Below are 144,179 nucleotides of genomic sequence, written 5' to 3'. Positions count from 1 at the left end.
AATTCCACGACCCCCTTTTGATTCTTTTCACAGGATACACCGCTGTATTACACAGTGACTCTGACATCACCAAAATGCCTTATTCCATCATAGCCGATATAATTTTAAAAATACCCATCTCTGCCTCTCGAGACATTGGATACTGCCTTGCTCGAGGTAAAATTGCTCATGGTTTCAGCTTAGTCGTAACTTATCCCACCCCCCTCAATAGGCCTATGTCATAAGGGCCTGTAGTCCATAAGGAGGTCGGCACCTTCTCCATGGCATCATCAACAAATGCGGGGCATTGCCACACAATCCCCATTCTCTGTGGGATCTCCCTTCTCTCTATTCTGACCCAATATGTAATACTCATCTCGAATACTACTTCATCATCTGATGGATCATCCCTAAACATGTCTTCACCTGTAACGTTAGTCAATCTATACCCTTCACCAATGACAATAACTGTTCTCCATTGCCTGCCTTCATCATCAAATCCTTGAAGCATGACTAATTCCGCGCATACTATACCTGCCTGCAACTGTAAGGTAAACATCTGGACCCCTTCTTCATCCATAGTTTTCTGTGGTCTGAACAGAAATGTGTCAGGTATCCTCATAATCTTTTCTACTAAGCCAGGTTAACAAAATACCTACCCCATACAAAATAAACCTCTGGCTCTAATGGCACTCCTCGCAGAGCTTTCTGCCCTGTAAACACCATAATAAATGTGCTCACTTTTAAATTATGTATCTCGGGAGTATAGCGCACTATTCCCTCATCAGTGATGGAAATTGTCATATTTAATTTTGTCATTAAATCTCTACGCAGAATATTAACTGGTGTCTGCCTTGAATCCAATAAAGGCACAGACATATCACACTCTCCTATAGAGACTGGTAATTAATCAATAAAAGGAACTCTACTTGTAGCTCCAGAGAATCATTGAGTATTCATGACATTTCCTGATAACAAAAACATTCCCTCTCGTATACATGAGTGAGTTGCTCCAGTGTCTTCTAAAAAATAAAAAGATTTGCCTCCTATGGTAACATCGACACTTGGTTCCTCTTGAGGATTTGGTGTCACTGATAGTACTGAACACATCAAGTCACCCTATGAGCTGTCTTGATGTGGGTACATGCTTATTCCCCTGCCCATGAAATGACTTCCTCATGCAATAGTGACACCCCCTACTTTAGGAGTCAATAACTCTCCTGTGTTTGCACTCTGCTATATCTGCATGGGTGTATGCTGTGATTGCCCTTGTGGCGGATTCACTGGTGCTTGCTGTGGTTGCAAAGCCTGATGCATGTGCGGCACTTTTGCCTGATATACTGTCTGACCTTGGGGAAACCCGTCCTTACCTTGTGGGCTATATGGTGGAGGATAAGCTGTCCCCCCTCTTGGAAATTGCCCATTCTGTACATAGCCTTGGCTCCCGCATGTTTGCGCAATATGCCCTGTCATGCCACATGTCCAACATATAGTAGGGAATCTCCTCACGTGCCCTCCCTGCACATTTTGGTTATCATTCTGGAGATTCTGAAACCCCCCTTGGTTGTTTTGGAAACCACCCTGATTCCCTGATTATTCTGGAAACCACCTCTTCCTCTAAAGCCTCTACCTTTACCTCTCGGCATAAACCCATTTACTCCTTGATCCAATTGGCCTTGATTATTCATCTGTTGCACACCCGCTATTTGCTGTGTAAGCAGTCCCTCTCTGCTTGTCATTACTGCTCCTTCTATAGCGTACTTTGATAATTTCTTCTGGACTAACTTAGCTTCCTCAAGTTTCCTAGAACCTCCTTCTTCTTATTTTTCTCTTGCAGCAATCGGCAATGATGTACGATAGTCAACTGTATCCCTGCCCATGGCTTTGCTTCCATTCCCACTAGCTTCTTGAGCTATCTCTGTACTTCTTCTGGCAACCCCTGTCACAAAATCTGATAAAATACTGGCCTCGATTTCCCGCAAGGCTCTCGGATTTCCAAGTCCACTGTTCCTGACAATTCTGAATATAAGCAAGTGGACCTTCATTTTCTTGCATCTTACATGCCATAATTGCACCCTTATCTGATGTATCAGGCTAATGTACTCTAAACACTTTCCAGACAGCTGCCCTACAATTATTAAACAGCGCTCCATCATGAGCTGTGTTCTGTGCTGTGACACTCGAATAACCTGCTCTAATCCATATATAATCATCTCTTTCCCCAATAATGGTTGCTAGGAGAACTTTAATGACCCCTATAGCTAATGTATTTCCTCCTGTAATTTTTGCTAACTCATAAATCCATTTCCCTGCATCCACCATTAAACTGGGGAGTTTGCATCTTAAATTCTCCTTGTCCATCTGGGGCCAAGGAATATACTGTGGTCTGGCCCTTCCTTTCTCTAGTAAGGGGAATTGAGTAAACCCAAATCCACAATCCGCTCCCATTGTCTGCCTACACATAGTGGGAACAATAGTTCCTGATTGTCTTCTACCTGGCAATGACCTCAACCTGCTCACATATGGTGGCGATTTTCCTCTCTCATTGTGTGGTAACCCTTTAGGTCACTCTGGGTATGCCATAGGGTCTGACATCCTATCTTTAGGTTTGTCTAAATCTGACCATCTTACTTCCTTATCTGTTTGTAGACATCCCTGAGGACCGCATGCACTCCCTCTTCCCCACAGGAGGTTTTTCTTTCTTCGTGTGACATGTCTAGTCCCCAACTAGTGTGGGTTTCATCGTTCTCATCTCTGTTTAACATTAGCCTGTTAAAAAAAAGGCCATATGCTCCAGACTAAACAGGCTTCCTTCCTTGCCTCGTGACTGGGCACCTGTCAGTCGATCTTCCTTTCCCTTACTTCTCGACTCATTTATTTTCCTCATCTCCTTATAAGTTTTATCGATTCTATCTCCAATAATTCCTATCTCAAAATTCTCATCTAGGTTCACCATAGATGATCCTGGCATTACTCCTTGTGACAGGAGAAACTCTTCTATGTCTCCCCATGATATTACCAGACTTGGTTCCATCAGCTTGTCTCATCTAACTCTATCCTCTTCCGGTCTTTTCTCTTCCCTTCTTTCATTTGCTCTACACACTTCTTCGTCTTTTTGTCTTTGCATTCTTTTATCTTGTAATTTCTGTTCTTCCTCCACTTCTCTCTTCTTTTCTAACCTGTCTCGTTCTTCAATTGCTTTCTTCCTATTGTCATACTTTCTCTGTTCTTCTGCCTGTTCTTCCTTTCTGAGTTGTTCTTCTTGATACATTTGCTCTCACCTTTATCTTGTCTTCCTTTTATGCTCATCTTCTTTCAATCGTTTCTCTCATTCCCTGTCTTTTATATCTTGTTCATCTTGATCTTCCCCTTGCCTTATTTCCTTGATGGTCTTCCTATCGAGTTTGAGCAATATCTGTCTGCCCATCCATTCATTCTGTACAAGCGTAACTTCATCAGTTCCATCTCTTTCTCCTTTCAATCTCTTACTCTCTCATTCTATGTTCAAGGATATGCTTGGCAGTTCACTATTCTCCTCTTTATCTTGCAGGACGTTAGAAGTCTCGTCCTTTCCTTTAGCCCTTTCTCTTTCTGGACTCTCGTCACTGCTATAAGCAGGTGGCTTAGATTTCATATAACTATATCCTAACGCTGCTTTTAGTTCCCTTAACGGGTACAATCCATCATCTTTCATACTATTGCCCATTACTTCAGGCGCGGTATGGGGAGCAGAAGGCTTGGCACCCTCCCTACATTGGTTAAGCATCCAATCCTCAGGAGGCAGATTTTATCGTTTCTCCTGGTACATTTTCCAAAGCTCTAAGCTAGCTAACCTTTTCTCCAATTTCTTTTCTGTGGATGCAGTGTGCAAGTATGTGGTCATGTGCTGCAAAACCGCTTTTGACATTGATCCCCCTTGTGGCCATGGCATGAATATTTTGTCAGGCGTACCCTGAACCCATTCCGCTCTGTACTGTTTAAGCTTGAGTGTGTGCTTTGGCAGCTGCTTGCACAGATGCATTAGTGAAGTATTGTCAGCCCCCACTGGCCTTTTCACCTCAAAATCCTCCATCTCCTCACCTGAAAGACTGGATTCTGAGCTGGTAGGAATCTGTTGCCTCCGGGAATGGTAATCCTTCTTCTTTTTTTTTTTAGAAGCGTGTGTCAAACCTGGAAGGAAACCACAGTGAAGCTTCAACCTCAGCTCCCCTGGGCTCCCCTCCCGGGAGGGACTTGACGGGGAAAAAGCCACATGTGGCACAAAAAAACCCAATGGATAGCTGTAGATGTAGAGACCAGCTGGAACAGAATTACTCCTAGAGGGTCCGTAGAAGGTGGGTTCCCATGGCGTGTCCTGAATGAACTCCGGAAAAGCAGAAGGCTGATCGAGCAAAGAAACGGTGGGTGGTTCATAAGAATAGAAGCGGAGCAGATGGGTAAGTAAATCGCTGGAAGAGCGAACGGAGGAGGGCCGAGGGACGGCCTATGGAAGAGAAGGGAAAGAGAGAGAGAGAGAGAGAGAGAGAGAGAGCACCATGGCAGTGGACCAGGGCGAGAGACAGAGAGAAAGGTAAGGAGCGCATAGAGCAAATGCGCTCGGGGAGACCAGAGCGCTGAGCAGGAAGAGGAGAATACAGGAGGGAAATGTCCCAACAAGGGACAGAGAGAAAACTAACGCAATGTAACCAAAGGCAGTGGAAAACGTACAGCAACGGTTGCAATGCGCCCCGATTGTAGCTGGGGGCAGGGCTTAAGTGCACCGCTGTAAAGGCAGTAGAAACACTAGACTGCAGCTCCTGCTATGTACAAAAATGTGGTGTGCTTTCTAATGGCCTCCTAGACATGAACAAGGCCACATGCACCACAAGGAGAGGCACATGGCAAGTATCATCCCCCATTGTGATAAGTCTCAATTGACTGTCAATACTTACCGTTACTTTACACAAAATACATTTCCGAAAAATAATCAAATATGAGCGCGCATCAACGGTCGCTGTGCAAAGCCTCTAGTTCACAACTTTACTCCAATCTACTTATTTCAATCGGCGCTGATAATGACTAAAGCAGATAAATTATAACATTTTAATCTCCGTCCAACACAACCTGTACTTGTCGGTCTTCGACACTTCCCCTCTTCTTATACATAAAATGCACAGACAAACTAGTTGACTCTTCAACACATACACTTCCTCAGCATTCTGCGCTGCTATTGTCCCTAATTTACTCCGATAGGAGTATGAGTCACCCGCTTTTATAGATCTATCTATATGCAGCCTAGGTTTACCCGGTTACATGTCTTTTCATCAAAAAATATTTCAGTGAAAGACATTTAATCGAAAAACGATTGATTGAAACAGGTTTCACCTAATGTTTATCAATTACATTTTTCATGGAAAATGTGTATATCGAATTCACTGAATTTCTATTTTTTTATTGGCGGGAATTGGGAGGTCCCCCCCAAACCCTATTTTCTGGCCTTTAAAACACCCCAAACATTCCCAAATATATTACATGGCCTGCAGTAGCGACCATGTAGTTATGTTTAAGTTGCTAAACCCATAGGAAGAGCAATTTTTGGGTGGCTTATAGCTTCTCTCCCCCTGGATTAATCCTCACCAAACTATGCAACAAAAAGTATATGGCCCACTCTGCAAAGTTTGGTGAGGTTTGGTTCAGAGGGGGCAAAGTTATAGGGGAGCCCCAAAATGTATTCTTTTCCCATAGACTGAATGGAGATAAAAGTTTGCTCACGCTTACAGCCCAAACCACTGGACTGATTTTCACCAAATTTGCGGCAGGAACGGCGGCTTGTTCCCGAAAGCTTGCTTTTGTAAATTTGGTGGAAATCCGTCAAGTAGTTTTTTTTAAATGAACAAAAAGTAGGTCCCAAAAAATGTGTTATATCTATGTCCGCTCCGCGGACACACTTTCCTGTTTGCTATGCGGACAGGACACTGATTGGCTTAGAGGGCAACATGGTGTCCGCAGACATCAGATGCGCCCGCTGATTGGATGGTGAAAAGCGTGAAGTGCGTCAGATTTTTGGAAATGCCCGCCATCTTGGATTCATGGACAGCAACCAGTGTCTGCGGACATCACGGTAAAAACACAACATTTCACTTGTCAAACTAATCAAATAATATCTGGGGGGGGGTGAGGGGTAATGACGATGGGATGGGATATGGCTGCAAAAAGCAAAAAACCAGACGTTTTTCACCGCGAAAGTCTGTGAACAGTCCGGATGGTCGCAAACAGTCCTGAGAAGTTCGCGGGCACCTCATTATTACAGGGTTGGTGAAAAGCAGTTATTGGATGGCTTATAACATTGGTGCCTCTTAATGAAACTGCATGGAAATTTGCAATTTTATTCCTGACCTGATTCTGAATGAGTTTCCAAAGTTTGGTGGGATTCTGTAAAGAGGGGGCAAATTAGAGGGGGGGTCCCAAAATAATATGAAGGCTTATAAATGAGATGCCATTTGACGAATCTACACTTAATTTGGCAAACCGATAATAGATCTAAATTATTATTGAATATTAATGTTTTTGCGAAGTTTGGTGGGATTTTGTCAATGGGGGGCAAAATTAGAGGGGGGACCCAAAATAATGTAAAAGTTTATAAATGAGGTACAATTTGACAAATCTACACTTATTTTGGCAAACTGATAATAGATCTAGATATAAATGTTTTTGTGAAGTTTGGTTGTATTTTGTCAAGAGGGGGCAAAATTAGAGGTGGGGTCCCAAAATATTGTAAATGCTTATAAATGTGGTGCCATTTGACAAATCTACACAAAGGTTTGCAAAAAGATTATAGATCTAGATATAAATGTTTTTGTAAAGTCTGAATGGATTTTATTTTTTGACAAGTGTCATAATGTAGGTACAAAAAATAGTGATATACCTTTGGTGACTGAGGTGTAGCTTGTGGCCATGGGCAGTGGCCAGATTGTCCGGGTCATGGAACAAGGTCATGATCCGGACAATCAGGCTACTGGCTATGACCACGACGGACAACACATGGGGTTAAAGTAGCCATGTCCACCGGGACTGGCTTTGTGGTAAAAGTATTCTAAATTGGGATAGGTTTGAAAGGGAAGACAAATGTGCTTGTGGTAATATGGTCATAGGGTTCTCTTTTTGCCTTCTGAAAGCTGCCATGGAAAGCGAAGAGGGGCCCTGTACGGAACACCGCCTTCACTTTCCATGGTGGCCATCTGGGAAAAGGATTTTCCTTCCTACACCGGGATGCCGCAGGCAGAAAAATCCTTTTTTAGCACCCTTGGGAACCTAGGGTCCTGATGGCCATCATCCCCCATTACAGGGGCTGGAATGGGGGGATAATGGTCCGGAGACCTCGTTATCCACTCTTGCTTCGCTTGGGCTGATAACTAGCTACCAGGCCGGTATCCACCGTTCCATCCCTGGAATAGGGGATACATGCCACAATATTGCCATTAGCATAACACAAAATGCAAATGGAAATGTTGGAAAATCTTATTGAGTCTACGGGCCTCATTACTAGTATGGAGGTAGCCATGCCGCTTTTAGCGGCATGGCTACCCCCATACCGGGTACCGGGTCCGAGTTCCTTGAATGGGGAAATACCGGGCCATTCCGACCTTGGACAATCATAATTGTGATGTCATCTTTGTTGTCATGGGTGTTATTCTTAGCAGTGCACGGTGGTGGCGCGAGTTATGGTTGCTTAGCTTACCATAACTGGCGAATTTCAGGGGGTTTTCGGTTTTACTTGTAACCATAACGTCCCTTTAACAAAGTTTTTTCATTGACATTTTTCAGTGACTATATATATATTTATTTTAATTGGGGTGTCTCCCCAAACTTCAGTTTTCCAAATATAACCCTTACTCGACCCAAACATATATACATATATTTTAGATATGAAAAACATTAATTGAAAGATTTTTTCGATGAACATTTTTTTCAATCAAACATTTTCCATGAAACATCTTTCACTGAAACATTTTACAATGAAAAGACTGTATACCAGTTTATCAACCCCTGTTACTCTCTACTATCATCACAAGCCCCTGTTCTCTCATTCGTTTTACCACATCCTTTTTCCACATCCTTCAATCCACTCACCATTCACCTTTCGGCTCTTGACATTTGGCATCGTCTCTTCCTCCAATCAGCCACTTTTTCCTTTGGGCCGCACAGCACCTGTGGAAACCAGGAGGGATTTTGTGAAAGAGGGACATGTCCCACCTGTATCTTCCTTACTTGCAAGTTTGTCTCTGTTCGGCCGTTCTCCACAGGAAACCTTGCATTCTTCCAGATAGATGGCAGAGGACGCCGATGTTCTACAGTCTCGAAGAGCTTTATTGGTCGATGAGCCTCGATAAACATCATCTCTCTGCTACCAAGTGTACGCGGATAACAGGTCCTTTAAAACGAGGTAACAGTATCTGAGCTGGATGGGGATGCAGATCTTACTCAAACATCAATAATCAGATCCACTCAAGAAGTTGGCAAAAGGCAAAGCTGTTTTTAACAACAAGTCTTTGAAACAGTGACCTTGAAATAGTAACAAATATTTCCACCACAAAAGGAGTCGATTTACACACCGTTTTTTCGGCTTTTTCCTGTCTCCCCCCAAAACAGATTGCAATAATTTATGGCGAGCTGTGGCACATGAAACTTTATATCACGCCAGCCATATTACTCTGGAGATGGATTTGATCTCCTTAACAATATGTGAATAATAAGACACATGAAAGCTACTATTCATTAAGAGACACTCACTTTCCCAACAACTGTGGCACGTTTTGTGTCTCCTTTTCTTGTACTTGGTAGATATTTGATAAACAACCAATCACCTAATGTTTCTACAATTGCGGAATTATATATATGCCCTTATTTGTCCCCTCACCATCTCTCACAAGGAGTGACTATACCATTAGCTGTCAGAATAAATCCATTCTCTTTGGATGATCGTATCTAATAAATAAGGACATTCAATCCAGCTCATTTTGCCTTACAAGTGAGCCTAAGAATTAATATCATTATTTCAATCACAATTTTACAATGCATTTATACCGTGTAGTGTACTAACAAGTAATATCTGCCAATACTCATGTCAGTGTATTATTTAAATCTTTTAGGCAAAATTACAATGCCATTCAAATGCTGTTAAGTGTTGTACCCAGGATATTAAAATCCCTGGCTGAACTTCCATGATTACAACAAGAAAGCCTTTGTTTTCCAACTCGCTTTCCCTAATTACTAAGGTTATGGTTTACCATCGGACATTGCATTTTTTCTTATACTACGCAACCAATGACTTTTGTTTTTTTAACTTTTCACAGTTTTTGATTAGTCCTTTTTTTGTGTAGTTTTGATTCTAGAGTGACTCTGAAAAACTTAAACAAAATAATTATGAAAGAAAAGGGTATTGTTTATACAACATCATCAGATCAACGTCCTTTGTCCTGAAGACGGCTACATTGTCTGATCTACTGAAATATGCCGAAACGCATGTCAACCATCACAGTGGCTTCGAACATCTAAAAGCCTCGTTGACAGAGTTTTGACAAATGCTATTTCTCTGCTACTACCCTTCCATGCAACTGTGCAATTAGCTGTGCACATATAAAACACGTACTAGCCCCACTTCATGTTGAATTGCATTTATTTGGTTGTGTCTCTCTGTCGCATACTGTTTTCTACTAAGATACCCTAACCGGTTCTTTTTAGTCCTTGCCTTTGATGAGTTTGAAATACATAGAAAATATTTGTATGTTTCTTTGTTGTCTTGGGTAAGTTATTCAATAGTTTTTCCATCCCATTTATATCATTTTGGGACCTCCTGCAAGTCTTTTCATGGTGCACTATCCTTTAAGAATCCGAGTTTGAGAAACAGGGTAATTACCTTCTGTTCCGCTTTTAATACATTTAAAACAGGGAGTACAACGGACATCAATGGACACCACACAGACTTATCCCAACGTCATTCATAAAAACATTGTCTTTATACTAAATATTCATCATGAGTGACATCAGGATACGTGGCAAAATAAGAAACCCTACTAGGGGTTGTGGTTGGTCAGCAAGGAACATCTACATATACTTTCTATGGGCTACAGGGATGTGATTGGATCTCTAAGGTCAGGTGGGCAACTAAGCCCTCTCAAGCGCAAGTCATCCTCCGTGTCATGAAAATATACAACATACTATTGGCTTCTCAAACTATAGGGCTTCTTAATACGTGGCCCTCAACAATTGGTTGGCAGGCTTGTACACTTCCCGGAGAATCCACACTCTAGCAGCACAAAACTGATGCTGGGGGTTTGGTCTGGTCATGCCTCCCCACCCAATTAGCCCAACATCCATCATCACTCCTGCCATTCAAATAAACCTGTTGAACTTGGCCTTGCACAGGCTCACTGTGTCTGGGAATAAAAAGGGAGTGAAGCATGGTTTTATCATCTAGCTCAACCCAAAATCTATTCTTATCCGATCATGTGACTAGAGACCACGTTTTCGAGCTATTTGTTGTATTTGAATATTATTAAATGAAGAAAAAATGGCACCCTCAATGGTTTTCATTACACCTCAAAGGAAGCTGAGCTTGCTTCTCATGTTTTTGTATCTTCTTTAGTACATGGTTAGGCTCTCGGTGGCCCCAACTCTTGACACTGGGCCAGGCAAGCCTGTCTTGAATCTTCCCTCACCGTCAGCTTTTATTCTGCTGCACCACACTTCCAATTCTTTCATTCACCGGGTCCAAGTTTGCTAAAGTGCGTTGTGGAATATCCAGATTCTATAAATTTCCTATGTATATACATTGGCACATCACCGCAATCCATTCACTACGTAGGCAGCCTTATGATTACTTTGTCTACTTGCGTTACTGCATCTGTACAATTGTAAACTGGTTTTGCATTTTCTTTGGTGCCTCTCTGCACATGCAATCTTCATTTCAGGGGCGAAGTGTTACATGCTTCATTACTTCGCCATTAGGTTCTATAAGGTCTATATCCTCACTTCATTTATATCTCTTCTTTGTGCGTCACCTCTACTTAATGTGACGTCACCAGTTCTTTTTTTCATTCATTTTCACACTTCTTCTGGAACTCCCTTCAAAAGGCCATCATTTCATTGTGGATACATATAGGGTTTTCTCAATGGATAACTTGTTTCAACAACTTTTTGCAGTATTGGCACTCTCACTGATATTGCACATGTTGCAATCTCTGTCTGCCAACATATAGGCAATGTAAGGGCGGAACGTCCAGTAGAGTTACTTGGTTCCTCCTCCATAGTAGCAATGTTAACTTCCTGACCCTTATTTATATCATTCTCATGTATGTAAAAAGGGTCCTCCATTCCCTCTGGGAGAGGGAGCCTCACAGTGACAGCATGCCATTAGACATCTAGGCACTAGGGAAACATCATCCTCAGAAGAGGATGAACACTGCCTCTCTCCTGACAGAGCCACCACTTTCCCTTCACAGTCTTCTCCTCCCATGAGATCCTCCTTGTTAATACCACCCCCAGGGATAGCATCAGGTAGCAGATGCCTTTCCCTGGCCACACCGGAGGAGGCTTTAGGCTGGAATTGATATGTGTTGGACATGCTTACTGCAATTGAGGGGGCGGGGTTGTCACAAGATAGGTAGTAGCTGCTGTACAATAATACCAGCCAATGACATGGTTAATGGAACTTTGATGGAGACCATAGAGGACATTTGAACACTCCATGATACAATAACCAAGGCAACAAATGCAGTATTGTCAGACAGCTGGTTTGATTCTCTTTTTGCTTGGTTCCCAGCATGGTTGGTGAACATTTCTCAGAGTAACTGTCCAAGCGCTCGTTTTGGTGTTCATCACCTTCTGTGCGAGTCAGCTAATACTAAGGCATGCAAGAACAAATTTGTGGAGGAGGACATATATGATGTCCCTGAATGTTGACGGGATGGGGGTATAAGGCACATAGTAAACATTTTGGTTCAACACAGTCTGGGGCAAATAAATAAAATGCACAAGGGGTGGCTAACTTTGCCAGATGCAAACGTGTATCAGTATGATGCATTTTGGGTGGCATGCTCCGATGATGGGCAAGAGTTTGTGTTAATAAAGTCTTCATTGGGGGAGTATGAGGACCGGGGGGGCAAGGATAGGGTAACAAGGCTGTGGATCCCCAAGGTGGTAGGCAAAAACCTGTCAAGGAAGAATGTGTCGATCGATTGATCAATCGAAGGGGGAATACGGCAAAGGGGCAAAATTCAGCACTGCCAAGGCGGGTGCACCTATCAATTATGTAACTGATGGGGGATGCAGCGGGGAAGGGCAGAGGGCACTTCTCGGGGTAAGAATATCATCGACTGTGGTGCTGTATAACCTGTGCGCAGTGTGCACATGTTCCGTCCAGAGAAGTCAGTGAGGAAGAGTGCGATTGGGGCAGCCGAGATGGACATGGGGCAAAGGCGCAAGCTGGGTATAGGAATAAGGGCAGATGTAGTGGTAGTATAGAACAATGTGAACAACATTGCAGCCATTTTGGAGTAGACGCCTCAGGTAAGTAAACATGTCTTTTTGCAGCAACAGGACTCATGTGCTGGGAAACCATGAATTTCCCAAGCGCTCAGCTACAGAAGTGTGCAGGAGAAATGTTGGAAGTTGGCAGCTCCCAAGATAATGTACCTAAGAGAATGGGACCAGTAGATATTTTGCAGCCAGTGAGCTAGGCACGTGGGTTCTTGCTTGGAACTTGTAGGGGATTAGGATTAAATACATTCAAATATGGTATGCAGTTTCAAATTGCCCCTTGCCAAATGGTCATGGGAAGAATGCCTGGGTGTGAGTCCACAATTCATGGGGAGCCAATCACCAGGAGAGGTTTCAGTGTCCTTAGGGAAAACCAGTTTCCTGTCCATGCTGATGTCCAGAGGGAACCTCATTGGTTGGATGCCGTGTGAATGTCTCAATGGTAGACAAATAAAGTTTTGAAGATCTGTCAACCAAAAAAGACTTCCCCTCCCCCTCGTTTGGATGGACACATGAACATGTCACTTAGGGTTCTTTCCCCCCATCCAACATTGCAAATATGAGAAGAGTTATTCACTTAAACAAATGTATCATTCATATCCTAAGCAGAAACAGTGAGGCTAAACACAGCATTAGCCAAGGATGACAAGAGCAAATGATGTCATCTCACCTATGCCACACGTAGCTGCATAAGACACAAGGCAAATATGTATTATTACAAAGTTCCTTCCTCCATCATTCCTGACTGCCTACTCTTCTTACTTCCTCCATCATTCCTGACTGTCTATTGTTGGGATGGAATTTAGTTTCTCCCACCCCCCTAAGTGCTTTAAGGTGAGGCGAATCCCATATGAAATTGTGTAGTGTACAAGGGGGGAAGGTCCATGTTAAAATACTCGGCGCAGATTTAATATAGCGTGAACAATAGATGCATAACCCTAGAATGCACATAGAAGAAATACCATTTTGTAATTATGGTAAAGGCCCAGTCTTGCATGCCCGTACTACACATCTCTCAGCTCCATGGAAAGGCTCAATGGGGCCCAGGTCATTAAGACAGGATGGGTCCACATAACCAGTTCTCACGGAAGTGGCCGCTTGTCCCTTCACTGTTGTGAGTACTTAGTATCATTGAGAGGAATGCACCCTGCATGGCTGTGAGACCACACCAGTCTCCTCGCAGTGCCCATTTATCACAACCAAATGACTAGAAGGCCTCTAACCCCCACCCAGCCTACCCAGAGCCAGAGCCCACACCACTGACCCTACCCCCAAACACCTGCATTTCATGATAGTGAGTGACCCAACCCCTTGCATTATCCAAGTGAGCATAAAAGATCTAAGCAGGTGCGAATGTTTCACCCCCTGAGCATAACATAATTCCTTTGTAACATGAGGTACAGAGAGGGATACATTATAGATCAAAACGAGGGTGGAAGCCTTAGGTGCGAGAAGAGCGGTATCAGCAAAGACCAGAATGTGTGGGTCAGTATGACTATTTCTTCCTCCCCTCACCCCTGGCACCAGTCCTCAAGCCTCCCAGGTGCAGGCCGCAGTGATGTAGTAGTAGGATTAGAAGCAGCATAATGATTTAGACATGTGTTACTTATGAGAGACATGACCTTCACTCCTCAGTGAGATGAGCCCAACTGACCCACGTCGAGCCTGACAGACGGCAGAGAGAAGCTAACAATAGTAGACCATAATAAACTCTGTCTGATGTTAGCAAAGAACTTCCAATTCTCAAAGGATGCCACCGCCAGATCAAATCATTTCTTGCAGATCACACATCAAGATTAGCGATAGGCGATATAGCAGGAGACCCAATAACAGTCCCACTGGATGTTCCCCAAGGTTCCTGCCTGTTCCCGACACTCTACAACGCGTACACAAAATTACTATTTGCAGTATTGGATGCTATGGGAGTAATATACACCAACTTCGCTGATGATACACAAATACTCATTCCAATCTCAGGCAACCTCAAGCAGGATACCATTGCTGTCAACAAAATGTACTCCATCATCCAGAACTGGATGGTGGCTATCAGTCTCTGCCTTAACGGAGAAAAAACAGAGATACTGATAGTAGGATCCCCAGATAGACGAAGTAAACTTCACCCGCAATATTCTGCCATAGTAATTGACAGCACCCCAATCAACATCTCCAACCAAGTGAAAACACTAGGGGTTTATTTGGATTCTAGCCTTACCATGTGCAAACACATTAGCGCACTCTCCTCATCTACAGCATATACGGCAAACTCATAGCCCTAAGTGACACTTCCTCATGCCCCAAAACTGCATCACGATCGCCAGAGCCCTCATCCTGGCCAAGATTGACTACTGCAACATTCTCCTTCTAGGGACCTAACAATAAAAAAAATTAATAAAATGCAATTTCTCCAGAACAAAGCACTCAGAGCAGCGTTAGGCATAAAAAAGAGAGAGCATATTTCACAACATAGGAGAGAGGCTCTGCACCCAGCTATCTCAATCAATGCCTAACCTGCAAAATCACAACCAGAACACTGAGATCCAACTCAGACATGCACCTATGCATCCCCTGTTTCAGGAATGTAAGAACAGGCAACTCCAGCTTCCCAGTAGCAGCCACCAGATTTTGGAACTCACTACCAGCCAATATCTGTAATGACTCCTCCTTCCAAAAATTCAAGGAAAACCTCAAAACCTGGCTCTTTAACAAATTCTAAATAACTACGAGACCACAATTACAACATTTAACTGTGACTGTAAATACTTGATTGTAAAATTGTAACATTGTACTACCTTGTAACTGATTAACTGTTGACTGCATTTACTAGACCTGCAATTCAGATTCCTGCATCACCCTGTAACTGTAAATAAACCTGTATGTATGCCAAGCTAAAATCATGTAAAAACTAAGTTTCTAAGTAATTTTGTAACCTACGCAGTGACATCCCAGGGTTTGGGCGTATGACCAAATGCAATAAATACATAAATAAACAAACCAATTGTAGCCTGACATCCCCTATGGAGCAGGACCATGTATACTGTTTTACCAATTAACTTTGCAGATTTAGACCCTATATGCGACATCCGCAGTGATGCTGTGGCCTTTCAAAAGGAAATGACAATTATTTCAGAGTCAGAATGTTCTCGAGCAGCAGAGTCCTTTTCTAATATTTTGTATTCTGTGCAATTAAACATTGTTATCCTATCTATTAGCTTCTTTCCTTAGAGGGTTATGTTCTTTCCCTAGAGGGTTATGTTCATTCTGCCGTGAACGTTAACAGGGACTTGCCTTCACTATCTGCAATCCAGTGCTGGTGTACTTACAATGATCTCTGCCTCAACTTCAGAAAGACTGAGATCCTTCCTATCAAGATTTCTGCTCCATCTTTCTGTCCTTCACTCTGGCCATCTTCTATGGGCTCTCCCCCGTCTCCTTCATATGAAGGCAGAAACCTTAGAGTCATCTTCAACTCCTCTCTTTGCTTCATCCCTCACATTCAGGGCCTTGCCAAGAAGTCTCACTTTCAACTCCACCTCCTCAAAAGAAATCTTCCTTTCCTCACCTTCCCCCAGAAGCTCAATGTCTAGGCTAGACTACTGAAATAGCCTTTTCCTTAATCTACCTTCTTCTCTAAAACCCCTTCAGCTAATCCTGAATAGGGCTGCAAGACTTAGCCTTGCTCTCGAGCCCACAGGGCCCCATCTCTCCAGCCCTGAAAAGTATCCACTTGCTCCCAGTTCCTGCAAGGATAACATTCAAATACCTCTGCATCATCCACAAGGCTGTCTGGGCCCGGGGAATATGCTATCTACACCTATTCTCACTAAATACTTTCCCGCCAGATCTTTATGTTCCTCCAGCACCACTCTCTGTGTGCTAAGCACTTCGCTAAACACAGAGCTGGTGGCCACTCCATTTCCTCAGCAGGTTCCCTCCTATGGCATAGGGTCCACCTTCCTTTTCGTCTTGAGCCAGATCTTTTCAAATTCCAGAAGCTCCTCAAGACTTTCCTTTTCACCTCCTTCTTCCCTTTCTCTCTCCTCTGTTAAATGCCATAGTTGCTGAGATTGGTGACCAGGGCCCTTATGTGTCCTCCCAACTCTTGGCCATCCACAACCAATCACCTACAGACTCCACCACTACCAGCACTTTACTTGGCATCCACTGGCATATGTCACCACATCTAGAAACACTTGTGTACAGGTGCGTTATAAATGACATATCATATCAAATGACTTACTTTTAGCGGCTTACCACTCCACCTGTGCACTTACACCTGTCCACTCCCTAGCACTTCCCTCTTGATACACCTAGCACTTATCCACCACCATTCCCTCATCCCTTCTCTCACTCTGCACTTGCATGTTCTGAATGCTCACAAGGCCTAGTAGTCCCACCTCTACCTGTATTGTTGTATGTGCGCTTCATTCTCATGTCCCCTCCCTGTTGCCATGTGGGTGCTTTGAAACACAATTTACTTGTTGTATTAGTGACTTACAAAGGCACAATACATTAAAATAAAAATAAAATAAATACACAGACATTAGGCTAAACTGTGTTTAGATGTGAAGAATATTATCCACACTGAATAGAAACTAGAACAACATATCATTAATAATGTATTAGCAAAATGTAATGCTGAAATATACGATAGCAAAAATAGTTCATTCCTTTTAAAATGGACGCCATAAGCATGCATTACAAATAAATACAAGATTTAAGCCTCAGACAAGTTAGAAATGCTGAAGCCATAGAAATATTGTTCAGGCAGGGTTGAAAATGTAGACTAAGGGAGGGTCTGATCAAGCAAGGCCTGACACACAAACTTGAGTGTATTAAATAATATAATAGACAGTTTTGAGCAGTGTTGTTCATGAGTTGTTTGTAAATGGATGTGGCAGTAAGAAAGCAATAAGGACTGATTAGCCAATGGAAACACAACAGCAGATCCTGTGTCCTTGACAGAGCTTAGCTACAGCCTGTGTCATCCCTGAGCTGCTTCTAACAACCAACTCTAAGTTGCAACACAAGATTCATTGAATTTGGGAACAAGAAGTTATATGCTGATCATTAGAATAAGACATAATTATGTCTTTCAGGAAGCATTTATGTCCAATGAAAATGGGCAATCATTTTCTTCATAGATACCTGACCAATTATACTTTAAGGTTCATATTAGAACAGAACATGTGTCATATATTTTTTTCTATAAAATTATACTGGATGCAGACAAACATTTAAACTTTCTTTTGTCAGCTGTACCATAGTTGATTAAACAAACACCCTGGGCTAGCTCTGGGGGAAAATAAATAATGTCTCTCTTTCTTGCACAGTATGTGTTTCTATCCAAGGATGGTTGGCTGCATTGGTTTATGTCTGAGAAGTGATCCCTATACATATGGTGCCCAACCGTGTGGCCTTGAACCCACACTCCTCTGTTGTGCTGCATTGCTGAAGGGCATGAACATTTCAAAGAGCTGGATGAAAGGCGAGGGAAGGCATGCAGTGTGTCCTCATTTATCAAAGCAGTCACCTGGTGATGTATACTCTCTGTGTCCTGGCAGTGCAGCACAGATGGCAGATTTTAAGGAAGAGCCAGCACCATCAACTGTGGTAAAGTATGCATTGTGCAAGAAATGGAACTGAGGATTGTGTTGTAAGTGTATTTTATTCATATAAACTATGAATTATTTGTTGAAAGGGACATACCGGTCTCCAACCGAGGTCTCCCTATTGCTGATACCTACACCAGTGCCTTCTCCAGACAGGCCCTCTCTGACATCCTCTTTGTCGTTCCCTCTCCAGGCCTATGGACTGCCCATATGGTCTCTTATCTTGCTCCTTATTCCTACTGCCCCATTAATGGTGGCACCCAGTGGGAGGCCCTCTGCCCCCCTTCCACTCCTCCATGACAATCATTAATGTCTACTTAAATGGCACCGTCTTGGTCCAGGGCCCTCAGGCCAATCTCCTCATTTTTGATAGATGCTTCCTTCTCCTGCTACTCCATCCGACTCCTCTCTGGCTCCTCCTCTGCCACCTCTCTGGCATCCTCCTCTGCTTCTCTGGCTGGTCTGCCTCCTCCTTCCTGTGCCACCTCTCTGACATACTCTTATTCCTCTCTGACTACCCTGTTATCTCCTCCTTCCTCTTCTGAGCATTCTTTGGCACCTCATAAACTTCTGCAGGGCATACCTCATGCCTCTATTCCTCCACAGAATTCTTGCAAAAGTAGCAATCTGCTCCATGTCGCTACTCTTAACTCGCTTCGCTGTAAAACACTCCTCGGACATCTGCCCTCTCTTTAAGAGCTTGATCTGGATGTACTCGGTCTCACCAAGACTCTATCACAAGTTTTGACACTCTCCTCCTTGATGGCCAAGATCCTCTCCGGACCCAGAACCAACCGTCCAGGAGGGGGAGTAGTAGCCCTCATCTTCGCTGAGTGGATCCCTGCTTCTGTCATTCTTACACAGTCCTACTCCTCATTTGAATGCCTGGTCTGCAGGCTCTCTTTATCTCCTGGCCTCTCTCTCACTGTGGCCACCATCTAAAGGCCACCTGGCAAGGTCACCCTCTTCCTCTCTGAGTGGTCTGACCTCTCCTTCTCCCTCCTTGCCTCTACCTCTCAACTTCTCCTCCTCTGAGACCTCAACATCCACTTGGATGCCTCTAGTCCTTCATCGGGGCTCTTTCGCAATCTCTGCGACTTTCTTTATGTCTCTATTCATCCCTCTGTGTGGACTCACTCTGCAGGGCACACCTTGGATGTTCTGATCTCGTCAGACCTCCCCCTTTCGAACTATCTCACCACTCCTCTCTCTTGGACTGACCATTTTCTTCTCTCCTCTCACCTGTCTGTCTCTACCCCTGAGGCTAAATCAATCCCACCACTACCACCCAACTTCTCATTCATCCGGCCCATGAAGCGTGTTTCAGTGGAGGTGGTTGCCGCTCCCTTCCTCCTACACCTGTGGCTGACTCACACTCTGACAGAGCCCTTTCCAACCTTCATTTCTCAATCTCTAATACTCTGGATATCCTTGCCCCTGTCATGAGGATCCGCTTGAAACCTGCATCCAAGTGCAACTCTTGGCACTACTCTGACCTCGCCACCCTTAAGAGCAAGTGTAGGGTGGATTAGAGGAAGTGGAGGGCATCAGGATCATCCTCTGACAGACTGGCCTGCCGCCTGCTCCAAAGGCAGTACAGACTCACTGTCCTTGCTAAGAAGAGAGCCTATATCCAAGCCCACATCTCATAGTGTGGCCTCTAACAACTCAGACAAACCTTTCAAAATCTGAAAGGACCTGGTCAATCCTGCTTCAGTCTCCACTCCAGACCCCTCTCTGACCATATCTCCTCTTCCTTTCTCCTCCTTCTCCCTGTTCACTCCAGACAATGTTTCTAGAAAAGTCTGATCTGTGAAAGTCTCATCAAAGCAAGTGCTCCCCCACTCCTCCAGCACCATTAAGGACCACATCAACACCCTTGCTTCAGTCTTGGCCAATTTATGCAATCACCCTTTTGCCACTGGAACCTTTGCCTCCAACCTTAAGCACTCCCTTGTGCACTCTCTCCTTAAGAAGCCCTCTGCTGATCCTTCCTCCGCTGCAACTACCACCCAAACTCCATCACTCGTTCACTGGGCAAACTCCGGGAAAAGCTGTCCGTCTCCCAGCTTAATCTACATACTGAATCTGTTGGTTGTCTCCATGACCACTAGTCTAGCTTCAGAGCAGCTCTGTCAGAAGCAGAGGATAGATCAAGGAGAATGATGACAGAAGGAAGGTTAGAGACTATATTAGAGAGCAAGTCTTCATGGGTGTTCAGGAGAGCAGTTTTCACTCAATCGTCTCCGTGACAACCTGGGTATCACTGTTCAGGCCCTAGCCTGGTTGACCTCCTTTCTTCCCGATTGACACTCCCAGGTCCAAATTGGGTCCTCCCTCTCTTCAATCTCTCTCTCTACATATGGTGTTCCCCAGGGGTCTAACCTCTCTTCCCTGGCTCTCGGCCTTCTGTTCGAACTTTCAGTGTTATGCACATAACTGCATAAAATTTCTAAATCTGCCTGTCTCTACTCCTCGCCTTTTACAACTAATCCAGAACAGGACAGCAAGACTTGTCCTTGGCCTCAAGCCCATGGATCATATCTCTCCAGCCCTGAAATCTCTCCACTGGCTACCTGTGGCTGCAAGTATCAAGTTCAAGACCCTCTTTATCGTCCACAAGGCTGTCTGGGACCGAGGACCACACTACATCCAACGTTCTCTTCCTAAGCATCTTCCTTCTCGAGCCCTCTACTCATTCACCTTCAACGCTCTGAGGGAAGGACGCTTCTTCAGGCAGATTGTGGTGGGTAGATCTCTGTCCTTGGCTGGGGCCTCCCTCTGGAACACCCTCCCTGCCTCTCTCAAACTTAAGCAGGCCAACCTAAGGTTCTGTAAGCAACTCAAGACCCTCCTTTTTGCTCCCGTTTTCTCTCTCTGCACAAACTGGTTACCTGGCCACCCTCTGAACTTACGTGACCAGGCTCCTGCACAACCAGTTGCCCTTGCACTGCCTCTGTGCCTCTCAACCACTTAGGGACTGTATCTGCAACCCTACAGTGCCCTGACTCTGCATTTATGAGCCACCTCCCTGTTGCACTTACACGTTCCATTGCCCTTTCCCCTCCCCGCCCCCCCTCCGGCACTTCTCCCCCTTGCCCCCCCAAACTTGCGCTATCTGAATGACACAAATAAGATCCTTGTTTGGTCCTCTTTCTGTATTCCCTTCCTTGTCATGTCACGCCTAGACTTATTATGTCAAATCATCTTATATTTACATATATAGTAACAGGATTTGTTTGGGGTTATAAATATGAGGCAAGGCCAATATGAAGGATGTGCTTTAACTTTCAGAATGGGACAAAATGGAGATATAATTTTACTAGAGACAGCAAGGAAGACGATCATAGAAAAATTAGTGCACATTTGTTTTGGGGTTTATTTGTGACATATAGATATTTTGAATTAGCGCTAGATGTATATAATGATGCAGTTTTGATGGTGGATACCAGATGTATTAGGTTATATTGCTTATTTTGGAGAGAGGGAAACTGAACCTGGAATTAAATGTGATTTAGAGAATGGGCAGTGTTTTTGGTGCGTGCCCATGCTGATGGTTTTTTCAACATAGAAATGAGCAGAGGTTAATTTAAATTATGGAAATACTTTTGGGGAATATTTGTTATGTTGTGTGTTCATATTTGCTATGTTGTTTGTATGTGATGTGTGCTGTGTTGTGCATCATCATTATTTGTTGAGTACAAATCAGAGATTTCATTTTATTTAAAAAAAAAAAAACGCAGTTTGTTGAAGACTGGCCTAGAATGAATAACATGGCTGCATTTTTGACCATTGAAGACAACTTCAAACAAACAGTCCAGGCATAGCTTGGTTAACTTACATGTGCGTATTTTATGATATATTACCTCAAGCTAAAGATTAAAGAGTTTAGAAGAGACACAGTTGGCCTCATTATAACCATGCCAGTCTGGTAACTGTTGTTACCAGAACTGGCACAGTACGACTCTGCGGGCGGGTGCCGACCCACCCGCCATGGTCAGACCTGCTTGGCAGAATGGCATCCGTCCGCAGAGTTTCACGGAAGCACAGGCACCGTTGGGACTCAGTGGAAATGGGGAATTACAAAATTACTGGTGCCTGACATCCCAGCCGCCAGACTCGGAATAGCCCGGTGGCACCGGGAAATCAGGCACTGGTAATTACCGCCAGACCCGCAATGAGGCCCAGTGTTTTGCTTTGCAGAGATTCAGTTGCAAAATGTACAGCCGTCTGCCAGGCAGAGATAACACTCCTTTGGCCTGGCCACAGACTTCAAATAAGGAGAGGTATAGGGCTTTTTTTTATGTGCACGGCAGAACAGACAGGCTGCATTCCTTAAGAAATTAAGGAGACAAATAGGGGCTGAGCTGGATAGCTCAATTAGTAAAAACCGTGGGACGTCAGCTCCCCACATTGACGGAGTAACATGCATTTAGGATGTTTAACAACATTTAAATAGAAAAACAGAGGAAGTAGGTTAATTAAAAAGGACAAATCGCTTTAGTGGTGTGATCTGAGGTGCATACAAGTGCGCATGCGAAAAATAGATTGGGGAAATATGAGATTTGGATTCGAATATATAAGAATGAGTAGGGCTAGAGATAATATATATGTGTGCATGAAAATGATCAGTGTAGTTTGTTGAATAAAGATAGGTTTTTAAGATGTATAATGTTTTATTTTTATTAGAATGAAGTACAATGTTGTATATAATAGCAAAGTGGTTTTGGACTGACATTGTCAGGAGAGAGAGATTATAAGAATGGTTGTGATGACATATTTTGAAAAACATGATTTATTTATACATGGCTTTAGACGTGCAGGGGCTGGGTACCACCATCACTGAAATAGTGCCCCAGAGCCAGGACTCATTGAAATGACTTTCTTTTTTACGGTGTTTATGAGATATATATAATAATGTTGTTCAGCGCTCCCCACATTCACCTCTATGTACTCCTCCAGTTTGTCTTGTAGCCCTTCCTCAAAGCCTGGTCGTCAGGGCGTCTGATGACATGTGTCATAGCAGTATGGGGGGCCTGGGACTCCTTGCTTTCCACGTCACCAGCAGTGGCGAGTGATCTGAGATAGACCTGCCCAAGTACTGTGCTGAGTCTTTTTGTGGCTGGTGGTGCTTGGACACAAATAGGTAGTCAATTCTGGTGTGTAGGCTGTGTGGCGAGGAGTAGTACGAGTAAGTTCCGTCCATTGGGTTGAGCTCACGCCACACTCGGCCAGGTCTAGGGCATCTCCCAGTGCATTTAATGCACCTGACGCTGTGTTGCTTCTGGTTGCTGTCGGTTTATATCTGTCCAGCTCCCAGTCCCTGACACAGTTGAGGTCGCCTCCCCAGATACAGAAGCTGTCTTGATGGTGAGCTAGTTTGGCCCCCAGTGGGTCTAGGTGTTTTGGGATCTGTAGTTGGGGAAATATGAGTTTATTATGCAGACTTTGACCTGTTCAATACACCCCCTTACGACCAGGTATCGACCCTTCGGGTCTGCCTCCCAGCTTAGTACTTTGAATGGAACCTCTGGACTTAATCAAATGAGTACCCCCCCGGGCATGCTTGGAGTAGAGAGCCCCATAACACTGCCCATCCCAGTGTCCATCACTGCCCCCATGGTTTGCTGTGTCAGGTGGGTCTCCTGGAGCAGTGCAATGGACACCCACTTCCTATTGAGAAAGGATTTCACTCGATTCCTTCGTATATATGTTCCCAGGCCCCGGACATTCCATGTTAGGATTTTAATTTCATTAGCCATTCAATGTGCAGATCCCCACCAGCCTATTGACCCCTCTAGTCTCAGACCCCATCCCAACAACCCCTTTAGTCTCTCGCCCCAGTAGCCTCCCCCCTTATGGTCGCGCACATCAACACACCCGCACAACTCATTTTGTGTAGGAATCAAACCGTTTACAGCTCCAAAACAAACCAAAACCAAACAAACTCTTAAGGAAACCAAAACTAGTTAACTGCGCTCAGTGGCCACCTTTCATCCATGGCGCTTGAGCGCCCACGCAACTGCCGGACCTTTCTGGGTCATGGCGTGCGGGCTGCGGTGCGTCAGCAACTGGCTGACGCCAAACAGTTTGTAGGGTGTGTTCATTCGCTCTGTCGGAGGTGCTTGTGTCTCGCTCCTGCCTTATAACAGAATGTGGTGCCCTTCTTAATCCTTGTCTCGCACCCGCAGGACCTTTTTTACTATGTTCTGCCCTCCCCCCCTTTCATCTTTTGGGTTCGCTGGTCTTTATGTAATCGCCTCTTTGCCATCGTCTAAGTTATTGTGCTCCATCCACATGTTGGCTGCTGCCGGTGTTTCCAGGAAAATGGCCAGTCCTTTGTAGAGTACCTTGAGCTGAGACGGTACATCAGCATGTACTTGAGATTCAGTTTCCTGAGTTTCAGCTTGATCGGGATGAAAGAGTTCCGTGACCACTGTACCGCCGGGGTATAATCTGGGTATATATCTATGTTGGTATTGTCTCAGCAGATCACACCTCCTTCTCTGGAGAATTTCAAGATTATTTCTCTGTTGCGGAAGTTCAGTATTTATGCTATCATGGGGCGTGGGTGTGAACCTGGTGGTGTCCTTTTTTGCAAGGATCTATGGGCCCTTTACACTCCAAACCCCTGTGATAGTGCTCCTACCCCGATTTCCTGCAGTATCATATTTTCGACAAAATCCATTGGGTTGAATCCTTCCATCTCTTCCGGGAATCCCAGGACGCATATGTTGTTGTGCCGTGCGCATCCTCTGCTCGGGCATCCAGCATCCCCTTCCTCCAATTTAGCTGTGTCAGCCTTTTCTACAGATCACTAATGGTTTCTGTCATCTCCTTTAGCACTGTTTCAGCCGTCGTGACTCTCTCTGTGAGGTTTCTCATGTCTTGTCTCATCAGTTTTACATATGATTTGACCTCCTCGATCTTTGTATCTATGAAGGATCATAGGGCTGCGATTGCTTCGAGCACCTGGTCTTCTTTAGTGGCAGTATCCTTTTCAGGTTGCTCGCCTTGTGTTTCTGAGGCGATTTGTGGTTGCCCCTTCTGTTTAGCAGCATTGAAAGAGTCCATGATTGTTGAGTCCTTCTTATGTTTTGTCGAGGGCATGTCCTCAGCAGTGCCAAATCATTTGTTGAGTGTAGTCTTTTTCCTTTTTGATGCACACTTTGCTGCTTGTGCACTACTGTCCTTCCCATGAGGTGGTCACTGAGAATAATTCAGCCGGGCGCCTCTCCTTGTTGTGGTTTGTGCCCTTTGGTTTATAGCTCTTCGGGCCACCCGCCGCCTGTGGGGGTTTGGCACTGTAGTTTAGTGACCCAGCGTTTCGTTGGTTACGCCCCAACACCGGGCACGAGTTGTGTCGTGTTTGCCGCTACACAGCAAGATGTGAGACCCTTCGCTTTGCCCGGTGCAGCATTCCAGGTTTGCCCATCGTTGTTTGTGCACTGCTATCTCTCCCGTGTGGGGGTCCCTCAGGTCTCTGATTTGTGGTCTGTACTCTTAAGTTTATGATTCCTTGTGCCATCTGCAGCCTGTGGGGGTTTTGTTCTGTTGCGTGGTGCCCTAGCACTTCGATGATGACGCCCCGGCACCAGGCCTAAGATGTGTTGTGCTCTCTGTGGTGCGGTGGGCCGTGATTCCCTTCGATTTAGCCAGTATGGCGGTCTTGGATTGCCCAGCGCTGTTTGTGCGCTGCTGTCCCCTCTGTGAGGCGGTCCCTCAGATTAGTTCAGCCAGACGCCTTTCTTTGTCATAGTTTGCACTCTTTGGTTTATGGTTCCTCAAGCCGTCCTCAGCCTGTGGGGGTTTGGCACTGTGCTTAGTGCCCCAGCGTTTCGTGGTGGCGCCCCAGCACCGGGTCTGAATTGCGTTGTGCTCACCGCGGTGCAATGGGCTGTGTTTCTCTTTGCTTTAACCAATGTAGCGTTTTTGGTTTGCCCAGCGCTTCTCCCGCGGGCCCCAGGGGGTAACTAGCTGTAGTTCGTGTGCTGTGGTGTCCCTCTGCCCTTGTTAAGGCCTAGTCCTGAGCCTTCCTCTACTACCTGCTTGGGTGCCGTGACGGGATTATTTTATCTTGGTTTCACAACCCGGTACCCTTCTCCCGGGCCAACTCACTATGGCTCTGCCAAAATGCTCCTCCTGCTCTCAGAGTGTGCCCGTGTACCTTTCCACCTCTCACGGGGTCCTCACAAAGCTCCTCTTTGTCGCTTCCGATGTTGCCAGGTGTGCGTGTGTTCTTTCAGCCTGCATTGATCTCACCAACCCCTGGGCGATTCTCTCCCTCAATCGCTTGCTGTCTGTGGGATCGTGTTGCGGTCTCTGGAGATTTGTGCTCATGGCCTGAAGCCCAACCGACCTGTCTGCCTCTCCTTGCTGTTAGCCTCTTGTTGCGGGTCGCTTATGGCTCAGTGCATGTCCTCGGGCCGTCCAACTACTGCCCCCGCTCCGCCGCCTTTGTGCGCCTTGCTCCCTTTTCCGATGCCTTCTCCCAGCCCGCTCTAGTGTGTTGGGAATAGGGCAGCCGCGGCGTCAGTCCCCTGTGCTTCCTCGCAATTGTCTCAGACTCCGTCTGTTGTGTCGGAGCATACAGCACCGGCTTACGCTGTCATCTGCCTCGGCCACTCCTTCACCTCACCGCTGGGCTGTGGTTGTGCCGGCCATCTTGGATTCTGGGGGGGCCTCTCTTTGCCGTCGTCTTTCTCCACATCTGCTCTCCGATTTTCAGGTTTGCTTAACCCGGGAGTTGAGGAATCGGTTATTGTACCCACCGGTGCGAGTATCTTCAGTTGAGTTCGTTTATTTTTAGTCAACGTAGGAACATTTAAAGATCGAGCAAACATGGCCTCACAGCATGAGCTTAGGCCACGACCCAAGTTTGAAACAACGCCATAGGCATCATCTTTTTCTTGTGTTTCAAACAGCACCCTCAGTGCAGTGACATGGGATGTCTTTCAGACTTACCAAGGTTTAAAAACATTCTCTGGGACTGACTACTGTCTCCCAGTGAAGGTAAAGTTAAATTGACTTTGCTAGTCTTTTTAAATTGCTAGACCCTGCACACACTGCCTTACAGCAGAGTGTTGAAGGGAATACCTGGCATTCCCTATGCCTAGAAAACTCATGCTATGATAGTTATAATAGCTTATTTATAATGTGCTTAATACGCAAAGGTTTCTAAGCGCGGACCCGGGGATCAAACCTGCTCCTTATATATATTATATACTGTATTGCTCCTTATCGTCTTGCTTCCAAGGCCAGCGCGTTGCCGCTGAGCTATCCTCCCGAGATGTAGCACTCAAATGCTACCCTTTCCAATGGCAGTGGTATTACCATGATTTTCCTGACCGCAACCCGTTTAAATGTTCCGGTAGCTAACATCCACCGGAGCCATGCTTTTCAAGATGGCACCTGAGCCCCCTCTGTAAAAACAGGTTCCGATCGACATTTTTCAACATTTATTTTTGGAAAGGTCCTTCTAGTGTTTGTCTCTACGCACCAAACCAGGTTTGGTCCCTTTGTTCATTTGCCTTTGGTGGGCTTCAGTACTGAATCCCCCTCTGGCGCCTGAGTGTCTGCGGTGGGCAGGATGTGAGGGAGGTGCCCGAAACTCCCTGTGCTTAGTCTCCTATGAGACCTGAATGCACCCTGGTGTGATTGGCTGGATGACTGTCCGGCAGGAGAGCCACCCTTCTGAGTGAGTGGCAGCCAGGCTCGAATGAATGGGAGAAAACTATTTAAAAGCAGGTCTCTGAGACTTGGAAGGCAGAGTCGACCACTGGAATGAAAGAACCGAAGGCGAGCTGAAGAAAGACGACTGCTGCAAATCCTGGACCGTTTGTTTGCCCAGTGAAGCACTGCTGCAGGTCCGAATAGCCTGAAACTCCCTCAACAGAGAAGCATTTTCAAGGACGACTTCCTCCCTTGAGCTGGTGGGAACAACAAACTCGCAAACCACCTGGAAACTATCTCCATATTGGTTGAATTTTCTTCAGAGTGCTGTTGAAAACCAGATAGCCAATGAGAAGGATACCGCCTTGTGGACTTTAGGGCATTCACACCTTAAACTGACATTTTGCCAAGCTTGTGGATCCATCCCTGTGGAGTGCAGGAACCTCCCGACACCCTCCCTCTTGTCCCCATGGCTGAGGACCAGGAACAGCGAGATCTGCAGGAACTGCCACAAACAACTGCCTCAGCTACAGCTTTTCTTCATTACCAAGGTGCTGTGCAAACGCGGTTGAGAAATCCTCTCTGCAACAGTGAAAGTTTGTGCAACTTTCCCAACTTTGGAGTCTTGTTCGCTCCTAATCCGACATATAACTCTTTTTCGTGCAAACTACTTCTAAGAAAATTGGCATAGACTTAACCATTTACTACCAGAACTGTGCTATCCAAGACACTGATCCATTCACTTTGGTCCAGGCCTATTGAATTTAATTGCCTCTTGGAGTGAACTGAAACTATTTGCCCTTCCTAAGAACATATTTGTGTTTAATTCTTATAACCTGTGTCTTTTTACTCCCATTTAAAGATACTGAAGTGCCATTTTGCTCCTACTTCTGGGGAGCCTAACTTGTTCAGAAACTTATTGGTTTGGTACTGGAGTGTATTATAGTGTTATTGAGCTGTGTATTGCTAGTGGAATGGAAGTGTTTGTTTGAACCACTGTGATTGCAAGTCCTTTGTGTAACACCTTGCACTGCTCACATCCCACTTGAGATACGCCTGGCTGCTCAGCCCTGCTACCACAAAACTGTGTAGTACAGACTTATACCAAAGGTGAGATTGTGTTTACACCTGTAGTCTTAATTGTGTGTAGTGTTCCCAAAGGGTACTGCATGTAATTCTACCTAACATGTCCTTATGACATGACCCGGACAATCTAGCCACTGCCCATGGCCAATGGTTATACCTCAGTCACCAAAAGTATATCACTATTTTGTGTACCTATATTATGACATTTGTCAAAAAATAAGACACAGGACCATTTGCAAAACCATGTGTTAAGGTCCTTGCCAATGCTCCTTACATATGTTTGGTGAAAATCCTCCCATGTTTTATTTTTTCAAAAATCTCAAAATGTGTGTGCATACAATAGTCATATAACTTAGCCCCCACTTGACAAAATCCATTCAGACTTTACACAAACATTCAAGGTTGGGTCTATAATATTTTTGGAAACATTTGTCCACATTTGTCAAATGGCAACAAAGTTATAAGCCATTTAAACATGTTGAGACTCCTACTCTAATTTACCCCCCTCTTGACAAAATCACACCAAACTTTACAAAACATTTATATCTAGATCTAAAATGTTTTTTGCAAACTGTTGTTTAGATTTGTCAAATGACACCACATCTATAAGCCTTTACAGTATGTTGGGACCCCCTTTAATTTTGCCCTTCTTAACAAAATCCCATCAAACTTTGCAAAACCGTTCAGAATCATGTCTAGAATACAATTCTAATCATGTTGGATTCGCGGACAGCACTCATTGTCCGCAAACATCGTGGTAAAACATATTAAAAAAACATAACATTATTTCCTCTACATGAGACCACACAAGCAGATGTGGACAGACTCTCTCCATCAGGTCTTATCCTGGAAATTGTTAAGTTCAAATATTTGGGTATACAGGTCACAAGGGACATCACCAAATTATATGAAGCCAACTTCCCACCCCTTCGCCAAAAGTTTCATGCCGATCTCACCAAATGGGACAAACTGACAATATTGTGGTTGGGTAGGCTTAATGCGATCAAAAAGGTATGTCTCCCCTGTTTTTTTGACCACTTCCAAATGCTCCCCATACAAATGCCAAAGCTTTTCTTTGATGAGGTTAAAAGAGCTATTGTAAGGTTTCTTTGGCAGGGAAAAAGAGCGAGGGTAGCCTATGACACTCTTGCATTACCTAAGGACAAGGGAGGGATGGGGCCGCCAGACCTGCAGAAGTACCATCAGGCTGCCCAACTACGAATCCTGATTCCCCACCTTTGCAATCATAAAGAGCCCCAATGGGTTGCTATGGACAATCACTATTTGACCCTGGCAACAGTTTCCGAGTGGCTATGGGTGCCTTAAAACAAATTATTACGGCGGTTAAGAGACCACCTGATACTGGGAACCATTCGGAATATATGGAGGGAGAAAAGTGAAATGCAGAAAGTTTCTTCATGGCCGTTCCCCCTCAGTCATCTATGGGCCCCGGCATCAGAGAAAGCATTCCCAATTTGGATAGATTCCAACCTTGGTTCGAAGCCGGGCTGGAGAGAGTGGGTCATCTCTGGAAATATGGGTCCTTCATCACATTTTCAGAGCTCAGTGAAAACCTCGGTTTAGGCCCCCTACCTGTTTTTAAGTTTTTGCAGATTAAGGGATTTCTCACAAACAGTAAATGTAAAGATAATGTAGGTGGAGAACTTACCCCCTTCGAGAAGCTCTTGAACACCAGAACAGAAATGAAAGGTCTGATATCTGCCATGTATAGGGAACTGACCGAAGCCGGGAAAGGTTCCACGTTGCCCCTGTAGACTAGATGACAGAAAAATGTAGCCGAGGAAGTTGATCCGATCATGTGGGGAAGAATGTGCAAGGCTGCCTTCTAGGTTTCTATATCTAGCCAACACAAACTTCATGCGATCAAACTGCTACACAGGTGGCAGTACGACCCCCTCAGGCTCTCCAGAATTTTTCAATCACTGAGTCCACTCTGCTGGCGTAAATGTGGTGGAGTGGCCGACTATTGGCATATGTGGTGGGACTGCCCCAGGATCAAAGTATACTGGAGCAAAGTACTGGGGTGGATCAAATATCTTGATGGCATTTCGAGTTCTGCAGACCCCTTTCCGATTCTTTTTGGGTTTGAACAATGTGAGGATGAAAGGAATAGAATTAGGTCTGGCAGCTCACCGCCTATTGGCAGCCCAAGCTACTCTAGTTATTAAATGGAAGTCTGAGAACATACCGAGCAAGGGTGAATGGATTAAAGTGGCATTGAATATTTGTATCATGGAGAAAATAACCTCAAACCTGCATGCAACATCTGCACAATGTGACACGCTTTGAGGAGACTTTGTTTCCAAGTACTTGCCAGGAACTAACTATTAGAGTGCGGACTGGATATCAAAGGCTGCATCTGTCCCCCTGGGGAAAATACCTAAATCTGTTATTATGGACAAGTCATATTTTATAGCCCTGAGACCCTTACAGAGAGACAACCCATTTTTGCGTGATTACTGTATATGTTACATTGCACACCAATCGAGTTGCTCTTTGAATGAGTGCATCTGTACATGAACAAGGAGATAAAGTTCCAGGGTGGGTGGGTTAGGGGGGGAGAAACATGTTTAGATGAAGGGTATGTTTTTATTTTTTATTTTTTATTTTTGGAAGGGCAGTAATGTTTCAATTGTATGTAACCCATTCTCTGTGAACCTAAACACTGCGTTGTAATGTTTTTCTTTATGCCCTTGAAAATCTTAATAAATTCAAATAAAAAAAAAAACATAACATTGCACTTGTTAAACTAATGAAACATTATTTTAGGAACTGAGGAGTGATGAGGATGGGATTGGATATGGCCTTAACAAGCCTAAAGAACTGTCATTTTTCAACTCTGACATCCACAAACAGTCTGGATGTCCGAGGCAGTCCTGTGATGTTCACAAACATTGGAGATGTTCGGATACATCTATGCCTATTTCTGCATTACAGTTTTTGGATGGCTTATAACTTTGGTGCCACTCAATAAAATTGCATGACAAATTTTAATTTCATTCTAGACCTGACTCTGAATGGTCCTGCAAAGTGTGGTGCTGTTTTGTGAGGAGGAAACAAAATTATTGGGATAGTCCCAAAATATTTTAAAGTCTTATTAATGAGGTGCCATTTGACAAATCTGCACAAATGTAAGTTCAGTGGGATTTTGTCAAAAGGGGGCAAAATTAGAGTGGGGTCTCAACATTTTTCGATGGCTTATAACTTTGTTGCCTTGCCTGAATGGATTTTGTCAAATATGGGCTAAGTTAAATGACTATTCTATGTACATACATTTTGGCACTTTTCAAAAAATAAAACATGGGCAGATTTGCAGCAAACTCATGTAAGGAGCATCAGCAAGGACCTGAAAGCATGGTTTGCAAAGTGTCATAATGTAGGTACAAAAAATATCCCTTGGTGACTGAGGTTTAACCTGTGGCCTCGGTAAGGCAGTGGCCATGACCACGAGGGAACAGCAATGGGGTTAAAGTGAGTATGGCCACCAGGGACCGGCTCTATGGTAAAGTTATTCAAAATTGGGATAGGTTTGAATGGGAACACAAATCTGATCGTGGGTACAGGTTGAAGTGCTGGATGGGATTGCAGCAGATATGCACAAAGAGTATCAGCAAGAACTTCGAAACATGGTTTTGCAAATATGTCCTGTTTATTTTTTTGAAATTGTGAAAAAAAAAGTACACAACACAGTGATATAACATTGGTGTCTGGACAATGGGCCTGGCCGCTAGCAAGGAGAAATGTGTACTGTAATTTGCTTATTGGATCAAGCGGCTTGGCTGAAGAGGTAGGTTTAAATGGCAAAAAAATATTCAGCTTGTGGTTACAGCCTGAAGTGGTGGACTAGATTACAACAACACTGCGTGACAAGAATTAGCAAAGACCTGAACGCCTGTTTTTGGAAATATGTCTTTTGATATATTTTTTCAAAGTGTTAAGAATGTAAGTAGAAAAACTAGTGATATACATTTGGTGAATGGGTAGTTGGTCTGGCCCTTGGCAAATGCAAATGTATACTCTAATTTGCTTATTGGGTAATGCAGCATCGCCGTAGCCCATGCCCCATGGATTTGGAGACTGGCCATGGCTGCAAGCCATGAGCAGTGGCCAATGGTTACATTATTAGGGTATAGTGGACACTGAGCTAGGATGCAGGGTAGGTGCAGTGAATAATAGGGGTGGCTTGGTTGGGCTGGGGTCATGGTTGAGCCTTATGCCATAGGCAACTGAACAATGATCTGTATCCCCAGCATGCACAGCTGATAATGACAGACATTAAGATAAAACTTTGATAAAGGGATCTTACGGTTAAGATGCCTACCTGCCATGGGACTCCTCTTCTCCAGTAGTTAGCCAGTGACGTCTCACCTTGGAATTCCTTGGTATTTCCCTCCTGGGTTCTCATGAGCACTTGCCCATTTGTACTGTCCCTTCTATATATGCACTTCTGTCATTAAACAATGAATATGTGAATGTATAGGAGCACTGTGTACAATTTGTTTGTATAAGTAAGGGAAAAAAAGGGAGAGCCAGCCATGTGATGTCATCAGTGATGTCAATGAATGACATTTGTGATGTCATCTTTGATGTCCTGGGTGTTAGTTTTAGCAGTGCGCAGTGGTGCCAGTTATGGTTGCTTATCTTACAATAACTGCCGAATTTCAGGGTTTTTTTTCGGTTTTACTTTGAACCATAACGTCCCTTTAACAAAGTTTTTTTACTGAATTTGATAGGTTTTTAGTAGCGCAACTTAACCATAACGTCCCTTTTAACAACGTTTTTTCATTGAATTTCATGGGTTTTTATTAGCGCAACTTAACCATAACGTCCCTTTAACAAAGTTTTTTTACTGAATTTCATAGGTTTTTATTAGCGCAACTTAACCAAAACGTCCCGTTAACAAAGTTTTTTTACTGAATTTCATATGTTTTTAGTAGCGCAAGTTAACCATAAACTCCCTTTAAGAAACGTTTTTCATTAGCACGCCGACAATATACAAAGATGGAGTGTAAAAAGCAATTTCTCAGGGATGGCTTTACACAGAATGTTGCAAAGTAAGAATTTATGCTTGTTCACAGTGAAGGTCAGCTGCTTCCATTTTTTGCTCGCGGGCCGGAGTGGCCCACGACTTGCACTATAAGGTTCTATTGTTCTTTGACCTTGACAGACAGGTATCGTGCCAAAAGCCTTCTTTTGAAGGAGGGGTGCAAAAACATAAGAGACGATAAGTATGAAATTTCTGAAACGAAACCGCTTTCATGTATTATATCACTATGAGAAAGATCGTTGGCACAGACAGAGTCATATTTAGGGACTGCATTACGCGTAGACAATGGAAAATGCCAATATAATGTAAGTAACCCTTTAAATTATTTTATACCGGAATATAATAACAATAGCGTGGCGTTAAAGCCCGGTTAAGTTGTACTTGTTCGTTCAATGTGGCATATTGGTTTGTACCGCGCACTATCACCGCCGAAGTGGTCCGCTGGCGCTCAGACGGCTCTGAAAAAGGCAGAGGAGAGAGGGTGGGTTAGTGGGAATAAGTTAACATACTCCGTTGCACTATCCTCGCTAGCAAATAGTTTCACGCCCTAATAAATAAAATGAATATTTTTAATGAAGATTGGCTCGTGAGACTAATTTATGTTTTTAAAACAGATACATCCTTCCCTACTGTCAATTCCACGATTTTCAGACCCCGGCCGACGCTTTTTTTAACTGCCAGGTGCAGCTCCGAGTAAACAACTTTATGACCCTCACCATTTTATGGAACAATCGCCAAGGACCAATATGCCTTACGCGGTACTTCGGCTAGAAGCAACATACCAACCGTTATGGTGGTCTAATGCCTCATTGTTGGAACAGCCTTCCGATTATCAGTGCGACCCCAGTCCTTCTTTTATCATAAACCAACACCCTGTGTAACGCCAAGGAACAGGGCGTGACTCAAGATGAACTTTTGCAGATCGACAGCAAAGACAAATGCAAATCGCGGAATATTCTCTAAAAATTGTGGCGCGCTGTGCTGTGAGATAATCTGTGTTGTTTTCCAGATTCTGTATGAAGTCGCATAGGAGCAGTGTTGGCAACTCCTTAGTAAGAAAAGTAGCTATTAGCTGTCATAAAAGTAGCTAGAAGTAGCTAAATGATGTCATAACCTAATTTGCATAATTCACCAGGTGCATGATGGGTGATTGCCGAGGGCATGGTTGTTAGCTTCTCATTGAGCTCACCCATTTTTTGTAATGAAAGTCACGAATGCACAGATGCAAACTCATTACATCCATATGCATACATTCACATGCAAATGCACTAGTATTTAAATAAACCCCACAATGATTAGGTTGTTCTGTTGTCGCTTCTTAAACGTGTACTGCCATTTTTAATATGCTAGTATTTTATAATCCATAATGCTTCGTTGTTGGAACAGCCTTCCGATTATCAGTGAGACCATAGTGCTTCTTTTATCATAAACCAACACCCTGTGTAGCGCAAAGGAACAGCGCGTGAGTCAAGATAAAATTTTGCAGATCGACAGCAAAGTCAAATGCAAATCGCTGAATATTCTCTAAACATTTGATGACAAATAAATGTACTTTACGAAATGTACAATCTTGCTGTTTGCTTTCAAATCACAGTTTCATATTCCGAATTGTGGCGCGCTAAGTTGTGAGATGATGTGTGTTGTTTTCCGGGTTCTGTGTAAAGTTGCGTAGGACTGGAGACGACTGGGTGTATTTGGCTTCGCACCCTGTAACGTCACGGAGAGTTAGGGGGAATATGAATGCTTTGATAATGTCAGGCTTGGGGGCGGGAGATATGATATAGTGTCGCAAAAACAGGTCATCCAGGTCGATGGGGCAAGAGATAGGATTATCACATAATGTCAGCGCACAGCAGCCTGATTTATTGTTTGTTTAGTGGACAAAAAGTCGGGTAAGGCCCATAGGAAATTGTAATGTCAGCAGACATAAGGAGGGTTCTTAGAACACTTTCAACCTGACAATGAACAATAAGAACAGCGTTCTCAGAACACCCCCATTTTGTTTAATTGCAAACATTTCAGCACCGCGAGTGTTCTTAGAACACATTCAACTTGCCAGAGTACAATACGGACAGCGTCCTCAGGACTCTCCCATTTTGTTTATGTACCAACATTTAAGGATACCGCGAGTGTTCTTAGCTCAATTTTAGCTTGCTTACGAACAAAACAGACAGATACTCCGTCCTCAGAACACCCCACCATTTAGTTTATATAGACAATTTCAGAACAGCCGTGTTGCCCGCAGACAAATCGAACACAACAAAAGCATCTAGCACATAAAAAAACAGAACATTGAACCTATCTCATACTCCCCCGCCCTCCCCAAACACTCTTACACATCAACACACTCCACTAAATACAATTCTTAATCCAAGTTTCACCACGCTGTCCGCAGTCGTCCGCGAATGCAAGATGGCAGGCGCCACAGAAAATCTGACGCACTTCACGCACAACGCTGTCAATCAGCGAACACGTTGCATGTCCGCGGACATCACGCAAGCCACTCGGCCAATCAGGGCACTGTCCACGGAGCGAACCGGGAAGTCCGTCCGCGGAGCGAACAGAGATATCACTAATTATTCTGCCTTACATTTTGGTCATTTAAAAAAAACTACTGGACGGATTTACACCGGATTTACACGCTTTCGGGACCAAGCCCCCGCTCCTGCCGCAAATTTGGTGTAAATCCGTCCAGCGGTTTGGGCTGTAGGCATGCGCACATTTTTTTCCCATTATGTCTATGGGAAAAAACAAAAGTTTTGGGACCCCCCCCTATAACTTTGCCCCCCATGGATCAAACCTCTCCAAACTCGCAAAAAAATTCAGAGTGGGCCATATACTTTTTTTGCAAAGTTTGGTGAGGATTCGTCCAGAGGGATTGAAGTTATAAGCCACCCAAAAAATGCTCTTCCTATGGAAACACCAACTTAACCATAACTACATGGACGCTACCGCTTCCATGTAATATATATAGTGTTTTTCTCGAACTTTGAATTTTAATGATGATTAATTAAATAAACTGGATTTTATGAGGATCGAATGTTTGTTTGGCTGGTTTTTGACTCTGGCGGAGTCATCTTCGATGGCTGATCGGGTGGAGTGCACTAATGATAAACTAACGGTTGGTGTTCCTCTTTCTTGCAAATATATATATATATATATATATATTCACTGAATAAACGTTGTTAAACGGACGTTATGGTTCCAAGTAAAACCAAAAAACCCCTGAAATTCGCCAGTTATGGCAAGCTAAGCAACCATAACTCGCACCACCACCATGCACTGCTAAAATTAACACCCAGGATATCAAAGATGACATCACAAATGTCATTGATGACGAGGTCTCTGGACCATTATCCCCCCAATGCAGCCCCTGAAATGGGGGATGAAGGCCATTAGCACCCTAGGTTCCCAAAGCGGGAACCCGGGGTGCTAAAAAATAGGATTTTTCTTGCAACACCGGGATGGCTGCGGCGTCCCGGTGTAGGAAGGAAAATCTTTTTCCAGGATGGCCACCATGGAAAGGGAAGGTGAGGGTTCCATGCAGGGCCCCTCTTTGCTTTCCATAAAAGCCTGCAGAACGTAAAAAGAGAACCCTATGACCATATTACCACAAGCACAATTTTCTTCCCTTTCAAATCTATCCTAATTTAAATAACTTTACCACAAAGCCAGTCCCAGGTGGACATGGCCACTTTAATCCTTTGTTTTGTCCCTTGTGGTCATGGCCAGTATCCAGATTGTCCGGATGATGACCTTATTCCATGAACCGGACAATCTGACCACTGCCATAGGCTACCCCTCTGTCACTAAAGGTATACCGCTATTTTTTGTAGCTACATTATGGGCCTGATCACGACTTTGGCGGTAACCCTTAAATCCGGCGGTCGCGCTATTACCGCCGGATTTAAGGGTTTGCCAAATCAGGACTTCGGTGGATTTCGCCCCAGCTCTGAGCAGGGGGGCAAATCCGCCGAAAATTCGCGCTATTACCACCGGCGGGAAATCTGCCAGCGGTAAAAGCGCAAATTTTCCCCATTGAGCCCACTGGGGAATGGGGCATTCCCGAATGGGCTCAATGGGGAATGGGGAATTACATTACCGACGATCTCGTGATCCGGTGCTATTAGCACCGGGGAGTTCGGCGGTAGGGCTAATACTGCCGGCGGCAATACCGCCGGCGTTACCGCCAAAGTCGTGATCAGACCGTATGAAATAATAAAACACTGGCACATTCGCGAAACCATGCTTGTAGGTCCTTGCCAAGGCTCCTTACGCAAGTTTGCTGGAAATCCACCCATGTTTTATTTTTTCAAAAGTGCCAAATGTATGCACATACAATCTTATAACCTAGCCCGCACTTGACAAAATTTATTCAGACTTTACGAAAACATCTACATCTAGATCTATAATCTTTTTGCAAACCTTTGTGTAGATTTGTCAAATGGCACCTCATTTATAAGCCTTTACATTATTTTGGGACCCCCACTCTAATTGTGCTCCCTCTTCACAAAATCCTACCAAACTTAGGAAAACCATTCAAATCTAAATGTATTATCAATTTCCCAAATTAAGTGAGGATTCGTCAAATGGCACCTCATTTATTATGTTGGGACCTCCCCTCTAATTTTGCCCCCTCATGACAGAATTCCACCAATCTTTGCATACTCACTCAGAATCAGTCCAGGAATATACATGCAAAATTTCATGCAGTGCCATTAACTGGCGCCAAAGTTATAAGCCATCCAAGAACTGCATTTCACCAACCCTGTAATGCTAAGGTGTTCGCAAACTTTCACAGGACTGCTTGCGAACATCCGAACCCTTCGCGGACTTTCGCGGCATAAAACACCCGTTTTTTTTTGCTTCTTGCAGCCATATCCCATCCCATCCTCATCACCCCTCAACTCCCCAGAGATTATTTGATAAGTTTGACAAGTGGAATGCTGTGTTTTTTCATGTGTTTTTACCGCGATGTCCGCTGACTTCGGCCGATGTCCGCGAATCCAAGGACATAGAGGTCACTAATTGTTTGTGACCTACTTTTTGATCATTTTTAAAAAAACTACTGGACAGATTTTACAAAAGCATGCTTTCGGGACCAAGCCGCTTCTCTTGCCTCAAATTTGGTGAAAATTTGTCCACCGGTTTGGGCTGTAGGCGTGAGCAAATGCTTGAGCAAAGTTTTTTTCCCCATTCAGTCTATGGGAAAAAAAACAATTGGGAACCCCCTATAACTTTGCCCCCCCCCTGGACCAAACCTCACCAAACTTTGCAAAAAAATTCAGAGTGGGCCATAATGCAAAATTTGGTGAGATTCGTCCAGGGAGAGCGACATTGTAAGCTGCCCAAAAATTGCTCTTCCTATGGGATTAGCAATTTAACCATATCTACACGGCCACTACCGTGGCTGGGATATATATATATATATATATATATATATATATATATATATATATATATATATATATATATATATTTAAGGAGATTGATTTATGTTATAGATGAACACATTTATCTTTTTTGGAAGTGCAAGAAGAATTTTTAAATTGCCTTAGTGGAGTATAGTGTAGCAATACAGTTGCAAGGACCATAATACAAAAAAAAGGTAAGTACTACTGGATGAAACAGGGAGATGAACAGAGAAAGAAATGTTAGGTACCTTATTGATTAGAATTAGAGGAAAGAGGACATAGGTGAGTACAGGCGAATGATAGTGAGGGATAAAGTGGTTTCAAATTGATATTATTTCTCCTACTGGAGTGTAGCAGGTGTAGGTAAAGTATATTATATACATATATAAGTATGGCCATAGCCATTGATGAAGGTAAAGAAGACATGTGGATGAAAAAGGGTGGAGAAACCTTTTTATGATTATGTCAATGAAAAGTACTGAACATGCATATATGTTCATTATGTGTTAAGCAAAGGAATAGAGAAATATGCTATTTTTAAAAAAAGAATTGAAAGTGATAGGCAAAAGGTGTATACATATATGTCACAATTGCCTGGACTTACATAGAACATGAACTTATCTTCAGTGTCAAGGGCAGGTATATTAGAGTAGGAAGGGCACAAAAAGTGTTAATTATATCTTGCCAGGATAAATACAGAAAAGAAAGGAGAGAGGGTGGTCTGGTGACATCAGAAGAAGGACAACAAAATGAAAAGTACAAAGAAGATTTGCATCAAAATAAAGAAAGTCTAAAGCAGGCCTGCCATCATGTTTACACTAAAAGATCAAGAACAGCGCACTCTAAGAAGGTAAGTACACATTCCACATGCCCATGTGCAAACATTACATTACCGACGATCTCGTGATCCGGTGCTATTAGCACCGGGGAGTTCGGCGGTAGGGCTAATACTGCCGGCGGCAATACCGCCGGCGTTACCGCCAAAGTCGTGATCAGACCGTATGAAATAATAAAACACTGGCACATTCGCGAAACCATGCTTGTAGGTCCTTGCCAAGGCTCCTTACGCAAGTTTGCTGGAAATCCACCCATGTTTTATTTTTTCAAAAGTGCCAAATGTATGCACATACAATCTTATAACCTAGCCCGCACTTGACAAAATTTATTCAGACTTTACGAAAACATCTACATCTAGATCTATAATCTTTTTGCAAATCTTTGTGTAGATTTGTCAAATGGCACCTCATTTATAAGCCTTTACATTATTTTGGGACCCCCACTCTAATTGTGCTCCCTCTTCACAAAATCCTACCAAAATTAGGAAAACCATTCAAATCTAAATGTATTATCAATTTCCCAAATTAAGTGAGGATTCGTCAAATGGCACCTCATTTATTATGTTGGGACCTCCCCTCTAATTTTGCCCCCTCATGACAGAATTCCACCAATCTTTGCATACTCACTCAGAATCAGTCCAGGAATATACATGCAAAATTTCATGCAGTGCCATTAACTGGCGCCAAAGTTATAAGCCATCCAAGAACTGCATTTCACCAACCCTGTAATGCTAAGGTGTTCGCAAACTTTCACAGGACTGCTTGCGAACATCCGAACCCTTCGCGGACTTTCACGGCATAAAACACCCGTTTTTTTTTGCTTCTTGCAGCCATATCCCATCCCATCCTCATCACCCCTCAACTCCCCAGAGATTATTTGATAAGTTTGACAAGTGGAATGCTGTGTTTTTTCATGTGTTTTTACCGCGATGTCCGCTGACTTCGGCCGATGTCCGCGAATCCAAGGACATAGAGGTCACTAATTGTTTGTGACCTACTTTTTGATCATTTTTAAAAAAACTACTGGACAGATTTTACAAAAGCATGCTTTCGGGACCAAGCCGCTTCTCTTGCCTCAAATTTGGTGAAAATTTGTCCACCGGTTTGGGCTGTAGGCGTGAGCAAATGCTTGAGCAAAGTTTTTTTCCCCATTCAGTCTATGGGAAAAAAAACAATTGGGAACCCCCTATAACTTTGCCCCCCCCCTGGACCAAACCTCACCAAACTTTGCAAAAAAATTCAGAGTGGGCCATAATGCAAAATTTGGTGAGATTCGTCCAGGGAGAGCGACATTGTAAGCTGCCCAAAAATTGCTCTTCCTATGGGATTAGCAATTTAACCATATCTACACGGCCACTACCGTGGCTGGGATATATATATATATATATATATATATATATATATATATATATATATATATATATATATATATATATATATATATATATTTAAGGAGATTGATTTATGTTATAGATGAACACATTTATCTTTTTTGGAAGTGCAAGAAGAATTTTTAAATTGCCTTAGTGGAGTATAGTGTAGCAATACAGTTGCAAGGACCATAATACAAAAAAAAGGTAAGTACTACTGGATGAAACAGGGAGATGAACAGAGAAAGAAATGTTAGGTACCTTATTGATTAGAATTAGAGGAAAGAGGACATAGGTGAGTACAGGCGAATGATAGTGAGGGATAAAGTGGTTTCAAATTGATATTATTTCTCCTACTGGAGTGTAGCAGGTGTAGGTAAAGTATATTATATACATATATAAGTATGGCCATAGCCATTGATGAAGGTAAAGAAGACATGTGGATGAAAAAGGGTGGAGAAACCTTTTTATGATTATGTCAATGAAAAGTATTGAACATGCATATATGTTCATTATGTGTTAAGCAAAGGAATAGAGAAATATGCTATTTTTAAAAAAAGAATTGAAAGTGATAGGCAAAAGGTGTATACATATATGTCACAATTGCCTGGACTTACATAGAACATGAACTTATCTTCAGTGTCAAGGGTAGGTATATTAGAGTAGGAAGGGCACAAAAAGTGTTAATTATATCTTGCCAGGATAAATACAGAAAAGAAAGGAGAGAGGGTGGTCTGGTGACATCAGAAGAAGGACAACAAAATGAAAAGTACAAAGAAGATTTGCATCAAAATAAAGAAAGTCTAAAGCAGGCCTGCCATCATGTTTACACTAAAAGATCAAGAACAGCGCACTCTAAGAAGGTAAGTACACATTCCACATGCCCATGTGCAAACAGAGATGACACCATCGCCATCATGTCAAGGAAACACAAAGCAACAAGGCCAATGCTCTACAGGCAACATGGGAGGAAAAAAGAATTACTAATCATGACTTTTGCCTCCATTTGAACTCTACAGGAAGTGAATGACATTTATCTATGGATGCACCAAGAAGAAAGAAAAGGAGCAGAGAAAGAATGAAAGAAGATTATTCCATTTTTCATTACTGTCGTTGCTGTCTTTTTGTACATTTAGTTTTTTTATTATTTGGGTATAAAAGAAAGAAGATAGTTAAACCCCAATAGAATTAATGATGCAACAGTTCACAATGAGTTCTATAAAAAGATAGAGGAGACATTATTTCCTTTTCCAATTAAAAGAAGCACTTAGAGATGACATTTGAGCTCTGTACAGCACTAAGAAGGACAAAATGGCGTGTGAACCTGTGAAAAGGGTGAGGCAAGAGTGTGGAAAGAAACAAAAAAGAGAGACATGTGTGTGCGTTCTGTTCCCACTTGACAAGTACACCCAGGTACAGTGTAAATGTACAAATGTGATACGAACATAGGTACTAAAGGGAGGAGGAGCAGCAATTTGACTAAATTAAAATAAAACATTTTTAGTAGCAAGTATTTACAAGGTAGTACTAGTTCAAAGAAAGAAAAGCATTGAAGAAGTAATGTTAAGGTTTTAAGAGGGAGTGCTAATAATACAATGCACTTATTGTTCAAGAAACGTATCCAGTTTGTTTTATATCACAAATGCACTTCAAGTGACCTATGCACCCAAGCCTATGAGCAAGGATGAAGGCCCTGTCATAAAAAGGACCTACGGGACCCCGCCAAATGCCCAGTTGCCACCGAACTGAAAGAAACAACTACAAAAATCCTCTTATATACTCCCCACCCTTGTGACCACGATTGCAATAATGTCCCCTTGACTGTCTATCCTGTTCAAAAAAATATTTTTTTTAAAGCATGACCCTTACATGAAATAAGAGGCCCCTGAGCTTGCTGCAAAGCAGCCAAATAAATAAGGGACTGATGAAAGGTCCTTGTACTCGATATGAGGAACATCAAAGAACCATATGGAAGATGCGCAGATGGACGTTGAGCCAGTTCATTGCCAGACAATCAAACAAGAGCAGCCGGCGAATGGGAGAGGGACAAGGAAACATTGTGGGTTGGGGAAATAAAATAAATGTGTGTGCATGCATTTTTGATGAACTGATATTTAAAAGAAGAGAAGAAAATGTAGGAGTGAAAGTAAAAATGGGAAGGTGGGTCCCTTCAAAGAGTAAATGAACGTCATTTACCAATACATCCCGATTCTGGTAGTGGCAGGGTCACTCGTGCGTGTTAAATAATACAAATATACACATAAACAGTATGAGAGGGCACAATGTTGCACACCTTGACAAAAAAGATACATAAATAAGAATAATACAACATGGCTGAAGACACTATTGGTCCTCTAAGAGTATTTTCCATGACACCTCCCATATTGAGAATTGCACTGAGTTGAGGGGGGTGACTGAGCTAGGAGGGTAAACTATGAGGGTATGATCGATTTTTCTGCAAGACAGAGGAAATGAATGACTCCCTGTTCCCCTTTTCTTTGATGGACAGGTGAACATGTTATGTTACCATCATTTGTAATGTGCACCGTCACACAAGAGCATCATGGTGTGAAGGACACAGGCAGCAGAGAACTTAGGGACCTAAAACAGTAAAGTTTTCAAAAGACTACGGAATTGAACATGGTTCTCTTCCTGCTTAAGAGCCACAGGCAGATTATTCCAAATTCTGACCGTCGCTACTGAAAATGCACAGCCACCCATTCTGATCCAGTGAAACTTGAAAATGGTCACTAGAAGTGCGGTTGTAGATCGGAGGGCTCGAGCGGGCTTGTAGGGCTGGAATTTATTGTGAAGATATTCTGGGCCTAGATGATAGAAAGTCTTGTGCACCATGCACAGGGACTTAAACTTGATCCTTTTAGCCACCAGCAACCAGTGTAGCGAGCGAATAACCGGGCTGATTTGAGACCCCTAAGGGGTAGAAGTCGCTACCCTGGCAGCTAGATTTTGAAGGTGTTACAGCCGGTGGATACGGCCAAGAGGCTGGGCCAAATGCAGTGCATTGCAGTAGTCAATACGACTCACTACAATAGCGGCTATGACCCGAGGGCGAAGATGAATAGGTAGGTAAGGAAGTACTCCACAAAGTATCCAGAGTAGAAGGTGCCCTGATTTACATACTGCATTCACCTGTAGGCAAACATGGAGAGTGAGGCTGTTTGACTATGTGTGATAGCCAGCGGTGAGAGATCTCTTTATTCCCAATAGTTTGCAAAGATGTTTCCAATACGTGGATGTATATTGACAACTTCAATTAGACAGTATAGTAGAAGGTAGACCATGCAGGCGAAAGATTCTTTTAAGAAGGATTTTTGCCATGTCCTGGCCAATGGGACCTGAGGTAATGGAAACAAATGAGCCATTTCTGTCAAGGAATCCACTGCAATCAATTAAAGGCTTAAGCAGAAGGCTTTATTTGACTTAGTATCTAGGTTCAAGAATCCTAAATGCATGTCAATACCGACAGCTAATGCCCAGGAACAGGCCAATAAGTTTAACAAATTTTTCGAACAAAAAATCGTGAATATTCAGAGGAACATTAATGAAGTACTGGAGGCAGAAGAATGGGGTGAGGCAGGAGAAGAGATACTAGAGACAGCAAAATCGGAAACTGGGGAGATCTTCAGCTTCCAACCCATTGAACAGGAAACCATTCAGGCTCTAATACTCCAATTAAAACCGTCTAAAGATCTAGCATTTCCTGTGCCAGCCTGTACTGCTATCAGTATAGCTTCCAATCTTACCCCATTCATAACAACTTTTGTAAATAAATCACTTACAGAAGGCTATGTTCCTTGTGCACTCAAGAGTGCACTGGTAATGCCCTTACTGAAAAAAACAAATTTAGACCCTAAGGTACTTAAAAACTATCGTCCAGTAGCCACCTTATGTTGGCCCACTAAAATCCTGGAGAAAATAGTCTGTAATCAATTCCAACAGTTTGTGGACAGGAAAGACATATTGGATGAACACCAATCAGGATTCCGCCCAAATCATGGGACAGAGTCGGCTTTGTTGGCAGTCCAGGATAATCTACTGGAAGCAGCAGATAGGGGAAGCAACTCAATACTGTTGATGCTCAACCTATCTGCAGCATTTGATACAATCACCCACAAAACTGTCCTTCAACGGATTAAAAACATTGGAAGAGCAGACAAAGTGGTGGTAGACTGGTTCGATTCCTTTTTACAGGATAGAACACAGCGGGTAACTCTGGGAGCATTTCTCTCAGAATTAATACAACTGAGGTGCGGAGTCCCTCAGGGGTCAGCACTCTCTCCTCTGATCTTTAATCTATATATCCGACCACTATTTGATATCTTGAGGAGACACGGCTTATGATTTCACTCATATGTGGACGACACACAGATTTATGTGGAGACGGACAATCTGTCGGAGGCATTTGAGATGATAGACCGTTGTATGCAAGATGTTAAAAAGTGGATGACCTGCAATCAATTACAACTTAATGCAGGCAAAACGAAGTTTCTCTGTATTTGGGCCTAAGCTCTGGAACCAACTGTCCCTTAGCATCCGCTCTTGCACCCCTCTGGAAAGATTTAGAAAGGAACTGAAAACCTTCCTGTTTAAATGATCCTACTCCCTTAGGGTCGTCGTTACTTCAGTCTCCCCACGGCGATATGTCCAACCTTTTAGTTAACATCTGCGCCCGAATGCAGTTATCTGCCTGGTGCGCACAAGAAATGAATCAAAATCAAAATCAAAAAACCATTAAAGCGGTCATGCCATCAGAAGGGGGTAGATCCACAATAAAGTTAGTGCTAATGTGTTGCCAAGGAAGTGTGGGTAAGGCTGGTTGGACCCATTTTCCTAAAGGAAGCCTGCACAGTACTTTAGTCTCTTGACAATTTATACAAGCTGTAATATATGTTTGCACATCCTTTGAAAAACCTGGCCACCAAAAAATTCTTTTGACGTTGTCTTGGGTGACCAAAATACTGCAATGTCCAGCAGATTTAAGATCATGACACATTTCCATGACTTCTAACTGAAGAGTGGAAGTAGGCACGTAAGGGGTTTGTCCAAACAATAGTAAACCTTGTTCTGCTTGAAGCGTGTTCTGAGTCATGATGTTCTGCACCTCTGGGTCTTGTAGATGATTCTCCTAAAGCATGCGTTGCAAACATGTGGCAACTACAGACAGAAAAGTTGCTGTGGGGAACAATTTCTCCTTAGTTGCTGGTGTCTCAATCTCTGTATCACCATCTGATTCTCGACACCAGGAAGGAAGGTAAAGAGAAGATCGTACTGGGAAAGAAATATGCCCAACAGGCTTGACAAGAATGTTGGCACTCGGTCTGTTGCAGGACTCTCAAGTTGCAGTGGTCGGTTCTTACAGTAACTTAATATCTTGATCCAAGTAACAGATGATGCCATTCCATGCAGGCTTTTTTTGATGGCTAGAAGTTCCCTTAACAATACAGTGTAAGTTTGTTCAGCCGTTGATAAGGTCTTTGAAATGTAAGCAATGGGTTGTTCAAATCCGTCTTCAAATCTTTGCTTCAAGACTGCTCCAATAGCAGCGTTAGAAGTATCCATCTCGAGAATAAAAGGCAGAGCTTGATCAGGCAAGCGTAATATAGGAGCATTCATGAAGAGGTTCTTGTGTTCGTGGATAGCAATCTTGGCAGCTTCATTCCAAATGTGTCCCCATTTTCAGAAAAGAAGTTAAGGGGAGTATCATCCTGGAAATGTTGGGAATGATTTTTTTGTAAAAGTTTGAGAATCCCAAAAACCTGAATAATAATTTTGCATCTATATAGCGCTACAAACCCTCAGGTATCTGAGTGTTGCTTATTATTGTGTGGTGCTCATTTATCAACCTCAGAAGGATGAAAGGCTGAATTTGGCCCTGCCGTGATTTAAACCTGGCAGGCCCTGCACAGATGTTTTCTCAGAATGCCTCTCTTTCATGCAGTAATCCAGTGCTCTATTCGCTGTGCTATCGGACCGGCTTAACTGAATGTCCTTAACTGTAGGGGGTTCCTTCCACTTGATAATAGCCTGGACTTTTAGGGGTCCATTGATGCTCCAAATTTAGAACAAATAGTCCACAGAGGACTGGAGCAACTGACACTATTCCAACTAGCAGGGTAATTCATAGAAAATCGCACAAGAGTGGCGCACGCGACTGGCGCACAGCATGCCCGTGCGAATGTCTGCGCCAGCCGCGTGCGCTAAAATCAATTTCCGCGCAAAGCTTATTCATGGATTTTCGCACCCAAAACCAGCCGTTGCGCAGCGTGGCGCAGCGACCCTACAGCAGCGCCAGTTACACCCCCAAGAACGCCCTTGCGCAAGGAAAAGCCCTCAAAATCCCCAAATAATCGCAAAGGGCTGCGGTAACCCTGGACCAGATCACAGGGCTGGCAAACAGCAAACGCCAAGCGGGGACCGTGTATTTCAGTGGTTCGCGGGAAGTTCCACATGCGATTGTCCTGTGTACGTGTGCATCAGGGGTGCGCGGGAAGTATCACACGCAAATTCAGCTGGGTACGTGTATTTCAGGGGTGCGCGGGAAGTTCCACACGCGATTGGCCCCGTGCGAGCAGGGTACGTGTATTCCAGGGGTGCGCGGGAAGTTCCACACGCGATTCCATCAGGGTACGTGTATTTCAGGGGTGCGCGGGAAGTTCCACACGCGATTGGCTCCGTGCGAGCAGGGTACGTGTATTGCAGGGGTGCGCGGGAAGTTCCACAAGCGATTTCAGCAGGGTACGTGTATTTCAGGGGTTCTGGGGAGTACTACACGTGAATTGTCCGTGTGGGTCCTCCCAGGTGTTCGCTCTACAACCTCCACGGCCCCTGCAGGCAGCCCACACCACGGGGGACTACCCTGCACCCCTGCCCATGTCCCGCAGGCAGCCCATCCACCATGGGCATGCCCCCCAGCCAACCCACATGTCACCTTGCACCACTGATCAACAATGCATGTCTCCCACCACCCCCACCCCCCAGCCACCAGAGGCAGCCTCCACCAAGCCCCCACTCATGTCCCCTATTACCCTCACCCCCCCGCAGTGCAGGGGCAGCCTCCACCAGGCCCCCACTCATGTCCCCTATTACCCCCACCCCCCAGACACCAGGGGCACCCTCCACCAGGCCCCCACCCATGTCTCCCACCACCCCCTAACCCCCAGCAGTCAGGGGCAGCCTCCACCAGGCCCCCACTCATGTCTCCCACCACCCCCACCCCCCAGCCACCAGGGGCAGCCTCCACCAAGCCCCCACTCATGTCCCCTATTACCCCCACCCCCCCGCAGTGCAGGGGCAGCCTCCACCAGGCCCCCACTCATGTCTCCCACCACCCCCACCCCCCAGCAGTCAGGGGCACCCTCCACCAGGCCCCCACCCATGTCTCCCACCACCCCCACCCTCCAGCAATCAGAGGCAGCCTCCACCAGGCCCCCACCCATGTCTCCCACCACCCCCACCCCCCAGCAGTCAGGGGCAGCCTCCACCAGGCCCCCACTCATGTCCCCTATTACCTCCACCCCCCAGCCACCAGGGGCAGCCTCCACCAGGCCCCCACTCATGTCTCCCACCACCCCCATACCACAGCCACCAGGGGCAGCCTCCACCAGGCCCCCACTCATGTCTCCCACCACCCCCTACCCCCCAGCAGTCAGGGGCACCCTCCACCAGGCCCCCACCCATGTCTCCCACCACCCCCACCCCCCAGCAGTCAGGGGCAGCCTCCACCAGGCCCCCACTCATGTCCCCCTGCACCCCCACCACCCAGCAGTGGAGGGGCAGCCTCCACCAGGCCCCCACTCATGTCTCCCACCACCCCCATCCCACAGCCACCAGGGGCACCCTCCACCAGGCCCTCACTCATGTCTCCCACCTCCCCCTACCCCCAGCAGTCAGGGGCAGCCTCCATCAGGCCCCCACTCATGTCTCCCACCACCCCCAACCCCCAGCCACCAGGGGCAGCCTCCACCAGGCCCCCACTCATGCCCCCTATTACCCCCACCCCCCAGCCACCAGGGGCAGCCTCCACCAGGCCCTCACTCATGTCTCCCACCGCCCCCTGCCCCCCAGCAGTCAGGGGCACCCTCCACCAGGCCCCCACTCATGTCTCCCACCACCCCCACCCCCCAGCAGTCAGGGGCAGCCTCCACCAGGCCCCCACTCATGTCCCCCTGCACCCCCACCACCCAGCAGTGCAGGGGCAGCCTCCACCAGGCCCCCACTCATGTCTCCCACCACCCCCATCCCACAGCCACCAGGGGCACCCTCCACCAGGCCCTCAATCATGTCTCCCACCACCCCCTACCCCCCAGCAGTCAGGGACACCTGCCAGCAGGCCCCCACCATGTCCAACTCATGTACCCCTGCACCCCCACCCACCAGCACTGTGGGGCACCTGCCAGCAGGCCCCCACTCATGTCCAACTCATGTACCCCTGCACCCTCACCCCCCAGCACTGTGGGGCACCTGCCAGCAGGCCCCCACTCATGTCCAACTCATGTACCCCGGCACCCCCACCCCCCAGCACTGTGGGGCACCTGCCAGCAGGCCCCCACTCATGTCCAAATCATGTACCCCTGCACCCCCACAACCCAGCACTGTGGGGCACCTGCCAGCAGGCCCCCACCCATGTCCAACTCATGTTCCCCAGCCAACATGTCATCACAATCTAGATCCCTGGTCCCTATGGTCAGCCTCCAAATACAAAACACCCACCCGAGTATTGCATCCACCCACTCATAATTGGCAATTACATGACAGGACACCAATTGCAAGTTCCGAAACAAACACATTTCCCTCACATACACCCAATGGGTGTCAGTGAATCTCAAAAGCCATATCATGATATGCATTAAACCAATGAGATGATACTACACATTGGAGTGTGATAAAAAAATATGTATTGAAGGAAACATAAATAGAATCAAAAATAAAGAAACAGAAATGGGAATGTACAAAAATGAATAGAAGCATGTCCGTGAAAGAAAGCAAAACCAAAAATAAAAATCCAAAGTAATGGTGTCCAAAGTCACTGTCCAGAAAACAAAATCCAATGGGAAATAAAATAGAAAGCCATTGCTCCATGGTGAAAATGCGAAAGAAAAATACAATCCAACAGTGAACTATGTACATACGAACAAGCCAGGGTCCATTATCCCAACAAAAGAAAGGAAACCTATCTAACTACACTGACTAATAAAATAAACTATATACAAAAATGTGGCCAATGTCCGAAAGGTCCAAAATAAATAAAAAAAAAAATGAAACCTAACACTACCTATATAACAATGTACAAGGGCAGCAGGCTAGTTTGACGGCTCACTTGTGGATGTCCCAGGCCAGGGCATCATCGAACTCCTGCTCAATGTCCCGGAGGCGATCCTCCTCCATGGCCCCGAGGGTCCGCAGGGCCGTCGACGTGTCCACCTCCAAACCCCTGCGGATTGCCTCGAGGCACTCGGCCCGCCTCATGGCCCTCCGCATGGAGTTCTCCGCCCTGACCATTGTGAGCCGTGCCTCTTCCGCCCGCTGCCGCTCCGCATCTATGGCGTGGCCCAACCGCTGCCACATGGAAGACACTCTCTGTCCTGGGTCCTCCTGCCCTCCAGCCGATGCCTGCCCCTCCGATGTTGAAGGCCCCGAGCCTTCATGGCTCCCACCACGCTGCTGCTGCTGTGCCTCTGCCCGTGCACTGCCTCCTGCTGCCTGCACATCCTCCGCCGGCTGGGGTGCAGTCGTTGACGCGGCCACCCATGCTGGACGTCCGACTCCCAACTGTGGCAGGGATGCCTCCTCCACCTGCCTGGCCGCACCGTCAGAGGCAGCTCCACAGGGCACCCAGGTGACTGATGGGTGGGAAGATGGCACGGAGGACGACTGGCGCATAGGGGGTTCAGTTGCGCAGGGGGTCGTAGCAAGCCCCATCATACGGAGGAATCCGGCCTGGGTGACCTGTCCCAGCAGGCTGACGTGGTCAACGAGCCATTCGAGATGACGTGCAGTCTCCTCATGAAAAGACTGCAGGTCACCTCGCATGGCCTGTTGACGCAACACCACACCACTCAGAACAGGCTCAACCCAGACCCGGATAGCCACGTCCGCAGGCAGAGGAAGGCCAGTTGTCGTGAGCTCATCCTCTGCCTGAAAACGGGTCTGAACGTAGGCATCCCTGCTGGTGCAAGATGATGCAGGGACAGGATCAGGGACAGGATTGCACACAGGCACCTCCGCGGCGGCCTGTGCTGCCTCCTGTCCCTGGCCCTGCACTGCACCACTAGCACCAGTGGGATCCCCACCTCCAAACCCTGTCTCTGTTGCTTGCACGGCCTCCTCCTCCACCAAACCCCCCACCAACCTGGATGACTCCGTGCCATCTTCCCCCGTTGGGCCCTGTGGGGTCCCAGCTGCCCCTTCTGCTGCCGAGGAGTCCAACTCCAACCTCCGCCTCTTGGACCTCCCCCTGGCAGCTGCGGCCTGGGACGCGGCACCGGACTCCTCACTCCCCGACGAGATGACAACATGGGAGGGGAGCCGGGCCTTGTGTCTCCGGCTGGCGGTGGAATCCCCGCCGCTGTGCTCCACAGCACCTTCACCGCCCTCTTCATCAGTTGACGCTGCAGACAGGGAGAAATAAAACACAGGCATCAGGGCACTGTACAATGGACACATACACACATGACAGTTGTACATGAGTGGCAATGGCAAACCTCAGACATGTCATCACAATCCCCAACACACATGTCATTTCAACTCGCACACATGAGCCATACCACAGCCATATCGCAACTGCCAGCACCATCCATACACATACAACAGCATGAGCAGGCAAAGGTGAGCCAGACATCACATGCAACACAGGAAGTGCACCACACATGTACACACACCACCACACTTGCATGCATGTGTACACCTCTGCCAAGTGCCACAGTGTTCAGATGGGCATCCATGTCACAACTGCCCATCAGGCTTCCAAATACCGCTGTCACATGCATCCATGTTGCATCACTCTTGCACCCTTGTCAAATACACACACATGCACATGTACACAGTGCTGATACATGCAGCTGAAAACAACATACATGCGTGACATCACGGACATGTCTACTTACATACACATTCATCCAAACATGTGTGCCCACACAACTGCATTTGGCATGCAAGCCTACACACACAAACACCATCCATGTCTCACACATTCCAGTCCTCGCATGTGTTAGCCCCACGGCCCTGTACACCCCCACCCATACTCGACCCCATACAAACAGATGTGCAACCTGCACACTACTGAAAAATCACCACACGCACAGCTCACAATCAGGATGCATGTACACTTACCGCTCGACTCCAGACGGGTCAGTCTCTCAAGGACCTGGACGTGGAGCACTGGGGATATGCGTTCCAGGACCCTCATCTGTTCTTCCGACAAGTGGCCCCGGCGCCCCTTGGCATCCGCTGCCTTCAAGAGGCGCCGGGCCTTGTTCAGGGTCCTGACAGTCTAAAAAATTAATTAATATTGGCACCATTTGCAACATGCATTATTATTCCATGAAATATCCATGAGGAAATCAAGTTAAAGGCTATTGAGCGAATATTGTCGAGTCGCTAGGTACATGTTACATACAATGCTGGCACTGCAAAATTACAAAACATGTGTTGCAGTAAAGCGACGTGAGTCATCAATAACATAGTTACCAGAAAAAACAGTTCAAAATTTCTGTATCGTTTCTGTGCTGGTAAATTAAGGACATGAGTATACAACAGTAATGAAAGGAGTCATGGGTTGCAGTAAATCACAGACAAGTGCCAGAAAAAGATGAATCACGAAAAAAGATAGGAAATTGTTACAGGTGTGACCAGAACATCATGGATGTATACAAAACAGCCATGGCGCCTATCAACGTCCACACGGTAGGTCCGTTTGCCTTGCCCTTCTCACCATTAGTGGATACTCTATTCTCACCGTTTTTAACACAGCCTCTTTTACCATAGGACGACATCTCACTCATTCATCCGGTCTGAACTCGACCTCCAAGTCCTGAAGACAGTTCGGTATTTTCAGTGCAGCGCTTTTCCATCTCTATCAGCTTCTGCCCTTGTCAGCTATCAACCGAACCAGAAACACAAACTTAAGTGTCGACAACGTCAATGTGTTGTGATATAAAACAACACATAAAATAGACTGTCACCACTGTATACTAATCCTTCACAATGCAGATTTAATGTATGCATATATGCCAGATTATGGCACAAAAATGTCTTCCTGTTTAATAAATTTATAATGTTTTATTCATCCACGGTGATTCTTTGTTCTGAGTTAGCAGTTATCTAGCTCCTTTTGCAAGGCTATAGCGACCTCCTGTCACGCTATTGGCTTGGGAAGCCTTTGACTCTACCCCCACGTATCTGTATACTTCTCAACCCTCTCGAGTCAGGCCCCCTAAAAAAGAGGGTTCGCCCATTTTCTTTTCTCTAGTCACGATGTCAGTCCAGATCCGAGTCCGTCCTTCCTTGTCGGCGCGGGAACTTCCAAAGAGGGCATCATACTGCCCCAGGACTTGCTCCACCAGGACACCAACTTCGGTGGCACTGAAGCTGGTGCCCCTCTGCCTCTCTGGCCGGGGGTTGTCAGTGGTCTCAGATGGTGTTTTCCCCGACATGACAACCCCAGAGGCAGGAGTGGGTGGGCAACTGGGTCCTGGGGCTGGGCTGTGGAGTGATGGAATCCCAGTCGGGAGTCTGCGGTTCCAGCAGGGGTGGTCACAGCAACAGCACCCCTGGCTGATATGCAGGCAGCAAATGGCAGGGCACGTGGGCAGCAGGCAGTCAGGCAGCAGCAGATGGCAGGTGGGAGCGTGCTCGGGGCTCTGGGGGGCAGTAGTTTGGCCTTCTGGGCAGGAGCGTGGTCTTCTGTGTGCTTACGCGTGGCCAGCTTGATACAGAGTGATTTGGCACGTGAAAATCCTCAACGTCTGCGTGTAAATCTAGGAAAGGCCCTAAGCGCGTATGCACGTCAGCACGCATATGCGATTTCATTGGAACAAAGGCCCTTAGCTCGTGAGCGCGTCTGTGACGTGAGGCGCACACGTGTTTCCCTCATTACACGTGATGACAGAGCACACGTGGATTTCCACCAATCGCGTGTGGAACTTCCTGCACACCCCCAGTAATACACGTACCCAGGCCAATCGCGTGTACGCTCACTTCCCTCCGATTACACGCGATGACACTCGGACGTGCAGTTTTACCACGTGTGCTCGCATATGCGATTTCATTGGCCCAAAGGCCACCATGCGCAGCTGTGACGTAACACGCATGGCCGTAGAGAATGGCGCGTGTAAAAATGAAGAGATACACGTCCGAGTGTCAAAGCGTGTAATTGGTGGAAATGGCCTCATTGCGTATGCGCGTCTGTGACGTGTGTATAAAAGGTACGTGTAGAACGCCATTTCCTTGTACGTGCTTTTCGTGGAGAGCGAGTGGGTGAAATCTGTACTTCTTGTTGGTTCACACGCGATTTACTTCATGGCGTTTCCAGTTCGTACTCCCTGTTACCTCTGACAGTTTTTTCTCTTTTCCTCTTTTTCCTGGGCCTGTTTCCTCAGACAGCTTCCCTACTACTGTTGTCCTGTCTCCTCAGACAGCGTACAATTCTTCTTTTGGCGGGGGTGTTGCCAACGCGCACACGTGCATATTTTTCACGCTTTTTTTCCTGGCAGACGGTGAGTCGCGCACGTATCTAACATCTGTGCTTGCCTCGTGTGTCGCGTACCCCTTCAGAGGTCATTCTAGGCTGCATGTGACACGCATACGTTCATTCTTGTGTTCCTGGGTGCCACAGCGTAGTGCAGGTGTATTTTTCCACGCACGTGGTCTAGGAGGGGTGGCGTGCACCTTACTTCCCTTTTTTGGGGTGCCTGTGCGTTGCGTGACCCGTCATCTTTCCCCAGGGGTGACATACAGCCTTGCTAGAGCACTAGGGTACGATTACCATCTGGTACCCAAGCCCTTTGACCCCCAATTGCCCAGGACAATAGTTCACATCAACTCCCATATGCACAATAACATCAGTGCCATTGCTGGGAGGCGAACAAGCCGTAAGGGTGGCAAAGGTGGCCGAGCCCCAAGTGGTGGCCGTGGTGGATCCGGTAGGGGACGTGGCCGTGACTTGCAGGGTGCCCCTAGCCCCCCATGTGTGGAGGAGCAGTCAGGGACACCCATGCCCCCCCCTGGTTGAGGTTACCGTGGCTGACACCATCCATGCTCAGCCCTTGTTGGACCAGACCACTGTGGAACCAGACCTGGCACAGGGTGACTCCATGGCTGACTTCCAGGTCAGCAGGTCTAGGCCACGTGCGCCAGTGAACGTTGGTGTCATCAGGCCATGTGGATTAGGGGCAGCTAGGTCATCTGCTGCCCCGCGTAGGCAGGCTGGGGAGGCTGCAGGGGCAGCTGCGGCTCCATCCACCCCACCTCTCACACACCCAGCCAGGACAGTGTCGGTCCAAGTCCAACATGCTGACATTCCCCCTGACACCATCACACTTGAGATAATGCCTGCACCAACTCCCATGCTGAGTGTGCAATCCCACATTCCTGCCCCTAGTGTCCAGAGCAGCGCAGGACACTCAGGATCCCCACCACCTTCCAAGCGGAAAAGGAAGAGTGCTCGTCCAGTAGAGGCTGATGCCCCAGACACGGCTACACAGTCCGGCCCGTCAAGGAAGCCCAGCTTCAATGAGGCCGAACTGAATGCACTTGTAGAGTATGTGTCCGCACATGACCGCGAAATGGTGATTGTTGCAGGATCCAAGACCACACCTGCACAACGTCAGGCACACTGGCAGACCATTGCGGACATCATAAGTGCCCTTGGAATCGTGAGGCGCACAGCTAATGATTGCTACAAGCGCTGGAATGACCTGAAGCGCAGGGCAAAGAATAAGCTGGCCTCAAGTCATGCCGCAACTCTAGTGACTGGAGGTCGGTCTCCAGCAGACGACATAGAACTCACTCCACATGAGCAGGTTGCTGGGACCTATGTCACGGAGGAACAGATCCAAGGCGTGGGAGTAGTGGCAGATTACGAGGCATTGTCCGGTGAGTGCACATGCATGTGTGTGTCATCCATGTGCATGTTGTGTGTGGGAGGGCTTCTGTTTGGGTGCCAGGGGAGGGTGTGTGTGCCTGAGTGGTTCGGCTGACCCATGTGCCTCTTCCTAAACATTCTTGGCACCAGCATTTGGGTATAGCAGCATCCCTTCGGCCAACATTAGACATCCAGCCCAACACCACGCCAGTTGCCCTTGGAGTGTCATCTTGCCACTACACTGTTGCATATTTACCTGTGTTTATTCAGGCAGATTGTTTGCATACCACCACTTTTACTCGGGATTTCTCAGTCCTATTGTCACATGTCTGACATGGCTATGGTACAGTGGACTGGCTCAGTTTCGTGGACATGATTAGTTTGGACATGTCCCTGTGCTATAGGACCATTTTTGACTGGCAGCTGCATGTTAAATATTAGAACCATTACAATGAAAATAATCAATCATATGAACAAACTGGAATGAATGAACAATTGGTGACCTCCTCTCCCTCTTCACTTCATGGCTAGGGTACATGCCATCTGCGTGATGGCATGTGTATTTGACCTGCCAATCACTGGCCAATGTGTGATGGCACTGCTAGGGAGCATGCAGCAAATGTGTTCATCTTCCATCTTGGTGTCATCAATGTGTGGCATCTGCCTCCCCATCACACGCAGTGACGGTGCATGCATGGGAGTATTTTAGTCATGTGAGACATGTGTCAATGAAGTACTGTTTCTGTAGCCTCTCAGCCCTCATTGTGTGCCATAGTGCTAATGCCTGTTTCCATTTGTTTTCTTTTATGTCTTTGCAGGGGAAGACGCACCTGATACTGCTGGGGTTGTGGAGATGGTGCAGACCCAGGAGGGGTCTGAGGGCCGACCGACCACCAGTGAGGGACATGGTGTGGTGGTGGGTGAGAACCCACAACTGCTGCAGGTCGTGCTCTCAAGGGGTGTCTCTGGCTGCACCTCCCCCGAGCTGTACTCAGGTGTTGATTCGGATGATGAGACCTACGTGACGTCGCAGGTGCGTGTTCCTGGGAGGGATTCTGTTCTGTCCGACCCACCTGCACCAGGGTTAGAACCCTCAATGGGGATGTCAGTGTTGGCAGGTACGCCTTTGGTGGTTACGGATGCAGGGTCACACTCTGCGACATCTGATCCTGTTCCTGGGCCAGCAGATCAGAGGGGGAATGCAGTTCTGCAGCCTCAGGTAGTGCCGGCACAGCAAGGCGCAGTTCGCCTTGCCCCAGACAGGTGTGGTGCCCGCCGACGTGGTGGCCATACGCCACCTGGCAATACCGCATGGTAGCAATCCATTTACGGTATGGCAACCCAACAGGCAGCATCATCAGAGATGATGGCTCAGGCCATGGATAGGGTGGCCACTTCCATTGTCCCCCCCGAAAGGCTGATGGAGCGACTACAGCAGGCAACCGACTCCATCTGCCAGTCACACAGGGAGGACATGTTGGCGTCCGACAGGGACAGGCGGGCGGCACTGGCGACTCTGCAGGAAGCCATCTCCATAGAGTCCCAGGGCCACAGGGAAGCCCTGAGGCTGGAACTCCTTCACCTCAGGACGACTCTTGTTGAGCTTGAGGCTTCAACAAACCGAAGGACAGAACAGCAGCTGGACCGTCTCACCCGTACGCTCTCAGCTGAGATGCAGGCAGCTAGGGCGGAGGTCCGGGCATCCCGTGAGTTGTTGCATGGGGACCTCCGCACACTCATCCTCCAGAACGAGACCTACCACACCCGCATGCTTGCAGCCATGGAGGAACAGACTAGGGCTTTGCGTGGGCTGCCTCCCATAGTGCCACCACCTCTGGATGCAGCTGCAGAGGGTGAGAATAGCGACAGCAGTGATACTCCCACAATAGGATAGCCGTGTAGGCCATGAGCCCATGGAGGTGTTTTTTTTGTTGCAAGATCCACACAGGTGGGTTTTGGTGTGCACCCTGTCCTCGGACCTCCTGGGTGGCCTCCCCAACCCCCCCCCGGGCCCATTAATGGCGATTTTTTTATTTTTTTTATTTTATTTTTTTTATATTTTTTTTTTTTGGGACAGTGTGTTGCCTTGTGTGGCTCCCGTGGGCATACGCTGCATTGTGGCTGGACACATGCAGGCTTGTCATGGATTTGGTTCAGATGCTTGGGTTTTTGTCACACACACCCCTCCTGCTTCCCGTTTCCATGGGCTTGCAAAGGGTGTGCCCAAGTGACATTGACGTACATGGTGACATTGGACTCCCATGAGCTGTGTGGGCAGTCTGTAGTCAATACTGTGTATACATTCATAGTGCATATTGTTGTTGTATTGTGCACTGCGTGGTGTATTGATATGTGCCTCTGCATCCATCTCATCCTCCATATTTGCAGGTCCATTCCTCATGTCTTCACAATGCGGTCCACCTTGGAACTGGAGTCCATGTTGTAAGCAGTGCACCTACACTCTTGCGTGGCGCTAACACTGTATACTTGCAAGTGTTCGGAGGGCTGTCATCATCAGGTGGTGAGGCTAGCTAATTTTTAAGTCTGTAATGTCATGTTTAAGGTAGGTTGGAGGTTGTGTAGGTGATTGGTATTCTTGGTAAGTATTTGGTAATGTGGGCTGTAGGTCCTGCATTACTGTGAGCATTTAATGTGTGGACAGGTTTCCATTAGGGACACTGTAGCTGCTGACACTTGGGGCATGTTGTGGGGATTCATTTATTTCCTCTCACATTGCATGACATGCCATGGTGTGTTGTGTGGCCGTGCCGTGGAGGGGGTGGGTGACATGGCACTGTTTTCATGTAGTATTTTGCAAGTGGGTATTCATTTCTGCAGCATGGAAGTGTCTTTTCATGACACTGCATTGGTGTGTTTGTGTAGGTAGGGATGCACACATTGTGACACTTCCACATGAACAATCTCAGGCTGCTATGGTTCTGACAGTTGACAGTCCCTTTGTTCCTCTTAATTGTCAGATCGAGTCATCATTGCTTATCAGATGGTATGTGCCAGGCCTGTGTGCACGCCACTGGGGTGTGATTTCTATGTGAAGTAATTAGCCACCAGCTGCGTACAGGCTGCCTCACCCCGTGCCCTCTCCCCTCCCATGCGCAGCGGGCGTGCATGTGGTTGGGGATGTGGGGGCACCACCATGTCAACGGCCAGGCCCCGGCGTGTTGCAACATTGTACATTATGATCCTGCATACTACTGGGGGCGCATATAACAGCTGCCTGCCAGACCGGTCAAGGGAGCGAAAGCGTGACTTGAGCACTCCGAATGTGCGCTCCACTATGCCCCGGGTTGCAATATGGGCTGTGTTGTATCTTACCTCTGGAGGCGTGATGGGGTTCCGAATTGGCGTCATCATGTGGGTGCTCAGAGGGTAGGCACTGTCCCCTGGTGAGGAGGTGATGGGTATCATTAGTGGGGTAGTGACATAACGCTGCATCTGACATGCATGCATGTGCAGTGGCATTCATACTCACCAAGCAGCCATGTATCACCATGCCGGCCAGCTTCTAGGCCCCAGCTTAGGTTAGACATTCGGTAAATGAAGCTGTCGTGGGTGGACCCTGGATAGTTGGCATATACTGAGGTGATGATTCCCTTAGCATTACATACTACCTGCACGTTGATGGAATGCCAGTGCTTGCGGTTCCTATAGATGTGCTCAGATGCCCGGGGGGGATGTAGTGCCACATGGGTGCAGTCAATGGCACCTAGCACTTTTGGAAATTGTGCCACACCGTAGAAATCGAGGGTGGCAGCCTGCCTTTCTGCAGGTGTCCTGGGCAGGTATATGTGCCTACGGACTGATGGGCGTGCAGTGATGATGTTCAAGACCTGATGTAGGCAGCGTAACTGCGTGGCCTGTGACACCCCACCCACTATGGCACTTGTCCGCTGAAATGATCCTGTGGCCAAGAATTGCAGTACATTGAGGACCTTCTCCAGGGGGCTGAGTGCTTGGGAGCACAGGGTGGGTGATGTGAGGTCATCCTCCCACTCACTGACCATGTCCAGTATTATGTGTGGGGGAAACCTGTACCTCCCATACACCTGGCCATCAGGCATCCCAAAAAAGCTGGTTCTGGGAGTGAAAATTCGGGCCCTCACTATCCTCCTCCTCCTCCTTTGGTAACCCTAGGCCACTGCTGCTAGGAATGGTATATTCATCCTGGCGTATGAGCTTGTTTGTTGTTTGCGTGCACTTTTATGCTGCGCGGGTTGACGTATGCCTGGTCATGCTGGCGTACGTGTGTCAGGATTGGACCCTTTTTCGGCACGTCATAGGCGAACGTGTGAATCTTCCCGCCAACACCAGGAATACAAGTAGCACGTTCTCACAGGCACAGTCGCGGGTAAATATTCCCGCCCACCCCTGGAATACATGTAACCCACACTCACAGGCCCAATCGCGTCTGGAGGTTCACGCGCACCCCGAAGTACACGTACCCAGGCAAATCGCGTGTGGAAGTTCACACGCACCCCGAAGTACACGTACAATCGCGTGTGGAACTTCACGCGCACCCCGTAGTACACGTACCCAGGCAAATTGCGTGTGGAAGTTCACGCGCACCCCGAAGTACATGTACCCAGGCAAATAGCACGGCTGGGGGGTGGGGGTGGTGGTAGACATGGGTGGAGGCCTGATGGAGGCTGCCCCTGCACTGCTGGGGGGTGGGGGTGGTGGGAGACATGAGTGGGGGCCTGGTGGAGGCTGCCCCTGGTGGCTGGGGGGTGGGGGTGCAGGGGGACATGAGTTGGACATGAGTGGGGGCTTGCTGGCAGGTGCTACACAGTGCTGGGGGGTGGGGGTGGTGGGAGACATGAGTGGGGGCCTGGTGGAGGCTGCCCCTGCACTGCGGGGGGTCGGGGGTAATAGGGGACATGAGTGGGGGCCTGGTGGAGGCTGCCCCTGGTGGCTGGGGTTGGGGGTGGTGGGAGACATGAGTGGGGGCCTGGTGGAGGCTGCCCCTGGTGGCTGGGGGGTGGAGGTGGTGGGAGACATGAGTGGGGGCCTGGTGGAGGCTGCCCCTTCACTGCAGGGGGATGGGGGTAATAGGGGACATGAGTGGGGGCCTGGTGGAGGCTGCCCCTGGTGGCTGGGGGGTGGGGGTGGTGGTAGACATGGGTGGGGGCCTGGTGGAGGCTGCCCCTGCACTGCTGGGGGGTGGGGGTGGTGGGTGACATGAGTGGGGGCCTGGTGGAGGCTGCCCCTGCACTGCTGGGGGGTGGGGGTGGTGGGAGACATGAGTGGGGGCATGGTGGAGGCTGCCCCTGGTGGCTGGGGGTGGGGGTGCAGGGGGACATGAGTTGGACATGAGTGGGGGCCTGCTGTCAGGTGCCCCACAGTGCTGGGGGGTGGGGGTGGTGGGAGACATGAGTGGGGGCCTGGTGGAGGCTGCCCCTGCACTGCGGGGGGGGTGGGGGTAATGGGGGACATGAGTGGGGGCCTGGTGGAGGCTGCCCCTGGTGGCTGGGTGGTGGGAGTGCAGGGGGACATGAGTTGGACATGAGTGGGGGCCTGCTGGCAGGTGCCCCACAGTGCTGGGGGGTGGGGGGTGGTGGGAGACATGAGTGGGGGCCTGGTGGAGGCTGCCCCTGCACTGCGGGGGATCGGGGGTAATAGGGGACATGAGTGGGGGCCTGGTGGAGGCTGCCCCTGGTGGCTGGGGGGTGGGGGTGGTGGGAGACATGAGTGGGGGCCTGGTGGAGGCTGCCCCTGGTGGCTGGGGGGTGGAGGTGGTGGGAGACATGAGTGGGGGCCTGGTGGAGGCTGCCCCTTCACTGCGGGGGGATGGGGGTAATAGGGGACATGGTTGGGGGCCTGGTGGAGGCTGCCCCTGGTGGCTGCGGGGTGGGGGTGGTGGTAGATATGGGTGGGGGCCTGGTGGAGGCTGCCCCTGCACTGCTGGGGGGTGGGGGTGGTGGGTGACATGAGTGGGGGCCTGGTGGAGGCTGCCCCTGCACTGCTGGGGGGTGGGGGTGGTGGGAGACATGAGTGGGGGCATGGTGGAGGCTGCCCCTGGTGGCTGGGGGTGGGGGTGCAGGGGGACATGAGTTGGACATGAGTGGAGGCCTGCTGTCAGGTGCCCCACAGTGCTGGGGGGTGGGGGTGGTGGGAGACATGAGTGGGGGCCTGGTGGAGGCTGCCCCTGCACTGCGGGGGATGGGGTAATGGGGGACATGAGTGGGGGCCTGGTGGAGGCTGCCCCTGGTGGCTGGGGGTTGGGGGTGCAGGGGGACATGAGTTGGACATGAGTGGGGGCCTACTGGCAGGTGCACCACAGTGCTGGGGGGTGGGGGTGGTGGGAGACATGAGTGGGGGCCTGGTGGAGGCTGCCCCTGGTGGCTGGGGAGTGGGGGTGATGGGAGACATGAGTGGGGGCCTGGTGGAGGCTGCCCCTGGTGGCTGGGGGGTGGGGGTGGTGGGAGACATGAGTGGGGGCCTGGTGGAGGCTGCCCCTGGTGGCGGCTGCCCTGGTGGCGGGGGGGTGGGGGTGGTGGTAGACATGGGTGGGGGCCTGGTAGAGGCTGCCCCTGCACTGCTGGGGTTGGGGGTGGTGGGAGACATGAGTGGGGCCTGGTGGAGACTGTCCCTGGTGGCTGGGGGGTGGGGGTGCAGGGGGACATGAGTTGGACATGAGTGGGGGCCTGCTGGCAGGTGCCCCACAGTGCTGGGGGGTGGGGGTGGTGGGAGACATGAGTGGGGGCCTGGTGGAGGCTGCCCCTGCACTGCGGGGGGGTGGTGGTAATAGGGGACATGAGTGGGGGCCTGGTGGAGGCTGCACCTGGTGGCTGGGGGGGGGGGTGCAGGGGGACATAAGTTGGACATGAGTGGGGGCCTGCTGGCAGGTGCACCACAGTGCTGGGGGGTGGGGGTGGTGGGAGACATGAGTGGGGGCCTGGTGGAGGCTGCCCCTGCACTGCGGGGGGTGGGGGTAATAGGGGACATGAGTGGGGGCCTGGTGGAGGCTGCCCCTGGTGGCTGGGGGGTGGGGGTGCAGGGGGACATGAGTTGGACATGAGTGGGGGCCTGCTGGCAGGTGCACCACAGTGCTGGGGGGTGGGGGTGGTGGGAGACATGAGTGGGGGCCTGGTGGAGGCTGCCCCTGGTGGCTGGGGGGTGGGGGTGGTGGGAGACATGAGTGGGGGCCTGGTGGAGGCTGCCCCTGCACTGCGGGGGGGTGGGGGTAATAGGGGACATGAGTGGGGGCCTGGTGGAGGCTGCCCCTGGTGGCTGGGGGGTGGGGGTGGTGGGAGACATGAGTGGGGGCCTGGTGGAGGCTGCCCCTGGTGGCTGGGGGGTGCAGGTGGTGGGAGACATGAGTGGGGGCCTGGTGGAGGCTGCCCCTTCACTGCGGGGGGATGGGGTAATAGGGGACATGGTTGGGGGCCTGGTGGAGGCTGCCCCTGGTGGCTGCGGGGTGGGGGTGGTGGTAGACATGGGTGGGGGCCTGGTGGAGGCTGCCCCTGCACTGCTGGGGGGTGGGGGTGGTGGGTGACATGAGTGGGGGCCTGGTGGAGGCTGCCCCTGCACTGCTGTGGGGTGGGGGTGGTGGGAGACATGAGTGGGGGCATGGTGGAGGCTGCCCCTGGTGGCTGGGGGTGGGGGTGCAGGGGGACATGAGTTGGACATGAGTGGGGGCCTGCTGTCAGGTGCCCCACAGTGCTGGGGGGTGGGGGTGGTGGGAGACATGAGTGGGGGCCTGGTGGAGGCTGCCCCTGCACTGCGGGGGGATGGGGTAATGGGGGACATGAGTGGGGGCCTGGTGGAGGCTGCCCCTGGTGGCTGGGGGTTGGGGGTGCAGGGGGACATGAGTTGGACATGAGTGGGGGCCTACTGGCAGGTGCACCACAGTGCTGGGGGGTGGGGGTGGTGGGAGACATGAGTGGGGGCCTGGTGGAGGCTGCCCCTGGTGGCTGGGGGGTGGGGGTGGTGGGAGACATGAGTGGGGGCCTGGTGGAGGCTGCCCCTGGTGGGTGGGGGGTGGGGGTGGTGGGAGACATGAGTGGGGGCCTGGTGGAGGCTGCCCCTGGTGGCGGCTGCCCCTGGTGGCTGGGGGGTGGGGGTGGTGGTAGACATGGGTGGGGGCCTGGTGGAGGCTGCCCCTGCACTGCTGGGGGGTGGGGGTGGTGGGAGACATGAGTGGGGGTCTGGTGGAGACTGTCCCTGGTGGCTGGGGGGTGGGGGTGCAGGGGGACATGAGTTGGACATGAGTGGGGGCCTGCTGGCAGGTGCCCCACAGTGCTGGGGGTGGGGGTGGTGGGAGACATGAGTGGGGGCCTGGTGGAGGCTGCCCCTGCACTGCGGGGGGGTGGGGGTAATAGGGGACATGAGTGGGGGCCTGGTGGAGGCTGCACCTGGTGGCTGGGGAGTGGGGGTGCAGGGGGACATAAATTGGACATGAGTGGGGGCCTGCTGGCAGGTGCACCACAGTGCTGGGGGTGGGGGTGGTGGGAGACATGAGTGGGGGCCTGGTGGAGGCTGCCCCTGCACTGCGGGGGGTGGGGGTAATAGGGGACATGAGTGGGGGCCTGGTGGAGGCTGCCCCTGGTGGCTGGGGGGTGGGGGTGCAGGGGGACATGAGTTGGACATGAGTGGGGGCCTGCTGGCAGGTGCACCACAGTGCTGGGGGGTGGGGATGGTGGGAGACATGAGTGGGGGCCTGGTGGAGGCTGCCCCTGGTGGCTTGGGGGTGGGGGTGGTGGGAGACATGAGTGGGGGCCTGGTGGAGGCTGCCCCTGCACTGCGGGGGGGGGTGGGGGTAATAGGGGACATGAGTGGGGGCCTGGTGGAGGCTGCCCCTGGTGGCTGGGGGGTGGGGGTGGTGGGAGACATGAGTGGGGGCCTGGTGGAGGCTGCCCCTGGTGGCTGGGGGGTGGGGGTGGTTGGAGACATGAGTGGGGGCCTGGTGGAGGCTGCCCCTGGTGGCTGGGGGGTGGGGGTGGTGGGAGACATGAGTGGGGGCCTGGTGGAGGCTGCCACTGGTAGCTGGGGGGTGGTGGTAGACATGGGTGGGGGCCTGGTGGAGGCTGCCCCTGCACTGCTGGGGGGTGGGGGTGGTGGGAGACATGAGTGGGGGCCTGGTGGAGGCTGCCCCTGGTGGCTGGGGGTGGGGTGGTGGTAGACATGGGTGGGGGCCTGGTGGAGGCTGCCCCTGCACTGCTGGGGGCTGGGGTGGTGGGTGATATGAGTGGGGGCCTGGTGGAGGCTGCCCCTGCACTGCTGGGGGGTGGGGGTGGTGGGTGACATGAGTGGGGGCCTGGTGGAGGCTGCCCCTGCACTGCTGGGGGGTGGGGGTGGTGGGAGACATGAGTGGGGGCCTGGTGGAGGCTGCCCCTGGTGGCTGGGGGGTGGGGTGGTGGTAGACATGGGTGGGGGCCTGGTGGAGGCTGCCCCTGCACTGCTGGGGGCTGGGGGTGGTGGGTGATATGAGTGGGGGCCTGGTGGAGGCTGCCCTTGCACTGCTGGGGGGTGGGGGTGTTGGGAGACATGAGTGGGGGCCTGGTGGAGGCTGCCCCTGGTGGCTGGGGGGTGGGGGTGCAGGGGGACATGAGTTGGACATGATTGGGGGCCTGCTGGCAGGTGCACCACAGTGCTGGGGGGTGGGGGTGGTGGGAGACATGAGTGGGGGCCTGGTGGAGGCTGCCCCTGGTGGCTGGGGGGTGGGGGTGGTGGTAGACATGGGTGGGGGCCTGGTGGAGGCTGCCCCTGCACTGCTGGGGGGTGGGGGTGGTGGGAGACATGAGTGGGGGCCTGGTGGAGGCTGTCCCTGGTGGCTGGGGGGTGGGGGTGCAGGGGGACATGAGTTGGACATGAGTGGGGGCCTGCTGGCAGGTGCCCCACAGTGCTGGGGGATGGGGGTGGTGGGAGACATGAGTGGGGGCCTGGTGGAGGCTGCCCCTGCACTGCGGGGGGGTGGGGGTAATAGGGGACATGAGTGGGGGCCTGGTGGAGGCTGCCCCTGGTGGCTGGGGGGTGGGGGTGCAGGGGGACATAAGTTGGACATGAGTGGGGGCCTGCTGGCAGGTGATCCACAGTGCTGGGGGGTGGGGGTGGTGGGAGACATGAGTGGGGGCCTGGTGGAGGCTGCCCCTGCACTGCTGAGGGGTGGGGGTGGTGGGAGACATGAGTGGGGGCCTGGTGGAGGCTGCCCCTGGTGGCTGGGCGGTGGGGGTGCAGGGGGGCATGAGTTGGACATGAGTGGGGGCCTGCTGGTAGGTGCCCCACAGTGCTGGGGGTGGGGGGGTGGGAGACATGAGTGGGGGCCTGGTGGAGGCTGCCCCTGCACTGCTGGGGGTGGGGGTGGTGGGAGACATGAGTGGGGGCCTGGTGGAGGCTGCCCCTGGTGGCTGGGGGTGGGGTGGTGGTAGACATGGGTGGGGGCCTGGTGGAGGCTGCCCCTGCACTGCCTGGGGGTGGGGGTGGTGGGTGACATGAGTGGGGGCCTGGTGGATGCTGCCCCTGCACTGCTGGGGGGTGGGGGTGGTGGGAGACATGAGTGGGGGCCTGGTGGAGGCTGCCCCTGGTGGCTGGGCGGTGGGGGTGCAGGGGGGCATGAGTTGGACATGAGTGGGGGCCTGCTGGTAGGTGCCCCACAGTGCTGGGGGTGGGGGGGTGGGAGACATGAGTGGGGGCCTGGTGGAGGCTGCCCCTGCACTGCTGGGGGGTGGGGGTGGTGGGTGACATGGGGTGGGGGCCTGGTGGAGGCTGCCCCTGCACTGCTGGGGGGTGGGGGTGGTGGGTGACATGAGTGGGGCCCTGGTGGAGGCTGCCCCTGCACTGCTGGGGGGTGGGGGTGGTGGGAGACATGAGTGGGGGCATGGTGGAGGCTGCCCCTGGTGGCTGGGGGTGGGGGTGCAGGGGGACATGAGTTGGACATGAGTGGGGGCCTGCTGTCAGGTGCCCCACAGTGCTGGGGGGTGGGGGTGGTGGGAGACATGAGTGGGGGCCTGGTGGAGGCTGCCCTGCACTGCGGGGGGGTGGGGGTAATGGGGGACATGAGTGGGGGCCTGGTGGAGGCTGCCCCTGGTGGCTGGGTGGTGGGAGTGCAGGGGGACATGAGTTGGACATGAGTGGGGGCCTGCTGGCAGGTGCCCCACAGTGCTGGGGGGTGGGGGTGGTGGGAGACATGAGTGGGGGCCTGGTGGAGGCTGCCCCTGCACTGCGGGGGATCGGGGGTAATAGGGGACATGAGTGGGGGCCTGGTGGAGGCTGCCCCTGGTGGCTGGGGGTGGGGGTGGTGGGAGACATGAGTGGGGGCCTGGTGGAGGCTGCCCCTGGTGGCTGGGGGTGGAGGTGGTGGGAGACATGAGTGGGGGCCTGGTGGAGGCTGCCCCTTCACTGCGGGGCGATGGGGGTAATAGGGGACATGGTTGGGGGCCTGGTGGAGGCTGCCCCTGGTGGCTGCGGGGTGGGGGTGGTGGTAGACATGGGTGGGGGCCTGGTGGAGGCTGCCCCTGCACTGCTGGGGGGTGGGGGTGGTGGGTGACATGAGTGGGGGCCTGGTGGAGGCTGCCCCTGCACTGCTGGGGGGTGGGGTGGTGGGAGACATGAGTGGGGGCATGGTGGAGGCTGCCCCTGGTGGCTGGGGGTGGGGGTGCAGGGGGACATGAGTTGGACATGAGTGGGGGCCTGCTGTCAGGTGCCCCACAGTGCTGGGGGGTGGGGGTGGTGGGAGACATGAGTGGGGGCCTGGTGGAGGCTGCCCCTGCACTGCGGGGGATGGGGTAATGGGGGACATGAGTGGGGGCCTGGTGGAGGCTGCCCCTGGTGGCTGGGGGTTGGGGGTGCAGGGGGACATGAGTTGGACATGAGTGGGGGCCTACTGGCAGGTGCACCACAGTGCTGGGGGGTGGGGGTGGTGGGAGACATGAGTGGGGGCCTGGTGGAGGCTGCCCCTGGTGGCTGGGGGGTGGGGGTGGTGGGAGACATGAGTGGGGGCCTGGTGGAGGCTGCCCCTGGTGGGTGGGGGTTGGGGGTGGTGGGAGACATGAGTGGGGGCCTGGTGGAGGCTGCCCCTGGTGGCGGCTGCCCCTGGTGGCTGGGGGGTGGGGGTGGTGGTAGACATGGGTGGGGCCTGGTGGAGGCTGCCCCTGCACTGCTGGGGTGTGGGGGTGGTGGGAGACATGAGTGGGGGCCTGGTGGAGACTGTCCCTGGTGGCTGGGGGGTGGGGGTGCAGGGGGACATGAGTTGGACATGAGTGGGGGCCTGCTGGCAGGTGCACCACAGTGCTGGGGGGTGGGGGGGGGTGGGAGACATGAGTGGGGGCCTGGTGGAGGCTGCCCCTGCACTGCGGGGGGGGTGGGGGTAATAGGGGACATGAGTGGGGGCCTGGTGGAGGCTGCCCCTGGTGGCTGGGGGGTGGGGGTGCAGGGGGACATGAGTTGGACATGAGTGGGGGCCTGCTGGCAGGTGCACCACAGTGCTGGGGGGTGGGGGTGGTGGGAGACATGAGTGGGGGCCTGGTGGAGGCTGCCCCTGGTGGCTGGGGGGTGGGGGTGGTGGGAGACATGAGTGGGGGCCTGGTGGAGGCTGCCCCTGCACTGCGGGGGGTGGGGGTAATAGGGGACATGAGTGGGGGCCTGGTGGAGGCTGCCCCTGGTGGCCGGGGGTGGGGGTGTGGGAGACATGAGTGGGGGCCTGGTGGAGGCTGCCCCTGGTGGCTGGGGGGTGCAGGTGGTGGGAGACATGAGTGGGGGCCTGGTGGAGGCTGCCCCTTCACTGCGGGGGGATGGGGGTAATAGGGGACATGGTTGGGGGCCTGGTGGAGGCAGCCCCTGGTGGCTGCGGGGTGGGGGTGGTGGTAGACATGGGTGGGGGCCTGGTGGAGGCTGCCCCTGCACTGCTGGGGGGTGGGGGTGGTGGGTGACATGAGTGGGGGCCTGGTGGAGGCTGCCCCTGCACTGCTGTGGGGTGGGGGTGGTGGGAGACATGAGTGGGGGCATGGTGGAGGCTGCCCCTGGTGGCTGGGGGTGGGGGTGCAGGGGGACATGAGTTGGACATGAGTGGGGGCCTGCTGTCAGGTGCCCCACAGTGCTGGGGGGTGGGGGTGGTGGGAGACATGAGTGGGGGCCTGGTGGAGGCTGCCCCTGCACTGCGGGGGGATGGGGTAATGGGGGACATGAGTGGGGGCCTGGTGGAGGCTGCCCCTGGTGGCTGGGGGTTGGGGGTGCAGGGGGACATGAGTTGGACATGAGTGGGGGCCTACTGGCAGGTGCACCACAGTGCTGGGGGGTGGGGGTGGTGGGAGACATGAGTGGGGGCCTGGTGGAGGCTGCCCCTGGTGGCTGGGGGGTGGGGGTGGTGGGAGACATGAGTGGGGGCCTGGTGGAGGCTGCCCCTGGTGGGTGGGGGGTGGGGGTGGTGGGTGGCATGAGTGGGGGCCTGGTGGAGGCTGCCCCTGGTGGCGGCTGCCCCTGGTGGCTGGGGGGTGGGGTTGGTGGTAGACATGGGTGGGGGCCTGGTGGAGGCTGCCCCTGCACTGCTGGGGGGTGGGGGTGGTGGGAGACATGAGTGGGGGCCTGGTGGAGACTGTCCCTGGTGGCTGGGGGGTGGGGGTGCAGGGGGACATGAGTTGGACATGAGTGGGGGCCTGCTGGCAGGTGCCCCACAGTGCTGGGGGGTGGGGGTGGTGGGAGACATGAGTGGGGGCCTGGTGGAGGCTGCCCCTGCACTGCGGGGGGGTGGGGGTAATAGGGGACATGAGTGGGGGCCTGGTGGAGGCTGCACCTGGTGGCTGGGGAGTGGGGGTGCAGGGGGACATAAATTGGACATGAGTGGGGCCTGCTGGCAGGTGCACCACAGTGCTGGGGGGTGGGGGTGGTGGGAGACATGAGTGGGGGCCTGGTGGAGGCTGCCCCTGCACTGCGGGGGGTGGGGGTAATAGGGGACATGAGTGGGGGCCTGGTGGAGGCTGCCCCTGGTGGCTGGGGGGTGGGGGTGCAGGGGGACATGAGTTGGACATGAGTGGGGGCCTGCTGGCAGGTGCACCACAGTGCTGGGGGGTGGGGATGGTGGGAGACATGAGTGGGGGCCTGGTGGAGGCTGCCCCTGGTGGCTTGGGGGTGGGGGTGGTGGGAGACATGAGTGGGGCCTGGTGGAGGCTGCCCCTGCACTGCGGGGGGGGGGGTGTAATAGGGGACATGAGTGGGGGCCTGGTGGAGGCTGCCCCTGGTGGCTGGGGGGTGGGGGTGGTGGGAGACATGAGTGGGGGCCTGGTGGAGGCTGCCCCTGGTGGCTGGGGGGTGGGGGTGGTTGGAGACATGAGTGGGGGCCTGGTGGAGGCTGCCCCTGGTGGCTGGGGGGTGGGGGTGGTGGGAGACATGAGTGGGGGCCTGGTGGAGGCTGCCACTGGTGGCTGGGGGGTGGTGGTAGACATGGGTGGGGGCCTGGTGGAGGCTGCCCCTGCACTGCTGGGGGGTGGGGGTGGTGGGAGACATGAGTGGGGGCCTGGTGGAGGCTGCCCCTGGTGGCTGGGGCGGTGGGGTGCAGGGGGACATGAGTTGGACATGAGTGGGGGCCTGCTGACAGGTGCACCACAGTGCTGGGGGGTGGGGGCGGTGGGAGACATGAGTGGGGGCCTGTGGAGGCTGCCCCTGGTGGCTGGGGGGTGGGGTGGTGGTAGACATGGGTGGGGGCCTGGTGGAGGCTGCCCCTGCACTGCTGGGGGGTGGGGGTGGTGGGTGACATGAGTGGGGGCCTGGTGGAGGCTGCCCCTGCACTGCTGGGGGGTGGGGGTTGTGGGAGACATGAGTGGGGGCCTGGTGGAGGCTGCCCCTGGTGGCTGGGGGGTGGGGTGGTGGTAGACATGGGTGGGGGCCTGGTGGAGGCTGCCCCTGCACTGCTGGGGGCTGGGGGTGGTGGGTGATATGAGTGGGGGCCTGGTGGAGGCTGCCCTTGCACTGCTGGGGGGTGGGGGTGTTGGGAGACATGAGTGGGGGCCTGGTGGAGGCTGCCCCTGGTGGCTGGGGGGTGCAGGGGGACATGAGTTGGACATGATTGGGGGCCTGCTGGCAGGTGCACCACAGTGCTGGGGGGTGGGGGTGGTGGGAGACATGAGTGGGGGCCTGGTGGAGGCTGCCCCTGGTGGCTGGGGGGTGGGGGTGGTGGTAGACATGGGTGGGGGCCTGGTGGAGGCTGCCCCTGCACTGCTGGGGGGTGGGGGTGGTGGGAGACATGAGTGGGGCCTGGTGGAGGCTGTCCCTGGTGGCTGGGGGGTGGGGGTGCAGGGGGACATGAGTTGGACATGAGTGGGGGCCTGCTGGCAGGTGCCCCACAGTGCTGGGGGATGGGGGTGGTGGGAGACATGAGTGGGGGCCTGGTGGAGGCTGCCCCTGCACTGCGGGGGGGTGGGGGTAATAGGGGACATGAGTGGGGGCCTGGTGGAGGCTGCCCCTGGTGGCTGGGGGGTGGGGGTGCAGGGGGACATAAGTTGGACATGAGTGGGGGCCTGCTGGCAGGTGCACCACAGTGCTGGGGGGTGGGGGTGGTGGGACACATGAGTGGGGGCCTGGTGGAGGCTGCCCCTGCTGGCTGGGGGCTGGGGGTGGTGGGAGACATGAGTGGGGGCCTGCTGGAGGCTGCCCCTGGTGGCTGGGGGGTGGGGGTGCAGGGGGACATGAGTTGGACATGAGTAGGGGCCTGCTGGCAGGTGCCCCACAGTGCTGGGGTGGGAGTGGTGGGAGACATGAGTGGGGGCCTGGTGGAGGCTGCCCCTGGTGGCTGGGGGGTGGGGGTGGTGGGAGACATGAGTGGGGGTCTGGTGGAGGCTGCCCCTGGTGGCTGGGGGGTGGTGGTGGTGGTAGACATGGGTGGGGGCCTGGTGGAGGCTGCCCCTGCACTGCTGGGGGGTGGGGGTGGTGGGAGACATGAGTGGGGCCTGGTGGAGGCTGCCCCTGGTGGCTGGGGGGTGGGGGTGCAGGGGGACATGAGTTGGACATGAGTGGGGGCCTGCTGGCAGGTGCACCACAGTGCTGGGGGGTGGGGGGGTGGGAGACATGAGTGGGGGCCTGGTGGAGGCTGCCCCTGCTGGCTGGGGGCTGGGGGTGGTGGGAGACATGAGTGGGGGCCTGGTGGAGGCTGCCCCTGGTGGCTGGGGGGTGGGGGTGCAGGGGGACATGAGTTGGACATGAGTAGGGGCCTGCTGGCAGGTGCCCCACAGTGCTGGGGGGTGGGTGTGGTGGGAGACATGAGTGGGGGCCTGGTGGAGGCTGCCCCTGGTGGCTGGGGGGTGGGGGTGGTGGGAGACATGAGTGGGGGCCTGGTGGAGGCTGCCCCTGGTGGCTGGGGGGTGGGGGTGGTGGTAGACATGGGTGGGGGCCTGGTGGAGGCTGCCCCTGCACTGCTGGGGGTGGGGGTGGTGGGAGACATGAGTGGGGGCCTGGTGGAGGCTGCCCCTGGTGGCTGGGGGGTGGGGGTGCAGGGGGACATGAGTTGGACATGAGTGGGGGCCTGCTGGCAGGTGCCCCACAGTGCTGGGGTGGGGGTGGTGGGAGACATGAGTGGGGGCCTGGTGGAGGCTGCCCCTTCACTTCGGGGGGGTGGGGTAATAGGGGACATGAGTGGGGGCCTGGTGGAGGCTGCCCCTGGTGGCTGGGGGGTGGGGGTGCAGGGGGACATAAGTTGGACCATGAGTGGGGGCCTGCTGGCAGGTGCACCACAGTGCTGGGGGGTGGGGGTGGTGGGGAGACATGAGTGGGGCCTGGTGGAGGCTGCCCCTGCACTGCTGGGGGGTGGGGGTGATGGGAGACATGAGTGGGGGCCTGGTGGAGGCTGCCCCTGGTGGCTGGGGGTTGGGGGTGCAGGGGGACATGAGTTGGACATGAGTGGGGGCCTGCTGGCAGGTGCCCCACAGTGCTGGGGGGTGGGGGTGGTGGGAGACATGAGTGGGGGTCTGGTGGAGGCTGCCCCTGGTGGCTGGGGGGTGGTGGTAGACATGGGTGGGGGCCTGGTGGAGGCTGCCCCTGCACTGCTGGGGGGTGGGGGTGGTGGGAGACATGAGTGGGGGCCTGGTGGAGGCTGCCCCTGGTGGCTGGGGGGTGGGGGTGCAGGGGGACATGAGTTGGACATGAGTGGGGGCCTGCTGGCAGGTGCACCACAGTGCTGGGGGGTGGGGGTGGTGGGACACATGAGTGGGGGCCTGGTGGAGGCTGCCCCTGCTGGCTGGGGGCTGGGGGTGGTGGGAGACATGAGTGGGGGCCTGGTGGAGGCTGCCCCTGGTGGCTGGGGGGTGGGGTGCAGGGGGACATGAGTTGGACATGAGTAGGGGCCTGCTGGCAGGTGCCCCACAGTGCTGGGGGGTGGGTGTGGTGGGAGACATGAGTGGGGGCCTGGTGGAGGATGCCCCTGCTGGCTGGGGGGTGGGGGTGGTGGGAGACATGAGTGGGGGCCTGGTGGAGGCTGCCCCTGGTGGCTGGGGGGTGGGGGTGGTGGTAGACATGGGTGGGGGCCTGGTGGAGGCTGCCCCTGCACTGCTGGGGGGTGGGGGTGGTGGGAGACATGAGTGGGGGCCTGGTGGAGACTGTCCCTGGTGGCTGGGGGGTGGGGGTGCAGGGGGACATGAGTTGGACATGAGTGGGGGCCTGCTGTCAGGTGCCCCACAGTGCTGGGGGGTGGGGGTGGTGGGAGACATGAGTGGGGGCCTGGTGGAGGCTGCCCCTGCACTGCGGGGGGATGGGGTAATGGGGGACATGAGTGGGGGCCTGGTGGAGGCTGCCCTGGTGGCTGGGGGTTGGGGGTGCAGGGGGACATGAGTTGGACATGAGTGGGGGCCTACTGGCAGGTGCACCACAGTGCTGGGGGGTGGGGGTGGTGGGAGACATGAGTGGGGGCCTGGTGGAGGCTGCCCCTGGTGGCTGGGGGGTGGGGGTGGTGGGAGACATGAGTGGGGCCTGGTGGAGGCTGCCCCTGGTGGGTGGGGGGTGGGGGTGGTGGGAGACATGAGTGGGGGCCTGGTGGAGGCTGCCCCTGGTGGCGGCAGCACCTGGTGGCTGGGGGGTGGGGGTGGTGGTCGACATGGGTGGGGGCCTGGTGGAGGCTGCCCTGCACTGCTGGGGGGTGGGGGTGGTGGGAGACATGAGTGGGGGCCTGGTGGAGACTGTCCCTGGTGGCTGGGGGGTGGGGGTGCAGGGGGACATGAGTTGGACATGAGTGGGGGCCTGCTGGCAGGTGCCCCACAGTGCTGGGGGGTGGGGGTGGTGGGAGACATGAGTGGGGGCCTGGTGGAGGCTGCCCCTGCACTGCGGGGGGTGGGGGTAATAGGGGACATGAGTGGGGGCCTGGTGGAGGCTGCACCTGGTGGCTGGGGAGTGGGGGTGCAGGGGGACATAAATTGGACATGAGTGGGGGCCTGCTGGCAGGTGCACCACAGTGCTGGGGGGTGGGGGTGGTGGGAGACATGAGTGGGGGCCTGGTGGAGGCTGCCCTGCACTGCGGGGGGTGGGGGTAATAGGGGACATGAGTGGGGGCCTGGTGGAGGCTGCCCCTGGTGGCTGGGGGGTGGGGGTGCAGGGGGACATGAGTTGGACATGAGTGGGGGCCTGCTGGCAGGTGCACCACAGTGCTGGGGGGTGGGGGTGGTGGGAGACATGAGTGGGGGCCTGGTGGAGGCTGCCCCTGGTGGCTTGGGGGTGGGGGTGGTGGGAGACATGAGTGGGGGCCTGGTGGAGGCTGCCCCTGGTGGCTGGGGGGTGGGGGTGGTGGGAGACATGAGTGGGGGCCTGGTGGAGGCTGCCCCTGGTGGCTGGGGGGTGGGGGTGGTTGGAGACATGAGTGGGGGCCTGGTGGAGGCTGCCCCTGTGGCTGGGGGGTGGGGTGGTGGGTGACATGAGTGGGGGCCTGGTGGAGGCTGCCACTGGTGGCTGGTGGGTGGTGGTGGTGGTAGACATGGGTGGGGGCCTGGTGGAGGCTGCCCCTGCACTGCTGGGGGGTGGGGGTGGTGGGAGACATGAGTGGGGGCCTGGTGGAGGCTGCCCCTGGTGGCTGGGGCGGTGGGGGTGAAGGGGGACATGAGTTGGACATGAGTGGGGGCCTGCTGACAGGTGCACCACAGTGCTGGGGGGTGGGGGCGGTGGGAGACATGAGTGGGGGCCTGGTGGAGGCTGCCCCTGGTGGCTGGGGGGTGGGGTGGTGGTAGACATGGGTGGGGGCCTGGTGGAGGCTGCCCCTGCACTGCTGGGGGGTGGGGGTGGTGGGTGACATGAGTGGGGGCCTGGTGGAGGCTGCCCCTGCACTGCTGGGGGGTGGGGGTGGTGGGAGACATGAGTGGGGGCCTGGTGGAGGCTGCCCCTGGTGGCTGGGGGGTGTGGTGGTGGTAGACATGGGTGGGGGCCTGGTGGAGGCTGCCCCTGCACTGCTGGGGGCTGGGGGTGGTGGGTGATATGAGTGGGGGCCTGGTGGAGGCTGCCCTTGCACTGCTGGGGGGTGGGGGTGTTGGGAGACATGAGTAGGGCCTGGTGGAGGCTGCCCCTGGTGGCTGGGGGGTGGGGGTGCAGGGGGACATGAGTTGGACATGATTGGGGGCCTGCTGGCAGGTGCACCACAGTGCTGGGGGGTGGGGGTGGTGGGAGACATGAGTGGGGGCCTGGTGGAGGCTGCCCCTGGTGGCTGGGGGGTGGGGGTGGTGGTAGACATGGGTGGGGGCCTGGTGGAGGCTGCCCCTGCACTGCTGGGGGGTGGGGGTGGTGGGAGACATGAGTGGGGGCCTGGTGGAGGCTGTCCCTGGTGGCTGGGGGGTGGGGGTGCAGGGGGACATGAGTTGGACATGAGTGGGGGCCTGCTGGCAGGTGCCCCACAGTGCTGGGGGATGGGGGTGGTGGGAGACATGAGTGGGGGCCTGGTGGAGGCTGCCCCTGCACTGCGGGGGGGTGGGGGTAATAGGGGACATGAGTGGGGGCCTGGTGGAGGCTGCCCCTGGTGGCTGGGGGGTGGGGGTGCAGGGGGACATAAGTTGGACATGAGTGGGGGCCTGCTGGCAGGTGCACCACAGTGCTGGGGGGTGGGGGTGGTGGGAGACATGAGTGGGGGCCTGGTGGAGGCTGCCCCTGCACTGCTGGGGGGTGGGGGTGGTGGGAGACATGAGTGGGGGCCTGGTGGAGGCTGCCCCTGGTGGCTGGGGGTTGGGGGTGCAGGGGGACAAGAGTTGGACATGAGTGGGGGCCTGCTGGCAGGTGCCCCACAGTGCTGGGGGTGGGAGTGGTGGGAGACATGAGTGGGGGCCTGGTGGAGGCTGCCCCTGGTGGCTGGGGGGTGGGGGTGGTGGGAGACATGAGTGGGGGCCTGGTGGAGGCTGCCCCTGCACTGCGGGGGGTGGGGGTAATAGGGGACATGAGTGGGGGCCTGGTGGAGGCTGCCCCTGGTGGCTGGGTGGTGGGGGTGGTGGGAGGCATGGGTGGGGCCTGGTGGAGGCTGCCCCTGGTGGCTACGGGGTGGGGGTGGTGGTAGACATGGGTGGGGGCCTGGTGGAGGCTGCCCCTGGTGGCTGGGGGGTGGGGTTGGTGGGAGACATGAGTGGGGGCCTGGTGGAGGCTGCCCCTGCTGGCTGGGGGGTGGGGGTGGTGGGAGACATGAGTGGGGGCCTGATGGAGGCTGCCCCTGGTGGCTGGGGGGTGGGAGTGTGGTAGACATGGGTGGGGGCCTGGTGGAGGCTGCCCCTGCACTGCTGGGGGGTGGGGGTGGTGGGAGACATGAGTGGGGGCCTTGTGGAGGCTGCCCCTGGTGGCTGGGGGGTGGGGTGGTGGTAGACATGGGTGGGGGCCTGGTGGAGGCTGCCCCTGCACTGCCTGGGGGTGGGGGTGGTGGGTGACATGAGTGGGGGCCTGGTGGATGCTGCCCCTGCACTGCTGGGGGGTGGGGGTGGTGGTAGACATGGGTGGGGGCCTGGTGGAGGCTGCCCCTGCACTGCTGGGGGTGGGGGTGGTGGGAGACATGAGTGGGGGCCTGGTGGAGGCTGCCCCTGGTGGCTGGGGGGTGGGGGTGCAGGGGGACATGAGTTGGACATGAGTGGGGGCCTGCTGGCAGGTGCACCACAGTGCTGGGGGGTGGGGGTGTTGGGAGACATGAGTGGGGGCCTGGTGGAGGCTGCCCCTGGTGGCTGGGGGGTGGGGGTGGTGGTAGACATGGGTGGGGGCCTGGTGGAGGCTGCCCCTGCACTGCTGGGAGGTGGGGGTGGTGGGAGACATGAGGGGGAGCCTGGTGGAGGCTGTCCCTGGTGGCTGGGGGGTGGGGGTGCAGGGGGACATGAGTTGGACATGAGTGGGGGCCTGCTGGCAGGTGCCCCACAGTGCTGGGGGTGGGGGTGGTGGGAGACATGAGTGGGGGCCTGGTGGAGGCTGCCCCTTCACTTCGGGGGGGTGGGGTAATAGGGGACATGAGTGGGGGCCTGGTGGAGGCTGCCCCTGGTGGCTGGGGGGTGGGGGTGCAGGGGGACATAAGTTGGACATGAGTGGGGGCCTGCTGGCAGGTGCACCACAGTGCTGGGGGGTGGGGGTGGTGGGAGACATGAGTGGGGGCCTGGTGGAGGCTGCCCCTGCACTGCTGGGGGGTGGGGGTGATGGGAGACATGAGTGGGGGCCTGGTGGAGGCTGCCCCTGGTGGCTGGGGGTTGGGGGTGCAGGGGGACATGAGTTGGACATGAGTGGGGGCCTGCTGGCAGGTGCCCCACAGTGCTGGGGGGTGGGGGTGGTGGGAGACATGAGTGGGGGTCTGGTGGAGGCTGCCCCTGGTGGCTGGGGGGTGGTGGTGGTGGTAGACATGGGTGGGGGCCTGGTGGAGGCTGCCCCTGGTGGCTGGGGGTTGGGGGTGCAGAGGGACATGAGTTGGACATGAGTGGGGGCCTGCAGGCAGGTGCACCACAGTGCTGGGGGGTGGGGGTGGTGGGAGACATGAGTGGGGGCCTGGTGGAGGCTGCCCCTGCTGGCTGGGGGCTGGGGGTGGTGGGAGACATGAGTGGGGGACTGGTGGAGGCTGCCCCTGGTGGCTGGGGGTGGGGGTGCAGGGGGACATGAGTTGGACATGAGTAGGGGCCTGCTGGCAGGTGCCCCACAGTGCTGGGGGGTGGGTGTGGTGGGAGACATGAGTGGGGGCCTGGTGGAGGCTGCCCCTGCTGGCTGGGGGGTGGGGGTGGTGGGAGACATGAGTGGGGGCCTGGTGGAGGCTGCCCCTGGTGGCTGGGGGGTGGGGGTGGTGGTAGACATGGGTGGGGGCCTGGTGGAGGCTGCCCCTGCACTGCTGGGGGGTGGGGGTGGTGGGAGAAATGAGTGGGGGCCTGGTGGAGGCTGCCCCTGGTGGCTGGGGGGTGGGGGTGCAGGGGGACATGAGTTGGACATGAGTGGGGGCCTGCTGACAGGTGCACCACAGTGCTGGGGGGTGGGGGTGGTGGGAGACATGAGTGGGGGCCTGGTGGAGGCTGCCCCTGCACTGCTGGGGGGTGGGGGTGGTGGTAGACATGGGTGGGGGCCTGGTGGAGGCTGCCCCTGCACTGCTGGGGGGTGGGGGTGGTGGGTGACATGAGTTGGGGCCTGGTGGAGGCTGCCTCTGCACTGCTGGGGGGTGGGGTGGTGGGAGACATGAGTGGGGGCCTGGTGGAGACTGCCCCTGGTGGCTGGGGGTGGGAGTGCAGGCGGACATGAGTTGGACATGAGTGGGGGCCTGCTGGCAGGTGCACCACTGTGCTGGGGGGTGGGGGTGGGGGTGGTGGGAGACATGAGTGGGGGTCTGGTGGAGGCTGCCCCTGGTGGCTGAGGGGTGGGGGTGGTGGGAGACATGAGTGGGGGCCTGGTGGAGGCTGCCCCTGGTGGCTGGGGGGTGGGGGTGGTGGTAGACATGGGTGGGGGCCTGGTGGAGGCTGCCCCTGCACTGCTGGGGGGTGGGGGTGGTGGGAGACATGAGTGGGGGCCTGGTGGAGGCTGCCCCTGGTGGCTGGGGGTGGGGGTGCAGGGGGACATGAGTTGGACATGAGTGGGGGCCTGCTGGCAGGTGCACCACAGTGCTGGGGGGTGGGGGTGGTGGGAGACATGAGTGGGGGCCTGGTGGAGGCTGCCCCTGGTGGCTGGGGGGTGGGGGTTTTGGTAGACATGGGTGGGGGCCTGGTGGAGGCTGCCCCTGCACTGCTGGGGGGTGGGGTCGGTGGGTGTCATGAGTGGGGGCCTGGTGGAGGCTGCCCCTGCACTGCTGGTGGGTGGGGGTGGTGGGAGACATGAGTGGGGGCCTGGTGGAGGCTGCCCCTGGTGGCTGAGGGGTGGGAGTGCAGGGGGACATGAGTTGGACATGAGTAGGGGCCTGCTGGCAGGTGCCCCACAGTGCTGGGGGGTGGGGGTGGTGGGTGACATGAGTGGGGGCCTGGTGGAGGCTGCCCCTGCACTGCGGGGGGTGGGGGTAATAGGGGACATGAGTGGGGGCCTGGTGGAGGCTGCCCCTGGTGGCTGGGGGGTGGGGGTGCAGGGGGACATGAGTTGGACATGAGTGGGGGCCTGCTGGCATTTGCACCACAGTGCTGCGGGGTGGGGGTGGTGGGAGACATGAGTGGGGGCCTGGTGGAGGCTGCCCCTGCACTGCTGGGGGGTGGGGGTGGTGGGAGACATGTGTTGGTGATCAGTGGTGCAAGGTGACATGTGGGTTGGCTGGTGGGCATGGCCATGATGGATGGGTTGCCTGTGGGACATGAGCAGGGGTGCTGGGTAGTACCCTGTGGTGTGGGCTGCCTGCAGGGGCCGTGGAGGGTGTAGAGGGAACACCTGGGGGGACCTACATGGCCAAATCACGTGTAGCATTCCCCCGCACCACCGTAATACACGTAACCTGCAGAAATCGCGTGTGAATCTTCCACGTTCATCGGAATACACGTACCCAGGCCAATCGCATGTGGAACTTCCCGCGCACCCCGTAGTACACGTACCCAGGCCAATCGCATGTGGAACTTCCCGCGCACCCCTGAAATCCACGTACCCGGCCAAATCGCGTGTGGAACTTGCCGCGTACCCCTGAAATCCACGTACCCAGCCAAATTGCATGTGAAACTTCCCGCGCACCCCTGGTATCCATGTAACCAGCCAAATCGCGTGTGAAACTTCGCGCGCACCCCTGAAATCCACGTACCCGGCCAAATCGCGTGTTGAACTTCCCGTGCACCCCTGAAATCCACGTACCCGGCCAAATCGCGTGTGGAACTTCCCGCGCACCCCTGAAATCCACGTACCCGGCCAAATCGCATGTGGAACTTCCCGCTCACCCCTGAAATCCACGTACCCAGCCAAATCGCGTGTGAAACTTCCCGCGCACCCCTGGAATCCACGTGACCAGCCAAATCACGTGTGAAACTTCGCGCGCACCCCTGAAATCCACGTACCCAGCCAAATCGCGTGTTGAACTTCCCGCGCACCCCATGAATCCACGTACCCAACCAATTCGCTTGTGAAACTTCCCACGCACCCCGAAATACACGCACACGTTATTTTTCAGTCAGCAGGTGTCCGTGTTTGTGGGTACCCCTTTGCACGTAATTTGTCCTGGAGGGCCACAGTATAGGACATTCATCATAGCTGTATATAGGTGCTATTTGTTGGCGCACCTTTTGGCGCACATTTTTTACAGGCGCAGGGACGCTACCACCTGCTTTCTTGTGGCGGTCGTGTTTGTGCCTGTGCGCTGGTTTGACCGTGCGCTGTTTTGCCCTATTCGATTCCATGAATACGTGTTGTAGGCGAGAGTGTGGGCGTTCCGCGCACTTGCACCCTGTACTTCCCCCGTGACGCCCACATTTTGGCAAGTTGTTCCCCATTCCGAGTGTTACGCCCCGTGTTCCGCCTACTTTTGTTGTGTGCGCCGCGCTATGTGCGATTTTCGCTGTGGCCTGTGCGATTTTTGCTGTGACCTGGCGCACGCCATTAGATGGCCTTTGCGCCAACGTGCGCCGCGCACTTTTTTAGCGCACATCAGATGGTTTTTTCGTGCACGCCCTTCCATGAATCGATGTGTGCTGCTTTTCGTGCGATTTTCGCACTTACACTGCGATTTTCGCAATTCCACTGCGAATCGCACGTTTTCGCCCACTTGCGCCACGCTAATTATTCCATGAATCGGCCACTTAATGTCATCTAAATATTTGACAACAGAATGTAACATGAGATCGCCGAAATGATGATTCATAACTCGCTGAAAAACTGTGGGGCATTAGCTAGACCAAAGACATTACACAGTATGCATAGTGGCCAAAAGAAGTGCGGAAGGCTGTCTTTTATTCATCAGCACTACTAAACTGGAGAAGATAATAAGCCCCTTAAAGTCTAGCTTGGTAAAAAGAGAAGCCCCGTGAACAGCCTCTAGAGAGTATACTGATGATTTAGTGCCTGGGAACAGAAAACTTCACCCTGATCTGAGTTTCCTTCCATGGATGAGGTCTTGTGTTTCCCGCTGGTCTAGGTGGCGCGATAGAACACTCCTTTACCAGATGTTTGTTCAAAACACAGTACATGCAAAGGCCCAGGGTTCTACGACGAGTCTGTTCTTTGGGGTTTAAAGGACCTCAGGCTATCCCAATCTGCATTGGTTCTTCCTCAGGTAGGTGATAAGAGTTTGAACAAAGCATATCAGACGTCCTAGAAATTCGTCCATTGCGTTTTCTCAGAATGCCTCTCTTGCATGCGGTAATCCAGTTGGACGATTAATGAGATCATCTCTTTCAAAGTTACAGGCCTAGGGATCCGAGAGACTTCATCCTTCATCTTTTCTAAAAGGCCCCTGCGAAACAAGTTCCCCAAGGCATCCTCTGGCAATAAGGTTTCTGATGCCGTTTTTTTGAAGGAGGTAATGTAGGAAAGGATATCCTGAGAACCTTGTCTGAAGTCCAAATTATTCTCTTGGGAAATGATGGTCAATTCCTGTCGACTGAACATAGCTTATAAACAGTTTACGAAAGCTGGATATGAATCTAGTAGGTTATTGGTAACTACCAAAGGTGTAGTCCCAGCTAGAGCTCCCCCAGCCAGATTATTGATACGAAACTGACTTTAGAGCAATCAGTAGGACAAAAGGAGGGTTTTAACATGACCTGTACCACACAGGAAACTAGAAATTCTTTCCATTTCTTAGGATTTCCATCAAACTTCCCCGTAGAAACCATAGCTGGTGGTAATTCATTGTGGGCTGGTCCTGTGGTGACAATCTGTCATAATGAGGCATTTTCATATTTTAGATGTTATACTACTGATGTGAGTTCTTCAAGTGCATCAAGAACCTGCTGTACCGTATCCATGATAATGGAGTGGGTGTCGCTTTCTATCAGGAATAGCGTCCCAGAAACTAACCTGGTCTTCTTTATCAAAACAGCAGACTGCAGAGGTTCTTTTTTTGTGTTGCAAATGGAATAGAGCCTCAAAAAGCATTTGATTCCCCTGAGCAGAAACAGGGAATTGTGTGCTAATCGAGCCAAGCCCAAATTGGGGAAAAACCTGTGTGGGGGAAAAAAAAAACTGTTCCTTGTGGACAAGATGGTCGAGATGTACCTTTCCTAAAGATGAGGATTAGCTGATGTAGGCACAGAAGCTGGGTCCAATCGGGATATCCATGGACAATGAACAGTAGGAGTAGAACGCGTCATTCCCATGTAGAGAACAGCCGTAAGGAATCAAAGCAGCAGAGATAAACAGAGGGAAGCCAGGAGACCCAAGCTAAGGCAAGGCAAAGAGAGAGAAAGCAGGGCAGAGAGCTGGAGGCAGTAGAACGATGATGAGACACAACAAGGAATACTGGAAGGGAAAAAAGGCCTTTGGAATCAAAAGAAATGCAGCTTTGCAGAACTAGAGAAATGGAAGGTAGGTAAGTGCGAGTGAGCAGGGAGACAGGAATAACAGCATTGATGGCTCATGAAAGTAGCAACACCAAGAGTTACTGTGAATGCAGTCCATATATTACCAACTCTGAAACTCACAGTGGCCATCTTGGATGAAGACTGGAGCACTACTGTGGTTCCACGTATGGAACAAACAGTGCATCATCTTGAGAGAGCATTCTGTCCATGTGGATATCTCCTTCTCCATCTTTACCATACTGCTCATGCACTAGTCGATCTCCTAACAAAGACTCAGACAAGTTAGAAATGCTGAAGCCATATATATTAATATTGGTTCAGGGTGGTCTGAAAATGTATGTTAAGGAAGGGTCTTATCAAGAGAGACCTGACACTTGAACTTGAAAGCATTGAATAGTAGAATAGACCGTTTTTTGCATAATTCTCTTGCTCTAGCGTTTTTTATGAATGTATTTGCCAGTAAAGTAAGAAATAGAGAAGGATGGAATAGCCAATGAAAACACTACAGCAGATCTTGTGGCAGTCTGTGTCATCCCAAAGCTGCTGCTAACCAGCTCTAAGTTGCAACGCAAGTTCCAGTGATTCACTGAAATTGGGAACAAGTTATATTCTAGCATGAGTCATTACAATGAGAAATAATTATGTATTTCAGGAAGTATTTATGCCCAATGAGAAAGGGCAATTCATTTTATTCATAGAAACCTGACCAATTATATTGTAAGGTTCATATTAGTATACAGCAGGTCAATGCCCATATAATAAGGAGGAACTGCTCTAACATCGGACTGTTTGATGAACATGCACATGAACTGACAACCCGCTTGAAAAAACGAGGATACCCTAATAAGTGCATAAAAAATTTGAGAAAAAGATCCAGAAATATTAGTAGGGAAACATGTCTGACAAAACAAAAGAAAAATGTGGAAGAAAGAATAACCTGTGTGACAACATATAGTCCAATAAGCTCCGCAATAAAAAAGAGTGTCCTGAAACACTGGCCTTTGGTTGGCACACCTGATTTCCAGCAATTGAAACCGAGATTCGCTTTTAAGAAGACTTGCAACCTTAAGCAAATGCTGGTTCATACTTACAAAGAAGAACAACAACCAAAATCTGATCAAACACTATGGGCACTACGGCCTATTATAGGCCACCACAAATGTGGACAATGCTCAGTACGTGATTTAACAACTAATACAAAAAGCATTAAGCTATACCACACCCAGTGGAAACTAAATTAATTTTCCAACTGTAAAACAGCATGGGCTATCTATGGCATTATATGCTCATGCAATTTGTGGTATATTGGAAAAACGAAGAGACCTGTCCGTCAACGCATTTGTGAGCATCGATCGTGTTAAAAAACAGTGTCTCTGATAAACCTCTTGTTGACCATTACCTTAAAGAAAAGTACACAGAGTTAACATGGTTTTTGATTCAGATTGCAAAAGCAAAAATCAGAGGTGGTGACAGAGATCTAGAGCTAAAAAGATTATAACAGAAATGGATCCAAAAAATGTACAGTGTTAAGAATGGCTTGAACTGAATGGAGCTTATTCTTTTGAGATTGTTAAGGGTTTTCGAGATAAGAATGTCTATATACAAGTTTCGTGTCAGTTTGCTGTTTTTGATCATGCAAATCAAACATTCCCTGCATTCCTGCCCCTCTTTGTGGATATGTCCATACATAGACCATCCTCAAAGGATATCAAAAATGTGTAAGATGTCAGTGAGAGACCAGGTTAATGTATGTTATGTAAGTAACACCTTGTTTGATTTAGGATATGACACCTAAAGCAAGAACTGTAAGAAAGAAGTGAGTGAACCACTTGCTGTAACAAACTGTGGTGGTGAAAATGGTGTTGTTTTTCATTGAGATCTCACCCAATGTGTTAAGCTTCTGTGTGACAGTAACGATATTAGTTTAGACAAAAAAATAACTGACACACACACACACCCTTTTGAGAAGTGAGGGTCAATGCTATGAGGCCAAATGCAGACCTTTGACCAAATGTACTATGGACTACAGTTGGGGCAAATAAATGCAGAGATACTTGCATCCCACTAACATTAGCCTCGTTTTCCGAAATCGGAAAGACCTTTTCCTATTTCCACCAATGGAATAGATTGCGTAGCTTTGTACCGTATACATAACAACAGTGTTTCTTAAACAAGAATCGAATATATCATTTTCTGCCTTTTTGCTGCTCTACAATTAGAGGGAGCCCCACATAATGTGAAAATTAAAATATTTTCTTCAAAATAAATATATCCACTCAGGATGTTAAAATTTAAATTTCTTGAGTTTCACCATTATTCGATCCTGTAATCTATTGGTTATATTATGCACAATCTACCGTGCGTACCCATCAGTACTAGCTAGAGACCAAAATGCCCTTTTTATCTCTATGAATTGACTCAGTGAGTGGCGCCTTTAATAAGATATGCAAGAAGGAGATGCGAGCTTTCGGGTACTTGCGGCGTCCCGATCGAGTGGAAATAGTTGCATCGAGAGAACCCACACGACTTTACCGTGAGGTAATGCTTTAACTACACATGCCGGCTTGTGAGGGAAGGGGTTCCTTTACACCTCAGTACCGGCAAGTGACATGAAGTAAGAGTCATTGCAACAACTAAGTGCATTATTTCTAATTGCAATGTGGTAATGCAGCCATATGGGACACTAGGTTGTTTGCTGGGACCGGCAAAAATTAGGGCAGAGATATCATACTCTTTTCACCCAGTAAACATCATCTATTCGCAAATAAACAGCGGATCAATAATATAATTGTCTGAGGGCTAATTAAAGATCCCACATAGTAATACCGTCGCCATTTTTCCTAGAATCAGTGATTGTGTTAATTAAGATAATTCCAACCTCATAATCACTACAACATAGGGTTCCCCCCTTTTTGTTCTGATTTGTAGGTTTCGCACAGAAGACGACGTTGACAGTTCTGCGCACATCCCTCCTATAACATCAGACACCATTGTGTATGAAAGGTAAGTGTCTAAAATCTATCGGCACGAGTGACATAACCACCATGACTAGAGACACAGTCTCATCTACAATAGATTATCTGTAGGTTTTTTCAACAGATCTAATATGCATGGCTCCATTGAAAGGAACCTATAATGAGATGTCCCTGTTCTGGATTCTACTGAAATAAGGTCAGTAGACCAGTCACACCTTTGACTTAACAGTTTTTAACCTAGACTGACCATCCCACTGACTCAGTGTTTTGTGTGTTGTTTAACTATTTTTGTCAGGAAGAACTAAGGGTTAGAAGATCTATGAACCATAAGAAACCAATAACAGTATCTGTCCTGAGGAAGGCCTCCAGAAAAACCTTCTCTAGGATGGGGTTTATTCCACAGAAATAGGCCGAAACGCTACGACAAAACATCCCTAAAACACAATGGTTTTCAAAAAACAACCAATTTGCATTTAGTATACTTAGGCTATACAGTCTCTCTGAAAACAAATGCAAAAAAGTGACCAAATGAAACGCAAAGGAAATGAGGTTCCATATAAAACCGTTGCCGGAGTACACAGAGTTTGCAGAGTTTAGCAGTCCTGCAGCACCGGCTACCTTTGAGTCTGCTTTTGAGTTTGTTTGATAGTAGGAAGACCCACAAATATCAGCTGTTTCTGCAGAGCAGAACGCAGAGTACGCAGAGTTTGCAGAGTTTAGCAGTCCTGCAGCACCGGCTACCTTCGAGTCTGGTTTCGAGTTTGTTTGATTGTGGGAGGACCAACAAATACCAGCTGTTTCTGTGGAGCGGAACGCGGAGTATGCAGAGTTTGCAGAATTTAGCAGTCCTGCAGCACCGGCTACCTTCGAGTCTGCTTTCGAGTTTGTTTGATTGTCAGAGGACCCATAAATACCAGCTATTTCCGAGGAGCGGAACACGGAGTACGCAAAGTTTGCAGAGTTTAGCAGTCCTGCAGCACCGGCTACCTTCGAGTCTGCTTTCAAGTTCGTTTGATTGTGGGAGGACCCACACATACCAGCTCTTTCCGCAGAGCGGAACGTGGAGCACGCAGAGTTTGCAGAGTTTAGCAGTCCTCGCAGGCAGAAGCAGGACGATGCAGGGGGCTGCCTCCGTCGGTTCACCTGACAAGAGAGAGGGGGAATCGTCTGAACCAGCCAGATGCCTTCGGAGAAACTCAAAGCTACTCCCTCAATGGGAATACAAAAAAGGTAGCAGGCGCCCCTCTCTCGAAAGAACAAGGCATGATAACCTGTTCAGTGGTTATTAACCACATTGAGAGTTCGCAGCCATTGCTTTTTGCTCACTGTACCTTCACAGATGGGAAATATCCATTTGCATATCAGTCTTTGTCCCGCCCACAAGGGCAGTCCAGCACCGAAATGCTATGGCAATTCCTCTCTGAACAAGAGTACCATCAGCAACCCTATACACGTGTTTCAGCCTTGCTGGGCATCATCAGTGAGGTGAAGCTGAGCCTCTCTAAGCACAGTGAGCAGGGAGTCCACGTCTGGTTGCCCCCAGGTAACCTAGGGTGACCAACCCCAAGTTCCTTTCAAAAATACAAAAAAGGTAGCAGGCGCCCCTCTCTCGAAAGAACAAGGCATGATAACCTGTTCAGTGGTTATTAACCACATTGAGAGTTTGCAGCCATTGCTTTTTGCTCACTGTACCTTCACAGATCGGAAATATCCATTTGCATATCAGTCTTTGAGACTGTGTCTCTAGACAAAAAAGGTAGCAGGCGCCCCTCTCTCGAAAGAACAAGGCATGATAACCTGTTCAGTGGTTATTAACCACATTAAGAGTTCGCAGCCATTGCTTTTTGCTCACTGTACCTTCACAGATGGGAAATATCCATTTGCATATCAGTCTTTGTCCCGCCCACAAGGGCAGTCCAGCACCAAAATGCTATTGCAATTCCTCTCTGAACAAGAGTACCATCAGCAACCCCATACACGTGTTTCAGCCTTGTTGGGCATCATCAGTGAGGTGAAGCTGAGCCTCTCTAAGCACAGTGAGCAGGGAGTCCACGTCTGGTTGCCCCCAGGTAACCCAGGTTGACCAACCTCAAGTTCCTTTCAAAAATACAAAAAAAGGTAGCAGGCGCCACTCTCTCGAAAGAACAAGGCATGATAACCTGTTCAGTGGTTATTAACCACATTGAGAGTTCGCAGCCATTGCTTTTTGCTCACTGTACCTTCACAGATGGGAAATATCCATTTGCATATCGTCTTTGTCCCGCCCACAAGGGCAGTCCAGCACCGAAATGATATGGCAATTCCTCTCTGAACAAGTGTACCATCAGCAACCCCATACACGTGTTTCAGCCTTGTTGGGCATCATCAGTGAGGTGAAGCTGAGCCTCTCTAAGCACAGTGAGCAGGGAGTCCACGTCTGGTTGCCCCCAGGTAACCTAGGGTGACCAACCCAAAGTTCCTTTCAAAAATACAAAAAAGGTAGCAGGCGCCCCTCTCTCGAAAGAACAAGGCATGATAACCTGTTCAGTGGTTATTAACCACATTGAGAGTTTGCAGCCATTGCTTTTTGCTCACTGTACCTTCACAATCGGAAAGAAGATCTCCGCTTAAGTGAGGTAAGAACGCTGCAGCCCCCTCTGAGACTCTGCTTGAGACCGACATCCCATGTGATACACGTCAAAGTAAAGCAGATAAACGACGTAGTTTATGGGCAATCTAGGCTCGTATCTACTGGGACTCAGGCAGAGGCAGTGGCCCCGCCTTCGACAGCCTCATTGCTCTCAACGCATGCGACGCCTGATGTGTTTGCCTGCAATACAGGCCAGAGTCCCGCTTCGGCGGGTCCCGCTTTGGTGAGAGGTCTGCTAGCCGAGCCAACCAGAGGGCAGACTGGGCTGGCCCTTCCTCCGGTCCCGTCTCCAAGTGCAGGCGGCAGACATAGCTCTGGTATGAACATTCAAAATGGAAGTGAGGCCAGTTATTTGGAGAACGCTAGCATTGGCATGGCTTCACCCTCCGGAGTGTCTACAAATTCTATAGAGCCCCTATCTCTTCCTGAGTTCGTGCTAGCAGCAGACAACCGTTAGAGTTCCAAACGGAATGTGGGACCTACAAAGCACCTGCGACAAAAGAAAACTTAAAAGACTCTGTACACCACCCATGCCTGGAGACCAGACCAGGACTAATGGAAAAGGCACTGATTTTTGCAACGGCACAAATACATGCACAAAAGGACCTAACCAACCTAAGCCAATTAACCGTTGACCGAGTCACAACAGTTCCTATCCCATGAAGTCATGAAACTCCCAACATGGAGGTCTAACCTGTTTCTGCCGAAAATGACAATAACCCTAGAAGTGACCATGACCAGTCCGATACGTCAGGATCTGTTGTGGAAATAACTACACACACAAACAAGGCTGCCACATTAAAGGGGAAAAAATTATATACAACAAAAAACAAAATGGAAGGACCCAAGGAGCGAAAGGGACAGAAAGACCAATACTTAAAGAACTCTGTATGGTCAGAAATAAAGAAAACAATCTGGGCTCCAAAGACACAAAGAAAACCAAACTTCCAGCAAACAAGAAGGCGGATGGCGGGACACACACCCTGCCCAATCCTCTGATCTCTAACACTCTACTCAACTTCTTTAAGAAGCAACCGTGCATGCGAAAATTCAATTCAGATGTAGAACTTTCAGATGCAGAAATTTTGGAAGTGGTGGATAGGTTTCTACCTGCTAATAAAGCCAGGAAAACTGAACCAGAAAAAACCAATCCCATGAATCTGTAGACACTGGGCCTCGGGTGCCTAATAAGTCAATCGATGGCCGACAGGAAAACAAATCCAGCCCGGTGAAATCAGGCGAAAACGGTGACTCAACAGCCACTCAACCAAAAGTAAGTGAAATCCGGCATCTACAGAAGCTGAAACAAGTGGTGGTTTCACCACAATCGGAGTTCACTGAAGGATATGAGAAACAAGACATCAATGATCCAAATGCTTCAAACAAGCAACAATTTGAACAACGTGAAACACAAGAAAGCACAGAGCCCAGTCTAAGATCCGACAACCATTGTGGCAGCACTCCGAATGAGGATCCGGATCGGCAGCGTGGCCAAGAACCCGGCGCAAGGGCACAAATGAGCACACGACCTTGGGCTTAAATTCACCTCCAACATCTAGAAAGGGGTGAAAAGCCAAACCAAGCCAGGCAGCAGAACCCATCCTGTATGCCCAATACCAACAACACCGCTTCTGGGGAGTATGACACTTGAAATTTCAGCGCAGCACTACCATCCCCTCAATGCTTGGATTCACAGCAAACGCCAGTGAAGCACATAAGACACAGTGAAATTGTGATCGAATCGCAAAGAGCGTCTCCCAACAAAAAAACAGATATGACGACAATTATGTTGGCAATTACAATTGCGCTTGCCCCATTTGGCAAACATTATGAAATGATAAATGAATCAACAAAAGACAATATGACAATCCTGTGTAAGATCCAATCAAAACTTGATTTCATTGAAGGATACATAACAGCCGTAGAGGCAAAAAACGCTGAACATGTAGCGGAATGGGAGGCGAAATGGGCCCTTATGGAGGCAAAACTTAAGGACTCCAACTCCAAACTTAACACCCAAAAAGGGGTATGGAAAAAGGGACCCAGACAAGCATGGACAAGTGGAAAGGAGGAATGGAGCCAATCCTCAACAAACTCAAACTGATAGATGTCTGTGAAGCAGAGACAGAGAAAATACATTCCCCCAGTCCCCAGATAAAAACACCGGCCCCACTCCCCAACAAAAAGCAGAGTATAGGTCTATGGTTGGCAGGAGATGCCAGTGTAGCCCATTAAAAAAGGCACCTTTAGAGCTCAGCAGGGGGGAGGCCATAATTGAACTGATACCAATACCAACAACGCCTAAATTGAAACCACCAACAATTCAACAAGGGCCTCAGCCTGTGGTGAAATCGCTGAGAACAGTGGAAGAATTCCTCACAGCAAGTGCACTAATGGATTTATCAGAAAACTTTGAACTAGAGACTCTGTCGGACAAAGTGCAAACTCAATGCAGTCAGATTACGGCTTCAGAAGGAACCACTGAAGGACCTCAGAGGGATCCAGTACTGCCTACGGATGTAAAGGGCAAGATCCCTGAGGACAAAACATCGCTAAATAATCCAACAGGAAACCACCATGAACACACAAAGAATGGCAGGAGCCAAGACGAAGATGTGCCTCAGCCAAGGATGGAGCAGAGATGTGGGTCGACTCCACAGAAAATAAGATGCCGGCAACATTCTGAATATAGAACAAGAAAGACATATGGGCGGGAGAGACCTGCTAAATTAGACAATTCAGTAAAAGGAATTAGAGTGTTCAAACTAGAGCAAACATCGTGCAGAAGTAACTTTATGATTTTAAATAGGAAAATGGTCCTAAGAACACTTAGCAAAATAGACTCTTTACAATATTTGAGAACGGACAATTTCATTCTGATCAAACCTTACCATCAAGATCAAAAGGCAAAAACATACCTGCACATTAAAAGCAAGGCGCTGAAAGGAGTCTCGGATGAGGCATATAAAGACCTGAAACATGCAGGTTTTACTCTGACGGAATTGCAATCATTAAACACAGAGCCAAGAGCTTTGACCAAGAGGGATAGTGGCGACCAAAAACGCCACTACATATCAAACACCCAAGACCTGTACAATCAGAAAAGACAAGGCGCAAGATACCATTATCAAGAGGATAATCACTGTCAAGGATTTCGTGACCAACACCCGCCAAGAAGGGAGAACAAAAGGAGCAGAGAGAACGAAACCACAGAAGAAAAAAAGGTCTCAACAGCATGGAATATCGATCAAACCCATGACCGATGGGAGCGCTCAAGAGCCCAAGAACATACCCAGCCTCAGACCACACAGGGGGAAGGCAAAAGAGCAGAGAAAGAATGCAGAACGATGTGATAGGGGGAGTCAATACTCCAGAGAGCAGCGAAAAAAAGACACCAAATGGCCCATGGAAATGGCTGAAAGCGGCCTTAAACCCCAACCATGGCAAATAGCAATTTCCAGGAGAGGCGACCAGAAAATGGTCTCCTCTGACCTTCCTACAAGAAACCCCTCTGCAAACACGTCTGACAATGGCCTTGTGGAACACGAGAGGCCATCGCCACCTAACCAACCCAAGATATCCAGGATTCGGGGCCATTTGATATATTATGCCTCCAGGAAACCTGGTTGATGGGAAAACCATCTTTAGACGGTTTTGAGATGGAATTTTCCCCGGCAACAAAAGGCCTGTTTGGCCGTCCGTCATCAGGTCTTCTAGTAGCAATACGGCTGGGCTCGGGGATTACGACCGTAAAAAAAATAACAGAGACATATGGTATCCTCGCAGTACTAACATCATGGAGCCAACAAGATAGCGGTCATATAGGAAGTGGAAAATCACAGATAGCTATCATAACTGTCTACTGAAACCCCCAGAAAACCTCTACAGTACTCTTTTGTAAACAACTAGCAAAGGTGATTGACAATATCTCCGTGGAAGATCCTATGACACATATAATCATATGTGGAGATTTAAAAGCAAATTGCAACAGCATGACCGACAACCCGACTGTGAGGACCATACAAAGCTCAGTGGATGAAAGAGGAGCAGCCTGGATGGCCCTTATCAAATCCAGAAACCTACACAATGTTGCATCGGTGAAATCATGGGAGGTTACGACGCCCACATGGGAGAGAGGCGACTCCAGCGCAACTCTTGATTACTTCTCCATATCTCACAGTTTATTAGCATATATAGAAGATTATTCAGTGTCTAAAACCATTGAGAGCGACCACAATCTTCTGGCAATAGCATGGACATCGGCATGCCCAGTAGCCAAAAGATATAACCATTTGGTAGAGGTAAACAACCAACAAACCTGTTAACGCCTAACAGCCTCAAACATCGAAAGCATAACGGAGAACTACAAAAGGGGTACACTGGAAAATGTAAAACAGGGAGAAAAAAAACAGTATGCCCAGACTACCTACCATTCCTATTAAAGTACAGGGTGAGCTCGAAGGGAGGCAAACCATCCGGAATTCAAAAATGTCATGTGTCCGATAGAGATGCGGTGGAAAAAAGAAGAGTATTAAGAAAACTGAAAAGACAAGCAACAACTGTCAACACACCTATGGCTTGGAGAACATGGCTACTGGAAACTAGGAAATATAAATCATGGCTCCAAGGACACAGACACATGATGTACCAAAAGGATGCAGAGGAAATGCTCCAGACTCTGAGCACAAAAAAAAAACTGTGACTTCTGGGCCCTCATCAAAAGACCAGATAAGTGGGCGGAAAATCGAACTGCCAATTCAGTAAATGAAGAAGCATGGGTCAAGTTTTTTGAAAATCTCTATATGGCCCTGACAGACCACAAACCTCCATTCCAAACTGATTCAGGAACCCCATGGATCAACCTATCCTCAAAAGATGACATAAAGATCGCCATTAAAAGACTTAAAAATTCATGAGCTCCGGGCCCGGATGGCCTAAGTAACATCAATCTCAAGCAGAACGCAGAGGAATGGACAAACTTCATTAGTATCCTCTTTGATCAATGCAGGCAAACAAGAGCTATTCCAGCGTCATGAACCCAAGCAGTGGTGGTACCTATATTCAAACGAGGAAATAGGGAATAACCGGACAACTATCATCCAATTGCACTTCTTGACATAATAGGAAACATCTTTGCAACCCTCCTTCTAGGCCATTTCCGTACTTGGGCCAGAATGTCACCAGCCAACGATCCATTTCAAATGGGAGAACTAAAAAATGGAAGTACTACAGTTAACATCTTAATGCTAAACCTCATAAAATCTAAGGACAAACAAAGTTCCCCAACAGTCTTTTTGGCATTTGTAGACCTGCCACAGGCATTTGAGAGAGTGGATAGACAAATCCTGTGGGCCAAATTGGAAAAATGGAAGTGCCCGAGGGAAGTGCTTGAGCCAGTGATGGCTCTCCATACGAATACAAAGTTAAGAGTTCGTCAATAAACAATCAAGGCCGGCAATTAAGAGAAATACCCTCAGAATGTGGAGTGAAGCAGAGGTGCCCTTTAGCGCCAGTACTGTTTATTGCCTTTTTGGGGGACTTTAAAGAAGCAAAACTATCCATCAGATCCTTCCCGCCCAAACAGGGGCCATGTTGGTCATCTTACAATAACCCCCATCCATCCCCACCCTTCCCTGGTGTTTGCTGGTTTGCATTCCTATCTGGGTGCTTTTGTCCCTGCTGTCTGCCATCGATGTGACTGGACCTCCCACCAGACTGGTTGCTGCTGGTTGCGGGATGCCTTTGTAGAGGTCAGGCCAGCAGTGATCGTGATGGTAAGGGTGGTGGTCATGATGACCGTGGTGGCTGCTGACGCTGATGGGGTGCCATTATCCTGTCGTTTTGAGCTTCCTCTGGCCACAGTTAAACAAGGACTCTCTGGGGCCAGGGGCCCTTTGCCACACTGTTCCCCAGGCATTGCTTGACTGATGCAGCCTTGGCTATGTCCTCAATGTCAGGGATCACAGTGCTACAAAAAGCTTATCTTTGTCCCTGCTGCAAAATCCTACATCATACTTGTTGGCCTTAGTGACCTGCTTAGTAACTCTGCACGCCCAAGGGTCCAGGCTTAGGGGAATGTTGGGGTTGCCAACAAACTGATGGATTTCACTGATTAGGATGTGTGCCTCCCCCACCAATCTTTTAACGTTATTAGGCCTGGTCTTAATGGCGCCTGATGGTAGGTGTAGGCAGAATTGTCCTCCTGACCATTAATATTTTCCATTTAGACGAGGATGGAGGCATAATGGGCATGATGGCATGCAGGGTGGCTGGATATTGTGTAGGTGTTTAAATGGTGCTCTTTACGTTTTGCAGCCAGTTGGAGTCATTATAAGGTCTTAGTTAAGTTATGCCCTCAAAGCATGTAAATATAAGGCTGCAGCAGAATAAAGCAGTGTGAACTCTCCCCCTCCCCCCTGCATTTCTGATAACCTACTCTGCCATTCAAAGGCTGTTCAGGAGTCATTCATCATGCAGTGTCCTGTTTATCCTCTATATCCCCTCTCTAATACCTCAGTTGCAGCAGCTGCTTGCCATGCGGGCGCCGAACATCCAACATCCAACTAGGTGCCACCCATGCCAGACCAATGACCAGAATCCAAGTAATCCAACTATATATATGGCTGGCTCTATTCACAGGGGACACCTTACTGCAGAAGCCTCCAAGTCTCGGGTGATAATCCACAATGCTCTCATGTGTTTCTCTCTCCTCTGATTTTCAGATCCTTTTATAGTTTCTCAGGGTCTCCCCGACTTCTTCTGGGCTCAAGCCCACTGGGTATAGGTATAGTTGCACTGATGTGGGTCTTTGACCCTTAAATACTTCACTGATGTGCTTTGCCTGTTACGATATGTGTCCCAGATCATGATGTATACTGGCAGGGCTTCTATGAATTCAAACGGGTCCACAACCCTGGTATTCTGCTTCTGTGGGATCCCTGTCCTTGCTTCACCTGTTGCCCACTTGGACCGCCCTGTTGTACTCTCTTGTCAGGTACTGTTATTCCCTTTCGCTTCTCGTGATGCCTTTTAGTGCATTAACAAGTTCACATCGACTTGAATAGTTCCTCAGTTATCTCCTCTTACTTTCTGGGATGTATTAATGTGGTTTACAGCATTTACATCAAATTGTATAATTTCACGTATGTGCCCCTTCAATTCAATTAGCTCCCTTGGTACCCCAATAGCTGGTCTGACCTTTTCCCTACCTTTGGGAAGTCTCTGTGCAGACTTTGTTGCTCCTGGAGCTGGAGAAGAGCTTCTGTGTTGCTACTGTGCTAAGTATTCTGTCTCTCGTGGCTCCGTAGCTCCAGAGTCTCCATCACATCTCTGGTTGCACGTGCTCCCGTCCTCGGTCTGCTTTCGCCAGTCGAGCTTATCTTCTGTCTGCCACTGTCCAGGTCCATCTTATTTGGACCTCTTGGAAAGTTATGTATTTTCCTTACAGCGTCCTGGCTCCTAGAACTTCAGGTCCCTTGTCATGGAACCAGCATCTGGTTCCTCGATCCCCCAGTGCTGGCTTGATACTGTGTCTAGTCCTTCTTCCCTTTTTATGATTGAGGCTGCCCCATGAAAACTGTACCGCGTGTGCTGGTTCCGGGGTTGGCTTTTTCCTCCTTGGTCCCTCTTCTTCATATCAGTAGTACTTTGTATTAAGCTTAAATAAGTCTCACTCTTCCTCGGCCCACTATGGCTAATAAACCCTCTACTTTACTAAAACACTGAGGGGTGTGGGGGACCAGAGGGGACTGAATGGGGTACAAGGACTGTGGGGACAGCAGTGGAGTGGATGAATAATGCGTTCTCCCAGGGCCATTGTCACTTGTCCCATGTAGAGTTTCCCTCCCCACGAGATCCACCTGCTGAGTACCTCCCCCAGGGGGGCTATTGGGTAGCAATCTCACCATTGTGCCTCATGGGAAGGGGGTCCCCCATGGAAGCAGTTATGATACCCTGGGATTCGTCACAGTGCCTTGTTCAACACTGCATTGACTTCTCAAAACTCTGCTTCGAGCTATCCATACCATTGGAACGGCTTACCCTTCTTCACCAACTTTCGCATGGTGTACGTCTTGCTGGCGAGGTTGGGAATACATTTGACATCATGTCTAGCCATCCCCAGGAACGACACAATAGCGTTATCATGTGTCCCCAATCTCTGACTCCTTCCGTTCTCTAAGTCACCTTCACATTCTAATGTTACTTTGGAATGTAAGATGCTACAAGATGCTGTATCACATTGTGTGTGTTTAGAACTGGAAAAGTGTTAAAATAAATTAATACAAATTAATATATTACAATGACTGCAATGACTTTATGACCTGATTACCAAGTGCTCATCTTTCTCGTGAACGCGTGCGCTAAGCTGCGTTTATTCCATTGGCTATGTGCGTACCGAATAAAGGGAAACGAATAGGAAACTGACACAAGCGTTCATCTGAGTATGCATGCAGACAATATAGTTGCACATAGTAAACACTCTGCAGAACACATGGGTTAACCATGCATACATTTCTATAAAACACGTTTAGACAGGAAGTATCGAAATGAATAGTTAAGTGAAAAAAGTAAAATACGTATAGTGTAGATTTGCATGCAGTTTTATCCTTATTAATGGCATTATTGCAAGTATGTGGACATTTTAAGAGGGCTGTGATTTATAGCAGCCTTCTCACATATGTGCACGAAAAAGATTGTTAAACCCTATCCGCCTTGCGGAAAACATATCAGGTCACAAGGGTTGTGCCCCGGGAAATGGGTTCCTGTGAATTACTGCTTCCCGCTTTCAACATTAGGATGAGTGACAGGCAATTGTACTCCTTGTCACCCAGGTCAATGTGGCAGTAAGGAAGCCAATGAAGCGATAGAATGACTGGAAATTAGTGAAGTGGTGTTGTGTGCCCCTGGGACTCGCTGTCCTCATCAGACATTACGGTTTTATCCCTCAGGCTAATGATAGCGTTTATTAATACACCCAATTATTTGAAAAATGATTCCTCGTGACATTGGTGGTGGTGACAAAAACTCTTTCAAAATGATGCGCCTTGGGTTACTTTTAAGTGTGTGCATGAATGCATCTTCTTGGAATACTTCAGCTAAATGTAATTCGTGTGGCCCACTTTAATTTGATAGCTCATTTTAATGCGTGCATGAAGAAAATCCTTACATAATCATTTTCAGTTCCATTGATAACTTTCCTTCATAAAATACATTTCCGAGAAGATTTCTAAACGAAATTCGCGTACCACGATTCCTGAACCTACGGCCATCTGATAAACCGCCCGGCATCCGTTTGTGTCTTAACCTAATTCCTTGTTCAATTTTTGAAGAAAAGTGGCCCATTCTACATACCTCATCCATCTTGAGAGTGTGGGTTCCCTCCTTTGCCTTTGGACCGACATTTGGACAATCACTGCACATCACCATCATTACTAAATCACTCATGCAAGTTATTTTACCACATCACTCTACAGCCTCCATCTTTGTTGTTACACTCCCCCATACAGAAATGATGTTTGCAATGGGAGCCAAGCTAATCATTATAATAAATCCAAGCACATATTACACATACAGGAGCTCATTTTCGAAAAAATGAGTTGCACAGCAACGTAAATAGATGACTGCCAGGGTCGGACTGGCCCATAGAATTGTCTCGGGCATCAATGAAAACGTGGCCCACAGTTGCAAATGGCAATTCATTCCTTTTGTGACAACCTGTTTGAATAGTACTCAAGGGCGAGTTTTTAAACATGTATTGCAAATTGAGCAATTTAAAGAGTATTTATTCAGAAACAATGGTCAACACTACTATCTGTATAGTGAATTAACTCATCAAACTGGCCCATATTGGCCGAAAAGTGTCTGACTTTGACACAAAAAACGGACCCACACCAGCATTTTGCATTTTTGGTTCGGCCATGGGCCTATTGCCCTATAGACCAGTCCGAGCCTGCTCACTGCCATCACATTTTTATCATTTGCACTGAGGGGTACATATGTAAAGGGCAAAAGGTGACGTACAAGCATGTATACCACATTTTGCCCTTCGCATTTGCACTACACAGGGCAAAGTGAGTAAAAGCTGCCTGGCACGCTTGCATGCCAGGTAGCATTTACTTTTAACTGTGATTGCTGCTTACCTTGCTCGCGGTGCTCACAATTACATTTAAACCCTCCCGACATGTGAGCATGTCGGGGAGGGTTTCATTATAATAGTACATGCCTCATGCCATGCTCACATGCTGGTGCATAAAGCAGGCAAACCCATAGGTCTCTCCAGCATTTGCGCCGGCATGAAAATGTATGCCGGCACATGTGCTGGAATGATTGAGTGGTTGATAGGAGGAGAGTGGCGGACATGGAAGTTGCGTTCCGCCCCACCTCTCCACCAATCAAATGATCGAACATGAGCTATGGTGTGAATGCAAGGTGTTAAAGCTTTACACAAGGCTTTTACGACTTGCAATCATGTTACGGCTCTATTGAAAATGTTTATGTGTATTTGTTCTTATACTAACCCAAAGGCCTCTGATCGCACATAAAGACAGAGACAGACAAATGCAACATTATAAGAGGGGTGCAGCATCCAAACCCTACTTGAATTGCAGCAGACAAGTGCTAGACTTCAAGTATGCTGGGAGGTCATTCCAAAAAGGAGTGGCCCGTGTATCAAAGCAGGCTCCTCCGTGAGCCCCGATAGGTTTTTTTTTTTTTTTTGTCTGATACAATTGTTTAATACATAGAGATGTATTTGAATTTGCTCCTGTGTGCAGAATGGTGGATAATTAACTGGGCCTTTATGAAAATGTCAGTTGTGATTTGCTGGTGGTGAAATTGCACTTGCTTGTGTTTATCTTAAATAGTGTACTCATTCTATACCCCAGTATAACTCCCTTGCCAGCCATTTACCTAAGTGAGTATGCTGCAATATGTGTTTTACTGCAAGCATTACACAGTTATCATTAGCATTTCTTAGTTTCACAGACGAACAAGCCAGCCAAACAGGTGGCTTTGATCGTGGGCTGAATTCCACAATCAATGCTTGCATTCTGTGCAACCTGAAGGCTGCTCACACATGGGCAGCAAACTTTCCTGCGCCCTTTCTTCCCCACACCAATAACCTTCTTCCTTTGGCGGTGATGCCACCACCGCTCCACACCCCCAGCTGCCAGGGAATTGGAAAAGGGGCTCCGCATGCACGTTGGTTGTGATGTCAGAAGGCAAATTCCACTTGTTCTAAGAATAGGGATTAGTCCATTCATCTTAGACGTTTGCCTTTAAGAAAAGGGGTTTCCCGCTCCTGCATTGCAACATCTCTGCACTCACAACCTTGGAGAAGATTTTGTTAGGATACTGTTGGAAGAGCAGTCCTTTCTAAAGTCCTCCTTTTGTGAGGTGAAGAAAGCTAGTCCAAGGCAGAACCAAGCTCTGTCACCTTTTCATCCCCAGGGCACATTCTGGGGCCATGCTGCTGGAACAAGACCTGCTCTTGACATCCACACTGGTACCTAGGACCTCATAATGCTGAAGGACTTCTGCAAGTCTATGCCAGCCTCCCCAAAGTTTTAGAGCCGAGGAAAAGGACTACTCTTGCCCTGAGATCCTGGTGTGGGACTTTTAGCACCTCAGAGCAAAGACAGCCAGAATTCCATCAGTTTAATCGTCAAACTGGTTTGACCATGATTCTGTCTGTTCAGCCCCTGCAATTGCGAATCTTCAAACCACCCCATACATTCAAACCAGTTAGTGGAAGCACTGTGCCATTTCAAAGTGTGTAGTTCTCTTGGCTCATGCAAAGAACACAGATGCATTGCTGCACTTGCAACACACAAACTGCTCAAAGTACTAGCCTGTTCAGCGCTGATCCAACGGACGGTCAAACTTATTTTGTAACCTTTGGGCACAGCATCAAACTAGCTTGCCTTGTGCATTCTGGCATCAACCCATCGGCCATCGAGCTTTGACCGAGAACTGAACTTCCACGATCTTCATCACTTAAGTAACGCTTAGAAAAGCAGCATCCTTCAGTTTGACCCTTCTTCGACATCTACTTGCTGCTATTTTATGGCAAATGCCATATTTCGAACTGAATCAAATAGCCAGCCGTGGTGGAGATCCCCAAGGAGCAACATGGTGCCACTCACACACCTGCAACCACTCATGTGCCCCTGACACCCTCTCCTCACCTGTGTCAGACATGCATTACCAGCACCAGGCGAGGACAGACACAGGTACTGATGGCACTCCAGATGAGGATGAAGAAGACACAGGTTTCAGGTCACCCTGTGTTAGCCCGAGTCCACAGCATGCGGCACAGCACTCACTGGCTTCAATCTCGGTGAGGCTGGATGCCATGCAGCAGTGCTAGATCACAATTGAGAACCTTGCAGCACCTCCAGGCATCAAGGGTCATCCCAGAGGATTTCCAGGTCCAGGGATCATCTCTCCATTGTTGACTTAATTACTGTTGGGCAGAGGATGAGGGAACTTACAAGGGAATTCCTGCTTTTTCCTGGTCCACACATTCATGCATGCTACACACATTGCAACACATCTGGGGCCAGGAATCCAAGCACTCCACCTCTGTCACCCTCACAGAGGTTTCATTTTCCGGGACCCCAAGGCAGCACTCACACAGCATCTGACCCCAACAGTGCCAAGCAGGCTGTCAAGGGCAAGAGGCCACAGAAGTGATATGATGTGACACAATTTTCCTAGGCACATGGGAGGTGGGATGGCACGGGTGTTGGGGATGGTGTGTTGGGTATGTGGAAGGTGGATATGTAGGGGTGTTAGTGATGTTTTTGGGGGGGCTAGTGAGGGGGTGGGAATGGGGGAGGTGGGTGGTGAGGGGTGTTGGGTATTGTGTGTTAGAGATGGGGATGTTGGTAGTGGGGAGTGTTGGGGATGGTGCAATGCATGTGGAAAATGAAGGTACTAGAAATAATGTTAATTGAGCTCATGATGCACCAGGCTTCCGTCACTGGCTTCCTCATGCTCACTGTAGATGGAAGTGCATCAGCAGACAGTGCTTCGCTGTCTGCTGGTGACAGCATGTCCAAATAAGGGGGTAGGGAGACATTATGCTTGAGGAATATGCTGTGCAGCATGGCATAGGCCACAAATATCTGGCCAAACATCTCATTGCTGTGCAGTTGGACCTCGCCAGCGTGCTCCAGGCACCTGAAACGTGCCTTCAGCAGGAAAAATGTCCACTCATTGCCGAGCCTGGTCCTGATATCTGCCTTGTTGTAGCCCACCTCCAATGGCATACATATTTGCCTTGCAGGCATCATAAGGCATGGGAGCTGTGGATAACTGTGGATAACTAGATTCAACTGCAAGAGCAAAGGAGACAGATATAAGTCACAGAGCATGGAGGAAAAATGGCATGCTGTATGGCTTGTAGATGGACACTCTCTTGGGCAGCCATGGTGTATTTGTATTTCAGTGTTTTCATTCCCAGTAATTGCATGCAGTGTAGCTTTCTATAGGGGTTCATGTGCATTGTCACTTTAAGGCACACTGTGCACACAGCTCATACATCAATTTTGCCAGGCATTGGCTGCAATGGGATTTTCAATGTATATGTTGCCCATGTTGATGGTGCTCTGTGCTATGAAGCATGTGTCCTGTTGGGTGATTGTTTCTTGTTGTGCTTGTTGGTGGTGTCTGTGTTTGTGTTCCTGCTACTATGGATACACTAACATGGTTTGCAGTATATATGCCATCACTGTCTGGCAGTGCTGCATTGTCATTGTGCAGTGTTGAACTGTTCCTATGGCTGGGATGGAATGTGTGCCCAATGCATTGTGAATCCTGAATGTGCATGTTTGGGTATGATGAGTTGTTGCAACAATAAGCATTGATTGTATTCTACTGCATAGTCCTGCTGGGCCTAGCCCTGCATGTTGGTGTGCCTAGTCCTGTGTGTTGGTGGAGGCCATGTGAGCGGCGAGAGTGCAGGTCCTGCGTGTGCATGGCCTTGACAAGTCATGAAATGATTTGTGTTAGTGATATCCCCCCACTTCACATAATATTCAACTTACGCTGCGAGTTTGCATTGTGTGACAGCACTTGTACTCATTAAGAATCCATGTGTGTTGGATTCTGTGCATGCCCATCTAGGCTGGCAGGGTGTTATTGTGCAGGATCATGGTGCCATTGGTGGAGCCAGGAAAGCATGAGCAACAATGTGTGATGTTATGGTGTAGGCATGATGTACTCCAGTGGATTGGGTGCTCCTGTGAAATGATTTCCATCAACTGTATGCAAACATTTTCTGCAGTATTTCAGCGGTATTTCAAGTTGTATTATGGCAGAAATACCATGTTGACGGTATTTCCACCGTCAAAATTTGCAACAACTCTATTCTGCAGTATGGTAAAAGTGGTGGCAATTCGTTACTGACACTTTGCTTTATTCCACCAAACTCGTAATGAGTCCAAAAGTCTTGAAATGACCACAGATTTAAGTATACTGTCGGAACAAAACTTAACATCAGCAGTAAACATGTGTTTATATCACTTATAAAATCTGAAACACTTCCTTTAATTTATATCTTTTCCACATATAGTTCCGCTGTCACTGACATTTTGCATGGTTTTGTGCTATTACACATTTAGTGTGGTGTTTCCTTACTATGTTAGTTTCATGTAGCGCAATGAGAAACTTCTCACTGGTCTTATTTTTCAATCCATGCTAGTTTTGTGCAGCAATACGAGAAACTTTCTGTGGCTTTTTTCGGAACCGTGGTAGTTTTGCACAGAGAAACTTTGTGCAGTTTTTCAATTTTTCTGATGGGCTCCCGCAGCGACACAATAAACTTCATCCATATCTTTTTCAATCCATGGTTGTTTCATGCAGCGGCACGAGAAACTTTTCACAGTTTTTCACGAACCATGCTAGTTTCACGCTGACAAAAGAAACTTCACACTGGCTTATTTTAGATCCATTCTAGATTCACGTTGCAGCATTTATTTTGAACTGTGGTAGATTTTGTGCAGCGCATAAGAGACTTTGTGCTGCTCTTTACGATTTATGCTGGGTTCAAGCACTGGCACAATAAACTTTATGCAGCTTTTAGTTTGATTTATGATAGGTTCACACAGAAGCACCAGAAACTTTGTACCACTCTTTCTGACTTGTGCTAGGTTTGTGGAGCTGCACAAGACTCATTATGCCAGTATTTTCAATCCGTGCTAGGTTCGCTCAGTAACATGACAATACTTTGATGAGCTTGTTTCATTTTGTGAAATGGCACAAGAAACTTTGCGCTGCTCTTTTCGATATGCAGGGAAGGCGGGGCAGCGGATTGCAGTGAAACAGATTGAAATCTTACAGAATTTAACAATTTTGCACAGCCAAAGTCCTTAATACCTTCATTGCTTCTTCTTTGGATTTCAGAAACAGTATCTATCTGGGTCTCCCAGAAAACAAATGATCCCTCTCCAGAAAATGCAAAATGCCACAGCAGAGCTGATTCTGAAAGGAAAGGAATGTCAGTGTACTAGCCGTTCCCAGCATAACATATGCCATTATGGCATATCTTGAAGGCCAATATTGGTCGGTAATTCATAGGGCCAATTATGTCCCCCTTCATAAATATCAGAATTACCACTGAACGATTCCAAGAAGAGGGGGTAGGTCCCTGTGACTTATTAATGGTCTTTGACAAAGCTAAACATATAGGTATCTATCTTCTTTTGCATTTGAAAGGCATATTTTTATCAGATAGAATGAGAGGTATGAGTGACAAAAGAACAGTATCTAAGTTACATCATTTACAAGGGCCTCTACGATGTGTCTTTGTAGATGCATAATTGTCAACCTTGTTTCATTGCAGTGTCCCTGTGATGGCATAAGATTGTGTAGTGGCACAATCATAGCACTAATTGCAGCACCTACTTTCAGTTTTAGTTCTTGAGAAGGCTTCCTCCTACAGCATTTCACTCTTTAGAGACTGAAACGTTGAGCCAGTAATTAACTGTTCATTGACACTGGAACCACCGTGCCCTCTGTGAAGAGAAGTGGGGATCGAAAGAAGTAACTTGAAATGATTGTGAATGTTTGCAATAGTGGAAGGTGAAGGGGACCTCGTAGAACTGTGCTCATTCTGTTTGTTAAAATGATAGCTGATGTTGAATTGGAAGGGCACACAGAGGTGCATTTTGCCATTTGGATAACAAAGGGCAAACTAACCATGATAAATTGCATCAGTTGAGTATGCAAACATACCTAAAAGTTTTATATATATAGATTGATGACAGATCGTTTTCACGTAAGGGCACAAGAAAGTGGAATAACCTGCCACAATGTCTCCACCTGGAAAACAACATCTTAATCTTCAGATGTACACTTAAACATATTGTTCAATAAAGGAGCTCTCCATTGCTGCTGTTTGTACCCTGTCCTTGTTACTCTGATGTTATAGTGATGTGATAACTGTATGTGATAAACACACTCTACAAAACACAATAACACATTAAATGGCAAATTCTTAGCACCAGATCTACAGCTATAGCATCTTTGAGATCAAGGTTAGTGCGTTGGTCAAGGTAGTACAATTAGATATTTTGCTCTGTGGTTGGTCATCACCTTAAAAAAACAAGTATTTGTTAATTATGTGGATTATGTAATCTGCATGGCAAGCTTTAATGTGGCCTGTAGCTGGTGCAATGCTGTCATTTTCCATTGTTATGTGTGCAAATGAACTTAGTGTTTGATATTCATACGGTACAATCCATTTGTGGATATTACACAGAGTTAGACATTGTTTGACATGCTACAGGAAAATGCTTGTTTGCAGCACATAGATTAAAGAGTTGTTGGTGGATGACCCACTAAACTGCTCTAACATGTTAACTTGTATTTCATTCCTACCCTCTTTAAAGGCTCATATGTACCCACTGGTCCACATCTCCCATGCTCAAATCACTCTCCATGACATGCTGTCGGGCTCTCGATATCTGTTAAATCCCCCAATGCTTTCTCTCTATCCAATTCTCAAGGTCCAACAGATTTTCTGGTTTGTGATCACCTAGTGGGTGTGTGCAGGTGCATATCCATTCGTCACTATGAACAAGCTATCTTGGTGTAATTGATGTGCGGTCACAAGTACGTTTGTGTTAATACACATTCTCTGAGCTGCATTGTGGCTTTATTTTCTTGTAATATTGTTGAGCTGTTTGTAGTGGTATGCATGTATTATATATGCATATAATTGCCATGAACGAAGAAACCCAAACAAACTGGCCCACCGTCTTTTTGCACCAGGAAAAAGCAGGCAGACTCCATCCGATTCCATTGTAAACATTGCCTACCATGTGTGCATGGCGTGCAGCATTTACTTCATGTGCACGGACGAGTGCAAAAGTGTAGGGCAAAAGACAGCATACACAAAGGTATGCCACCTATTGCCGTCTTTTGCACTTTGCCATGCAGACAATTGAATCTGGAGGCAGGGAGCCTGTAATGTTAAGGTGTTAAAGTGATGGCTCCCGCCACCAAATGATGGGTTAATTCGAATAGCTCCATTACATCCCTGAAGCACATCTCTTAAGGTAGCTTGTGATGCAATGTAAAAACAGGAGAGGAGAGAACATTAGAGACCCTCCCAAATGATGTCACTTGAGCAACTAAATGAGACAAAGGGATCTCACTTGCCCAAAATATCAGTCATTACACAGACTGTTAGCTAATATCTTGAGGGTCTCGATTGTAGAACGTTTTAAAAAAAACTCTGCTAATAATTGTCCTCAAATATTTGATGGCTTTGCAGGTCCATGGCTGAGGACAGTGATGGGAGGAGGTGAACGATTGGGCTGCATAGTGATAGTTGCTCGTGCAGTATTGAAATCACTACAGGCAACGTTAATAGTGCAAGTGTTAGAGAGAAAGCTTGGAGGGAGGTCTGACAAGTTCAGGACAGCTGACCATGGAGTCAAGATTACATTTGTTTAATGCTGGTTTATGGTGGGAAAGTGAGAGTTAAAGGGGGTCACAGTTGCTGAAGTGGGTTATTGAGTGATCAGAGGAGAAGGTTCAACAAAGAGTGCAGAAGCATAGAAGAGGAGAGCAGGAAGAGGCTAGGTCAAGTGATTTGCCATGTGTCTGGATAGAGAGGTTGGCTAAGGTGACTAGGAAGACATGAAGTCATCCTAGTAACCCAGAACATGCAGTTTACAGCACTATTTGTTTCATTTGGGCGAATAACACGTCCACAGATGTGCAGATGACTTTTGAAAGATGTCCATGGCCTCTTTAAAGACTCCTGGACCTTTATTAAGCAAATATGAGCTCTAGGCAAATGTAAAATGTTGAGCTTTGCGTTGAAGTGAAGTGACAGAGATATATTTGCGTCCAAGCGTTCAGTAGGGTGAATATAGGGCATGCTACTATGTGAATGCGGGAATCCGATTACCCTTGAATATACTTTGTATGATCTAAGCATGTATCAGCCCAGGAATGTGGATGTGCTTCACAGGAAGTGACACACACATTGGCCACCTAGAAAATTCCGATTTGAAGAGGGATAATTGGGTCCCATTGACGCACCAGAGCCCCCCTCAATAAGTGATGAAATTATAAGTGCACACCCTCATGTGGTGTCTGGTTCAGTTCAAATGAAAACTTGCCTTTCACCATGGACATCGATGCGCACAGTGCAGAGCAGGACTGGACTTGTTTATGTTGGTCAACGCCAGCAGAAACACTGGTAACCAGCTGCTCCACTCCAGAGCACTGCCTCTATATCTGAACAGGGGTTGGCTGTTATGATTTTGCATTGTAATCCTTAACACATTCCGATCATCATTTTTTTAAAATACTTTAAAACGGTGATGTATGTGTGTACTTACCTCAAGTAAATATTATTTGTGTGAGTCTTAAGATTTACCATTTGAGTTATGTTGGAGTGTTGGAGATCCACCTCACTGTTTTCCATGTTAGTCTGAAAGATGGCACAGCTATCTATAATACTGGTATTATTATTACTATTATTCTTGTTTTTAGTGAGTGCATACCTAGCTTCTTTGGAAGCAACGTACGATTTACAAATCATAGAGGGAAGGAGACAGTGAGGGGAGCTTGAGATACAAGGGATTGGTGAGCTAAAACGGGGATGGAGAGGGCAGGCAATTTTGCAGAAAGGGGTATACAAGCAGCCAGGTGAGGGAACGGGGGTAGGGGGCTAAATAAAATTAGGTGGGGAGTGGAGGGTGTGTGGATTTAAATATTAGGGTGGAGCCAATCCTTGCAAGAGGAGAGTCTTGGGCTCCTACCTGAAATTAAAAAGTGAAGGGATGAGTCTGGCGTTGACAGGGAGGAGGCTATAGAGTCTAGGGGGAGTGGATGTGTCATGTTTTTTTGTTATTTCCTTCCAGCACCAATGGACTTCAAGTCTGCACATGTCCTTACTTCTGGTGGATCATAGGCCTCCGGAGATGCTGAGTTTCTCAGTGAGGTAGCTTTTGGTGGCATCCTTCAAGATGATGCTGCAGGATTTGAAGATGATTTGTGCTTGCAGCGGGTGCCAGTGCAGCTCAATGAGGGTTGAGTTGATGTGGCCGAATTTGAAGGGTCTTTGATGAGCCATGAGGTAGTATGTAAGACACATCTCAGTAGTGGTAGGGTCATCGCTGGAAGGGCTTCCAAAAAGGTCATTACCGCCATCAAAGTGGGAGAGGACCAAGGATTAGACAGCAAATCTGAAGTTTTCTGGGATGAAAAACCTGATTTTCTGCAGGAGAGAAAATTGGCACCAAGCTGTTTGTGTCTTCCTTGCTGAGTTCTGTTTGAATGAGAGGTGTCTGTTGGTGTCGAAACCAAGAGACTTGGAGCAGGTGCCAGCTAGGAGGTGAAGCCATCAAGACTCATAGCAGAGAACCAGGTCTGGCTGTCAAGGTGTTTGGGTTTTCTGGTCAGCAGTAGGAGTCTGGTCTTGGAAGGCTTAAGCTTCATGTAAGCACTGGACATCCAGGACTGGGTTAATAAGATGCAGGTCTTGAACCTTTCGATGGAGGATATCTTAAGTAGAGGTGTGCCTCATATGTGTTGTGTTATGTTAGTACAGAGCACAAATTGTATGCATGCACAGGATTTCACAAGTCTAGTTGGGAGGCAACAGAGAACTGTACAAAGGGACATTTTGTATTCACATCCCCAGAGAATGTTCTATTCAATCGAAATGCATTTCAACATTCCTCCAGCTTCAAAGAAAGTTTTTGGTACAACATGATGTTAACCTTTCCCATTTTGTCCGACGCCTGTAGTGTCTTTCCAGGTAAACAGTTCGAAAAACCTTTCCAAAACGTATCATGCCTTTTGAAATTCATTTCAATTCTAGCTCATGTTAACCTCAACGAGTGTTCTGCCATTATTTTCTTGCTGGAACAAATGCGCAGCTTTACCTTTCTCGTCGTTTCGGTAGCTGCTGATTTAGAGAGAATCCGAGGCTGGGTGCATGACATTCAGAGTTAAAAGGACTGAAATAAATGCAATTAATGGTGACTTCTTTGCTACCAAATTCGAGACCTGTGGAACTTTATCCTCCCAGTACACTTTAAACATGCCGCAAAAGGTTAGCACTGTTTCATCTAATGAATGATTTGAACTAATTAAAAGAAGAAAAAAAAGAATGCGCAGCCTGGTGTCGAATTGCAGTGGCGGAAAACTGCTCTCACCTTCAGAGGACTTTTAAAGTTGAGATTCATGTTAATCAAAGTCCGAAAATATTGAATAAAACAGTTTTCTTTTTTAAAGTAGAATTTAAGGGACACAAATAGAAATGTTATCACAAAGAAATAAAGCCGTTCTCTCTACCACTTGCCCCCAAAATGAACACAGCACTAATTATGCTGCAAGTTCACTGCCCAATGTCAATGCCTTTTTGAACACACATGAATCAGATGATCACCCACAGTTTTCGTTTATTTTGAAGCACGGTTTTGTGGCATACATTCATATTATCCTAGACCTATATATCAAGCAATAAATACTAAAATACTTTGAAAAGAGAAAGGATTGGCAAAATCAAAATCTTCTTTCAAAGAAAACATTGATGACAAGACGTATTCTAGTAACAAATACACATTTGGAAGTATAGGATAGTAACAGCTTTGACTTTCACTTGAAGAAATCACAATTCTAAACTGTAAATTCCTATGATAAAGATAATAATGGGAGCCAATGACTCAGGTACCCCTCCAGCAGCACATTACTTATACCATAACCATTGCAACTTTACACACAAACCTGATGAACTTAACAGGTCCAGTGGTCCTCTTACCACAACTAATTACACTGAATAAGATTCAATGGAGAGTTCTATATTGAGGCGATATGCCCGTGGTGGTAGGCTGACCTTGTCGGTAATGGCCTGCCATCCTGTTAACGGCCCAAGCGCAGCAAGGGTCCCTTAACGAGGGCAGCGGTGCCATTATCGAGAGGGTTGGCCTGCCACCTAGTGGCCTATCGGCATTAGCACCTGTATAGTTCCCTAAATGGGTGCTAATGTTTTTTTGGTTTGTTTTTCTTTATAATAAACGTACCTGTGTTATGCGGCCCAGCACTGTGCAGTGCGGCTTTCAGTGAAGTCCGTTTTCCATGTTGATGACTATGACATCATCAACATGAAAACAGACTTCGCTGACAACAGCACTGCACAGTGTCAGGCAGTGCAATAAAGGTATGTTTCTTTTTTGGAAAAAAAGATACCATTAGCACCTGTGTAGGAAACTACACGGGTGCTAATTGGTAAAGGGGGTGGGGGAAGGGAATGGAAGCACCCTAAACCAGGGAAAATGCTCATAGCGTAGGCTTTCCTTAGTTAACAAAGCCTGCATTCTTAGCATTTTCATTGATTTACGGTATTGCACAGGGTGCTAACAGACAACATTTCCTTCTTGCTCTGCAGGTAAAACTCTCCATGATTGCAACGTTCCCGTCTTGTTCCTTCACTCATTCATTCTTAGTACTTGAGTTGAGTTCCAGTTCTTCAAGCCTGGCTTGTTTAAACATGTGTATTTTGTGGAGACAAAAGACAGAGGACATTAAAAAGGAAATATACATTTTACCAGTGATAAACAGAAGCTGAATAGGATGTATTTAATTTAGAACACAGAGGGTTCACTGTGAGGGATTTGACCATATGCACGGGGAGTGTGCGCTCACCAGGGCTTTTTAAAAATTATTTTTTAGGAAAGATGGGTTAATCCGCACACATTTTCTAATGCTCGTGAAGAAAAAACACATATCCCAGTGTACTCTGGGGGACACAGCCTACATGTGTAGTCCTCCCGGTCACATTTATTTGACAATTGACAGTGAGGGTGCACAGAAACATCGAGAGGAGAAGGACAACACATTCATCCTCTCATGGCCAGCCTAATTAAATATCAAAGGCTCCATGGAACTGCCCTGTTCTATTGGCTAAGTTCTCTGTGGTGGCGGTGAATATTGATGAGAGATAATTGAAGCAGGCCTGCAAATAGTCCTGGTAACAGAACTTAACGATGGGCAGGAAAACTAACACCTCTTTGATATACAATGTGTCAGCTTGAACATAGCTCCTTTATGAAGAACAGTGAATGGCATGTCTGGGTCCACTATTTACCATAGACAACCCCTGTAGAGCGAACCCCTTTCAGAGGGATGAAGTATGTAATTTGAGGGAAACAGAAGTCTGTTCTCACAACAAACTTAAAGGGAGACCTGGGCTGTCATCAACAGCCACAAAGGGCTCAGTTAACCAGAGAGACACTTGGATCTAAAAGAGACAGGAAGATGGGTGGGACTTAGGAGTACATGCTGTCACCTCTTACCTTTCCTGTTGCAAAGCTCTCTGGTCCTGACCTCACGCACAACAGAAGGTTGTTGGTGGGGATGGCGTAATTGGTTCCTTAAAGTAGGCTTAGCCTGCACCAATCACAGAGGCCCATTTGGCATTGAAAGAGGTCTGTGCCCCTTAATTATAAGTTCATCTGAAGGCTTCAACAGAAGCAGGAAAGAAGAATTCAGCATTGGCAACTGGCTGAAGGTACAGTCTATCATACAGCTTCCACCAGTGATGGAAGGCCAGGACTTCTAAGAGGGAAACAAGATCCCTCCCCTTAACATCTCCCCACAGAGGAAGATATCAGAATCAGAGGACCCATCCAGCAGCTCCAGAACCGGTACTCAGCCATCACACAGCGGGCCCTGCAAGGTTCTGCCAGCAAACTTCTTACGGTGGGAAGTGCCAGAGAGTCTGTGAACAAAGGACAAGGCTGTTTCCTGCAAACACTCTCATTAGCTCTGGGCCGTCTGCCTTGAAAAGATGCCACAAGCCCTGCAAAGAAGTTAGGAGGTGTGCCACACAAGCATCAACCAGAATCCATCTTTTAAGGGTATTTTTGAGGCACTTGAGCCCTCCAACCGCGACTCACTGTACCACTGACTGTAGTCACGCTCCAGTCACTAAAGCCATTCGAGATGCATCGACCAGCGTTCCAGATCGGCCAACAAGCACAGAGACAATGATTCTTGACCCTGAGCTGCCACGTAGGCCAGCCTGCAGCTGTCCTTCCCGCCTTGCTTGTCGAAATGCCAGGTGTCTCATACCCAGCTTTCTCCCATCTTGAACTCTGTTTCAGAAGCTGTAAATTGTCCTGAAACCGACTTGATGCTGTCGAGCATCAATTATATCTCAAGCACCAGGTACATTGTAGTTCTGTCCCCCTGGTCCTTCCTCGGAGGCCCCTAGTGACATTTATGACCCCTTGCTCTCTTGATGCTGAAACCAAATAACCTACAACAGTTAAGACTGATTGCTTTTCCGACTACCCTCCTGTCAGTATCCAGAATGCATCCCTTTCCTTCGTGAAACTGTCCATCCTCTGTGTTTCTTTACAGTGTGGGTTGTATTTTGTAGTTTGCTAGAACTCTCTGTGGTAATAATAATAAATTAGATATGTGTATACAACCTTGACTGGACAGTCCCTTTTATCATTGGGTAATAATTGTATTTTCGCTGTGTTGCAACTAACCAATGATCGACAACTTTATGGAGAAAAGCCTGGCGTTCCATCCACGTTACCAAAATTGGACAAGGAGGTTTATAATTGGCGTGTGTTCCAATATGTTTGGATTCATTCTGGTGTACTAGGGGTGTTGGACCAATTGATGGTTTAGAAACCGATATTCATCCCTGGACCACGGGTGCCCCGGACGTTGATTCATCACATTTCCCCTGTGTACCCTAAAAGGCATGTTGTGCTATCTCACCCAACCTTTTTGTCTAACTACCATCTAAATCAATATCTGGGCTAGATCTATATATATAAAAGTCAAAATGTGTCTGTGGGTTTGTGGCAGGATTTGTGGGTGTGTGGAGTGGCAAAGTGTTTTTTCCTTATACAACTACACACTGTTTCACCAATATGCACAAAGGTTTGCATAGTTACCTTTTTGGACCCTCCAGACAATACTGGTTACATGACATTCGGACACCCCACCCCATTCCCTGAATTTCAGCACAAGTGACATTTTGTTGGTGAGTTTGTGGCTTAGTAAAGCATTGTTCCATATACAATTCCACACCGTTTCACCAATCTGCACCAAATTATTTGAAGTTACCTGTTAGGACCATTTAGACATTACTGGCTACATGACATTTGGGCACCCCACTGCTTTCTCTGGATTTCACCTAAAGTAAAAATGTGTTTGTGGGTTTGTGGCCTGCCGACACAGCCGTAAACCATGTTCACCGGGAAGGGAAACAAAAATGTATGAGAGCGATTGGACCTAAGAGGCTGAGGTGAAGGCAAGTAGCATTCCAGAAGTTTCCTATTTTTTACTACATCAGGTGGCATTACTTTTCTAGAGGATATTTGTGAGATGGTGCCTACTGACAAAGCAGTAAACCATGTTCACTAGGAAGAGAATCATAAATTGTTGTTTCTAAAGAAGCTTTACAATGCTGTAAACTGTGTTCTCCAGGAAGGGAACCGAAAAATACTGTTTCTTAACTACTCCCGGCACCAGGAATGAAAAGCCACGGTCCCGAAATCCAAGTTTCAAGGCCCTAGAATGAACAGTTTCTGAGATATTTGCAACAAACAGTACCACGCCAGGGTGAGGCGGAACAGCAAAGTACAGAATCATTCATTTTCAACAATTGATGAGAGTTTTATCATATCTGTCTGTAGAACCCATTCAGATAACGGGTACTTCTGCTAGAATACATATTAAACCAAAATAGTAGTCCCAATAATAGATTTAGTTTCTTACCCTGGGATTGTTTCTGAAGAAGTCATGATAAAGCATTACATGTATATAAGGAATACATGTTCCTAATGTAGATAGATAATATGGAGAAGTCAACAATACCTGAGAAACAAAATGATGAACCCAGTAAAGAAATCACAGTGATATTGAAAACTTGCTATCCATGATTGAACATTTATAAGATTATCTGATTCAGAATTTCTATTCGTAGGTAAGTACAGGTAATCAAGTCTTTGTGAAGGGCCTGGATAGAGATGGGATTTCCGAACACATCTAGCAACTGTACTGACAAAAAAAGTATTAGGAATTGTGTCTGTGGGCCGAAAGGGGAATGTCTTGGAAGTATAAGTACTGAATTAATAATGTATTTCTTTCTATTATCACTGAGTGTAACTCTTCCCAAACAGCTAACATGTTAGATGGAATTCTTTCCACAGTATTCCTGTCTAATGACAGAAAGCAGGGTTTGAGTTTTAGGACAGCCCCCCCCACTAGTTGGCAAGTAATGGACGATAACAGTGGCTGGAAGGCTGGCCAGGATTAACCAGGAAAAGATAAATGGGACTGGATCTTCTTGTTATCACTTGCTTACTGCGCGTGCAAACATTAATTCAGCTCAGTTATATGTGGTGGGTAAGGATAATTAATTATATAACATGAGTAAGGTGGACAGGGGCGTAGGAGACACATAAAATCTGGGGGGGACAGGGGACACCTTGGGGACTTTGCATTCTGGAAAGGGTCCTAAAATATATTTGTACCTATGCTGATCCAACTCTATGTTCTAGCTCATATATCTGTTTGTATTATTCAACTGAGGCAGAAAGTGGTGGCATAATAAAGCATGACTAGCCAGTGTGTCCCAACCAGAAATGGCCCACCACCTGAGTTAAGGTGCAAATGCAGTGAGGGCTTTTGGCAGGTGCTGCACAGAGCTCTTTATTGCCAGTATGGCCTTTCAAAGCATGCTTTATTACCACTATCACCCAATTTGTGTGTGGCAAACAGATGCAAGCTGGAAGTGCAAACTCTACAACTACAAAAATGTGTCTGTCTTGGGGAATCCATTGGAAGCTTTATAAATATCCTCCTTTCCGTTTCAAGGGCAGTCACAGTCATTGAGTTAATGTGAGTCAGGAACAAGGGTAGAGTAAGCAAGGAGATATATGCATTTTGATTCATTTAGTTCCATTAATTCCAGATCTAGAAGGAAATGGAAAAACAGAGGAAAGCAGTGGAGATGGATAGTGAGCAAATGCTGTTAGCCAACTCAGAAAGTGGTCTGTTTAAAAAGGATAAAGCCCATGTTCAAGCACACTCTTTGGCTGTAGCATCCATCGATAGTGCTAATGAATGATAACACATGAGTCTGCAGGTAAATGAATGTATTCATTGGACGGGAATACATATTTCTCATGAATGTGTGTGAGCAACCAAAAATTGTGAGGGCTTCCAAAACCAAGCAATGGGAGATCGGAGGGATAACCCCCCACAGCCCTTAGATTTTCGTTTTTTAAATAAAAGATTACAATTGTGCATTTTATGGCAGAGCTTTTTTGAAACAATGGGTACATACCTATAAAACTAACAATTGGTTGTGCGGGGTATCACATCAATACAATGCAAACATTGAATGCTAGGTTACCAACAGTACACAAGAGTATTGTTCAGTGCATTTCCAGATCCTTCTGCACACAATATATCCCAGTATTCTGCTAGTGTCAAAATGCATTTTCAATCTCCATGTTTCAATATACGCCAGTATTCCAAAAATAAGAACACACTCATGTCGGTATTCCCTATAATGCCAATAATGCCACTGTAAGAAGAGCAGTTCACACTGGCTGGACTCATATATGGCAGAATTCCCACATATGCTAATACTCCCATGTAAGAATACTTATGATGGATTGGCCCATATTACTGTTGTCACATCTTAGTTGTGCTAATTAAGGGGAATATCCTTATCTAATAAAACTCAAATTGCCTTTTCACATAATACCTCAATAGTGCCATGTAACTAGATAAAAAAGTGTCAATGTTGGCTGTGGCAATAGTGGCCAGTATCTCCATGGAAGAACCCTCATGATGCCTGTTAGGCAGAAACCTGTGCAGTTCCCTCTGGGACCACTGCAAAAGATTTAGGACTACAGGTGTTTGGCAGTAAACCCACTTGGTAGCAGTCTGCACCACACAGATTCACTGTTGGTAGCTGTGGCTGAGCAGTCAGACTTCTCTCAAGAAGAGTTAAGCAGTATGTGGAGTATACAAGATAGGAACATTCTTCACAGTAAGACAAGCAAACACGCAACAAGGCTCAGTGTAAAAGATATTAAGGTATTTATTTATAACAAAACATCTATCAAAAACACTATGGCACTATCACGGCAAACAAATCAAACACAATTACTCTACGAAGAAGAAACGATCAATCCCCCTAGCAATATTTCGACAAGTCTAGGTTTTACCGGCACCACTTATTTACAGACAGAGGTGTATGCCTCAACCTAGATGGCACTCTAATATTAGTTAGGACGGGAGAGAAAAATAGGCAGGTTATGAGAGCAACACAGTTCAATACTTCATGGGAAAAATGCAAGGCAAGAAGGCAAGAATCACAATAGATCATGAAGTTCAGAGGCCAGGCCCACTCGGAGAGAGGCAAGGCGATATGTCCCAAAAGTCTCTAGTGGAAATGCGTTCGAGTCTTTGTAGCAAATTGTTATCGGCAGATTGAACCAGTTCAGAAAAATTCGTGAGAAAGCTTGGAGGCGACCCAACGGAAAGGAGAGGATTAAGACACCTCACTCGAACCGATCGAAAGGGAAGCCAGGCGGATACGGTACCTTGTTGTGGAGGGCAGCTCTGGCGGGGGCAGTTGTTCCTGGTGGTGGATGCACGTCGGGTCTTTGCCAAGAGTAGAGATGTTCTCGTCGTCGAAGAAAAGTGAAGTCCGGTGCACCACCAGGGAAGAGACCAGCCGCGGAGTGCTCCGTCACAAGGCACCAACTTTTGGTCACGGTACAGGGGTAGTGGCTATCCGGTTGCCGAGGTGCTCTGCACGGGCAATTCGACCACTGCGTCCTGAGGTGAATAAAAATCAAAGGGTACTGGTTGTTCCCACCAGTCAGGGGAAGAGACTCTCCGGCAGGGAGATCTCCTCTGTTGTCGGGAAGTGGTGAGTCGGTTCCGCAGGGCTCCACCGGAGGTGTCGTCGTGCAGGTCGGCTCAGCGTTACTCTCGTCGGATTCTTAGGTTCTGTGGCGACTTCTGAAGATCCAGTCCCAAAAGCCCTGCTTTTATGCAGAAAACCCCCATTCATTCAGCCTAGCTGTCAATCAACACATGCTAAGTGGTGAGCGGGGAGGCTCCACTTGGGCCAATCACTCCAGAGTGTGACCGGAGTTGGCAAGGCAACTCGGTCCAGGGTGCCTAAACCCCCTCCCACACCCCTGTGGTAACCCAGACAGAATGGCACCACTTTGGAGGGTCTCTGTACAGAGCCCGCCAAAAGTGGAACAAAGGGCTCAACCTTTGGTTTAGGAGTCACAGAGACGAACACAGACGCCATTTTAAAAACCAAGTTCTGGCAGAAAATACCATCCGGTAAATTTATTTACGATAAGTAGACCGGTGGTATGTTAGAGATTAACGAGGAAAAGTATCAATCTTCAACAATGGGACGAATCCCATAGGGTTATGTTCGGGGTCGAACATAACAAGTAGTTTCCACTGCCACCAGCCAAAACTCGACGAGGGGGGACGGGACAGTGCCCCCTCGAGTAACAGATCCAGGAGTAATCAAAATACCCCTACTAGTACGTCCACAATAAGATGGTTTGTACTAGTTCTGTTAGTAAATTTAGGTCTAGTAAAGCCAATGGTGACTTTACATGCCCGGGGAGACAGTAGTCAGTCCCCGGGTATGGAGTCTATGGTGGGGGTCCGCTAGGACGCCCCAGTGCTACGGCACATAGGGTGCGGTGTAACACACATAGAAAAACATATGAGACCCTATGGAGTAAAAGACCCCATAGCCCATAGAACACATTGACATTCAAAGGAATTACACACATACATTTCCAAGAGTGGGAGAAAAAGAGTCTCACTCTTGGCAGGATGGAAAAAACAACTCCAGAAATCCAGCAAAGCTGCTGGGGGACTCACTAGGTTAGGAAATTCAGCCTAAACAGAGAATTCTCCCTAACACTCGCCCCCCCCAGACTAAGGGACAGGAGGATTTAATCCACTCCTGGATGAATCTCATACCTCTAGTCGATGACATACATCCTAGAGAGACCATCAGCATTTTGGTGGTGACATCCTGACCTGTGCTCAATGGTGAAATCAAACCCTTGTAGGCAGATCGACCATCTGAATAGTTTTGGGTTTTCCCCTTTCATTTGCATTAACCATCTCAAGGGTTGGTGGTCAGTCTGAATGACAAAAGTAGAACCATGCAAGTACGGCCTAAACTTCTTCAGAGCCAACACGATAGCAAAGCACTCTCTTTCGATTGTTGCCCACCTTGTTTCAGGATCCTTCAGCTTGCGGCTGATGAAGCAAACGGGGTGCTCCCTACCTTTCCCATCCAGTTGACTGAGTACGGCACCTATTCCTACATTTGAAGCATCTGTCTGCACAATGAAGTGTTGGCGGTAATCAGGAGCTCTGAGTACTGGGGCTTGGCAAAGAGCCTTCTTCAGGTTTTCAAAAGCCTGATTGCACTCCTCGTTCCATCTAACCTTCTTAGGAAATTTGGGCGAGGAGATGACATTCAGTGGAGAAGCTATGGTCCCATAGTTCTCTATGAAATTCCTGTAATACCCAGTGAGGCCTAGGAAGGCTCTCACTTGGGTTTGAGTAGTCGGTGTTGTCCAATTTTGCACAGTTTCAATTTTACTGAGCAAAGGCCTTATTTCTCCACCTCCTACCTCATGTCCAAGATAGACTACCTTACTCTGTCCAATTTGGCATTTACTCGCCTTTATGGTCAGATTGGCTCGTCCAAGAGCCTGCAAAACATCTCTCAGGTGGGTTACATGTTCTTCCCAGGAATTGCTGAACACTGCGATGTCATCCAAGTATGCCATGCAGAAGTCCTCCATCCCCTTCAGAACCTGGTTTACCATCCGTTGAAACGTAGCAGGTGCATTCTTCAATCCGAAAGGCATTACCTTAAACTGGTATAAGCCAACGGGGGTAGAAAATGCAGTTTTCTCCTTGGCATGGTCTGTCAGGGCTATTTGCCAATAGCCTGACGTCAAGTCAAATGTGCTGAGGAACTTGGCGGCGCCAAGTTTATCCACCAACTCATCTGTTCTTGGCAAAGGGTGGGCATCAGTATTGGTGACTGCATTAAGAGCTCTATAATCTACGCAGAATCTAAGTTCTTTAGATACGGCCTTTGGTACTAACACAACTGGACTAGACCATGGACTAGTAGAGGGCTCTATTACCCCAAGATCAAGCATCTTGCTGACCTCACCTTTGATGTGGGTTTGTACGTTCTCTGACATTCGGTATCCTCTGCTTTTGACTGGCAGACAGTCACCAGTGAGTATGTCGTGCTGGCCCCAGGGGGTCAAGCCTGGTGAAAGCGAGAACAGAGAGGCAAACTGATTCAACATAGATTTGCACTCTTCTTGTTGCTCGGGTGTCAGATTGGAGGAGAGATTTACTCCTTCAATTTTTTCATCTAAAGGTAAGCCTCTGAGGACATTTGGAAGAGCTTCACTCTCTTCTTCTTCCTCGGATGATGCTAGAAGCAACGCTCCTACATCAGGTCGTGAGACATGCGCTTTAAGTCGGTTGGTGTGAAAGACTGTCAGAGCCTCCTTGGGATTGCCCAAGTCCACCAGATAGTTGACCTCTCCGAGTTTACCCACAACTCTGAAGGGTCCCATCCACTTGTCTTGCAAGGCCCTCTGCCTTGTTGGGATCATAACGAGAACGAGCTGGTCTTGAGCGAACTCAACCATGTTAGCCTTTTGATCATGCCAGTGCTTGACCAATGCTTGTCCAGCTTTCAAGTTATCGCTTGCTTCCGTCATCATGTGTGACATTCTCCTCCGGAGACCTATCACGTAGTCAGTCACTCTGACTGGCTTGGGGGAAGGAGCACTCTCCAACCCCTCCTTAATCAGGGCCAATGGACCTCTGACGGGGTGACCATAGAGTAGTTCGAAGGGAGAGTAACCTACTCCCTCCTGAGGGACTTCTCTATAAGCAAAGAGAAGGCATGGCAGTAGAAGGTCCCACTTACGCTTAAGGGGTTCTTCTAAAGCACCTATCATGCTCTTCATGGTTCGGGTGAACCGTTCTACCAACCCTTTGGTTTGTGGGTGGTACGCTGTTGAGAACTTGTAAGTAACTCCACAGGTTTTCCACATGGCTTTCATGTAGTGGGACATAAAGTTTGACCCCCTGTCAGAGATTACTTCCTTAGGAAACCCGACCCTAGTAAAAATACCAAGGAGGGCCTTAGCCACAGCCGGAGCTGTAACAGTCCTCATAGGAATTGCCTCAGGATACCTAGTAGCATGGTCTACTACAACAAGTATAAACCTGTTGCCTGAGGAGGTTGGAGGATCAAGGGGACCAACAATGTCAATCCCTACTCTCTCAAACGGGACTCCCACGACTGGGAGAGGCACTAAAGGTGCCACATTCTTGGAGCCAACCTTACCAGAGGTCTGGCAGGTGTGGCAGCTCCTGCAGTGTTTTTCTACTTCGGCCCCCATCTTTGGCCAATAGAAGTAGAGCGAGAGCCTTTCCTTAGTCTTCTTGAAACTCAAGTGACCAGCCAAAGGAATCTTGTGGGCTAACTGCAAGAACTGTGGTCTGTTCTCTTGGGGTACTACAAGTCGTTTGTAATCTCCAGGTGCAGACTCAGTCGGTTCACTGTAGAAGAGGCCATCTTCCCAGTGCAACCTGTATTTCCCAGGCTCTTGCCCTTCAGCCTGAGCTTCTGCCTGGTGGCGAAGACCTTCCAGAGTTGGACATTCCCTCTGTCCCTTACTGAAGTCTGCCCTGCTGGGCCCACCTTCTGCCAGTAAAGACTGCAGGTCAGGATGGTCAACAGGATCCAGATCTCCAATGAGCTCCTGGCCTTCCATTAGCTCTTCCTCAGAGTCTAATTCTACCACACAGGGTTGTTCCTCCCTCTCAGCCTCGGCTGGAGGTGGAGTTACGGGTGAAACTTTGGACAACCGCGGGGAAGTCCGTGTGGCTTCACTGGAATGCTGGCTGCTGGTTTCGGGATAGAAGTCTTGGGTTTCCCTTTCGCTTCTGATTTCTTGGAGACAGCGGCCGACAATTCCAGTGGAGCAGGAGTGATTTCTTTCTTCATCATCTCCTGGAGAGTACCGCGCATGGTCCTCTCTCTTGCGGGTCTGGTTAGCTCCTGTAACCGTTTACTAGGAGGTCTGGGAGTATGCGATACAACTCCGAGAGTTTTCAAATCGTTACCCAACAGTACGCGTCCTGGTACCTCACTCTGTATGCTGACAGGTATCTTCACAGTCATGTCGTTACACTGGATGAGAACTGGTAATTGGGGAAGCATCTGCACAGGCCCTCCAGCTAACTTGGTGAGGCGTTTGGGTGCCTTAGCAACATCCTCCGCCTGAAAAAACGATTTATCCACCACAGTTATGCTGGCCCCAGTGTCCCTAATGGCAGGAGTCTCCTGACCATTCACCTGGACACTGTCCTTATAATACTCTATAGTATTATCGGGGATAGAATTATAGACATCTAAATTCTGTTGTTCCCACAACCCCAGAGATACTAAAGAAATGCTGGCTGAGACTCCAATGGGTTTGTCAGCCAGCAGTAGAAAGTTTCCACTTGCCATTTGGACTTCCTCCTCTGGAGCGAAGGCTAAGGAGACAAGCTGGACCCCTGAAGGTTTACCCTTACATCTGGGATCTCCTTTCACGTGGTCAGTCGAGCCACAAACAAAGCATTTACCGAATGCTTTCTGGAATGGTGGCTTGTTCTGACCTCCTTCCGGTTTGGCACCAGAAGACACACTATTCTGCTGTGGTTTTCCTTGTGGCTTACCCTTCTGGTTTTGTTTGGGGCCCTCTTTGGAATTTGAGTTATTAGAATTCTCTTTTGAGTCTTTTTTAGGCTGTTTTCCCTCATCCTTTTTCTGAGTTGCCCCAGAATCCTTATGAGTAGCCCGGTTGGCAACCCATAAGTCAGCAGCCTTAGCTAGCTTCCGGGAATCCAATTCCTTCGAATCAGCCAAGTGCTGTCTGAGCTCAGGAGAACAGGCATCATAAATAGACTCCAACATAAAAAGATTCCTCATACCCTCATAAGTGTTCACTTTGTAACCCTTAATCCATCCCTCTAAGTTTTTCAGCCCTTCACACACCCAGGTAGCCCAAGGGGTACCATCATGCTTTTTGAGGGTTCTAAACCTCTTAAGATACTGGGAAGGGGTTTTCCCGAATCTAGCTATCAAAGCCAGTTTCACACTTTCGTAATCTGTCTTATCCGCCTCCCCCAACTCCATTACCACATCAGTTGCAACAGGAGGGAGCCTAGAGAACAACCAGGGAAGTAAATCATTCCTGGTGATGTCCTGGAGCCCATGATTGTACTCAAACAGTTTCAACCAATCCAATACATCCAATCTCGGTTCATACATACCAACTAATTCCTTCGGCATCCGGGGTCTTTTGGGACTGGAGCTCCTAGAGGAACCAGAGGAGAGAGAAGCATTTTCCATAGACAACTTTTTCATCTCTAACTCGTGATTAAGTTCTATTTCCCTGAGTCTTAACTCAGTTTGCTTCTGCTCAGCCAGGGCATGCATCCGTCTGAACTCGAGCTCTTGGTTTCGTTCATATTGGGCCAAGAACCGTTTGTATTCTAATTCGAGCTTCATTTTTTCAAGTTCAAAATAAGCAGGGTTACTTGTGGGACCTGGTATGGGCCCCGTAGGCACAGCTGGTAAGGCAGGTAGAGGAGCAGGGGAGACAGTTTCGTTAGCCTCTCCTTCCTCTTCAGCCTCTTCATCGCTACCATCAGAATTACGATTTAGATCAACACCATCACTGTTATCTACATTTGCTGGCGTAATTGATTCCTCTGAACCAGTACCCAGACTTTGTTTCGCCAGCAATCTCTCTATTAGTTCTAACTTCTTGCCTCTTACAGGAAGATTCTCTTGCCTTCAGCGAGCTCGCAAACTCTCAGTATTTTCACCTAACAAGGACTCTTGACTGTAAGTTTCCATCGTAGACATGTTTTTTGAAAGTTGCTTTTTGTGCTAAGATTTGTGGTTAGTTATCCTAAAGTGTCGAAAAGCACTCTAAACTGTATACTCCATACAAATCCCACCGCTGTACACCAGTGTTAGGCGGAAACCTGTGCAGTTCCCTCTGGGACCACTGCAAAAGATTTAGGACTACAGGTGTTTGGCAGTAAACCCACTTGGTAGCAGTCTGCACCACACAGATTCACTGTTGGTAGCTGTGGCTGAGCAGTTAGACTTCTCTCAAGAAGAGTTAAGCAGTATGTGGAGTATACAAGATAGGACATTTCTTCACAGTAAGACAAGCAAACACGCAACAAGGCTCCGTGTAAAAGATATTAAGGTATTTATTTATAACTAAACATCTATCAAAAACATTATGGCACTATCACGGCAAACAAATCAAACACAATTACTCTACGAAGAAGAAACGATCAATCCCCCTAGCAATATTTCGACAAGTCTAGGTTTTACCGGCACCACTTATTTACAGACAGAGGTGTATGCCTCAACCTAGATGGCACTCTAATACTAGTTAGGACGGGAGAGAAAAATAGGCAGGTTATGAGAGCAACACAGTTCAATACTTCACGGGAAAAATGCAAGGCAAGAAGGCAAGAATGACAATAGATCATAAAGTTCAGAGGCCAGGCCCACTCGGAGAGAGGCAAGGCGATATGTCCCAAAAGTCTCTAGTGGAAATGCGTTCGAGTCTTTGTAGCAAATTGTTATCGGCAGATTGAACCAGTGCAGAACAATACGTGAGAAAGCTTGGAGGCGACCCAACGGAAAGGAGAGGATTAAGACACCTCACTCGAACCGATCGAAAGGGAAGCCAGGCGGACACGGTACCTTGTTGTGGAGGGCAGCTCCGGCGGGGGCAGTTGTTCCTGGTGGTGGATGCACGTCGGGTCTTTGCCAAGAGTAGAGATGTTCTCGTCGTCGAAGAAAAGTGAAGTCCTGTGCACCACCAGGGAAGAGACCAGCTGCGGAGTGCTCCGTCACAAGGCACCACCTTTTGGTCGCGGTACAGGGGTAGTGGCTATCCGGTTGCCGAGGTGCTCTGCACGGGCCATTCGACCACTGCGTCCTGAGGAGAATAAAAAGCAAAGGGGACTGGTTATTCCCACCAGTCAGGGGAAGAGACTCTCCGGCAGGGAGATCTCCTCTGTCGTTGGGAAGTGGTGAGTCGGTTCCGCAGGGCTCCACCGGAGGTGTCGTCGTGCAGGTCAGCTCAGCGTTACCCTCGTTGGATTCTTAGGTCCTGTGGCGACTTCTGAAGATCCAGTCCCAAAAGCCCTGCTTTTATGCAGAAAGCCCCCATTCATTCAGCCTAGCTGTCAATCAACACATGCTAAGAGGTGAGCGGGGAGGCTCCACTTGGGCCAATCACTCCAGAGTGCGACCGGAGTTGGCAAGGCAATTCGGTCCAGGGTGCCTAAACCCCCTCCCACACCCCTGTGGTAACCCAGACAGAATGGCACCACTTTGGAGGGTCTCTGTACAGAGCCCGCCAAAAGTGGAACAAAGGGCTCAACCTTTGCTTTAGGAGTCACAGAGACGAACACAGACGCCATTTTAAAAACCAAGTTCTGGCAGAAAATACCATCCGATAAATTTATTTACGATAAGTAGACCGGTGGTATGTTAGAGATTAACGAGGAAAAGTATCAATCTCCAACAATGGGACGAATCCCATAGGGTTATGTTCGGGGTCGAACATAACAAGTAGTTTCCACTGCCACCAGCCAAAACTCGACGAGGGGGGACGGGACAGTGCCCCCTCGAGTAACAGATCCAGGAGTAATCATATTACCCCTACTAGTACGTCCACAATAAGATGGTTTGTACTAGTTCTGTTAGTAAATTTAGGTCTAGTAAAGCCAATGGTGACTTTACATGCCCGGGGAGACAGTAGTCAGTCCCCGGGTATGGAGTCTATGGTGGGGGTCCGCTAGGACGCCCCAGTGCTACGGCACGTAGGGTGCGATGTAACACACATAGAAAAACATATGAGACCCTATGGAGTAAAATACCCCATAGCCCATAGAACACATTGACATTCAAAGGAATTACACACATACATGTCCAAGAGTGGGAGAAAAAGAGTCTCACTCTTGGCAGGATGGAAAAAACAACTCCAGAAATCCAGCAAAGTTGCTGGGGGACTCAAGAGGTTAGGAAATTCAGCCTAAACAGAGAATTCTCCCTAACAATGCCTTTGCCAATAATACCAGTAATATTAACAGCCATTATAAACATGTCCATGCAGGTTATGCCACTATGGGCCATTGTTCCTTCTAAGAACACTCACATTGTCTTTGCCAAAAATGCCAGTATTATTGACATGATACATGAAGAAAGTATGCCCATGCTGCACTGTAAACATGTCCATGCAGGTTGTGTAACATTTACCCATATATGAAAACTAATTTTGGCTTTGCCCATAATGCTTGTATCATTGCAATGACACAGCATAAAAACATGCCCATGCAGGCTGTGCCAACACAGATACGTACCTACATGTAAGCAAACTCATGTTGACTTGGCCCATAATGCCAGCCACATTGGCTATTGTATACAAATATGTTCATGCAAGCTATGCCAACATAGGCGATGACACCCTTGAGAACAGTCATGCTGACATTTCCCATAATGCCAATAATATTGCTGTGTCACATAAAAAAAAGATCAATGCTTGTCCACGTTTACCAATCACCATCATCTCGCAAAGTGCCCATGCACCAGCTCATTCCAGAACCGCCCGCAACCCCTATCTCTTTTCAACACATCACAAACACAACATCCCCATGCACACTAAATCTCACTCAAGAATTCATAACCACACAAGCTCACACACAAATTCTCTTAACACATACTCACACTTGAACACACTCATATGCTCACATACAGGTCCGGACTGGCCTCTAGGGCATAGGCCCACGGCCCATGGCCGAACCAAAAATACAAAATGCTGGTGTGGGCCAGTTGTTGGTCAAAATGGGCCAATTTGGGAAAGAAGATGAGTTTGTTCACTCTGCAGCTAGTAGTTTTGACCAGTGTTGCTGAATAAATATTCATTAAAATGCACAATTTTCATCACATGTTATCAAAAAACTCCTCCTTGGTTAATATATATTCCAACTGTGTCACCAAAGGAATGAATAGCAATTTGCAACTGTGGGCACTTTTTCATTGGTGCCCGAGACAATCTTATGGCCTTCAGTCCTCCATCTTATTACTCTGAATCGGACTGATGGGGGACGGGAGAGGTCAGCAAGGGAAGGGAGAGGGGTGGGTGAAGACATTTGTTTCCAGCCATGGACAGAATTTCCAGTGGCCATTCTGGGAAATGTGTGTTGTGTGAGCAGAAGCACTTTTAGCCTGCAGACAACCTGCAGAACTTGTACTTTTGCAAGCTGATGGCTGCAGCCTGCCGACGTATTTTTACATGCGGCTTGATGCAACTGCAGACAGTGCAGAGACACAGTGCACTGCACTGTGCACAACAACACTTACCTATTCTGGGGGGATAAATGCCATTATAATTGTGGGAGGATTTGCCCCCCTCTACGCCCATGCCCTACGCCCATGAAGGTGGATGAGGGGGATCTCCCCCTGCATATAGCTGTGTGAATCAAAAACATAATTTGGCATTTTTTAAGTCATTTTAAATCACATTAATCACATAGATCCCATCTTCTCTACCAAGATGGTGTGGGTTTGTGGAGACCTGCAGCATACTTCCTTTATAGACCATTACCTAGGATGAACAAAGGAGCGGCTCTGGGGAATCCCATGTACATTACCAGCAAGTTGCTTTTTAAGCAGCTGAAGGGCATGCACGACTCACAACGTCCCTCTGAGCCCTAAAAAAGATCATCCATGTGACCTACATAACTGAGACTTCCTCAAAGCAGTAGGGAATTTGTCAAAGAAATCAAGAAATTATAAATATGTATACACATCTGAAAGCCTTATATTCTAACAGAAGGAAAAACGTCAAACCCAGACAATATGTAATTATTTTACACAGTTGGGAACAATTACATATGCTACAGACTTTGAACATATGTGCTACAATATTCTTCTAAAATGCGTAATTCAATAAAACAAGTTGAAATGAAAATGTTTTCTTATTATAAAATGTCTACTTTTATGGCATACACAGTTCGGTATTGATTGTGGAATGCGTCCTTAAACACCTTATGTTACAGATTGTTTCTTTTTCCGAGTAGCAAGTAAATGGTGTGCAGAATTCCCAAGGTGCTGTAAAGTGGAAAAGAGTCTCAGGTAAACATATACATCTCTGAGCATTTCTCTTAATGTGAGCTGCTCCCGCTGTTCTTGGTCTCTAACCTGAGGGGCATCTTTCTTCTCGAAATTACAAGCAAACCCCCATAGCTCGAGAGAAATAATGTGAAGAGAAAGTCACACAGCACATTTACAGCACCTTATAACCTTCCGCAGAAGAGATCTTCAGAGACAGGCTTACTTACATACCACCCACCTTCACTTCATGCTTCTCAAAAACAATGCATCACCCACATGGTTTAGCCGTAATCAATAACACAAGCGCATATTAAGCACTTATCGAGAACGGCCACGTGTCAGTAAATAATTATCAGTTCATGCATAACTATGGTAGACACACTTTTCATACATAAGTAAATGACCAATTTAAGCATTATGTTTACTGGCAAGTCCTGTTATTGTTGTATTGTCAGTAACATGATTGTGAGAGAAATATGAAATTGGTATATAGGATCAATTTTAAATTATCTAATATATTCATTTTATGTTTCAGAATATGCTGTCCTCTGTGATCTTTCTGTACGCCCTAGACTTTTATTAGGTATTGGTCATTATAGATTTCGGCATACCCAAAAATGAAATATATACATTTATAGATGGTTATTGTTGTATGTGAATACAATCAATCTAACGTAAGTAGATCATTTCCAGTGAAGTAGCTTGATAGCTGCATTTTACAAAATAAATTTTGAGCTAGGGTCGCTCCCGACACAGGTCCAGAAGCAGGAAAAAACAATCCATAAAAACTCAAAAAGGAGTGCACCACTTGCAGGAAAAAAACACAAAATGTATTCATACATCACAGCCAGGAAGATTAACTGAACATAGCCAACTTCAGCACACCCCTTCGTTGCTGAACATTTTATAGCCACACACAGAACAATAAGAGCTGTGTGTGTGGTTGTGCTGTCCCAGATTATGAAGGTGTTATTTTGTGTGCTATGCAACTTCTGTCCAGCTGCCATGTTCTGCAAAGATGTGGTGTCATGAGCTGGATTGTGGGCAGGGGTGTCACACAATGTGCTGTGTGTTTTGTTTTTAAGTGTGATGCATGCATGAATGTGGAGTCATACATCATATATTTCCTGCCATCGTCGCGCAGACAAAGTGTAGTAAGTATGGTACTCTGAAATGTGCTCTGTGTCATGCTCAGAAGTAGGGTAATGTGCTGGATAAAGGATAATGTATTGTGTTCTCTCTGTGAGGTGCAGTGCATGATTGATTGATTGATTGATTTGTTATTTATTATGCAACTATACAATATGTGTTTCAAGGCAAGGGAGGGGGAAACAGAGGGAGGACAAGACAATAATGTCACTAGGCCTTGTGTCATTGAGAGTGTGCAAGTGCGCAAATAAGAAGGGAAGGGGAGAAGGGAAAGGGAGAAGTGCATCCAGAGCAGCAGGACCCTTATTTATGTGCTGGGAGGCTGGGATTCCAAGGGGCAATCACAGCCTGGTAGTGCAAGTTATCTAGGAGCAAGTGCAGGTAGGGCCAGACGGCATGTGCAGGAGACTGGTCGGGGTAGGCGGTGTCCTGTAAGACTCAGAGAACAACCAGGAAGCCAGTCAGCAGGCGGAACAGGAGCAAGGGAAGGTTAGCAGGGTAGAGGGAGAGAGAAAGAAGAGGAGAAAGGTAAGTCTTGAGGAGTTTCTGGAACTTAAGAATGTCCGTCTCAAGGCAGAGAGAGCCATGGAAGCCATTCCAGAGGGAGGCTCGTGCAGAAGAGAGTGTGAGGTAGACAAGCAAAGGGCTCTAGGAGGAAGGTACTTTGGAAGAGAGAGAGTTGCAGTTAGTAATGGCCACTGCCCCAAAAATCCTTGTGGACGATGCAGAAGGTCTTAGACTTAATCCTTGCAGACACCGGGAGCCAGTGGAGGGATTTCGGGGCCAGAGAGATGCAGTGCCTGGGCTTGAGGCCAAGGAAAAGTCTTGCAGTCCTGTTCTGGATGAGTTTAAGGGGTGAAGAGTAGAGGTAGGCAGATTGAGAAAGAGGTTGCTGCAGTAGTTTAGCCTAGAGAGAACCAGAACTCTGGAGACAGGGAACCTTTGGGGGAAGGTAAGAAAAGGGAGAATACCTTTGAGGAGGTGCAGCTGGAAGTGAGCCTTCTTAGCAAGATCTGTGATGTGTGGAGAGAACAAGAGTGTGAAGTCAAAGATTGCACAAAGGTTTTTTGCCTCAACAGAGGGTAAGGGCAGAGGGCCCAAGGAGTTCAGCCAGAGTGAGATAGGGAAGCGGGATCAGGGGTACCAATGAGAAGGATCTCATTTGTGCTGACACTGAGGGAGAGATCATAGGAGGCACACCAGGACTGAATAACAGATGGACAGTCAGGGATGAGCAAGGAGGGGGAGGAGGCTGAGGGTAGCCTGAATGAGAGCTGTATGTCATCTGCCTAGCACTGGTAGTTAGAGGTGAAGGTACGATCAGGCGGGCCAAAGTGGCCAGATAGATGTTGAAGAGCCAGGGTGAGAGGATAGCGCCCTGGGGGACACCACACATAGAGAGAAAATAACCAAGCTGGACCTGGGAGGGTCGGTCCAGGAGGAAGTATGTCAGCCAAGCCAGAGCCTGATCCTTGATGCCAAGAGACGCACAGAGATGAGTGATCAGTATGTTGTGGTTGACTGTGTCAAAAGCAGAGGAAAGGTTGAGGAGAATGAGGACAGATGGAGCGCTAGAGTTGAGATTTGATAGTAGATATTCACAGGTGCTCAGGAGTGCAGTTTCCGTGCCTCTGGCTGCTCTGACACCAGAGTTATGGTCATGGATACTACTAACAGATTCAGTGTTAGAGTGTTAGCTGGGAAATAGCCAACTTCTCCAGGAGTTTGCCCAGGAAAGGAGTGCTAGAGATTGTGCGACAGTTTGCCAGAAGTGAGGGGTCGGCAGAAGGCTTTTTTTGTATGAGGTGCACAAGGGAGTGCTTGAGAAGAGAGGGGAAAGTGTCAGTGGCGAAACAGTGATTACAAAAATCTGGCAAAGCTGGATCGAGAGAACTAATGTTGTCATTGATGATTCTGGAGGAGCAAGCGGTCACCTGTTTAGATGAGACTTTCAGCAACCGGACTTGCCTGGAAACATCTTCAGGTGTTACAGGAGAGAAGGAGGGAGAAGCAGAGGGTGTGACAAGGTAGGCCTGAGAATGGTGTGGGGAGAGACAGAAGAAGTGGTGGATAGTGCGAACAGGATGTTGTTGGTTTTAGTGGTGAAATGAGAAGCCAGAGCAATGCAGAGGGCCTGGGTGGGTGTAGAGGAGGAAGATACTGCAGTAGGATTGGCCAGCTCCTTGCAGATTTTGAAATGTTTGGCTGTGCTGTTAGAGGCCACAGAGATGTAGGCTTTAATGTGGACACTCTTCTTAGAGAAGATGGAGAGACTGTATTGACTTCGGAGCAGGCAACTGGCCGTTTTGTCATAGGGTGCACCTGAATCTCCCCATTTCCGCTCAGCTACTCTGCACTTGTGTTTCAGTGCAGCTAAATCAAAGTCATACCAAGAGTTGCACTTTGTGGCAGTCTTCAGGCAGATCCTCATAACAGGAGAAAGGCAATGTGTTAAAGATGGAGAGGTGAAGGTCGGAAAGGGCTGTGTCTGGATGGGAGTCAGCCACAGGAGTAGTTGGAGGGGAGAAGGTGGAGGCAAAGGCGTCCGCTGACACTTGCTTAATTGGTCGAATGACCGCAAAAGAAGATGGCAGTGCTAGGAAGGCCTTTGCCGTGTAAGAAATACAACGTTATGTGCAGCCAAACTGGCAAAAAGAAAAGCTACAATGCAATCAAAGCTACTGTGCAACAATTTCCATTGTTATGGTAAATCCAAGAAATGTACTCCTATATATTATATTGGGCCACATCTTAGTTACTAACCTAAAGTTGTCAGCACTGTTACTGCCGCTGTGGCACGGGGCCATTATGTCACTGCCGGGGTCCTGATGCCCTGTTAGAGGACCTTCCTCAGGTGATACCTGCACTCACGATTTGTGCGTTGTGTACCTACATCTGAAAATAAACATATGGTATATTGTGTTAAAAACGACTACTGCTCTGCAGAAGTACAGGGAGTCCAGTGATCTCAGTTAGAATTATTATATTATAATTATAAAGGTGAAACAGGCCAGTGGCAGGCTTTTCTCTTCAAGAGGGCTGTGAGGCAGCAAGGAAGCATACAAACAAGAAAGTTAATGTTGTACAAAAATAAAAATAAATGTTCACTCAGCATACCATAAAAATAAGACTTTACTCTGTTTAAAAGGACACATAAACCTCTGAGCACATTCTGGTGCATTGAAACAAGTTTAATCTGATTTAGAGGGTGTGATGGTGCAATTGAACAAGCAGCAACATCACTTGCTTACAGAATATCGGGACAGGCAGGAAATCTTTGGATGCTTATCTTGTAAAGCACTGACATCAGCTTGAAATTGCAGAGAGTGCCTGAGGCAGCTTCTTTTGCTAATGAGTGCTATGAGGTCCTGCTAAGGATCACTGAGGAAAGATGAACCCTTCTTCGGCCCTTCCCTAGGAAGGTTTCCAGGGACACTTGCAGAATTTGCCACCTGAGCAGGGAGAGACCTTGGTGCCTGTGTACAAGCAGAACTCAGCCATTTTCCACCAGCAGGATACTTCAAATGTCCCTCTGAAGTGTTTCAGGCCCAGCTCACTCCTTGGGAAACGTCATCTTCAAATCAATGGCAACGAGGACGTAGGGCAAACTGTCCCTAATAAAATCCCAGCAAAATAAGTCTTTGTTTTAAGTCCCTACTGATTGATTTTGCCACATCAGATTAGTCAATTTCAAACCTTCTTTAAGGGGTCCATCTAATTATTTGGAACAGGAGTTTTGCATTCTGATGCCATCTCCCAGAATACCTTGTCTGTAGGAGGTAGGGCATGGGCACAGGAAGTGTGTGCATCCTAGGAATTTCCAAAACGGGGGGACACTTCTCTTGATTGTAACTTCTCTCCTAGGCTAATCTGAACTGCTCCCTCTCACTGTCTGCGTTAAATCAAAGATACTCCAATAATGACCTCCCTTGTGATATTTCCCCATTTTTCCAGCATACCTTTGTGCATATTCATTCACTCATGGGAAGTTGTCAAGCCTTCTGAACAGAGACTAATGGGAGCTACTAGGGCTGGACCCAACAGTTCATTGCAGATGAAACTAAGCCTAAAACAATGATTCTCAAAAACTGTGACAGTTGGTGGGGTCACTGGAAAAACATTTGCTTAAAAGTGGGCTTTGGAAATTATGTTTGTATCTCCCCAAAGGCCTCTATATCCGATCAAATATAGCATTATTATTATATTTTACCAAGCAGCCATCAGGCTTTGGGGATGTAGTTATATTAAAACATGTTTGTAACGGCAAAGAGATTCACAGTTTTATTGCAAAAATAGGCCAATATAAAATGTGAAATACATTTGGGTTGAGACATCCCAGCAAGAACACTTTGTAGACCAATTTCCTGAGATGGTCAGGAATTTACCTCCCAAGTTGAGGCAGGTTTGCCAACCAAAAACTGGTAAACACATTTTATTGCACAAATCAGAAGGGAAATGTTTAAAGCTATATCCCACTTACTGTTAATATCCTGCTGGCATGTCTATTACTGAGGCTCTGCAACAAAGAGAGTCTTATTTATGGATGTCGGTAAGTTCAATTATATAACCAATCGCAGACACGCTCATTTAGTACAAATCTACCAACATCAGTTTTTAAAACACAAAGCACAGTCTGAATGTGTGACTGTTAGTAGGACGCATTTACTAGCGATGCTAAAGTTTTTGTAAAAGTCTGGACAATTGCAGCTATCAGATGGAAGAAAATCACATACTTCTATATTCACAAAATGCAATGCCCTCATCTTACATGTTTACTGACAATGCATGTTGAACAATTTTCCTAATTAAGCACATGTCTAGATCACTATTTTGTCAAAAGTAGTAATATTTGTAGGTACAGTAGTTATTAGAGGAAGCTAGTTTAACAGTTACAACCACACTGCACACAAGTCAATGAAGTCCATGCCTCCTTTGCATAAAATATAATTGGGTCAGACTGACCCACAACCAATTACATTTTATGCAACTAATGCATGGACTTTATTGACTTGTGTGCAGTGTGATTGTAACTGTTAAAGTAGCTTTGCTATAACTGTGGAGTAATTGGCAGTTTACCCACGCCCTACACTCACCTGCAGCCATCTCCCGCAACAACTTTAGGTACAAGCGCTTGGGTTTCTATCTCTCTGCCTGCCACATTACCTAGTAGTTATTAGAGGAAACCTCACTAAGCTCAATCCACATGAAAAACCTATGTAATTAATACATATTTTAAATTCCGACATAGTAAAACTAAATTATATTAGTACATCAAAGTCATTATGGACCTCCTCATTGCCAGTCAGAATGCTCAGAATACAGTCAATAACCACTGGTATTGAAGGAATTTCAGGTCTTGAGAAGTAGCAAGCAAACAATAGAAAGGATTTCTCATGCACAGAAATTCATTCAGCACTATAAGGGAACAAAAAACATGCATTTAAAAAACCAACAGGTCTGGCATTGTCCGTGTACAGTGTAAGAATTTTGTTTTATTGTAAAGTCATCCATGCAACAAAAAAGTGGTGTTGCTGTGTACATTTGTAAAGCCATATCTGATGGTTTTCCCAATGCTTGTTTAGTTAGCGTATCCAAATATTTTTAGTCTATTTACTTACCATATTGCAGAGCAATTAATGCAACTCATTATGGGCTGTGCGTTCCGATGTCAGAGGCGTACAATCTGGTGTCTGGGACTCGACTGTAATATGTTACTGAGCCAGTTGTGGAGAGCACACTTTATTCTGACTGCTCACCCAGCTGTGTTGGCCGATCTCCATTCCACTGGGCCTTTGGGAAGTAGCAATGCCCTGTGACTTAAACAGAGGGTGGCAGGCTTGCATAGTGCCCCATTATGGCAGTAGAACAAGACAAGTTGAGTTCACACAGCCAGATAAGGCATCTTGAGGGTCACAGGGATTGAGTCTAAGGACTAACCAAAAATGGAACATTCACTTATACATAAAAAGGAGAAACCCATGTTGTAGGGCTCCTGATAAGTGCAAAACCTGGTTCCATAACATTTATTGATTTGTTTACATTTAATAAAACGAAACTGCAAATCATTGATATAGTTTCAAAAACTGTCTGTTCTTACACGTGATATGTTTCATGAAATTGTAGGATTTGTACATACATTTGAAATGAACGATAATGCTGGGTACAAGCACACCCTATAACTACAATATAATTATGATTTCGGACCAGAGCAAACACACAGGAGTGTCCTACTCTAGCCATGACAGTGCTTCCTAAGGATTTGATCATTCGAAATATGTTTGCACCGTTTTGCTCTTTCAAATGTCTGCAGCTATTCTGTAGGAGCCCAGGAATAAATACATGTTTTAATTTGATTTGATATAGTTGTTTTGTAATCTTTTCTAGGTTCATGGTGGGACATGGTTGGACAATGCATCAAGTAAACAAATCCTTGATTTTTTACACATATTTGTGTACTTTGCATCTCAACCAGGAACTACATTTTGTGATTGACACATAACTGATTTGCTACCAGCAAATGTTCTGTATTGTGGGGGATCTTAATTCAAAGTAGTGGACTATCTGATGTGTCCCCCTGCCCTCACGGCTATATATACCTCCAAAATCTTCGTAAAGTTGTGCTGTAAGATACACCATTATCAGACGTTACTTTCAAAATGATCTAGGGAGAAATAACTCCCTAGAGTACATGTGAGAATTTGGGTTCACTCACTTCTCTTGCCTACTCACTCATATTTGGGTGTGGCCATAAGGCCCCACCTTTTTAAGTGGCCACACATACAATCAAATCGTGCATTGTTTTTTTCTATTCCTGGTAAACAATATGCTATATGAGGACAAGAAAGGTAACCCGTGTTCCCAAATTAACTGAATACTACTGTTAATGCATACTTTATCAACACTTACCATCATTCTGTCATAGAAAAATGCATATCACTTGTGTAAGTATCATCTACTTATTCAAAATATACTCACACTTCCAATTAAGAAATTGTATCATTAACTTGTAGAGTGACCAACGTATGGTCGAAATACATGCAGGCCAAACAATGGATTTCACTAAAAGACGGAAACATTCCAAGCAGGATTGGCTGTTCCCAAAACAGAAGCACACAATGTGATATTTTTTCACCAGGCAGTAAACTACTTGTGAATATGAAGCATTTTACCAGAGCAAATATAGTGAGACTATTGTTGGTTTAAAATAATCTTTCTGAAAAGATAATCTATTTACATTTTACAAAAGGCATATTTTAGGTACTAGATACAATCAACTGTTGCATTTTTTATTTGCCTATATCCATGTTTAAAGTAATGTAATGTTTTAATTTACAAACCATAATTGCATTAAAAATAATCCAAATATATATATATATATATTTTTTTTTTTTCCAAAAGGAGAACTGAAACTTTGTGAAATTACACTACAGGTTTTGGCACAATGTCACTGTTTTCTGGACCTGCCATTGTCTACAAAAGAGAGCTTCTCTATTAATCATTTTAAAATCATGCCAGCTTAATTAAAATCCTATGAGATGAACACAGTTTTTCAGTAGAATTAAAATGGGCCAATAATCTTGGGTCCAAATCAGGAAGTTTCATCACATTTTAATTCACCTATGTTTGCGAATAAATGTGATGTGTACGAGTGAATGATGCAATTCTGTGTATCTATTCATATTTAATTATGAGTATCCTGTGGAGGATGTGGTGATGCTATACATACACGTGCACAGAGCTCGAGGTCCGTTTGAGACCAAATTATAGCAATGAAGATGTGATGGAAAAGGGGTGGAAAGGAGCAATTTGTATAGTATTAGAGTGAACACTGTACATTTGTTTTTATACATGAACTGATTTGCCCATGAACCCTTCATTTTCATATCTGTGAACAAAAGCATTACTGGCTATGGTGCAATAGGTACTGTGTTCTTTCTTGTAAATCACCAAACTGGAACTATGTATTCTGTGGAAATACAGACAGAGGAGTAAGAACAGAAGGCATTTTGGAAAATACAATTGAATGTATACAACAATTAATAGTTGACAATACTTGATACTATTCCAGCTCCCCTGTTTCCCTACAACTAGGTGTAATTACTACCATATAATATAGATATATTGATCTACCAGTCTATATTATTTCTTTTCTAGGACAAAGAGTAATTACAACTGCCCAATATGCAGAAGAAAAGAAGAGGAGAAAGAAGACAAGCCTATTTTGAAACAAATCCAATTAATCTTAAATAAAAAAACAGCTCAACTAATCAATGGATGTATTAACACACATGTTGCTATGTGAATGTTAAGGGAGTGTGGCTATATTATATTAGGCCTCACAATACTGACTCAGTGATATAGTTAGTGAAACTAAAAGCTATGATCTACAGACTAATAAACGTGCCAGCAGCATTAATGTGTGTATTCTTCCAAAATGGAGAGGGACATTGACTAGTATCCTTGCATGATGGCCCTGTGTGATGAATCCTGTGGATCCCTCACTAAAACCCTGCCTAAAGTCTCCTCCCAGGTGGCCAGGGAAAGGCAGATGCTCCCTGATCCTGTACTTAGGGGTGGTGTACTGCGGGAGGATTACCTGTGAGGAGACAAGGCCCAGAGTGGTGGGGAGATCCCGGGGAATGAGATGCAGTATTTCTGGGATTGCCAAAACATGTAATAGCTTGTTGTCATTATAATACATCTGAGCCACAGTCAGTTGATGTGATTAAAGTTTCCCGTAGGTAACGTAGGGGAAGTAATTTAAAAAAAACAATTTCCTGGAAATGAAATACCGTTTTATTATCATTCTCTCCTATTAGTTTAATTGTTGGAGACCATTTGGAAATCGAAATGCTTTGGATAGCTCAAGAGCCCCTGTGTTTCTCATTGTGTTCACTGTAGCAATGTAGCAACGTATGCAAAAATGTAATAGTCTTCTTGGATCCTACTAGTTTTACACTTTAAGGGACTAAGCCACTGAAAGCAATTTCCATTGTTCACTGTCCTCAACATGTTGAGAAAGAACAAATAAACCTTTACTTGCTTTTTGAAGAGTTTTCACCAGCAGGAACACATAGTATCTGTAATTGCAGTGGAATTGGGAGTAAACTGAACGGTTGTATTATGGTAAATGTAATTCAGACAGCCAGCTGGTAAAAACACTTATGCTGCAAATTCATTAGTAGTGCTGATTGTTTCTATTTCAAAATCACAGTAGACTGCTTGACTGATGCATAGCTGTCTAAGAACGCCTTGAATGCTGCCCTTAGTGAAACTGTTGTTTCAGTTTAGCAGGCCATGACCTGGGTTCTTAGAATAGTACATCTTATACGCAAGGCTGTGCATTTTAGAGTGATGTGTAGCCAGCATATTAATGTAATACAACCTTCATAAAGGTAGCCCATATAATGTTCATGCAGGTGAGTGCATGGGTGAACAGAACAAGAATCCATGCACTAGAGAATTTCAATGATACTTTGGTTCTTTCTTTTTACATTATTTTTAACATTCTAAACATTACTGCTTATATAACCATACAACGTTAATCATAATGTTAATTTATCATGGACTACACAAAAGAAGAATCTCTAATCCACGTGATAGTCCCACTGTCCAAGGCCTGTTTCTACTTTGATAACACTAGATTCTTTGACCCTGCCTGGAAAATACCCCAAAGCCACAATGGGCATACTGGGCATGTCTACTTTGTCCGGGAAGGCCTTTCAGAACTGCTCCAGTAATAACTGAAACAAATGTAAATTTTCTGAAGCTAGCCAGTGGCTAGAATGGTCATAACATTTTCACAGGGACCATGCGGTGGGCCAGTGGAGCAATGTCACTCCCGTACTGCAGTGAACTAGAAGTAAATGCAATTGAACAGGCATTTTAGAAAATATTTTGAGGAATATTGTACCCCTCTTTGGCCCACCTCACACTTTCTAGGGTCAGTGTAACAAGAGGGCCACTTTCATTTATTTCTATGCAGAGGGCCTGGCCAGGGCATGCCAAATCTCTGCAGGCTACCGTGTGACCTTACAGCCATTTAGAAATAATGTGGGGGCCTGTTGTTACTTCTTTGTCTTCTGTGTCCTTTCTAGAGGCAGATTGAGCCACAGGCAGATACACCATCCCCTTTAATATGTTGTTGTGATTGAATCCCACAAACAGTCTGTAAGCTACAATGAGTCCCCCGCTCCCGTGAACAATGTTTGGGCCTGGTCAGATTCGTACACTTCCAGACAACCTATCTAGTTGCTCCTTAATGAGTCTGTAGTCAGGGTCCTAGACTCACCAGAAAGGAGCCATCAGACCAGCATTGAAAGCAACCAGTCAGGTATTCAAATGGTTATATATGAACCAGCAAACTGTACAATGTGAACCCAGATATAGATGTTCAGTTTTTGGCTACTTTTGGTTAGATGAAAATGCTGATGGAGTTGCCTTAAATTTTCAAATGCCCACTTTTAGTATCTGATGTTTCTCAGTGTGAAACCTTGCTGCAAATTCATCCACTTGATTGGGCTCTAGGTGAAAGTGTACTTTTGTTGGTCTACAATGTAATGGAAAATGTAATTTTGGGACCCACAATATAATCTGCCTTCAACCTTCCCTTGACTGAGCCACACAAAATGTACCCTAAAAATGTATCATTGAGTCTATCTATTCTTAGAAAACGTAGGTACAGATTCTTGAAATGGTGCCAAGTTCAAAACCAGCACAAAAAGTATTCTTCCCAGAAGAATTCAAACCTAACCAGAAATTCAGATTAACTTGCACTGACTAATACATTATTATGTATGTTGAAGTTCTTTTATTAAAAGAAAAATGATAATTTCATCCAGCAATGCTTAGTTGCCCTAGAACACAAATACTACACCTACATCTAAATACCCAGATTTAATGGAGCATTGTTGTGTTTTGTTATGATGATCAAATGACAAGATACCATGCATATAGCAGCTGAGCTTGGTATAAACCCCAGCATAATGTAACATGTTATGTGTGAGTTCAAAGGAAATTGAACATTGAAAGATAATTTGACCTCTTGACATCCACAATTATTTTCACTATGAAAGATGTTTTGTCTAATGATGCACAGTTGATATGTATATATCCTGTTGATACCTGGTTGAAATTATTCAAATGTGTATATCAGTTATTTGTTAAAAATACATTGTGTTTCTAAATAGTCCAAATCTTTTCCTGCTGCAGTGCCTCACAAGCGAGGAGGTTGCTGACCTGCCCCCCCACTCCCCACTTCAGCCCAATGAGTATTCTGTGTGTCTTCATACATCGGGGATCAGCCCCATCTAGGTAAACCCATTTCTGCTGAAGTGTGCTTTGGTGTGTGCCGCATTACAAAGTTGGTCACTGAAGCTGACTGTTGACTGTCAGGAATCGCCATTCACTGAGGTGAATATTCCTCTACCTGCTCACCGTCTACACGTGTGGCAGTGGACCTGCCTTTGCTGTATTTAACATTCTGTAATGGCCTCCCTCTTCATCGGCACTGCAGTGCCTTGAAGGGTTAGTATGGGTCCCCCATCGCACTCCTGATTCATCACCTGTGTTTGAGCCCTACCAGAAGCCGGCAGGCAAGAGAGCCAGCCGGCCCCAGCACGAAGGCCCACACAAAGGCCCCTATTTGGACATGTCCAGAGATGGAGGGATCCCCCCCTGCATGCCACCACTCCATTGCTCTGCCCCTAGTCCACACTCCCCAATGGACAAACTGGCACTGACCCCTACACCCAATGACCATGAAAAATCTGCCTTGCATTGCACTGGTAAGCACCCCAAATGTCTTTGTCTCAGACATAGCCCTCCCTTCAACCTCTGCCCTTGGCTGCTTGGTTGCATCATGCCTCCCTTACCCTCTACCTTGACTACAAACTGTAATTTCTGCATCTCAGAAATAAGTATCTAGCTTTGGCTCAAACTCACACGCGGACTGCTTTCTGCTGCTTTAGTGCCTAGCTCAAAAGTCTAAGTTAGGCATTCTTTTAAAATGTGTACATTCTCCATTTTGTGCTGCATTTAGTGATTTACTGGAAATTTAGGTGTGCTGGCTTCTAAGCCACCTAGTGAGTTTCTATGTCTTGTGCAGCACCCCTGTTTATCCCTCTCTCTCCTCCGCTACTCCCATTGCACTCTCTATCCCCCCATCTATTCCAACTGCTATTCTATCACCTATCCTACCTCTCTCATGAAGTCTGGAAGAAAAAAGATGATATTGATATTGATATTTTATTTGTATCGTGCTCATACACAAGTTTTTCAGAGCGCGATTAAAAAAGCTCTCCTGGATCGAAGCCTTCCTTTTGATGACACCTATGCCAATACAACTTTCAGGCAGTTTATGACTGACATCCTCTTTTCTGTCCCCTCCCCTGACCTATGGACGCCCCATCTGGTATCCACTCCCTCCCCTTTACTCCTCGTGACCCATTAATGGTGTCAATAGGTGGGAAGTACTCCAGGCATACTTCTCATCCTCTAGGTGTATCTTGTATCTTTAATGTCTATCACAACAGCACTATCATGGCCCAAGGTTCTCTACCTTCTCTTCTCCTTCTCAATCAGTGCCTGCCCTCTCTCATAAATGTACTCCCTTCTCCCGCCACTCCTCCTTCATCCTCTCCTCTAATCTCTCCACCACTACTGTTGGGAGTACCATGCCACTGTATGCCCCCTCAGAAAGCCATCAAAGTTGGTAACCAGCTTTTCTTAGCTACTCTGAATGTTCACTCTGCTGTCAAACATTCCTCGGACATCTGTCTCCTTCTCAAAGACTTTGACCTAGACGTCCTTGCTCTTACCGAGATGCGGTTCAATGCCAGCTCTTTCACTGCTCTTTACACTCTCCTTACTGAAGGCTACATAATCCTCTCCAAACCCAGACCCAACAGGCCCGCCGGTGAAGTGGCCCTAATTTTCTCTGAGTGGGTCCCTGCTTCCATCATACCTACTCAATCCTACTCCTCTTTTGAATGCATCGTCTGTAGGTGTGAGGTCTTGCCTGCTCTCTCTAACACCCTTGCCTCAATCTACAGGCCCCCTGGCCCTACCTCTCTCTTCCTCCCTGAATGGGCTGACGTTGCCTCCACCTTCTCAACCTCTTCTTCCAAACTACTCCTCCTTAGTGACTTCAATATCCACCTTGACTTTCTTGATTCATCCACCTTACAGTTCTGTGTCCTCTGTTTCTCCCGCTTTCTCACTGTTCTTCCTTACGGCCAGACTCACTCAGCCAGACACACTCTGGATGCCTTCATCTTTGGAGACATTGGTATCTCTGATTTAGTCACCACCTCACTTTCCTGGTCTGAACACTCTCTCATCTCCCCCTGCTTGAGGTCCCTTGGCCTTGTATCAGAGCCCCCCCCCACCACTGCCAGCCTCCTTTACATGCGACAGATGAAGTGTCAGTCACTGCCTTTGCTTTAACCTTCATCCCCATCCACTCTGCCTCTGACTCTCCCTCTGACTCTGTCCTTGATAACCAGCACCTCTCCATCTCTAACTGTCATAAGGATTCACCTAAAACTTGTCTCCGAGATCAATGGCTGGTATGACTCTGATCTAACATCTCTGAAACCAAGTGCAGAGTTGCTGAATGGAAGTGGCATACCCTGGGTTTACCCTGTGACAAACTGGCTTACTGCCTGATCCAAAGGCAATATTGTTTCTCTATCTGGTTCAAGAAGTGGGCCAACATCCTAGCCCGCATCTCTGGCATCACAAACTACCTACACGGGAGAGGTCTACAAAATCATCTGCAAGGTACTCTACAATCCAGCCGCAGTATCCACCTATTTCCTTTCTTCTGTAGTAATATCTATAGTGCTTTATAATATTTATAGCGCTTTAGAATATATAGCGCTTCACTAAGGCGCAGAAAAAAAATGGGATTTGTTCGCCATTCTGCCCGCAAATCAATGTTTAACAAATGGGGATTTGCGGGCAGAATGGTGCACAAACCCCGTTTTTTTCAGCACAAATAATCCATGAATCAGGGTGAATGTGTGTGGACATTTTTTTTGTTTTTGTTGTTGCCAGCAATAATGTGACAAACACATATAGTCATTTTTATGTTGACAGTATAACATGTGAATATGTTGCTGGTGGCATCCAAGGTAGAGAATTCATAATGCAACAAAAGCCCAATGTGAAGCTGCAGAGAGTAAAGTGCACCATTTGTTTTTCTCTTGAATACCTCATGCATAGAAGACTACATTATTTATATAACTGATTGACTTAATGAACAATTACTAATCACTAATGCTAACTCCTTAACATTATAATGTAGTCCCATTTACAAAATGGGGTGAAAATACATATTTTGGAATTCGTTTTTAAACGTGGACTGTATTTTTTTTCTCTTCTTTTCTCTCACTGTGTTGAATGCAGAAAGCAGAAAGGAAGGCAGCTGGAAACCGAAAAAAAAATACAGTTATTATAATCCGAAGCTCGCATTGTTTGGGTCATGAGGGTGGTAACAGAATACATTTTCTGCTAATAAGATTGGAAGAAAGTGTCTGCAGATGTGTCACGTCACATGTGGCGAGGCTCTGAGTTTTTCTAATGGGAAGAGGACAGAAGGAAGTTTAGTTCGGGAGGACTGGGCTCTGAGACAGATGTGCCTGGTCTCATTGAGCGCTGGCTGGAGAACCGCGCGTTCTCGCTGTGCATTCCAAGCATCCAAGATTACAGGAGCAGTTTGTTGGCTGGGATTCCTTTTCTGAGGGGAGCAAGGACAAGGTCGTGTGGGAGAGATTCAAACAAATACCTCTGGTAAGCAGACACAGCTTAAGTGAGGTCACTGTGTGCTGTTGGATGAATGACCGATCTAAAAATGTTATGTAGGCAGAGTAGCAAAGGAAATCCCCTGCATTTTATATCGTCATGTTTATAATGTTAAGAAGTAATTCAAATTCTTAAAAAAGGCTTGTTTGCTCCGTTTCTGTTTTTTTTTATCTTCTTCTTTTGTTACAGATAATGGTGAAATGTACAGGGTAAGCATTGAATTGTGAATTGTACTTGTCTGCAATACAACCAGTATATAAAAAACGAATTGTTTAGAGTCTTTTATTGCATTTGGGATTTTATATGTGGACACAGGGGAGATTCATTCTCTTTGGTAATACATTTGTTA

The sequence above is a fragment of the Ambystoma mexicanum genome, chromosome 6q, assembly GCF_040938575.1.
Source record: "Ambystoma mexicanum isolate Mex_15411 chromosome 6q, UKY_AmexF1_1, whole genome shotgun sequence".
Classification (NCBI taxonomy): domain Eukaryota; kingdom Metazoa; phylum Chordata; class Amphibia; order Caudata; family Ambystomatidae; genus Ambystoma; species Ambystoma mexicanum.
This window is presented reverse-complemented; position numbering follows the sequence as displayed.